The sequence below is a fragment of the Dipodomys spectabilis genome, unplaced genomic scaffold (assembly GCF_019054845.1).
Source record: "Dipodomys spectabilis isolate Male_0828 unplaced genomic scaffold, ASM1905484v1 ptg000669l, whole genome shotgun sequence".
In the NCBI taxonomy this organism is placed as follows: Eukaryota; Metazoa; Chordata; class Mammalia; order Rodentia; family Heteromyidae; genus Dipodomys; species Dipodomys spectabilis.
In genome coordinates, this window is record NW_024871346.1 from 3077390 (window position 1) to 3205810 (window position 128421).

Here is a 128421-nt window from a genome sequence, read left to right on the forward strand (position 1 = left end):
ACCACACACCAGTCTCGGCTCCACAAATAACTCTATGTCTAGCCTTGAAGTCACTTAACCTCCACCGCCTCTACTGCCCTTGTTTATATAAGGAAATCGCTTCCTCAACCGTGTTTTATTTTTCCCTAAAAAATTCTCTTGCTATTCTGTCAGAAGAAAATCTTGGTGCAAAGGATGTGACAAAATATATCTAATGCAATAAAGAAGCTATGGGGGGGAAATGGGTGATGAGGACATTTCCTTTGTTCTGCGTAGCCAAAGTTTTCCAATTCCAGTTCCAGTGGAATGCTTCATGGGAAATGACAGGAAAGGTGACCGTCCCCAGAGGGGGATGAGCGCTGCGTGGAACTCACCTGAACTCTGGGAGATGCCACCCCAGACAAAACCATACCTAAGTCTTCCTGGAAAAACAAAAAGCAAAAAAACAAAACACTTGCTAAGTTCTTAGACGGGAAGAACACGGGAGATCAGGAGATCACAGTTTTCAACAGATTAGCAGCCATGACACTGCAGATGCTATTTCTGCATCCAGTAGCAATCTGAATTAAATAGCCATGGAGGCCACGTTCAAATTCAAAAGTCTGGGGGTTTCCTTTCATCTTTTTTGTTTTAATGACACCATCCCTTCGATCTCGGCCTCAAGCACCGTCCTGAGCTGCGCCCTCTCATGGGTCTCTTCCAGGAAAAGTCGATTCTGCTCAAACAAGAAGGTACTTGGAGGACACAATGGTGTGGCGAGGCTGGGCTGTGTCCCCAGGCCTCTCAGCGGGCAGAGGCTTGGCTGGGAGCACAGGCCTTCTCCGGGCGTGGTGGAGGCTGGACTGTGCGCAGGCCTTCCCCGGGCATGGCGGAGGCTGGGCTGTGCGCAGGCCTTCCCCGGGCATGGCGGAGGCTGGGCTGTGCGCAGGCCTTCCCCGGGCATGGCGGAGGCTGGGCTGTGCGCAGGCCTTCCCCGGGCATGGCGGAGGCTGGGCTGTGCGCAGGCCTTCCCCGGGCATGGCGGAGGCTGGGCTGTGTGCGCAGGCCTTCCCCGGGCATGGCGGAGGCTGGGCTGTGTGCGCAGGCCTCCCCGGCCTCTCAGCGGGCAGAGGACATGGAAGTCAGTCTTCTCCTGCCGCAAAGCGGGGAAATGTTAGCCATCGAGCTTCTCCGGCCGCACAGGCCTGCAGGGCTCCGTCCCATAGGCGAAAAAACAAAAACAATCAAAAGCCCTGGCCCCATGGAAAGTGGTCTGGAAGGTTCTGGAGCTGACTGCCTGCAGAAGCCTCATCCCCTGCGCCCCAAAGCTTCCTTCCTTGAGGGTCAGGGAGATGAACTGTGGGTTTATTTTAGCTTTTAGTGTTTGCTTCTGAAATTCACTGACAGGGGGTAGGAGAGAGGAGGAGGGGGGAGAAGGGAGGAGGGGGGAGGAGAGGGGGAAAGGAGGGGGGAGGAGGGGGAGAAGGGAGGAGAGGGGGAAAGGAAGGAGGAGAAGAGGGGGGAGGGGGAGGAGAGAGGGGAGAGGGGGAGGAGAGAGGGGGGAGGGGGGAGAGGAGAGGGAGGAGGGGGGAGGGGGGAAGAGGGAGGGGGAGAGGAGGGAGGGGAAGGGGGGAAGGAGGAGCTGCTGTGGATGGCCTGACACAGTCAGGAGAAGGGGGGGGGCAGAGAAAAACTAAGAGTGGGCTGGCTCCCGCGTGCAAAACTTTTCCGGTGCAGAGCGGGAAGTGGCGGTGGTGGGCCGGCACCGGGCGCAGGTCTTCCCGGGGCAGGGGCGGCCGGCTGGCTCAGGTCAGCCCCGGCCAGCGGGGAGGGCAGAGGGAGCCCTGGTGCCCGGCGTGGCCGGGGGGCGGCGGGCCGGGCTGCGGGCTGCGATCGTTAGAAATGCAGCATCATCCTCCGTGCTCCCTTCCCGCGCCCCCGAGACACAGCGGCGTGGGGGGCTCGGGAGGGGGCCTGGGACGCCCGCCCCGGCTCGGGTCCCCCCAGCCCGGCCCCAGACCGACCCGCGCCCCGTCCGCCTCGCATGCATCCGCGCGGGCCGCCGCCGCGGGGTGGGGGGAGGAACCCCAAACTCTAAAAATAACTCACAGAGCCCCTCCCCCGCCCCCTCCCCCTGCCTCCCGCCCCCTCCCCCTGCCCGCCCCCTCCCCCGTGGGGGGGACTGCAGCACGCCGAGGGAGGGCGCGACCGGGGGATCGCAGCTCGTGCGGTGAGCGGCGGCCCGGGCCGCGGCGTGGGGAGGGGAGGGGGGAGGAGGGGGGAGGAGGGGGAGGGTCGAGCCCCGCGCCGCTCCCCTCCCCGCGCGCGCGCGTAGCCAGCCCGCTGCAGTGTTTGAAAGAGTGCGAGGGGCGCGGGGAGGCGGGGCCGGGCGGGGGGCGGGGGCGCGCGGAGGCGGGGCCGGGCGGGGGGGGGGGGGGGCGCGCGGAGGCGGGGCCGGGCGGGGGGCGGGGGCGCGCGGAGGCGGGGCCGGGCGGGGGGGGGGGGGGCGCGGAGGCGGGGCCGGGCGGGGGGCGGGGGGCGCGCGGAGGCGGGGCCGGGCGGGGAGGGGGGGGGCGCGGAGGCGGGGCCGGGCGGGCTGGGGGGGGCGCGCGGAGGCGGGGCCGGGCCGGGCTGGGGGGGGCGCGCGGAGGCGGGGCCGGGCGGGGGGGGGGGGGCGCGGAGGCGGGGCCGGGCGGGGGGCGGGGGCGCGCGGAGGCGGGGCCGGGCGGGGGGGGGGGGGGGCGCGGAGGCGGGGCCGGGCGGGGGGGGGCGCGGAGGCGGGGCCGGGCGGGGGGCGGGGGGCGCGCGGAGGCGGGGCCGGGCCGGGCTGGGGGGGCGCGCGGAGGCGGGGCCGGGCCGGGCTAGGGGGGCGCGCGGAGGCGGGGCCGGGCGGGGGGCGGGGCGCGCGGAGGCGGGGCCGGGCCGGGCTGGGGGGGCGCGCGGAGGCGGGGCCGGGCGGGGGGGGGGGGGGGGGCGCGCGGAGGCGGGGCCGGGCCGGGCTGGGGGGGCGCGCGGAGGCGGGGCCGGGCGGGGGGCGGGGCGCGCGGAGGCGGGGCCGGGCGGGGGGCGGGGCGCGCGGAGGCGGGGCCGGGCGGGCGGGGGGGTGCGGGGAGGCCGGGCCGTGTGGGGGGGGGGGGGCGCGGGAAGGCGGGGCCGGGCCGGGCCGGGCCGGGCCGGGGCGGGGCGGGGCGGCGGGCGGGGGGGGGGAGCGGGGAGGCCGGGCGGCCCCGGGGGGCGGGGGTGCGGCGGGGCGGCGCGGGGCAGCCCCGGCGCGCGCGCCCACGGACGGACACGTGTCACCTGTGCCGCCGAGCGCCCGCCGGAGCCGCCGCGCCGCGCCGAGCCCGGGGAGGATGCTGCGGCAGGCGCTGCGCCGGGCGCTCCGGGCGTGCTGCCGCGGGCTGGGCTTGTGCGTGAGCCGGCACCCGGTCCTGTTCCTCACCGTGCCCGCCGTGCTGACCGCGGCCCTCGGCCTCAGCGCGCTCCGCCGCTTCCAGCCCGAGGGCGACCTGGAGCGCCTGGTGGCCCCCAGCCACAGCCTGGCCAAGATCGAGCGCAGCCTGGCCGGCAGCCTCTTCCCGCTGGACCAGTCCCGCAGCCAGCTCTACTCGGACTTGCACACCCCCGGGCGCTATGGCCGCCTCATCCTGCTCGCCCCGCCCGGCGGCGACATCCTGCTCCAGGCGGAGCGCGTGCTGCAGACCCACCGCGCCGTGCTCGGCATGAAGGTGAAGCACAAGGGCTATAACTATACTTTTTCCCATCTGTGTGTGTTGAGGAATCAGGATAAGAGATGCGTGCTGGATGATATTATTTCAGTGCTAGAGGACCTCAGACAGGCTGCCGTCTCCAATAAGACCTCAGCCAGGGTGCCCATGAGGTACCCGAGCACTAAATTGAAGGTAGGCGCCTCCTGCATGCTCCTGCCCCGCGGGAAACTTCCATTTCTTGCCCTAAACGAGCAAAGAAATGCAGAGGTCTCGACCCCTGGACACCTAGCTTCCTGGGGGGAGGGGTCGTGGGGGAGGGGACGGGGGAGAGGGGAAGATGGGTGAGGGAGTGAAGGAAACAGGCCCCCGAAGGGGGTGGCTTAGAGTCCTCATTCAAGGCCAAATCAACGCCAAGAGAGAAAAAATAATGAAAATTTAAAAAATAAAAAGGGAGGGAAAAAAAGAGCAAAGACAGCCCCCCTCCCCAAGAAAAGTTTTCTGAGACCCTGCAATGACCTCTTTGTTCAGGGTTAATAAATGAAAAATGGGAGGGAACGGGGAGTCCTGAACAAATGTGATGGGGGGCATTTCTTTTTATTCTGGGGATCCATGTACTTATTATTACTGATTACATATCCACTTGGTGCCATCTCTCCACCTACCTCCATCTTCAGCCTGGCTTGATTTTTCTTTCTTTCTTTCTTTTACACCTGGGAGTTTGTAGATTGGTACCCTGTGAGTGTGTGTGTGTGTGTGTGTGTGTGTGTGTGTGTGTGTGTGTGTGGTCTGTGGGTTTATGACTGAAGGGAGGATTCCAGGAGTTGTGTGCATGTGAATTTTGTGTGGCAAAAGAAGCAGAAATGTTCTGTGTATAAAAAGAGGAGTGGGGGAAAAAACACCTAATTCCTCACCTAGGAATGAGTTTACTTCATCCTGCTATCCTTTCCCTACAAGAAAATCCAAGTGAAAGCAAGATTGTAACACCCCAGGAAGACAAATAAAGAAGGGAAAAGGTATCATCCCACAATCAACAGAAATGAGAAGGAACGAGGGACCGTGTCAGCATCTAATACACATATATATCTGCCAGGAGTAATACAGCTCACATATAGAGAGATATAGATATAGATATAGGTGTATATTGCTGTAGGGGGTGTTAATTCAAATTTGGTTGCTCAAATGAGATTTTTGCACTCATCCTCCACTGTAAGGACTGAACTAAAGCAGGCAATGAGGTGTGGTCTCCAGGTGACTGAAGTTCTGGGGACAAATGTGACTTCCCAGAGAGTCACTGCACCATTTATTCCCATGCTTCACCCAGTCTGGCTCAGAATCCTGAGCACCCAACAACTCCTAAGATAGGTGTTTCTCATGAAGAAGGACAGGTCCTCCTTCTGTGTGTAAGAATGTGTAAGCCCGTGTGCACATACATGCTTTCACAGAAATAATGACCTAGGAGGGGACTCTAGCTTCAACAACAATCAGCCAGTATCAGTGATAGAGAAAAATCACCAACTACCTGTTTATTTACTTCCTTATCTAATACCATCAATATGGATGTATCATGGAAATAATTTTCTCAGGATTCTAGAGAGAGGGAAAAGCCTCTTTTTCATTTCCGGAATTCAAGGAGGGTTTAGTCCACTTAGAGCTAGAAGTCCCTCGGAAAGGCTGGTGAATGGCCTCCTTCCATTTTCCATGGTGTCCTTGTTGGAGTGGATTGAGAGGCTGACAAGAGTCTCACCCATGCAAAGCTGTGAAGCTCTGTAGAGTTTAGTGAAACTAGACAGATGAGCTGTCAGTTTCAACTCCCAGTAAAGGACTTCTCTGCTCCAAGCTTACTGGTGGGATCATGGCCGATTTGGGCACTGAGGCAGCATGCTTTGCGTCTTCTTAGTCTTTCATCATGGCTGTTGAAGAGAGGTTGTGGGGGAGAGGATGTCCTTCCAGCCTAAAGCCTCAACCGAGTTCTAGCCTATGCTGTGAATCTCCACTGTATTGACTCTGGTCTAGTTTTCCTATTGAGTCACATCTGTAGTGCATTCACGTGCACTACTACTTGAGTCTCAATGGCTTTTGCCCTTCCTGGGTGTAAGAGGTTTTGGATCAGTTGGACGTGTTGTGGGCCTGGCCATAGCATTTGGGAAGTTACAGTTCCAAACCCTCATGTCTTCATCGTATTTATTTAATCATCACTGGTTATCCTCATATGATTTCTTATGTGCATGTGCAGGCACACAAGACAGAGATTAGTTTTACTGTCTTAGGGACATTGAAGTGTTCAATTCCAGCATCCTCACCCAGTGTAATCTCTAGAGATGTGTGTGTGTGTGTGTGTGTGTGTGTGTGTATCTATATATACATCACTGAGTCAATACCATACTAGTGTTCCATCTAAACTTTTGGATCAGTTGGTGGGTAGCTGTACATCTTGGTGGAGTCAACAGTGAATAATCATATAGGAGCAGAGCAATTGATGACAAAGGTTAATATAGTAAAAGTAGTCTACGAACCGTGAAATGAACAGAAATGCTACATGTGGGCCGAAGCACTTGTTTTGCTCTATTCTCTGCATGTTTCCTCCATTGTGCAGGTCTGTCTCTGTCCTCATGGCTTCTGTGGGGGGCTGATGAGGTATGTTGGGATAAAGGCACCCACACTGAGGTCTCCTGGGACCATCAGGCCCCTCACAAGCACAGACCAAATCACCCACAGGCTCTTGTGGCATAAACTGTCATGTCATCACTATGGTGGAAACCCCAGACTCTTATCAATGGGAGCCCTAGGGTCTCAGGATCCAAGGAGATGACGTTAATTCCCACGTGGCGGTGTTTGTCAGCGTGCGCCCCTGACTCATGATTTGGGTGCACACTGGAGTTCAACTAGTGTGTGTGTGGTGTGAGGAAAACATGCATCTGCACTTTTTTCTTCTTTTAGTCCTTCAGTTCATTTTGCTCTCCCCTGCAGTGCACAGGTCACCATGCTTCCCACCTGTCCAATATGGAGACTTTTAGTGCTGGAGAATTCTACTGGTGGGCAGGGACCGTGGTTTGCGGGACCTTGCAGAATAAATAGCAGCGAGGGGTTACCTGATGGGAAGTTGGCCATCGCCGGGCATGAAGGAAGCGTCGGGTCAGTGGTGAGAGGCAGTGTGAAGACGGCGAGCTCTGAGGACAGGGAGAGTGAGCGGCCATGAAACAGAGGTTATCTCCCAGCTCTTGTCAGGACGCCTGCGTAGATCTGTGCACTGGAGGGCTTAGAACTCCTTATCTTGACCAGGTGACACTGACAAGCAAGGCCACCGAAAGTTGCCTTCTATGGGGATTCTACACAGAGGCTTAGCTAAAGCTGGTATGAGGAAAAAAAAAAAAAAGAGCATTATGCAGCTTAGACTACTACAGGAAAAAAAAGAGGAAACATATACAGATTTTCCAAACCTGTACATAAAATATGCCCAAGTCTGAATTCGCTACACGACATCCCATAAAGCCTCCAGCCTGCCCTGGGATGTGACCCTTGCACTGTGCCCTTGACTAAACACAAGGGTTATCTTGTATTCCTCTTGTGCTGTTCACTTGCGCCACCCCACCCTGTCTTGTCCTGAGTAGACACTGTCCATGATGCTGGTTGACTAGTGAACTGTGCTGGCCGTGCCTTGGTCCTGCAGTCTTACCAAATGTTGTGTCACCCTGAACCTCTGTGACATGCCTTTATGTTAAAGCTGCACTCTACAGAACCTAGGCCTCAGGACCTTTGATCCCATTAATTTTGGATCCGTAACCTATAAGCACACATGCACAATCAGACACGTATAAAAGTGTAGTATATCAATGTAGCCATACTGAATTTTGAAGGAAAAACTCGACATCAGGTTGAAGCTGGTCTCTTTATTAACGTGAGACAGATATTTGAGATCCATAAGCAAGAACTAGGCTGGCTTCTGAGAGTGACTGGCAGAGAATGAAGCTTCCTGTCTGGGCAAGCGCGTGCCATCTGCCAAACATGGCACCTGACACTAAGTCAGGTGGAGTGGGTTTGTGACATGAGGCGGCTCTCGTCTCTAAGAAGGGCGCCAGCTTCTTCCACCTGCAAAACCATAGTGCAGGGAAATAAATGATAGGCGTTCTCCACAGCCAGTGGATGGGTTTCTATTATTATGTAACATCCCTCCATAGGGTAGACAGATACGCAGCATTCCAGTGGATTTACAGTGCATTCCATGGATGTGACTGTAAAACATGAATCACGGGGTCCTAACACACAATTGCATATGTATCTTTCAGGCTTTCATGTCTGAATTCCTTTGTTCATTAGACTTTTTGTGAGCACCCAAAAGAGGTGAGAGCAAGCTCGGGCCTGGGGCCTCTCTCCTGCTCTTGGCTTCAGCAAAAACCTACCATCAACCAAATCAAATCATTCTTCTAAAGTACATATATCTGATTCCTTTAGTTTGGCGAATTCAGGAATGAAGGGTGGCTATCAAATTCAAAAGGAGCAGATAGGATGGCATAAATTCTTCTCCTCACTCTCCTGCCCTCAGCTGGCCTGACAGTGGCCTCCTCCAGGTTTCAGGATATCAGAAACTTAGGGTGCAGTTAGGTAGAATAAGCCCCCCATCACACGTGGAAATATATGACAGACTATGCTTCCTTCCCATCCTGGAAGTAGCATTCCTTCCTTCGCCTACCAGCTTCATGGTACTATTTTTTTTTGGTCTTTTCCTCTTTAAAAAAGTTCCAATAACTGAAGCAATCTTTACGCAGTGTTTTGCAAAAAGCACTGCATTTGCAGAATATTTGGTATTTTATCCCACTGATGATCATGGTACTATTTTTTTTGGTCTTTTCCTCTTTAAAAAAGTTCCAATAACTGAAGCAATCTTTACTCAGTGTTTTGCAGAAAGCACTGCATTTGCAGAATATTCGGTATTTTATCCCACTGATGATTATTCCAGCCTGGTGGGACCACGTTTCTTTTCAATTCTATTTGTGAGATCAGCATCTACACAGGCCTATTTTGGCTATGTCTGGACATATCTGCGTATGCTCAATATAAAAAAAAAACTTTTAAAGAAGAAATCTGAAATGCCAAGTTTCTAGATTGGTCCCAGACCACGCTGGGGTTTCATAGCCCTTGGATTTCTTTCCTTGGTGGAACAAATCACCCCACCCCCTTCTCAGGATCGAAACACAAGAGTGACTCAGTCCTGTAGAAGGTTCCTGAGCAAGGTTGGTTCACACAGCCCTGGTACCCAGAAGACATTCAAGCAATGCTTAAGGACATTCAAGAGCATTCCAATTTGTATTGCCATCCAGAAAAGTCAATTTCATTTTTGTCTTTTGAAGACCATCCTCCTTAAAGGATTCTGCGTAGATTAGCACCACTACAGCACACACTGGGAACTCACTGGAAGCTAAAACTCCCCAGCCCTCAGCTCCAATCTGTTGCCCAGAATCTGCATTTTAACCACATCCCCAGGTCATTCTGAGACGCTGACTCAGCCACAAGGAGAGCTTCTGTTTTCCTAGCCCATGCCTTGGGTTTAAAGGAATGTGTAGGTTCAGGTCAAAATTACCATAAGGAGGTTGTAAAAGGAGCCTGTCCCTATTGAGATACATGTTGAAAAAGTGGAAGAAGTGCCTGGCAAAGCCACCGGGGTCTCTTCCTCCTCTCTGACATTTATTTGGACCAGTCACCTCTTTAAATTTAAGGTGATGACTGTCTTTTAATACTTTCTGAAAATGGATGTATTAAGTCTAACCATCTCTGTGATGGGGGGAACAGCATTTTTCTCAGGCTGTTGGTAATGATTTCACAATAGTAGCAGCACAAAGCTCTAGTTAGTGCAATTATGTTATTATTATGTGAGAACCCAAGGAAGAGGAACCATACCTAGAAGACCAGAGTGTGCCTTGAAAATGATACTGTAATCCATGCCTTTTGCAGACAGGACTATTGTGTTGACAATTGAAATCAAGGCTGATTCTTGCCTTTCTGGGGAATGGGGGGGGGGCTCTCAAAGGGGCCTAATGAGCAGCAAGCACTCAGCAATGAATGGGCAGTGTTTAGACACAAGGTGTGTGCTGGCCTCATTATGTTTCCTCTCTGGAGCTGCCGGCCCAGGCTGCACAGGTCCCGCCAGAGAGCCCCTAACATCCCCCTGCCGTTCCAAAAGGTGGGATTTGACTTCCAGTCGGCTTTCATCACCTGTTCTCTCAGTACGCCTGCCCAGCCATATAGCCGCTGCCCCCCCACCATCCTGCCCCTCCCACCCTGTCAGATCATCCGTACAGCGGTGTTTGATCAGTGATCATCTCCTCACCCTGGTACTAAAAGGAGCTCCTTGTAGCAGCAGCAGCAAAGTCACTGGAAACTTACTGGAAATCCAGACTGGCCGTTCTGATTCTGCCTCTGCTGCAACTCTAGAGTGGATGGAGCTTAAACAGCCCAGTAGGGTGACAGAGATGCCTGCTGAAGGACCTCTCATGCTTCCTCTTGGTTGGGGATAGAGGATATCCACAGAGCTTGAAAAAACTCTCAATACATGGGTCCCATCTCCTGAGGTTCTCAGGTAATGAATCTGTGAGTGGCTAGGGCATGATTGAAATCTCCTCTCATAATTAGAATAAATTACTAAGGTTGCAGACCAGCGTCTCCTTTTTGACCTTGCCAGCTTGACTTTGGTGATGCGTGTGTTTCTTTACTTACTTATTCCTATCGGCCTATATTAAATTGCCTATAAGAGGGAGTGTGTTTGGCATTTCCATGTGCATCTGTGCTGTACTTCGATCGCGCTCACCCCCCTGCCCCCCCCCCCAACCCGGTGTCTAGTCAAAGCTGCTTTTCCTTTTCATTCTGTCTCCACCTTTGGCATTCAGTCCTTCCTAGCTATTTTATGCATATCTCTGCTTTCTCATTATAGTTTCTCACACAACCTGGCCTGTGCAATAAGATCATATTTCCTGATCGTGTTTCCCCCTAACCAACATGAGAGAAGAAATGAAAAACTCCTAACCAAGCCTTTGAGCTCTTACCTGGGTTAGGTCTCCTTGGCTAGAACTCTGACTTCTCTTACGCTTTCGACTCACTCTACATCTGACCATGCCAAGAGTGCAAAGCAAGTAAACCTCAAACTCCCCTGACCTTCATTCAGACAGTGCATCTTGCTTGTCATGACTCTGACACTATCAAAATCGCACACACAACACACACACACACAACACATCTGTTCAAAGCTGAGACCCTGGAATAAGCTTTTTCCTAGAGCACTTGTAGGATTTCAAAGAGTAAGCATCTTTTGTACATTGTAGGTAGCTATTCACATCTCCATCAACCTTTACGTTACAGATATACAAAATATAATTCCATGTGCAATGAGTCTGTGCTAAAATATAATTCCATGTCCCTAATGAACTGGTTGGTAGGTGGCCTTCTTAGAATAAGTTAATTTTCCTCAGAGAATCGAGCCAACAAGGTAGAAGTTTGCAGGACAAGCCCTGAGAAATATTGAAAAGGCACAGAACAGAAGGTCAGTTGGGTTTGCCTAACACTGTGCAGCAACATCTCAGCTCTAGCTGTCTCCATGGGCAGCCCTATATATGAGGCTCACCAGCCGTGTCACTCACCAGTGGTGTTGCTCTGGACGCAGGAAACAGAGGACCACCAGGCACACATGGAAATACATCTTTCCCAGCCTGTACTTGGTTTCAGAAAAAAGTTAAAAACTAAAAATTATATATGTGTACATAATATATAAAGCATTGCTTGGGCATTGTGGTATGTGCCAGATTTGGTACAACCAAAACAGGACAACCAATTACATTTGAATTCCAGACAAGAAGTTCAGTGTAAGTATGTAATGAATATTGCATTCTTGGCTTGTCGGCAGTTCCAATTAAGCTAGGTTTTCTGTAGCTGACCTGCTGGTTCTGGTACCAAAGGAACTCACACAATCACATCTGAAAAGGTTGCAGACTCTCCAGGTCACCAGCACCCATTCTAACTTTATGGTAGTGGGTACCAAATGAGGGTCTAGAGATGAGCAAACTCTAGCTAAAGACTAGTAATCGACATACCAGGAACTGTCAGAAATGCCGGGGCCAAAGAGGGTGTGGCCCAGCGTCTTGTTCCGGTGAAGGGATCAAGTGATATTCAAGTGACTTCAGTAACATATGCTGTTTTAGGAAATCCAAGCTACATTTAGGAAGCTTTAGGTCTGCAAGAATACACCAGGTAAGGATTCTACCTAGCCTTAAGTGCCTTTTATTTTACAATGTAGAGGAAGAAAGATGAAAAGTATGAAAAGGGCATTTTTTATGAGTTTGTGTAAGTGATAGTTGTAGGATGGGAATGTTTGCAAGCTCTAATAAGCCTGAACCCTTAAACAAAATGGCATAGCCATTGCCTGCATTATTAAAAACCCTAGACAAGATTGGGTACTCATGCATACTCCTCTGAAAACAGATGTGAAGCCTGCTGTTCACCTTAAACAACAGCACTCACAGATACGTGCATGGTGTAGACCACACCTCGCTTTCCTTCAAGATGAGCATCAGGTTTGCAAGGATAGAAATCAGACCTTGTTCCCATGATAACCTTCCACACATAATTTAGCAACCATTTTGCCCATAAGAAAGTCCTTGGGAAAGTGAAGTTAAGCGTGATGTGTTTGTTTGGGGAGGTTTTTCATTGGTGCTGATTGAAGTTACATGGATCTGTCAGTTCTAAAAGTTTCCAAAACTTCCCACTAAGAGCAGAAAACTGGACGCCATTCCCATGTTCCATAGGCAGCCACTTCTGAGTGTCCGTTCCTCCTGGGAGGGTCATCGTGTCATTTATTCTTAAGCAGGAAACAGATTTTCCTGTACTTAGTAGACCCCGAAAGGAACAAGGAAAATGCCAGGTCTGAACTAGTTCAATGACCTCTTTTCATAGCTGGCACAGAACTCTCTCAGGGACTAGCACAGAAAGCCAATATTAGCACCTTGACACGTCCTTTCATTTCAGTTTTTCCAGCCATTTTTTACCCTGGGGGGCAGAGGATGGCTTTCAGGAACTGTATTCTTTCTAGGCTCTGAAACTTGAGGTATTCCTATTAACTTCTTATCCGACTGTCGCTCCCAAAATGTGTCAAGCTGTACATATCTAGAGTCTAGCATGTCTTTGAAAAATGATGTTACCTGACTTATCTTCCTGGCTGATGGAAATATATTTTGGTAATTGATAAAGTACACTGATAAGAGCGCTTCACCTCTCTTTCTTCCATTCAGTATCCTGACAACTATTGTGAGAGCCTTGAAGTTAGCAGCATCTGATAGCATTCTGACCCACTTAGCTTAAAGCAACTACTTTTTTCATTGAAGTAGAACCTGTATCATTATGAATTAATATAAAGGAGGCAGTTAATGATTAAGTTACTCTTCTAATTTTTTATATACTAGTAAAGAGAGTAAAAAGTGAGAGACAGACAAACCTAAGTATGCATCTAATTTTTCCATGTATGTGTTTGACTTTGAAGGCATTACTAACAACTTTATACCCCTGTTCTTATATATAAAAATAGTTTTGTTAAACTCCATATTGCAGATTTTCCACAATTTTTGACATCGGACTTTTAATTGCAGCCTTTTGATTAATATACACTCCAAATCATGACAAATTGCAGAAAGATTTAAAAAAATGAGACATCACTCACTGTCCCTCTCACCAGTCTTTTAAAATACCCAATTATTTGGCTGTAAATCACACAGTGGTTACCGTAGGATGAATATTGTTTTCACTGTTTCCTTGAGTATTCATAATGATCATTTTATTGGGGGTGCCAACAGTTAAGTGAACAGCTGTGGCATGATTTACACAACTATCCATGTAATATCTTTGGAATAAATCGGGGGCGGTCCCTTCACATGATTTCCACAGTCCTCGGGCATCAGAGAAAAAGCAAAGCTTTGTGGCTTGGCCAGAGATATGGTATGAGTGCTCTTTGCAAGGATGCGTTTTCTTCTGTGATTTAGAAGGGTAACTTCTGTAAGTTTAGCCGTTGTGAAAGTAAGATACAAATAGAGGTCACCTACTCCAGTAGCTGCTCCTTGCTTCCCCCTCACCCCCACAAAAAAACAACACCCTGGGAAGAAATTAGAAGGACCTAAGTTATTTTCAACTCCAAAGTTGATGAAATTTCTGAGCGCACCTTGTGGCTTACCATTATTAAAAGAATAGCTTTTACTACCTTTCACTTGGTTTCAGCTCAATAATTATCCGAAGAAATTCTTTAGAAACTTTCTAACTGCATGGTGCCTGGGGCTTTCCCCAGACCAACTAAACTGTAAGCTCAGAAACAAACCTGAGCTCTGGTATTTTCAAGATGCTTAAATAGTACCAGTGGACAGCCCGGCTAGAAAACCCTGGAGGACCTCACACCACAACAGGACTCCCCTGACACCTGACACGCCAGCTCGTTTGCAGACAAAATGAGAGAGAATATAAAGAAAAGCTTTAGTCAGGACCCATACTGCTTCCCCTGGAACTCGGCTTCCCGTCCACTTTGGGGTCTCCAAGGAAAAGAATAAATACTTGGACAGGAACCACAAGAGCAGCTTCTTCCTGTCTCTCACGGTATGGAAGCAACTTTTTGTCTTATATACCTTCCTAATCTGCAATTGGCTGCTCAGAAATACAGTGTTTTAATCCATTTTGCTCTGTCCCAAAGATATACTGAATTGCTCATCATAGGAAAATACATCCCTTTAAAAGACACTCTCAATACGTTTATGTGAGAAGAGTTTAAAAATGTGAACACATGGTAATTATTTATTATTAGGATGATAAGAGCCAAAGGCAATAAATCTCAATAGTTCAAGAAGTATAATAATAAAACCTGAAATAAACTTTCCGTTTTTATTCATTTGCCTTCCTTTATTTTCATAGAGCCAAACCTAAATTCAGACACACCTTGAAGTGGCCAATGTTTGCTGCTTCAAAACCAAGCTTGTCAGCATTATTGTTTGTGAGTCTACACTTTTCAATGAGCCTGTAACAGGAGTATAAAGGAAAAATCAGTTAAATTAACTCTGACTTTTTAACTATCATAGTTTGAATAGGAAAAGCATGACATTGAAGAATTTTTCAATACTCTTAGTCCTAGCCTAAATACGTCTTGGTTGAAAATCTTCAACCAGATTGCACATCTTTTTGAGTCTTTGCCTGTGAAAAATAATAACAGAATTCTTTTGTAGCTATGTCTACTGGTTTTAGGAAGCTTGAGAAACTGAAGGCATTTATTAACGGGTCATGACTTTCCTGGATCAGTGTGATAAATTCACCTGTAGTAAAACAGTCTTAACACAATGTCTAATTAAAGGAAAAGTATGTTCATTAAGGTGTAATGAGTGTTTAAAGTAGATCCAGCTACATAGGAATCATAACCACCTCTGCGCCCTTCTTGGATCACCAGAAAGCTTTTCCATTAGCTACCCAGTGGGTTCACAAATCATATACACCTTCTCTTATTATTTTTAGATGACAGTTATAAATCACTTGACTCACAGGTGGAAGAATACTTTCTTCCTCCATAGGAGCAGCCAGGTATGTCCTGCTGGCCACTGGTATCTGGGAGTCATCCATTACAAAAGGAAAGGCAAGACCTCCCACTCACAACTTTGTGCTAAGAACTCCATCTTTGGCAAAAAGTTACAAGCACCTACCAAGTCGAGGCCATAGTGTCCCTGTATTTTGCAGAGTGCTATAAAATGGGGAATCAACTCATCTTTCACTACTGTTGTAAATATTCAGTAATTCTGGCTACCTTAATGGAGTTTAATGTAACTACAACATATTTTTGTGTGTACAGCTTCACAATATTTTATTGCCAGAGCTTTTTCAAAGGTTATCTAATCAATATACTTAAAAAATTATATATATAATTATATAAATATATTATATAAATGTATAGTCATATATTATTTTATATTTATCTATTACATTATCTTATATATTATTATAGTTGTATAATGTATATAATATAAATTATAGCTATCTCAAATATATATCAAATTTTCTAAACATATCTATCAGTCAATCTATCGACCTATCTACACACACGCATTTCCTTGGTACTCTACTTGCTACTCAATGTCAGTGTGTCTCTACAAGAATCTTACTCTTTGTATCTGTTTAACATAACATAACAGTTCTATTTATTCTTTTCCCAACAATTCTGATTATGCCATCTTTTTATGAGTATCTACTAGCTGTGCAAGTCAGCGGATTTCATTATGGTGTTTCCATATGTGCGTATGACATACATGGATGTTACTCACCCACATTCTGCCTTCTCTCACCCTTTCTGCCCTGTGCCCTTCCCCATTTTTAAATAAGATGTTTATTGTGACAATACTGTACAGAGGGGTGACAGTTACATGAGCAAGGTCATGAGTCCATTTCTTACCAAGCATTGTTGCCCCCTCCTTTGTTTTTCCCCTACCATCCCTTCCCTTCCTCAAGTACTCTCTCCCCCGCCCCCACCTAAATTGTAAAGTTCATTTTTCAACATAGTGTCCTGTACATCTCATTGTTTTTTTATATTTTATTATGAAAATACTGTACAGAGGGGTTACAATTACATGGGCAAGATAATGAGTACATTTCTTATCAAGCATTGTAGCCTCCTCTTTTGTTTCCCCTTCCCATCCCTTCCCAGGTACATCTCATTGTTGCAGTAGGTCCACCTGTATCCCTTTTAAAACATTTTGTTTTTTCCCTTCCCCTCCCCAAATGATACCAACATCAAATACAGTGAAAACAGAGGTTATACTGTGGGGGAGGGACATACAAAGCAACAACAACAAAAAAATCACATGGTACCTTTTAGATATATTAGAAACAATAGCCAGAAAGAAAAAAACCACTTGAATCCCTATCTTGGGGTTCATTTTGCTTAACTTCATCTTATCTGGTCATCTGTATATAGCTTTTGACCTTTTTCTACTTTCCCAGACAGATACTTCCCTTATTGCAAATAAGGGAAACCATGTGTCTTGGGTGCCCTTCCCCATCTTTAATAGTTCCTTTTCTACACGCCTGCCCCCTCTCTCCTCCTAAATTCCAGATAAGTGATGCTTGACGTCTTTCATTTAATATCGTAATCTGTAGGCCTATTTTCCTGAAAACGATGCTTATCTTTTATGAATTCTCTACTTGTGACTTTGGACATTTTAACTATAATTCCTCAGACTTCTCTTCTCTGGCTGAAGAGATGTCTTCACACAAACTCATTCTTGATATCTTGCCTTGATACACTGAATTTTATATTTCAGGATGCCGCTATATCTGTTAAGTCTTAAACACATAGAATGTGTTCTTTATGAAGATTTTGAAGTATTTCCCTTGCATTTTCTTTATATCGATGAATAGCTTTTCTCAGTTGAGATTTGTTCCAGCTTCCATTGTTTCAAATTCTGTTAAGCCCGATGACAGGTTAAAGATATAAGTCACAAGCTCTTTATTTTTTTAATTGTCAGAAATCTACAGTTTATTAAAGAGGAAAAAAGTCAACAGGGAGTGAGCAGCCAAGGCTGGCAGTGTGAACCTATGAGGTTCATCAAATGACTCAAGAGTTCAGAGACCAGAGTTGATTCCTTATCAGCTTAGCTTCCTCAAGATCTCCAGAACATTTGTTTTAGTAAGAAAGTCATTTTAATAAGAAAGGGCAGGGGTCGGCCTTTCAAGGAGGTTTATTTCAAGTGGTAATAAATGTTTTTCTTTCAAAATGTATTCATTAAAATTGAGGCCAGTCGAAAGTTGTTCTCTGAAAGCAGAGATCTGTTTTGCTATGAGTAACTATTCTGAAGGTTATGAAGTCAGCATAAAAATCCCAATAATGCAATAGACTTAAAAAATGAATACAAAGCAAGAAATTTTTATGAGTCTGTACCAAGAACTAAGAAGAGGAGGAAACAGGAGGGTTATTAATCATTCACAGGACCTGGCTGAGAAATTGTTGGAAATTTCCATCACCCCTGCACCCCAAACCATCAATTCCTGGTCTTTCCTTTGTGGTATGTAATAACAGATAAAATAATGATGTGATTATTTAATCAGAAAAAATCAAAGCAGATATACAAGGAGTGTACACAGTGAAGATGGTGAAACTGTAATCACAGCTAAAATGTTCAATATTTTTTTCAATAAGGACAAAAATAGAGCTGATTTCTACCTTTGTTTTGGGTACTGTTTGATTTCATAAGTCTCTGAGTTTGTTCCCATTTGAATGTTAAATTACCACTTTTATTCCCATTAAACAAATGAGTCATGTTTATACCTTTAACAAAAAGTCATGTTAAACCTTGCTGGACCAGTATGGGTAAAAATACTCAGCAAAAATCATCTCACACCTTGCTAATCAAAATTTTTTTGTGTGATGTACCTTTCTGAGTGTTCTATGCTACAGATTATAATCCCACAACAGATTATAATCCCTCAAGACTCTTGTGTTAAAAATCATGCAGTGGAGAGACACATGCTTTTATATTTTTTTGTAGGGATTCTTTGTGGTAGCAAAGAATTAAATAATCCTATTCAGCATTAAATGGTTTCTACTAAATGAATTTAATCATCCTGGGTCAAAAATAGAAATATTGTTATCTGACTATCCCATAAATGTGTTTTTCTTTTTCTATCATAGTAATTTAATTCTCCGGTTGGCAATTGTTGTTGATTTGTTTCTTTTCATGAAGACATAGTAAGATTGTAGCCTGGGAAATCTCAATCTCTCTCTCCCTCTCTCCCTCTCTCCCCCCATCTCTCTCTCTTTCTCTCTCTCTCTCTCATGTTGCATAGAGATTGATCAGGCTATGCTTATGTGTCTCCAGGTAACATTAAATATGACCCTAACAGCCCAGTGGCAACATGGCTTTTATCATTCTCGTCTTAATAATGAAGAAGTGGCACAAATAGTTAAATACCTGGTCAAAGTCCACTCAGCTGGGCAGTGCCAGTATAACAGCAGACCCTGTATCTTTCATTATGACACCTTCAGCCAGCTCTCTGTAGGTTTTTAGCTTGGTTGCTCAGATTCCTAATGTGGTCATGGGAAATACAAAATTAGGAATAGAAAAGGATTCACTGGATCATCAAATTCATTCTCCTCCAGAGCTAATAAAAGTATGTTTCCTGATGGCATTTTTTCCAGAAGCAATTTAGTCAGTTTTATTAAGCCGAATTTATGTTCCCTTCATTTAATTGATCGAATTTCTGCCACTTTTCTTGGGATCTGCTTCCAAAGCACTAATAAACCTGACTAATAACGTTGACACTTCTCCATTATAAAACTATTTCTCTTGATTATGGTATTCTACTGTCCCTTTATCTATTAACAATATGGAGTGACCTGAAATAATTCTTATTCTAATAAGTCATGTTGATACTTTGTTTTTACGAAGGGTAGAAGGGTTTTTAAGAAGGGCATTGGCTTTAGAGAAGAGGGAGGGGAGGATGCCTGTCTGGGTTTATACTGGAAGCAAATTGGCAGCCATAGTTATTCTAATTTCTATTTAATGACCACTAGTCTGAGGGTCCCCAGAGAATTTCAAGGTATGAAGAATAAGCATTGTGGAGTCTTTACTTGGTGCTGGATCATAACGGATTGTGTTTCTAGACCGCTATAGAGCAGTAGGCTCACCAGCAAGCAAGTTACAAGTGAATTGAAATGAGCCAGTGAGTCTCTCAGGTGATAACTGCCCAGGGAGGGATGGAGACACAGCCATGCCAATGGTCTACCAGCAAACAGAGGACATCGTTTCCTACAGTGAGGGTGGCTGGGCTGATGACAGTCACGGAGAGTCTTGAAATCATTCCTTACAGGTCCCTAAGGTATGCTGTCCTTTGAGTGAGCTAAACAAAAAGTTAAGCTTTCTTTCAACTGTGGTACTATTAATTTTTTTTCTTTTTTGTCGGTCATGGGCTTGAATTCTGGGCCTGGGCACTGTCCCTCAGCTCTTCAGCTCAAGGCAAACGCCACAGTGTCATTTCCAGTTTTCTGGTGGTTTATTGGAGCTAGGAGTCTCATGAACTTTGCTGCTTGGGCTGGCTTTGAACCACGATCCTCAGATCTCAGCCTCCTGAGTAGCTAGGATTATGAGCATGAGCCACTGGCACCCACCTACTATTGACTTTTTCGGGTGAGGGCAGGTAATTCTGTTGTGGGGGCTGTCCTGTGGGCCCTAAGATTGCTACCGTGGCCTCCACCACAAGATGCTACTTGGATTTCTCCCTTTCCCCTAGTAAGGAAAAGGAAAACCCAAATCCTCTCTACATGTTCCCTGGGGTGGAGAAGAGCCAGCTCCACATTAAACCAATGTCCCCAGCCTGTGACTGCCAAGGGGTTGGTTTCCTCAGCTTTGTGTCTTCCTTCTGTAACCCAGGCAATCAGGAAAACTGTACCTTTGCACCTAATCTCACCTCCTCATGGGACATGCAATCTGTCATCTTCATCAGCAGTCTGAGAGCATGGGCCTTTAGTGTGAGGAGTATCTAGTCCACTTGGCCGGAAGCCAGCGCTGAGCTCTCTAGAATGTCTAGGATGCCCAATGAAAGCCACTGAGAAACCCTCATCAGAATCTCTCCTCCACTAAATAGACAAACAAATAAACAAAAATAAACAAATAACTAGGCTCATTCCCTTGTCAAAACTGTGGTCCTGTTTAGCCTGGAAGCCGATTTCCATTGTAAATGCTGTCGGTGTCGAAAGCTCAGCGTTTAGGACTGAGCACAGCTGGTTCTTTCGGCTTGTTCAATAATTCATCTTCCTTATTTTGGAGAGTCAGAAACAGCGAGCAGGGATGCTAAATCCTCAAGGTAATATTGCAAAGCCTAGTCACTGGCAACTAAGGAGGGAAAGGCATGATAAATCACGGAGGCCATCCTCCAGAGATTTAGGAGAAGCCATAAAAGGAATACCACCAGCTGACTTGGTTATCCACCATTTGGTTAACATGGGCAAAGCTGATCAGTCGCTTTAGGAGAATCTCCAAAACTCGGCTCAACAAGCAGCAAGCAGCCTTTATCTCTCACTTGTGTCACCCATGCATTGAGTTCATTTCTCAAGTGTAACATTTTGACCTTTGTAAGCATTGCTTTCCTCCCGCATCTGAAGGTACGCAAGGGAATGGGGAGCCATCTGCTCAGCAGCAGCTTGTAGAAAACAGATGACATTTGATCGACTGCTTGATGATAAATATTTCTCATTACCCTTTCTATTCTCACAGTTGGCTATTTATTGCATAATCCATTTTAGTTCATTTTGCCCTGATCTAAGCTCAGTCTTGGCTTTCCTAATACCCTGGAAACTGCATTCAATCCTCTAGAACAGGAGACTTCTGTAACTGTGTTCCACAGAAGTTCATTGACATGTTTTTTAAGTATCTCAGAATTGTAGGCCTTTTACTTCCACAGCCTCCGCAGGGGCATCCTAATGCCGATGCCAGGACAATGTGTTTCTCTTTATGCATGATAGGGCCCACACATGGGCTATCCCTTATGATGCTCATGTCTAAGTCAGTGTAGACTGCTATAACAAAAATACCATCCATAAAGAAGCAACTTAAACAAGAAGACACTTATTTCTTACAGTTCTGGAGGTGAAGGCGCTGACAAATTTGGTGGACCTCTCTTCTCTCCGCAGACCTCTCTTCTCTGTAGCTCCACCTTGTTGAAGGAATGAGAGGGCCTCCCGGGTCTCTTTTTTATAAGGACTTGCTTCCTATTCATGAAGTACCACTATCATGCGCTAATCCTCTCCCAGTGGCAAGGGGTGTGTGGGGTCCCAGTATAACCACTCTGTGAAGGACCCAAACGTGCGCTCTGTTGCACCTCAGGTACCACAAGTTCCATGCATACTGTGGGATGCTAATGGAAACCTAGTGATTAATCTTAGAAACGTTTATGTTCTGTTTGTACTATTTCAGTGATTGACTCCACATGATAGAAGTCATCAACATGGAGCTTTCCGTTGGTCACCCTGGGCACTTTTGTATTTTAGCTCTCTGGAGAGTAAATGTGGAAAAAGGTCAAGGGTAGTTATAGACACATGTGCACAACCATTATTGTTGTTGAGGTAATGTAAGCCCATAAGTGATTATTTAATTCTTCATCCAGGGTAATTTTTCTCAGGAAATGTATTTATATATATGTACATATATATATATATATATATATATATGTGTGTGTGTGTGTGTGTGTGTGTGTATAGAAATATAAGCATGTATTTATACTACAATTGAGTTTCTTGGTTGGAAATCAACCAGGCATAACTTGTAATATTCTTTCAAAAAACAATTTTTAAAAACCCAGGGTAGTCATTAGAACAAGAAGGAAAAGGAAGGAAAGAGAATTTAAGCAAACAAAATCTCCATCTGAGGTTATAAAACTGACTCCTCAACTTAGAAGAGCAAAGGAAGTAAAACCATCCTGAGGATTGCACTCCTGGGCACACAGTCCAACATTGGGCTCTGGTAGAGGATCCAGGCTGTGCCAGCATCCTCAGCTCCCAGCAGTGGTCCCAAGGGAGATTTTATGAGCAGTCTCACGATTTTTCCCTTCATGAGATTTTCTTCAGAAGCATGTGCTGTAGCCTGAGCACCTGCTTCGTTCCGTGGCTCTCTCTAACAAACCCCAAAGAGGCCTCCATTTGACTACATTCCAAGGATTTCTTCCTGGAGTAACATCTTGCAAAGTGAACCTGATTCCATGGACAAGATGTACCATAAATCATATGATATGTATTATTAAATAAGTTGCAGAGTCTCTTAAAACTCAGAACAATCAAGAAAGCTGTTGAAGTATAGCAATAATATGTTCAGAAGGAAAAGATGAAGTGTGAATAGAAATTGATGGAGAGGTTTAAAATTAGGGTCCCTGAGAATGGATACAGTATTTAATCCTGTAATTCTTTGTACAGGGAGGCTGAAATCAGGGAGAGCACAGTTCAAAATCAGCCTGGGAAAAAGAAGTTAGACCTTATCTCAAACAACAGGAGTACAGTGATACATAGCTGTGGTCTCAGTTATGGGAAGGATTAGGTAAAAGGATCAGAGTCCAAGACTGTCCCTGGGAAAAAAATAATGTGAGACCATCTGAAAAATAAGTAAAGCACAAAAGAATGGGTTGTGGCTTAACAGGTTGACTATCTGCCCAGCAAGCCTAAAGACCTGAGTTCAAACTCTAGAATTGCCTAAAAAAAAGGAAACTGAAACAGTAAAATAAAAATCCGAGTCCCTGCGAATAATAAAATTAATAGAGTTAACTATACAATTATATATAATATCTAAATTATAGCTAGTACTACAAAGAAAAAATCCATCTTAATAAATAAATGTATGATTAATATAAAGTGAAATCACAATGGAAGAACAAAAATCGATACTTTTCAACATACCAGAATCCCACTCATAAAGCTCTCCCAGAATGGAATAATCCAGTAGAGATGCTTGTATCTTGACTTCCCTTATTCTTCAAAGGAGAAGCTTCAGTGCCCACAAATATGATAAAGAAACTTAAATATGCATGAGCGGTGTCTGGGAATCAATAACCCAACAATACGGAATAAAAAGGGCTTTATTCAGAAGAGAAGACATCTGCAAATATCTAAATTAAACTCTCCCAATGAGGACAGGCTTTAGGATGATTTTCTGATTTGTTATTGTATTTTGTTATCGTTAAGTAGCTTTACAAGGGAGTTGTCACAGTTGTAACAAAGCAGCTTATGAACGCCACACATCTTGATCAATGTCACCCCTTTCCACCTTCTCACCTGCCCCCCCCCTTCATGCTTCATTTTGTGGGATACGCATTGAAATCTTGACTGCATTCTTCCCCTCTTCTCTTCATTCATCTACTACTTCCATCTCCTCCTCTGCTTTTAATTTACTCAGGTGAGCAGCTTCAATTTTCCATGTTCACTGATTTTCTGGTTCACACGTTGTGAAGTCACGAGGCTCTTGCTCTGTCAGAAGCTAAACTGAGACATGGTAACTCGCTAGGACACAGCTAACACTGGATGTAGACTTTAAATGCTTTATTGGTTTCAGTGAGAACCTCTTATATTCCAGGATCTGCCTTTTGGACCCTGAGAAAACAAAGATGCATTTAATCTACTCACCCCAGATGCTCATATCCGAAGGCCAAAAGCTGCAGCCTGGAACCAGAGCCCCGCATGCACCCTTGTCTTGTTGCTTTCTAGCTGTGTGGCCTTGGATAAATGACATTATCTCTACACCTTGGCTTCCTCCTTTAGAACGAGTGACAATCACAGAGGATTGCTAGAGATCACTGGGAGGATTGAAAGAAGACACAGTTTAGGGACCACTGTAACAAGTAATGGGTAAATTCTGAAGAGACAAAAATAGCTCAATGCCATACAGGTCTGTGCTAGTCTGATTTTCATAACTATGCCAAAATACCCACGAGCAATCAACTTAAAGGAGGAAAGACTGATTTCAATTCACACTTTCAAAGATTTCAGTTCATGATGAGGGGTCTGCTTTGGGCCTGAGGTGAGACTGAATATCATGGCGCATAGTGTGTGGTGGGAGAAGTTACTCATTTCATGATGGCCAGTAAGGAGAGAGACAGAGACAGACAGAGACAGAATAAGAGAGAACACAAAGGCAAAAAGGACTGGAAACCATATTCCCCACCTTCCAAGAATGTTCTTTCAATAATCCATTTCTTCCAACTAGTTCCATCTCCTGTGGTTGTTAGCACTTGCCAGTAGCCCAGCCAGTTATGAACTCATCATTAGACTAAACCATTGTTGAGATCAGAGCCCTTGTGTTCCAATCATTTCTTCACAGCTCGTGAGCTGCCAGCCAGACATTTCCACGGCCTCTTGGGGGTGCTCTAGATCCAAACCATAACAGGTTCCAAGATGGTCTCTTCTAGGCTCCTATTTTGGAAAATGGAAATGAAATAAATTCTCCTCAGTGGCTAGAGTTTTTTGTTGTTGTTGTTTTTGTTTACCTTCTTCTGGAATTACCAAACCTTAAGACTATTACAGCTCTAACATTCAAAAACTGCATCAAGGGGTTATTTTCTTCCTCATTTCTATCGAGTAGGGGAGGGAATGGAATTATACTAGAGTAAGACTGTAGCCCTAGGGAAAACTCTGTAGCTGTAAAGGTTGTTAGTAAAATTTATCACCTTTAAAAAAGGTATTTTTAGAAATCGGACACACAGCTGTCTCCCCCTGGATGATTTGGCTGCAGAGCTGACGGGAGCCAGAGAGGTGAAATCTTCAAGATCTTCCTCTCCCCCTTGATGGATGCAGGAGTGCTATGCAGAATTGACAACTTGGAATAAAACTTCCTGGCAGACAGGAAAGGGCGTGGCAAAAGGTCAAGAGAAATGCGGGTGGCTGTATGTCTAGGAGGAAGAGGCTCATTCTGGAGTAGGGGGAGTTGCATGGTCTTTTGAAACTTTGATGTGGAATACAATAAGAAAAATTATGTTTGAAACTGCTGCTTAACACTGCTGCCTCCAATCTTAGGATTTGATTGCATTAAAATACCCACTGGCATTTCAGGTTTGTTTTTTGTTTTTTTTTTTTTTGTAAAAAGCCGTTGAACAAGATTTTGCAGGCCTTATTTTATGTGCATGCAACCATTTGAAATTTGGAGATATCAGCCTCAAGATTTCTATTTTCTTCCATTTTCAAAATTCTGATGTTGCTCATTTCAATAAAAGTAGAATCTAGAGCCTGCAGGTGACTCATGACTGTAATCCTAGCTACTCAGGAGACTGAGAGTTGAGAATCAAGGTTTGAAGCCAGCTTGGTAGATCTAGACTCATCTCCACGTACACACACACACACACACACACACACACAAGCTGAAAGTGGAGCTGAAGAAAAAGAAAAAGAAAACCAGGCATTAGCAAACTTTTCTATAAAGTATCAGAGGCCATAAACACATGAATATGACTTTGGACCATTGAATTTTTTATTTTAAAACTGAGCCAGTTTCAATTTAATTGGTGGCTATATATATATATATATATATATATATATATATATATATATATATATATTGTTAACCTCTGCATTAGATTTTCTGTTTTCTTTTTCAAAATGATAGCTCTTTTCCTCCTCTGAGTATCATATTGGCAGCCTCAAATTTGCAAGATAGATCTCTGTTTTCTTTTTCAGCCCTCAGATTGATGCCTGGAAAACTGCAGGAAGATTCTATTCTATATAAAATAAAATGGGCAAGTACAGTATAGTTTTGCAATCACATCCCTGACTCAACCCGGAATTAATTTGTGGACTTTGAAATGATGGGTGAAAGAGAATAAACACCCTTGTTTTTGATGTTTTAAAATGTTCTGAGAGCATACTCTCCCCCCACAGCAAATGTTCCCTTCTTTCAGCTACCTCAGAATACAAGTAGTCCATTTAAAATATTAATGAAAATACACAAACCGTCAGCATTGCACTCCCTCCATGAAGGGCCTCCTAAGATAAATCTTCCACTGTTGGAATGAGACTCCATCAAGAAAATGAAGATGTTACTCCCTTCTCCCACACTTCCCCCACCCCAAACCTCTGTGTGGTTTGTGTTCTGATTTCCAAATATTGGAGCCGCTTTTCCTGTTGGTTTTTGGATCAAGGGTGTAAGCCTGAAAACTGCTTTTACCTCTAGGCTAGATTGCATTGCTCCATGCAATCTACTGCAGTCTCAGAGAGCTGTTCTAGCACATCTGATAAGCTTTATCCCTCTGGGAGATAGACAGCCTCACTTTTTATAAATAGTTGGCATCTGGAAGCAGGTGTTTTTTTTTTCCTTTTTGAATATTGTTATGAGCTTGGCACCTACCTAGGGTGACATTTCGTAAAGTCCCTCTATGTTGTCAGTAGAGAAAGCACCGACATTTGCGTTTCAAGAGTGGCTACTTTAGGGAGAGCTGGAGATTTTACTTGTGTTTTGTGTTTTGCTGTTACTTTTTTAAAAAATGCCTTATGGCAAACCTGCAACATAAGCTACTGCTCTAATAACTTAAACTAAGATGGAATAACTGTACAGAAATGGGAAGTGTGCACAAGGTAATACTTGAGAATAAAATGGGGGAAAGGGTGAAAAAATAGAATCCTAGTCTTCTGATTCTGAAAGTAAAAAAAGCCACATATGCGCATAAAAAGCATAATCTAGTACTTTTATGGAGAATCAATATATCTTAGTAATTCTGTTTGTCATGTCTCAGATTGACATGTAGACATTGTTGTGGGTTAAAACAGAACACTTTGGACCAGGGAGTTATAATTTGGGGGGGGGGGGGACACTGTTAAAATCTTAGGATTAACATGGAAATGTACTGAATTGCTTCTGTGTATTTGTGTATATGAAAGGTATGTTTATCCCTATTTAATATATGGGATTGCTTGTATTCGAAAGCCTTTTAAAAATGTATTGAGTGTCTCTCATTTGTCCCTAGTGTCATACATGTTCCTCTGTATTACCAACATAGATGTTCATGCTTACCTCTTTTCTGTTCACAGAGGAAAATCAACATATATACTAGGGAACTAGACCCAGTATCACAGATGTTCATCAGAATCAGAGTCCAACTCCATCTGGCCATCTTTGTTTCTGGCCACTATTCCTGGGTGAAAATTGAGCCAGTGAAAGAAGTCAGCATCTGTTTGAAGTGTTGGGTTTTCTTGGCAGTTGTTTCTGATTAATCACTTTGTTGATTAGTAAAATATTTATTAGGTTCCCACAGTGTCAGATGTCTTCCTCGTGTTTTGATTAAACAAAAAAATCCAGAAACTGCAGCATAGATCCACGGGGTAGAAAAATGAGGAGGAAAGTGCGCTGTGGTTTTTCATGGAGTTTTTTTTTGTTTGTTTGTTTAAAGAATGATACAGCAAACAGCATCTAGAATATCAAAATGGAGTTGGGGATTTTGCTAGCGAAGAGCAGCTGCCCTCATTCCAGGGCAGTTCTCTGTCCAGAGTGCTGAACTGGTATTTCCTGCAGGCTTCTCTGTGAAGGGCCAGGGAAGACCTTTGTATGTGAGGACATTCTATTAGATTGCACCGTGAGGTGTTGCATTTTTCTTAGTATCCTTGTTTTGCATATTTAAAAAGATTTGTGGAAGGGGAGCGGTAGCTGTGAGGAGTGAGCAAAAGACACAAGTCTGACCCCATGTCGATGACGCTGACTTCTCTGCACACTTCCTGATGGAAGCGATGTGCAGTTATTCTTGCCTCCTGTGTAGAAATCTCCTATTTGGGGGCCTGGATTCGGATTAAAATCTTCAGCATACACGCTAATAAGTGAAAAGATTAAAGAAAGGTAGAGGAGTGACAGGTTGTTGTTGTTTTTTTCTTCCCTTGGAGTGAAGCGATGATAGGAGAGTTAAGTATTTATGCCAAACAATATGCCATTGAGCCTGGTTAATAGCCTCACCTGTCATGTTAGCCAAAACACAATACACTAAAACTTTTTTTTTTAATTTTTGCTTCAAGGTGGGTCCATCTTCACCTTTTCAAAACCAGTTTATTTCATGGGTGGTTACTTCAAAGTCTTACTCTATGCTTTCCAAAACAACAATTAACCGTTCCTCTCCAGAATTAGTGTTCTTAAATAATGATTTCCCTAAAACAATGCTGCCACCTTTTTTGTTGTCTAACACATAGTAATAGTATCTAATATTGAGCGTGGCAGGCGCCAGTAATCAGTGAAGACAGGGTTATGGAAATCAATATTCTGGAAAAGGCAAAAACAAAAGTATGCAAATGTGCTCGATGCTTTAGTCTAGTTGACGTTTTGACATGAAGAGAACAAGACCAATGATCCGCATCCTGACTGTCTGCAGCTCTCATGCGTGGCTCTCTTCCTGTGGCCAGGGCTGCAGGTCTTCCTGGGTCCGAGGGCAGAGCTTTCAATGCGTGTGTGATGTCCTGGCGCTTCACTTCACTATGGAAAAGCCCAGGCCTGCTGTGTGGTCTGGGCTGGGAGCCAGGCAAACCCTACACTGAATCTGCAGAGGTGAAAGCAGGAGGGCTGTGTCACTGCACACCCATGGCAGTGTTCCTGCCCACCACCGCTGGGGAGGCGGACAGAGACAGACACTCACATGGCTGGAAAGCTGGCCCGGAGGAAAGCTATGGGCTCCAACAACAACCAGAAAGCATGGAGACAGCACAAAGCATCACATTCCCCTCCCCCCCCCAGAGCTCTTAGGGCTCTTCCCTTGCTTCTCAGACTGACAAAAATAAATAAGTAAAAAGGAGACAAAAGGTCCTCAATGCAAACATTCCTGGTCCATTAAGATCAGGTAAATGGAGTCTCCATGCTACTGGGCAGAGACTTAGAGATGGTTCACTATAGTGTCTGAAAGCAGAGTTTCTTTACAAGTGAGGAGACCAACTTGTTTATTTATGTAATCACAACTTTGTGTTTTCCAATCAGAAAAGATACACAATACCAAACAAAGAGATTTTTATTTAGCTAATAAGACACCTAGGACACTTTGTTTAATAAATAATTTATGAGAAGGTAGTTTATGATAGACAATCAGAAAACAAAACCAAATCAAACACTTATTCTTCCTTCAAGGAGAGCCTAGTAAAGAAAGAGAAATACAATAGGACAGGCTACACATCAGCATTGTAAATGTCACAGGAGTGATACCAATACACCACATGGCTTCAGATGAAAGACATTTCTTCTAGATTAAGGTGTCTTGACATTTTGAGATCAGTTCTTTTCATTATGCACAGATAGGAAATTCTCTCCCAATTAAACTGACTTACCTCAGAAAATCCTGAAGTTTCCTCAGTAACGACTGTGGGAAGTCTGTCCATTTTATTAGAACCATCAACTGCATTAAATTGTACAAATTATTCAAATGGTTTTTCTCACTGCATGCTGCCTGCTATTCTCTCATAAAGAGGAGCTTTTATTTTGTGGTCATGGGGCTTTAACTTGAAAAGGGGGAACGGGAAAGAGAGAGGAAGAGAGAGAGAGAGATTCCTTTCTTACAATGCATTGTTTACTCATGTGCCCTTATATGAAACTGCGTTTTACAAATAATTCTTAAGTATTTAACAACTTGATCTAACAACCTAATCTAGCAACACCATAGTTTTTTTTCTACAACTAGCTCTGTCTTTTCAGATGCCTAACTATGAGGTCATTATTGACTTTCTATACATTGTACCCAGCAGAGAATATAATATTTTTCTTAGTTATTTTCTTTAAACAATTGTTTAAAAAATATCTGAGGTAAGTTGCCAGGAATCTGTCATTTTATAGTGAGCACATGGACTATTGTGAGCATAGGAGCACTCTGTTCCTGGGGCAAATAGCCAAATCAAGGACAGAGGGTACATCATTATAATGAAATGTGAATTTCTCATTAAAAGGAAAATCCTTTGTAGCAAAAGGCTGAGCAGGATGCAACTTCAAATCGACTAGAAGAAACTCCCTTTTAATAAACTGAAGAAAAAAGGTTCCAACAAGCGACTCCTTAGAATCTAAATTGTTTTCATTTTAACAAATTAGAAATGCATTATAAGCCCAGGGTATCGTCAACAACAACAAAAAAATTTATTCTGGGCTAGCTAACTAAATGTGGATAAGTAAGAAGGCATCATAATTTTTCCTTTGCTTAGTATATTTTTATATATAAGTGCTTAATGCATTTATTGGTAAAAATAGTTGATGAGAATAGACTGTATACATTAACTGTTCATATTTTGAGGCAAAATATTGTCCAAGTATTCAACATCCTTGGATATATATGTTTCTAGCTGCATCTGTAAGCTGATGCATCTTTATTATTATTTTTTCTTAAGATACTATTTCATGGATTGGGGCTGTGACTCAGTGGTAGAATGCTTGCCTAGCATGTGTGAGGGACTGGGTAAAATCCCCAGTACTGCAAAGTTAGAAATGGAAAGTAAGACCTTATTTAATGGGGGAGATGATTTTGATAGGCTTAGGGGCCACTAAAAGGGATTTTGAAGTAAGGGCAGAGGTTAAATGAACCCTAAATGGCTAGAGGAAATGTGAGGATTGGTAACTCATAAAGCAGGGTTCATGTTAGATATGAAAAATACTTTGCACCTTTCATTCAGTAAGGACCAATGAATCAGCAGTTTGGGGCTTGGTAGTAGAGATTTAAGATTTACTCCAGTTTACAGATAAATAACACAACTTTAACAAGAAAAAGAGGCCTGGGGTGTAGCACAAGTGGTAGCATACTTGTCTAGCAAGCACAGGTTCTTGAGTTCCATCTCCAGTACCACCAAACAAACAAATAAATAAGTTAAATAGCAAACGAACCGGAACAGGACTAGAATGTCACATCTACTAGGTGTGTTATAATTTCACATTGCAACAAAGCGCTCTGTGTGTGTGTATGTGTGTGTGTGTGTGTAAAATCACCCTTATTACTTTCTCATATAAGAATGGTTGAAAGGATTTGTTTCCAAAGTAAATCTGGGCTTATTAAAGTTAGCATGATTATTTCTGCAAGTGAAGATGAATTTTTTATTAACAACCTAGGATTTTTTTTTCCTTTTAGTTTGCTTAGAACTTCTCATTAAAGAGCTCAGGTCAGATTTTTAAAAGTTCCTTAAGATTAGGACAGCAAGTCAGGAATTTCTTACCAAACGTCCTAGAGATTTGGGTGAATTCTTAACACATTGAGTGTTCCAAGGTATCCTACGCCCCTCAGCCTGCCAGGAAGTGGCCACCTGCACATACCCACAATGCCTAAAAATCTTCAAGACAAACACCAGGCTGTTTTTCAAGGGTCTTTGTAAGCATTGGTCTTCTAAAGTCAATCTTAGTTGCTTTAAAGTGTCTGGTCATATCTGATTTTCTGCATCAATTTTTCAAATATGACTTTCTAGTAAAGTCTTGGTAATGTAGTCAGTGCTTTCAATTTTATCCTGTTATGGAGAGAACAGATCATAATTGAATTTATTTAAATAACACTATTGCCACGAAAATGAAAGCACTCAAGAATTCCTAATTCCAGAGAGATCTGCTTAAGAAAACAAAGAATTGTCTACCAATTTGCCATTCGTGATGTGTAGTATAAAAGAAAAGAAAAAGTTTCTTTATGTCTGGAAAATAAAACATTAAACAATCAGATGTTTCTATCAGGGAAGCCGTACAAACTATAATCATCCTGGAATTTATTGTCTCAAATGAGCCAAATTAGTTTGAACACCTTTATTACGAAGGATCAACTCCTTTGAGATTTTCCAAGGGTCATCTGAGAAATGTCAAATGTTAGTTTGGAGTCAAAAATACTTCTCTTGGAAAGGGAAGTTTCCCAAAGGGGGCCAGTAGATTTAAACACTTTAGCAAGAAGAATCCCAGATGACTATGAAACAAGTCTTAGGCTCTCTGAAGTAATTGAAACATGGTTTGAAAAGTACAGCACTAAACCCACAAAATTACTTTGAAAAGATGAATAATCTTTGTTTCCTAGGAATACCGCTTAAAGGATAATGAAAACACGTTTCTAATTTCTTAGTTTAAGAACAGACAAATAATATAAGCAAATACTGTTTTCACAGAGAGAAAAAAACTAAATTCCAGCTTTGCTGTGGTGTGTATTTTATATCATCATCTTCTTTCAAAACTCCTAAATGAATCCACCCAAATCTTTGACAGCCTGACTCCACATAGCATCCTTTTTATCTGGATTCCTTTGTATAGAATCCCTTGATAACTTTTCTTATATTCATTCAGGATTGTCCTGTATTTTTTTTTTCTCTTTCTCATTCTAGAACAACCATTTTAACCTTAACAAAGACACATCCTTCATAACTCCTACATGTCTTCACAAAAATACAACCTATGGTTCTAGACTGTTTTCCATTATTCTTACTATTTCTGGCAATTCCAAATGTATATGTTTAGAAAAAATTAGGTAGGTAGACGACTGTGAATTGTCTGATAAATGCAAAGATTCTATAGCAGACAAACCAACGTTACAAATACACCACCTCATGTTTTTACAAACATCCACTTCCTCACAGTAAACTGAGACCTAGTATAGAAAACCTGCTGAAGGTTGGCCAGGCCAAAAGTCTAATCAGTCTCTACTATCACTGAAGTATGCTGTCCGTAGCTGACTCGCACGTCAGTGTCTCCACCAGGTATCTAGAACTCAGTATCTCAAGCTCAGTTCTAGTGCCCTTGGTCTCCTACCAGTATCTTCCCTTGGTGAGTGATACTGTCTTCTACCAGGTTTGTGAACAACATGATGGAACCTGGTTCTAGTCTCTCTTCTTTCCTGCATTTCTCACATTCAATCAACAAGGAAGTTCTCTCCATCACATTTAAGTTTCCCTCTATTAACTCCTTTTTTCTTCCATCTGTTCCCATTTGCTTAGTAGAGGGATTAACTCTGAACCTGGCTATCAGTATCGTCTACTCACTACACTTTCTATGTGTATTATAAAATTCCATCATGCCTTCATATATATTTAATATATAATATATGTGTATACATGATACAAACTTGTATTAAAGATCTTTATTCATGTTGCTACCAGAGGAAATTTCCCATCACTCATATTTCATCAGAAGTTTGAAAGACGGTCAGTGGCGACTATTTTAAATTCATTAAAATCATGCAAAACAACCTCTCTGATCTCTCATACATTCATCCTTCTTTTCCACCCCAGATGAGCCACAGCTGTCAGGATGTGATTCAGATTGCTGCTGGAGCCTGTGGAGGACTTCATTATAGGCCTACCTAAGGAGCTTTTCCAGTTTTCCACACCAAACAGCCCCATTCTGAGTGTTATTCTGTCTACTTGGAGCCTAGCTCAGTACTTCCCTGAGTTCTGATAGGGAGCTGCCAACTCTGTTCTGAGAGTGTGGAATTTGATACTTGTTATTATTGGTATTTTTAACAATGCACCAAAGTGGCAGTATGCATTTGAAAGGCCTCCATCTAAATACCTGCTTATGTAACTAATTGCAGTCACTCCAAATAGCTTTAAGCTCTCAGTCACCTACGTACCAAGTTAAAGTAATTCCAGGTAAATGAGGAGGGTCAGATTGCTTTCTTTATATGATCTCTCCAAAGAGGAGAGCCCCTCGCCTTCCTCCACAGGCCTGACACCTGTCACCTTGAAGTCTCTGATTACTTGAAAATTATAGGGAATTAATTACATTGCAGGGAGGAAGAGTGACAGAATGTTTTTTTTTTCTTCCCAGAACAATGGAAGAGCCTCTTCTGGTTTTGCGTCTGTCAATAGCTGTGTTTGTAGTCGCCGTACTTGGAAAGCAGTTCTTGTTCTATTAATATTAATCTTTTTCAAATGTGTTAAGTTAGGAGTTACCTCTAGGTGTACCTTTCAAATATATATAAATATATATATATGTATGTATGTACGTATGTATATGTATACACACAAATACTATAGATTGTCTTTCAGGGTCATCACTTTCATTGAGCTAATGGTTTGGATACTGTTATCTGCTATCGGTGGGATGACACAACACGCTGACTTTGTGTCAACCCTGCCGTAGACCCCGTGTTCCTGGCATTCTTCTGCAAGGACCAATGAGGCCTGTGACAGGCCACAGGATACTAGGGAAAGCACAGGACAGATACAGCCAGCATGAAGCATTGCCACAGACACGATCAAAGCTTGCTGCGAACTACACTGATAACCTTACCTCTCTGCATACCCCAAGGTGATGCTCAGAGAACAGGGCAGCACACCCACAAGGAAACCACGTGAGCTTCAACGGTCCACAGGGTACAAGCGCACTGCACTTTATACAGAGACAGAACAATGAGTGATGTATAGAAAGGGGGCGGCGGGAGGCTCCCTGTGCCTTGGCTGTTGCTTGTAGCCACAAGAAGATGTTTCCACGGGGCCTCACATGCTCTGAAATCAGGTTTGGATCTTCCGTCTCCCAGCCTTCTTCCCTACTGATCATACCTCAACACCATCCATCTTCTTTCCACTAGAGAATGTGTCACTCCTTGAAGTCTCCTCTGTTTCTTGCCTGGAAGGAAAGCACTGGTAGTGCTGACAGAAAGACAGACTCCCAAACCTGAAGAACCTCACGATGCCCATAATGAAACCGCACACATTCCTGGCACACCCCAGACGCTGTGCCCCGACAAGGACTTTCTACCCAGATTCCAGGAAACCCATCTAGGAAAGGGTCATGTGGAGAATCTTACAAGGAAATGTGAATGAAATCCTCCAAGTTTCCCTTAAAAAATATCTAGTGCATACCTTCTGTCTCTCAAATTTACCTTGGCCTAGCAGCAAGCTCTAGTGACAGGGAGGCTGAACCTCCAGGAGGAGAAGAGATGCACATCCTTTCTCCTCTTTTTAGCTAAACACACCTTCCTTAGAGGGCTGGCAATGTCCTCTGTTTTACCACTCAGTCTGAAGACTGGTGCAATGGTTTTGGTGTTAAGAGATACGGATTCAAAAAGAAAATCTTCCATGAATTTTGGCTGAATTTTTTTTTTGATAAATCAAAGTATCAGGTGAACGAGGTTCACTTTGCATTCAAAGTTCAAGAGATTTTTTGATTATCTGTCAAAGGTCTCTAGGTGTTTCTTTACTGTATACCCCCAAATATAAAACTGAATACCAAGATTAGCCCATGCTCTTGCCTAAAGTACATCAGTCAGCCCAAAACAGTGGTAGCACACAGGCAAAGGTGAGCCCTGCCCTCGTTTCCCAAGCTCAGAAAGGTAATACGTAGCATTTGCACAAAGCTGCGAGACAGGAGGGTACTGGCTTTCTTGGCCTGATCAAAAGCTCGCAATTATTTTAATAATTGAGGATGAACATCTTGGTCATAGCAAAAGAAATGGTATGAACCTCATTAGGATGTGTATCACAGACTGTATTTTCCAAGCGTGTCTGTCCTTTGGGAGATTACAAAGAAAAGGTAATTTAGTGAAGATAAAAATGGGCTTAAGCCAGTGTTGGCTTCTTTATCTAGCATTTTACAGACATAACGTAATTATTATCCCTCACTGTGGATTTGAGGTAGTTGTCTTTCAAATAGAGGAAGGACACAGGTGGAATAGGGAAGAAGAGGAATACAAGAAGGAAGGGAGGGAGGGAGAAAAAGGAAGAGGGAAGGGAGAGCAGGGGAGAAAAGAGGAAGGGATGAAAATGGAGAAGAGGGGAGATTAATGCCATTGCGTGTCACACCAACCACAGCAAGGAGGACATTATAGAGATTGGGAGATAGAGCAAATACTACTATCCAAGAAAAAAACTAATTCACATAGGCTACTGTGGTGGTTTACATCTTGATAAAATATGGCAGATTTCTTGTATAAATTCTTTTTAGTTGAGAATTTTCCCAGAAGTTTACTTAAGGAAGAGAAGTATGAGTGACTTGGTCCAGATTTAGAAAAAGATGGAGCACTCCTTGTTTCCCCAGTAATGAACATGGGTCATCTAGCATTTCCTCTTCCTTCTTATTCCTGCTTTTCCCCCTTAAGGCAGATTTCTCTAGCATGCTTCCCAGAATCAGGTGGCCCAGACCCAGCAGACTGTTAAATGCAAAACAAGTCAGGCTATTAGAGATAAGAGCAGCCAGACCTTTCCCTTGGAGATGAGGAAGCTGGTATGCGATGTGGTCACCCAGCATTTCCTCTGCCATCCTGCTGTGTTGTGGCCAACATGGGACTTGAAACCAGGTCATGGAGTCAGTCCTCTACCTGTGTTCTTTCTACCCCAATGCAGGCATCGCTGAGAAATGGGGGACCGCTTTAAATAGTTAAGTGAGTAAACAGGATGATTTCAGTATTTCAATGGGGATTGTGTTTATGCTGTTGCTAGGGCTTGAACCCAGAGCCAAATGCCCTTACTCTGCCACACCTCCACTCCAGCATTTTGCTGGCTAATTGAAGGCTTCTCTTTCCAGACTGGCTTTGACATGAAATCCTTCCGGTCTCAGCCACCAGAGTAGCTCAGATTACAGCTGTGAGCCACCTGCACCTGGCTCATGTGTGGCTTTTAATAGTAAGAACATCTACCCTTCCTGACAATTATGTAGATCACACACACACACACACACACACACACACACACACACGTTGGTTCTTATCCCATCTTCTGTCCTTTGTCCTTAACTCTAATAACGTTGACATTCACAGGGATTAATGCACCTGCTCAGCACGTCAGTGCTTGTGGTGGAGATGCTGGGAAAAAGAGGTGATTTTCCAGAAGGTCTAGGTAACTACTGTATTGACCTTCCTCCCTTCCAAGTATAGCCAGCCATACATCATCCCAGTGCACTTGAAGTTTTGTTAAAAACGTGAGTGTTAGAGATAGCTAGGAGGACCCAGAGACCGACTGTGCACCTGTCATATAACCCTTCTCCCCACAGCCCCCCTCGGGTCCTACGTCACCCAAAGCTCCTTCATGGTCGCACTTCCTCAGAGAGTGACTAAAAGAGTTGCCTAGAATAATCTAAATAACATTTCTAAACACTGGATCAGTGTCAGCTATGTCTATTAAAAAATAATAATAATTCCAACCTAGACTTGATTCATTTGTATGCTAGAGTGCTCGGTTAAACTTACTTTATATTCAGGTTGGCTAATTTTTTTTTTATTTCATTTCAGCAAGACAGAAACCTTGTTTTTCAACCTTCATCTTAAAAAAGAAAAACAGCTTAAATACATCACTGTACTTTAAAAAAAAGTGATTTAATGTATTTAGGCTGTTTTAAAGCTTTGAAGGTCTTCATTGTTGAAATGGCTTTGTAGGAATCTATTTACTTATTATTTGCTTACTTCTCCTAAGTATGAAACCCCAGAATGTAAAAATCAAAAAGACCAATGGTTTGTTTTAATCCTAGTTTACATGTACACTTGACTTTGGAAAACAAATTATGTAAGGAAAAAAGTATTAAAAATTATTATTCAGATGAAGAAACCATTCAAACCTGATTGTTATTTTGGAAATTTCATCATCTATTGTACACAGGAAGGTTTTCTTTTCAGCAATGGAAGAGAGGTAACCATATAAAGTTTCCAGTATTCTTGAAGAGTCTTCTTCATTGAAGATTAATTCAATCTGAATCACAATTGCCTTTGACAGGAGTTGGGCTGCCAATGAATTAGAAGGCACTTGAGAAAGGGTTTGAATGTCAACCTAGCACATATATTCAGCAAACATTCTATCTGTTCCCATATATCAGAGCATCACCAAGTAATTTTTTCTCTGCACAAATACCTATGGTATCAATGTGTACATATCCTTCAGTGTCTTTAAAGATGTGTCCTTTGGTCTTGTGTTTAATTTTACTTACACTGAAGAGATGGGGGTTAGGTAGGAGTTTTCAAAGGTACAAATAGTAACCTTAGACTAAATGAAAGCTAGAAACCCCAAGAATATTTTTCCAGCGTGACTGCAGTTGGGGAAATAATAGGTGAGGGGTTAAATGACAGAAACAAACATCACCTGTAATTTTACTGATTCACTTTGCAGCTAGTGGCTGCCTCTGCTGACATTGCCTAATGCTGCATCAGAACCTGCAGAAGGGCAGAGACTTCTTGACCAAACTCTTCCTTTCGAGCCATCCCTACTCAATAAATCTTTTTCTACAGTGCATGAAAGTGAAGCCTTCAATAAATCTAGTCATTCTCCAGCTTAAAACCCAATAATGGACAATTCTTTTTTAATACATTTTTAATTGCAAAAATATTGTACAGACGAGTTACAGTTACGTGAGCAATGTAATGAGTACATTTCCTATCAAGCATTGTTGCCTCCTCCTTTGTTTATCCCTTACCATCCCTTCCCTCCCATCTCCACAACTACACTCCCCCCACACCGAAGTTGTAAAGTTCGTTTTCAGCATAGTGTCTTGTGCATCTAATTGTTACAATGGGTCTACCTGTGTCCTTATTTAAGCATTTTGTTTTTTCCTTTTCCCTCCCAGAATTAGAGAAATGTATATACAAGATGCAGGGCACCGACATCAAATACAGTGAAAACAGGAGTTATACCATTGGGGAGGAACATACAAAGAAACAAAAAATCACATGGTACATTATAAATATGTTAGAAACAATAGCAAGAAAGAAAAAAACACTTGTGTCCCTATCTTGAGGCTCATTTAGCCTTCACATCATCTTATCTGGTCATATGTACATAGCTTTTGACCTTCTCTGCTTGTCCCAGACATATACTAGTTATTGCAATTAGGGGAAACCATGGGACCTATGTTTCTTTGGGCCTGGCTTACTTCACTTACTATAATTTTTTCCAAGTCTTTCCATTTCCTAACAAAAGGGGCCATGTCATTCTTTCTGATGGAATTCTTATGTGTGTGTGTGTGTGTGTGTATGTGTGTATACATATATATATATATATATACATATATATACACACACATATATATACATATATATGTATATATATGCCACATTTTCTTGATCCAACAATAATGGACAATTCTATCCAACAAATTAAGGAGGCTTCCTTAGCCCTTCCTGAAAATGCCTGACTTCCTCTCCATCCACAATCTCTTCATTTTCTTCAGTCCCTTGAGCAGGTAGTGCTATCCTTTGCCTTGAGACCACACCCATGCTAAGCCTTCCCTTCTTCCCAAGTCCATCTATTTTGTGCAGAGTGAACATGGAACAGGAACACATTTTGAGAAGATGTTACATGAGAAGAAGTGGCTAAAAAAAAAAAGAAAAGAAAATTTCTCTCATGCTTCCTGATTTGAGGAAATTAGACTGATAAACAACCTGAGGTTAGCAATTTATAACAGAAGGTGAATGCACTCAGTTAACAGATGCTACAGAAAGTACTACATCTCATCAAGTGCACATTCTGGCAGAAAAGAGCAATTAAACGATTATATTAGATCCTTTCAGATCGAGATCATTATCAACAAGGCACAAAGTAGACCTGTGCAGGAAGGGGGTGTCCAGTTTAAGTTGTATGATTCAAATGTTTTCTTTCAAACAAAGATCTCCCAAGGTAGGGAGTATTCTTGGCCTGGAGAAGAATGTAGGAAAAATTGCCAGGCAGATGGGACAATAGACACAAGAGATCATGAGGTAGAAATGATTTGATGTGTTCAAGGAACAAGAAGAAATGCCAGCCGAAGTGATGCTGAGACACTGTCGCAGAACTTCAACTGTGAACCGGGCAGGTCCATCAGGCCTGGGCAACACATCCCCGGTTCAGTCCCACTGCCAGTGAAAGGCTCTGACAGGCTTTAGAGCTGGGAATAATGTGATTTCTGGTAGGTTCTGGCTGCAAGGTCCAGAGTAAAGAAGCAGACCCTTGTGCATGCCATCTCCACTCGTCCTTCTGTTAGTTGCGAGCTCCGTTTCACAAAGCACTCACACGCAAATATTGAAAACAGCATGTCATCTTTTTAATGTTAACATTCCCCTTCATGTGTCACAACAAAGATTTCTGTACTTTAAGGACTCACATGATTGGTGGAAGAAGTGCTTTCGGGAAAGGAAGAGGATCAAACCAAATAAGGGCAGGCAGTCGTGTGGGTAGAGAGGAAGAAAGTGCTGGGGAAGAGGATCTACAAGGGAAATGAGTTTGACTCCTGGAGTCTCAGGGGTAGCAGGAGCTGAGGGGTCTTGCCCTGGGTGGGGGGGGGGGGGGGGAAGGGGAAGGGGAATGCTGTGGAATTCTAGAAGTGATTAGACTTGTAGTCAGAAAATCTGACTTGGAACCTGGGTTCCACTCATTGACTCATGAGTTTTCCTTCTCTAAGTCTTGCTCATCAATTAAATTCAAACAGCTGTAGTATGTGACTGATAACGAGTGTGACCAGATGTGAACATGTTTCTTAGCTCTGTTGGTTATCACCACAATCATCATTTCTGATGACCGCTCTCAAATTGTTCGTGTAGGTCATATTTTCAGAAAAATAGAGCTCAATAAGTCACAGTTGTGAAACGTATTTCTATTCTAAATAGTAGGAGAAAAATTGAGAAAACTGAGACCTCAAAACCAAAGGAATGAGCTCTGGGTATATTCTGTCCACAGCTGGAGTGAGCAGCAGGCTGCAAGTTAAGTCATGTGACCCCTAAAGGACCGTTCTATGCAGTCATCCAACTGGACAGCTCCTATCTCTGAGCATGTTCTGCTAAGAAAATACTTACAATATCAGTACCTCTTTGTGTCTTCTACTTAGAACCTACTGACTACTGACTACAGACTACTTCCGAAGGGAAACTCTTCTGTAACACCTTGCAAAAACAATGGGAGTTTTATTTCCCATAATATTGACAAGTATATTTCTCAGAACTATAAATACTGGGTAAATGATACACACTACCTGCAAGACTTTCAACAGAACTCTGGATTACAGCATATCCTACATTTTGGGTTAAGATACATAAAATGTATCTGAATATGAGTGAGAAATTCATTCCTATGTATTTCAATATATTGGGAGAATAGAGGATGGAAGCATGTCTTTTATAAAGTAATTCTGTAAAAAAAAAAAAAAAAAGACCCTAAGGAAATTAGACAATTTAGGTAGTCACACACAATGAAGATATATATTTTGAAATCTGAAATCTGTATTTGTCTTTAATTTTTTTCACTCTTGTTCAGACATGTGATGAGCCATCTCTTTGATCTACTGGAATCTCCAAATGAGACCTGAGAGACAATCTCTGCACTGAAATTTCCTTACATGTCCTGTTGGTGACCAAAATGAGTAAAGGCAGAATTGCACAAACAAAGCTTTCAAGAATACTTTTTCTTGCAAATAATGAAAACCAAAAGTCTAAATCAAAGATGGAATTTCAAAAAAATAGAAAGCTGTGGACAAAACATATACTAAAATCCAAACAGTTTGAGAAGCCAAACTGAAGAGCCATTTGCATGTAGTGAGCAAACACAAAGTAGTAGACACCATCTCTCAGTTCTGGAGTATGAATCCCACTTCCTGCCTTAACACTTGACTTTCCTCTCCTTCTACTCCAACCCATTGGGCATTACATGAGGTTTACTCAAACGAGAACATTGGGAATCTATTGCCAACTTTAGTTTGACTTTTTTATAAGGAAAAGAGAGAAATGTACAAAGATGCCACAGAAATGGAAAATAGCCAGAGGGAAAAGCTTCCAATCAAAAAAGTTAATTTTGGTGGTACTAGAATTTGAACTTGGGGTCTTGCTTTCTATACCGTTCTACCTACTAAGCAACTTGCTTCCAGCTGTTACTTTTGTTGTTTAATTTAGGCGTTTGTTGGGTTCTGTTAATTAGAATGGCTATAATTATTTGACATATAAGGGAAAGTTGGTATATATCATGACTAAGAAGTTTCTCCACTATAAATAGCTTCTCCACTTGCTGTGAACTTGTTCAGTATTTTGCATTTGTGACACAATCTGAAGAGTTTGCTGTGTGCTAAAAGGAAAATATGCAAAATACCTTAGAGAATAGTACTTCCGATAGGAAGTATTAATTAGGCAGAATGTACCTTTGCTGGAGGCAAGGTAGGGAAGGATGCAAAGAGAAAAGAATTGCCCACATCACATGAAGGAAACATTTCAACATCATTAACAAACATTTTTGTACTGTTCTGTACTATGCAGTGACACAGACAAATATACAAAATAAGTATACCAAAGACTCTACAGAAGTGAGGTATTTATGTTTCTGTGTGCGTGTGTGTGTGTGTGCGTGTGTGTGTGGTGTTGGACTAGGTATAGGTGATGACTTGAGAAAGTTGAGCTTATATTTACAGACAAGACACTTTAAGTTTTGACTGAAATATCCAACCAACCTTGCATTCCGGAGAAGTCAGCAGTGGGAAGGCAGGACTCTGAGGGGAGGGGGGAAGGCAGGCAGGACTCTGGAGGGGAAGTTAGGACTTTGGGAGGGATGGAAGGCAGGACTCTGGGGTGGGGGGAGGCAGGAAGGACTGGGGGGGGGAGGAGAAAGGCATGACTCTAGGGGGGAAGGAAAGCAGGACTGGGGGGAAAGAAGGCATCTGGTGGGGGGAGGCAGGAAGGACTGGAGTGGGGGAGGAAGGCCTCGGGGGTCCGGGGTAGGGGGGTCACAGTCATCTTGACGCACGGTTCCCCTGCATGTGGAAGCCGTGTGTAGCTGCTCCCCCCTCTGCGCCCAGGCCGGGCACTGCCCACGGACCTGTGCATGGGCGTATGGGTGTCTTCCCCGCCCAGGAGGTAACCCAGCTCCCCGTGTCTCTCTGGTGTCCAGGATGGGCGGAGCAGCTTCATCGGCCACCAGCTGGGCGGCGTGGTGGAGGTGCCCAACAGCAAGGAGCCGCGCGTGAAGTCGGCGCGCGCCGTGCAGCTCACCTACTACCTCCAGACGCACGGCTCGGCGGCGCAGGACCGGCTCGGGGCCAAGTGGGAGGCCGAGTTCTGCAGGCTGCTGGGCCGGCGCGCGCGCGAGCCCCGCGCGCTGCGCCTCTACGCGCTGGCCTCCTTCAGCCTGGCCCGCGACTTCCACCAGACCAGCGTGCTGGCCCGCACCAAGGTCCTGGTGAGCCTCGTGCTCGTGCTGACCACCGCCACGCTGTCCTGCTCCATGAAGGACTGCCTGCGCGCCAAGCCCTTCCTGGGCCTCCTGGGCGTCGTCACCGTCTGCATCTCCCTGCTCACCGCCGCGGGCATCTTCTTCATCACCGACGGGAAGTACAACTCCACGCTGCTGGGCGTGCCCTTCTTCGCCATGGGTAACTATCTACCCCCCCCCACATCCCCCCCACACCTGGGGACCAGGGTCGGGGGGGGGGGGGGACGAGGGAGCAACTCCCTGGGATTCTTGGTGCAGATCGGTGTTCATGGTCTTTGGTGGGTGTGTGTTGGTGCCAATGCTGACTCGGGGTTGTGTCTCTCGGACCTTATGCACACTCAGGGAAAGCATCAAGCTTCTTGGGCCCCACACAGTTAGGTTTCGTCTTCTGTTTATCTAATCACACAGTAGTAAAGTCTCTCCTCTGTTCCTTACAATGGTGCAGGCCGAGACGCAGAGGAGCGAGCTAAGGACACTCATTCCAGACCTGTTTTAGACAGGTTTTGATCTCCCCCCTCCCCCAATGCTTTGACTCATCATTATGGAGTATTTTTATGATGTGGTAAAGAGAATTCTGGAAGCTGCTGCTCTCACAGGCTAATGTCAAAGAAGTTAGCTTTGTGTCCACCTCATCCTCCATTCTCCCACATCCTTAGGAACTCAGACCTGCCTGCCGCCGTCATAAACCCTAATTTTATTCTGTTGCTGATGAGGAGAATTGATGAGCATCCTCAAGAACGGTTAGGCCTAGTAGTGAATTTTCTCCCAACCGCCACCCCTATGTGGTCTCTAAACCATCCATGAAAGGTTTCTGGTCTATATTCTTTGTGTGCACATGAGCGTTCTTGAGAAAGAGAAGATAATGCTCCGGAGTAAGACTGTGAAAGGACTCACCAACAAGCCTGATGTGTCTTACCAATAATGTGACAATAATGGTGATCTAGAATCCTCTTCCCAGTGTGCTGTGGTTTGGAAAGCGAGGCTCAAGGTGATGAACTGGTCTGAGCAAGAATGTCTTCAGCTAAACCATAATTGCTCTGGGCTTCATAGATTAAAATAAGGGGTGCATAAATGTTTTATTATCAAACGCTGAAGATGCAGGTGGTGTGGTCAGCAAAGCTCCCATATAACCTAAGCCTTTTATGTCCACTTTAGCATGTCTGTTCTCATGTAGGATGCCACAAAAGGAAGATTTGTTGGGGGTGCTGAGGACTGCTTTATTCAAACTCATTTATGGCCCTGTTAAGTTAGCTCATCTTGTTAAGCATGCATTTCTTTGTGTGTGTGTGTGTGGGGGGGATAGTGGCATATCTTCTAATGTGAAGGGTTTTTTTAATACAATAGAATATAAATAAAGTCACTAACAGATAGTAAACCCTTAATGAGGATAGCAGGTTTTATTAGTGAACCTGGTATGCTAAGTGAATTCAATAAAGAACAGGAAACAGGCACTGGCTTTAAGAAATTGAGTTGTCCTGGACTCTGCATATCCCCCTTAAATGCATATTCATTTTATTAATAAAAATAACTTTATGGAAGATTTTGTGACCAATTAAGGATGAGACAAAATTGTTATTTTTTTTCAGTTCAGTCATGACTTGAAATAATATTAGAAGATTTATAAGAATCATATGGTGTAAAGTACAAATGAAACACAGCTCACTCAACATTGACAAACTATACTACATAGTTCCTACTCTAAAACTGTTAGCAAATTAAATAGGTAATGAAAAGACTTTCCAGGAGAAGGTGGACTTGTAGACTGTGTACAAGTAAGGAGGAAAAAAATCTACCTCTTCGGATGTTACTTTGTAAGGCTGGCTTCTACAAAGTCAGCATGTTGTTTTCATTCCTTAGACACATAACAAGAACAAGGAGGCCACAGTGATGGAAAATGCCAGTCCCACAGCTCACCTTTTGCACCTTTGTGCTGACCTTTCCAACAAGAAATCACCCTGGGATGTGTAAATGCAGACATGGGCACTCTTGGCTAATGGTGTTCCTGCCGCTCTGAAAGGAACATTTCCATTGTGTTCTGAACATCCAGCAACCAGAGGCCTACAAGCAGAGGCTTGCTGTTCCCTCAAGAGCAAATCTGTTTTCTTGTGTTTCCTTTGGTATATAGAAATGATGATAGCAGTAAAACTGTCAAAATTGAGACCCAGTGAGTGGAAAGGACATCTCACAAGATTGGAAAGCCTGCTTGTCATCCTGTGTTGGTAGCATCCTGTGTTTCATGGGGTCGTCATGTAGAGTCCGTAGGGCTTCATTCCTCAGAAACAAAATGAACCATCTGGACTACGCGGTTTGCAAATTTTGAAGTTCCTACGATATGAGGCATTTATTATTGGTTGACATTAGCATTGGATCATTCCTTTATAAAAAAAAAAATCTTTTAAGGTGTGTATTAACCTCAAAGCTCTAATATCAAGTCATTTTTGCTGTCTTGCAATCTGAGAAAAGAGAGAGAGAGAGAGACAGACAGACAGAGACTTGAGACTTTAGAATAAAAAATACATTCCAGAGTTGTATACAGAGCCTCAGATACATGAAGTTAACAAGACATAGGAGGCACGAGGCTCTGAAGGTGGGTATGGGCGAATGTGATGTTGAATGTAAATAAATTGAATTTGGCAAATATGTATCTATTAGTGATATTGATTGAAAGGAATCCTGGAATGAATTTTGGATCAAAACTGAACAATTTAAAGTCAATTTGGTGAAAGGAAAAACTCCCAACTCTTTTTTTTAACCAACTTCTCTTCCTATCCCTAACTTCTTTGTGGGCTTTCTTTTGTGCTCCATTGTATGTCAAAACTGAGACCACTCGCCCTCATGAAATCTTGCATCCATGGTGGGCTGTGTTACCGCTGCTGTCCATTTTCCAAATGGAGCTAAGACAGCTGCCCTATCTTTGACCACTTGTATTCCTTCTGAACCCAGTGGCTCATTATTTCTTTCTCTTAATTGATCTAGTTAATATCCCCATTTCACAAGCATATGTGTGTGTGCGTGCGTGCGTGCGTGCGTGCGTGCGTGTGTGTGTGTGTGTGTGTGTGTGTATGCATATATATTACCAGAAGTACTCTACACACTTGTATATCCATTGACAGTTTTCATACTTTGGGTCAGGTATTTTCAAATTTATATTGGTCAAATTTATATTGGTCAGGTGATTCCTTCCAAGTTTGGATTAGGAAAGAAGATGACTAGAGATATGTACTACTTCTCTCGACAAATGCTCTAAGTCAGAACAAAGTTCTGATTACACCCAAAATTATTGCATTTAGTTTTAATCTAGTACTCTTCCTCTATCTAGGCATACACCAATAATAGGCCACTAATTAAATGTATAAGTCATTGTTGGCCTTACTTTAAATTCGGTTTGTTTTCTGTTGACGTGCTTCCTGTCTCTGGCAGCAGGAGTGCAGGGTGATGTCTCTCTCTCTCTCTGTCTGTCTCTCTCTCTCTCTCTCTCTCTCTCACACACACACACACACACACACACACACAGTTGCAGGGATGCAGTGCTGTCTGGAGCTGCACCTTGCTGAGAGGCTGCCGATGGTAACCATGACAACAGTCACCTTGGCTAACGATTGAATTTTCCTGCCCCTTTTGAGTTATCACGTGGTGAGGGTCTCATGCTAATCATGCCGGCATCACTGGACACATAGAGATGATCTCTTTATCTCAAGGATTCCAGATATGATGTGAGATTTCAGTCTTCTGAAACCATCTCCACCCATGTACTGCTGAGCCCAGCTATGTTGAAGAACTCAAGGCTGTGAAGGAAAAGACATTGAACAGAACTGGTCAACTTGTTACCTTTGTGCATTTTCCACTTCAGGCCTTCAGAGGGGGAAAACTGGTCAATACAATAAATAAATATAGAGTATTTTCCACTGCAGATACACATTTTAAAAAAAAAGTGAAGCCAAAGCAGAATAAAGAATAAAAGAGCATGGACAGCCAGTTGAAAAAAAGGCCTTTTCTCAAAATTAAAATAACTCAGTGCTCAGAGAAGGGAAGGAAAGAGCCACGCCCCAGTCTGAGGAGAGCCTGCTCTGTCCAAGAGAACTGTGTGTGGTAAGGAAGGCTTAGAGCCGAGCCTTTGGTTAGGAAATGGTGGAAGAGCAAAGGAAGGGGTTGGCTGAAGCAGTAGGCAGCTGCCCTGGAGTCAGAAGAAAAGCTTGATGAGGTCACGGGAACAGATGGTGGAAGGCACCGAGAAGTCTTTTAATTTGGCGAGATAGAAAGTTGTTTGAATCTGCTATGGAACGGGAGGGTGTGGCCTGACAGTTTAAGTCTAGCTTTAAGTGTGTTATGCAAAGTAACCTGCAGTCAGCAGGAATGTTCCATAAGGTGACTTTTTAGGATGTGCTGGTAGCCAGGGGCAGTGGCGCAGGTCTGGAATCTTATTCAGGTAAAGATGCAGGTGGATCACGGTTCAAATCCAGCCTGAGACATAAATACATGACACCTTCTTCTTAATGAACAAGGTGATGTAACGCTTCGTTCCTGTAATCACAGCCATAGAAGAGGCATAGATGGGAGTCCCAGGCTGGCCTGCGCCAAAAATCAAGACCCTATCTGAAAAATAATCTAAAAAAAATAGATATGATTAAAGAAGTCCATGTGAAATCTGTCTGCGATATCATGGGGGCAGAGAAGGCCTGGGTGCCATGATGATGGTTCTCAGGGTTTCGACAGAGACAAAAGAATGAACTGACAGGATTGACAGAAGGATAGGCATACCATGTAAGAGAAAGAGGAATGAAGAGAGTTAACTCCAAGCTTTGACCCTGGAGAACAGTCGTCCTGTGATATGATAGGAAGGCCCTGGAAAGATATTTTAGGGATATCGAAAGTTTACTTTTGTATCTCTTAAATGAGATAGCAGTTAGGCATCAAAACTAAGGACTTTTTCCTAGGCATTCATGTACCACAGCTCCAGAGTCATTATCTGGATCTGGAGAAACAAATTTGTGATTTGTCCTAACCTCACTCTCATTTAAAGCCTCATATTCCAAAAAAAAAAAGAGCCCAGCTAAGAAATATAAGTATAGCTAGAGATTAGACACTGAGAGTTGCCGCCCAGATCATTCTAAATGCTCCAAGTCTGGGAAGAACTTGGTTCTGAAAATAAAGGGAAGGGTCAGGCAGAGGATTGCCTACTGAGCAAAGGAAAGGGGGGATTCGAAGACAGAGCGAGATCGCCCTGGTCCCAAGAGCTGCTAATAGTTGTGCACAGTGAGAACTGAGAAGTGGCCATTTGATTTATCAATCTGCAGGTCACTGATGCCTTTGACAAGAGTGGCTTGAAGGGCTGCTGAGGGCAAAGGAATAATTTACAGATGATCAATAGAGCTTGGAGAAGAGGAAGGGGAGACTGGGGGTTAAGGTAATGTTCCAAAGGAGTTTTTGGTTTAAAGGGAAATGAATAATGCTTACCTCATGTAGGAAATGTAGAAAATATAGGCGGAAGCTTGATAGGAGAGCACTAAAAAAAAGTAAGTTGCAGAAGTAAGGTCACTGAGTAGAAGAGAAGGGAGTCCTTTTGGAGTATGAGAGCATCGGCAATGAGTTCCTACACTGTTAAGGAAAGGAAACATAAAATCTATGAACACCTGCAGACAGACTGGAGCATCGGTACAAGCGTGTGGGAATTCCCTTCGGTGTGTTCAATTCTGTCAGTAAAATGTAAAATAATTGAACATCTGATGAGGAAGTTGAGGGTGAAGTGAAGGCGTTGAGTTTTGCAAAAGGAAGCAAGTGTGGAGTAGGAATTAGAAGAGAAAAATTGAGGATAACTGGGAAGCATTAAGGACTTACCTGGATTTCACATTCATGGTTGAAAGAAACAAATCAGCAAGCAAGCAAGAGCAAACCTTGTACTAGCCAGCTCTAAATCGCTAGATGAGAAGTTAAGTAAGCATTGAGTTAAATTTGACCAAGGCGGAAAACAAGTGAACAGTGAGCTTTCAGTATACACAAAGGTAGCTAAACCTCTTGATCCCGCTGGGTGCAGGTAAGAAGAGGTTTTGTTGCATCAGAGACCTAAGACCAAAGTATTCCTTCTCATTCATTTTTATTTTCTTAAATAGGATACCCCAGAGGTTAGCACTAAGAGTTGATGACAAGCTACAGCATTTTTAAAGCAAATTACATGATGTATTAGAAATGTTTCTCTGTGAGTTGGTATGCCATCGGACCTGCTTTACTTGGGGATCATTACATGCATCAAAATCTTTCTGGAAGGGACTGCTGTCAGAAGACAGAGGATCACAATAGGACATCAAAAGAATGTTCAGAGGTCTGACAGGGTGATGTGGCTTAACTTCCAGAGTGTCTGCCTAGCAAGCACAAGCACTGAGTTCAAGCTCCAATACTGCCAACATAAACAAATAAATAAACGTAAATATTCAGTCGCAGCTATTTCCCGGCCATATTGTTTTCCATCACACTGCTTTGGATATCAAAGAGCAATCTACTTAGGGAAGATGCTAGCTAATAATGTGAATTAACTGTACTTACAGGTTGGAGTCAGAAACCTTTGAGTATAGTCCAAGTCTTACTTCTTCCATGCTTTGATGACATCTTTTCTCCTGGCCCTTTTCACACTTCTGTAAGATGAAGAAATTGGGCTGACTGCATCCTAATATCCCTTACACATTGGCTCTTTATGTCACTCTGATTTTCATTTCCTTGTGTGGATTTCTGTGCTTCTTGTGTAGCTTTGACATAGACTCCCCTGAGTCAGAGCATTTTAATGAGTTAAAACACTGTCTCCCTCTTGTTGTATTGGACGTTCTGCAGGAAATGGGAAAGAAAGAGATTTGGGCCTAGGGAGAAGTTGACTTCTATGCCAAGAATTGGGGATATTATTATTGACTATTCTGCATTTCATGTTGTATGGCACTGTGCAGTATTAGGAGAAAATTTACCTTGAATTTCTGAGCTTCTGCATAATCTATGGATTCCATCTCCAGCTCTTGCATGATTTTCTGCTAGTGAGCTCCCGCACCCCTTTGAATAGAGTTTAGGAATGTGAAAGGGTGCTGTTAGCCAACACACTTCCGCTCAGTGAGGACCATTAGGGTCCTAGTAGTTGGTATGTTAGTTTAGAATTTCCAATGAAAATATCTGCGAATGTGTCCCAGGCTGTGCAAAATGTTCTGCCCTTACTTCTTCACTTCTTGAGTGAGATGCAAATGAGGGCTGAATATTAAGCAGGCAGGAAAAGTAGACCAGCAGCAGTTTAGCCAGCACATAGCATGGGAGAACTCTTAATGTGCCAGGTAGCTCCGTTGCTCTAAACTTAAGAGATGTAAGCCATTCCCTGATACGTGCCTTTCAAAAGCAGCCAGTGTTGACTTGGCTGATGTCAGACTGTTCCAGAAAAATATTCCTGATGCAAGACAGCCACAGCTGTCACCAGAGTGTGTTCCTGTAGTGCTACATCAAGGTAAATATGACACTCAGACCTGGAACACTTGAAGGGCGGAAACGCAATGAAGTTTATACCATCATTTTTCTGATGAAAAAATAAAAAACAACTGGAGATTTATTCTCTAGATTCAATTATTTTTCAAGCCAGGATTTTTGTACCCTGTCATCTATCACAAAGAAAATTGACAAAGAAAAATGAAATATATCTTATGTTTAGTCTAAGAAGCGAAGAAGCTTTGTTCATCGATTCTCCCTTGCCTTTCTGGAATATTATGCATCAAATATCAGTGTGTCATTGTGGCTGGTTACTTCTTCAGTGATTGACTAATGTCTTCATCCAGAACCAAAACAACAAAACTGATATTTGAGACGTGGCTTATAAATAATAACCAGTACCCTTAGAGAATATCAGTGTGAGAACAGACAGTCCTGAGTTTGAATTTAATTTAAAGACAATGTTGCTTTCCTTGCTACCGCTGGTCCTCATGGACGTTTGCCAGGTAGGAAGAGAAATAGGTCTGGTTCTCTGAAGTTTCCCGTGATTCTTTCCATTTAAAGTGTAGCATTCCAAGTTGTGCCCTGAATGCCCTAATGTGAATAAAGACCCATGTAATATTTGTTCTGAGTTTTGCTAATAGTATCTGAGAGGACAGTGTTAAGAATAAAAAGGTAGCCATAGGGGCTGAGAAGGTGGCTCAGTGGTAGAGCGCTTGCCTTGCATGCTCAAGGCCCTGGGTTCGATTCCTCAGCACCACATAAGCAAAAAGAAAAAAGCCGGAAGTGGCGCTGTGGCTCAAGTGGTAGAGTGCTAGCCTTGAGCTGAAGAGCTGAGGGACAGTGCCCAGGCCCCGAGTTCAGGCCCCACGACCGGACCCAAAAAAAAAAAAAAAAAGGTAGCCATATTAGTAAAGGACAAAAAAGAAAAGGTAATGGAGGAAAAAGTGATGTTTTTACCAAAAGTAACAATTATCAAATTAACCTATATTTTAGTGTTATTTAGAAGAAAGAGCTGGGTTGGTACAAACAAGTATGATGGCTTACTTTATGAAAGGAGAATTCAACGATACCACAAAACATGTTAACAGAGGTTTGGGATTGAGATCGTGGCGTGATAAACGTTATATAGCATTATATTATATAGCACTTATTGCATGCCGCTTCTTAAACAACCCTAACATTAAAATGATGGACTCTCCCTCTATAATATTGTTACATCCTTCTTTTCCCTTCATGATCAAGGGCAGGGTTAGTTTATATATTGTGTTGTCACATACCATACTTAATAATTGATGTGTTTAATAATCATTTCCTTTAACAATTCTTTTCATAGCAAAGGTGTTTGTTTGTGTGTGTGTGTGAGAAAGTGTGTTTAAATTGATATAAACCCAAGCACGAAACTGCGTGTACTGTACCGTTTCACAAAATTTAGAATGATGGCTTTTTTTTTTTTTCCCTAAGAGGTCTTTTAAAGTGAATACTTGATGTGAAGATTTAGATTTCCAAATCGAAGTGAGAATTTGGCTTAAAGCTGGTATCTTTTCTTTGTTTTGTTTTGGGTTTTTTGGGTGTCGAGGTGATATGGGGGTTTGAACTCAAGGCCTTGCTCTTATTAGAGAAATGCTTTAGGGCTTGAGCAAAACACCTTCACCCCTTTCTGTGCATTAGTTATTTTTAGTGGGAACACAAGCATGACCTGGTTTGTTGATTGAGATAGGGTGCTACTGACTTTTTGCCCGAGCTGACCTCCAGTGACAACCCCCATGTCCTTTGCCACCAACTGACTAGGGTTATGGGTATGAGCGACCCCACCTGGCTCTTTGGTCCTTGTGTGTTGTTGGATGGTCATTCAGTATTCATCAAGAGGTCAGGCAACTAACTGTTCCTCTTAATCAAAGAAATAATGCCACCAGGACCTTCCCCAAGGCTTTTGTGGGATTAGGATCGGCTGTACGCTAGACTCCTCTTCTTCGCTCGTTCCTTAATTCTGCTTGTTGCAGAAGAGAAGAGAAAAGAAAAAAAAAAGGGAAACTATCACTCCTCTATTCTAAACTACCTCCTTCACTTTACAATGGGAGGTGGACACGAATCGAGCAGAACCGAATGCTTGCAGCCTGGATAGTTGTGCGGTAGTCATGGATTGCTTCTACAGACCTCTTGCTGTCATCTATGGAAGTGTTTCTAGAGGTGTGATTTTTTTTTTTTTTGCTTTACATCTTAGCTTTCTCACCTTTAGACAAGTTAACTTAATCCTAAGGCTTGGAGGCAATAGGGGTTTACGGTTTCCAGGGAAAGTTGAGCCCGAGTACCCAGAAAATCAATTACATAGTGAGCTGTAATTTTACTGTAAGATGGAATTAGAATATCTGCCTCATAGGTCAAAAATTTATATGTGAAAAGCACAGTTGGCAAAAACGAATTTCCTAGGGCTGGGAAGGTGGCTCAGTGGTACAGCGCTTGCCTTGCATGCATGAGGCCCTAGATTCGATTCCTCAGCACCACATAAACAAAAAGAAAAAAGCCGGAAGTGGCGCTGTGGCTCAAGTGGTAGAGTGCTAGCCTTGAGCTGAAAAGCTGAGGGACAGCGCCCAGGCCCAGAGTTCAGGCCCCATGACCAGACCCCCCCCCCCAAAAAAAATGAATTTCCTAGTGCAGCAATCTTTCTAAGTTAGCAAGAGAGAAATCTGTTGCAATCAATCCAAGGAGATTCCTTTTCAAGGTTTATATAAAAATATTAGTTCATAATCAGGGAGCTGAGATCTGAGCCTGGGCAAGAAAGTCCATGAGACTTTTATCTCCAATTAACTACCAAAAACAAAACAAAACAAAAAACACACTGGAAGTGGAGCTGTGGTTCAAGTGATAGAACACCAGACTTGAGCAAATAAAGCTCAGGGACAGCCTCCAGGCCCTGGGTTCCAGCCCTAGGATGAGAACAGCAATAACAGGAAATACGAGTTAATACTCAAAAGACTTTATTAGGAGCCAGGTGCTATCTGATAAAAATCCTCCCCTTTAGGAATGTTGATAAAATTCCCATCACGCTCCTTAGATTGAGCCTCATTTACTTTGCTCTACCTATCCATCCATTGTGGCTCCCTCCTTTTCTTTTAATTCTAAGACTTTTTCCCTTTTTTTTCTTTTTTTTAACCGCACAGAGGGGTTACAATTACATGAGCAAGGTAATGAGTACATTTCTTATCAAGCATTGTTGCCTCCTCCTTTGTTTCCCCTTACTATCCCTTCCCATCTCCCCCCACCCACACACACACACACACCGCCCACCCCTGCCAAAGTTGTAAAGTTCGTTTTCCGACATAAGGTCTTATACATCTTATTGTTGCAAGGGATCCACCTGTATCCCTATTTAAACAATTTGTTTTTCCCTTCCCCTCTACAAATTATACCATCAAATTATACCATCAAATACAGTCAAAGCAAGGGTTGTACCGTGGGGGAGGGACATACAAAGCAACAAAGAAATCATCTTATAAATATGTTAGAAACAATAGCAAGAAAGAAAAACCATTTGAGTTCTTATCTTGGGGTTCATTCGCCTAACATCAACTTATCTGACTGTTTCTGCTTGTCTCAGCCATATACTAGTTATTGCAAATAAGGGAAACCATGGAACCTATGTTTCTTTGGGGCTGGCTTACTTCACTTAATATAATTTTTTCCAAGTCTTTCCATTTCCTAACAAATGGGGCAAAGTCATTCTTTCTGATGGAGGCATAGAATTCCATTGTGTATATATACCACATTTTCTTGATCCATTCATCTACTGAGGGCCATCTGGGTTGGTTCCATATCTTAGCTATAGTAAATAATGCTGCAATAAACATAGTTGTGCTGGTAGCTTTAGTATGGAAGATCTTCACTAGACATACAATGGAAAAGGGTCTCATATCTAAAATGTACCTGGAACTCAAAAATTTAAATCCCTCAACAACAAATCCTCAAAGAAACAACTGCTTACAGAGAAACTTCTCTGAAGAGGAAAGGATGGCCAATAGACACATGAAGAAATGCTCAACCTACCTAGCCATAAAAGAAATGCAAATCAAAACACATTGAGATACCACCTCACCCCAGTTAGAATGGCTATAATCAAGAACTCTAATAACAACAGATGCTGGAGGGGATGTAGACAGAAGGGAACCTTACTGCATTGTTGGTGGGAGTGTAAACTTGTTCAAACACTTTGGAAAGCAGTATGGAGGTTCCTCAAAAGTCTCCACATAGAGCTCCCCTATGACTGAGCAATCCCACTTTTGGACATTTACCTGAATAATCACAAACAAGACCCTCCTTTTCTTAATACATTAGCACTTGGATGAATCACTATCAGTCACCATACAAAGTAAGTGAACTAAGCAAATAGATTTTCTATTCATCTTTCTTTCTTTCTTGGTTACACATTAATCCTCAAAAAGCAACATGTTTTCGTGATTTCCAAGCATCTAGGATTTTTCCTTTCTGTTTCTTCCGGTGCACTTTCATTAAAGTTTTTCATTGTGTGATTTCTTTCAGCCTACAGATTCCCCTGGGCATTCCACTTCTTAATCTTCTGCTGCAAAATGAAAACCCTAAAGCAGTAGTGGCTCACTGTCCGCAAGTTGTACTCCTGTCCAGATGCTGTTACGAATGCACAGTAATTACACAATGCTGTGTTCATACTGCAGTCCCACTGGAGAGAGATTTAGCCAAGAGGCCCCTGGGCCTGTTCTCTAGATAGCTTTTAATTCCAATCTCCTCACATTCCTTGCTCTGACCAAAATCATCTCCACGGATCGGCTTTATGTCTCACGATGCTCCATTTACCAAAAATCCCATTGTGTATCTCATTTGTTCTAGTTTTCAAGAGTTCGGTGCCCTTCGTTTGACGATGTGGTTCTAGCTGGCTTTCACACTTATGGAGGGATGATCAATTCTCATTCTTGTTTTCTCACTACCCTTGTTCACACGTGTTTTGTTGCCTCTCAGGCTAAGTCAGAAATCTTCATGCACAGGAACAAAACTTGCTTTTACTAATTCAGTTACTTGTAGAGGGCCTGTCAGTGTATAAAAGGTACTTTTTAAATTGTTTTTTCTTTTCATTTGTTAAGGATCTTTTAAAACAAAACAATTATTGTTACTCTAAAGGTGATGTACAGCGAGGTTAGTTACCTGAGTCAGGGAAGGAGTTAGAAATCATTTTTGAACGGAACATGGGCCTTGGGTTCCTTGTACAGGTCATGGGCTGGTTTCTGTGTGTCCATCCGTCACCTACACAGTTTTCTTGCCATTCCTCTTTCTCCTTGGCCCAGCCCTGGGTGGGTAGCTCCAGTGGCCTGCCTTACCCAGTGTCCCTTGTCCTGTGTTGTGTTTTTCTAGTAGCATCTTGCTTATTGCCACAGAGCAATCTTGGCTGAATCTTGATGCTCCTACTGACAACCTCCATTTCCAAAGAGCTGAGATCAGAGGATGACAGGCCTGTAATGCCATGCTCAATTTATTGGTTGAGATTGGGGTCTCGCTACCACTTTGCCCAGGTGAGCCTCCAACTAGGATCTTTCCAATCTCTACTTTCTAAGGAGCTGGCATCACAAATGTGAGCTACCATTACTGCACTCACCTAATTTTTATAATTTCTGAAATCTTCTTTCTGTAATAAAGCCAAGTACTGAAGAAAAGCTTCCTAGTATAAACTTATGTCTGTGTGTGTGTGTGTGTGTGTGTGTGTGTGTGTGTGTGTGTGTGTATCTATCTGTCTGTCTGTCTGTCTGTCTGTCTCTCACTCTCTCTAGTCATGGGGTATGAACTCTGGGCCTGGGTACTGTCCCTCAGCTCTTCAGCTCAAGGCTAGTGCTCTACCACTTGAGCCACAGTACCACTTCCAGTTTTCTGGTGGTTATAGAAATAAGAGTCTCATGGGGGTTTTTCTGCCCAGGCTGGCTTTGAACCACGATCCTCAGATCTCTGCCTCCTGAGTAGGTATGACGACAGGAGCAAGCCACCAGCGCCCAGCTTCTACCTCTCTTGACTCCTGGGTTAAATGTATTTTTTGAAGAAGAGCCCAGAGGAGAATTCTTCAAGTACCCATATTTTTGCCATTCCCTTTGGGAAAAAATGAGATGAGCATTAATAGCTATCACACTGTCTGGGAGAAAAGCATGAGAAACTGATCTCAATGGAGAATCCCATATCATCATTTCTAAGTCACAGGGCCCGCTTTCTTCCTTCTACCTAGTTAAGCGAAAATGTAGTTGGATGTAAAATTGTTGCCTTTCCAGTCAGACTTTCCAATTAAATGTAAAAGGAGCTGCCTGTCCTTGTTTTCTGCTGTGATTCTGGTTCCTTTGCAGCTAAAAATAGAACTGGCACTTGTTTCTGGCACACTTACTGCAGCCTTCTATCCAACTGGCTGTCCACCTCCTCCCAAGTCCCTCTCAGCATCACCGCTTTCCAAGTATTTCCTCCTCGTTGAGTATCTGTGCCTCACCCCCCATGCTATTCATTTCCATTTTCAAGGTTGACAGATATCCTGCTACCAAACTCTCATTTCTAGAAATTCAGTTCTGTTCTTGGATAGTAGGTATTTTTTTTAATCTTTTTTTTGTTTTTTTGCAAAAAAAAATAGACATTCACTATAGGAAAACACTTAGAGAAAAATATAAATCCATCATCTAAATCAATAAATGATAAACACCATAGATTATAGATAGATAAGGGATAGATGTAGATAGATAGATTAGATAGATGATAGATAGATAGATAGATAGATAGATAGATAGATAGATAGATAGACACATCCATAGAATGTAAAGACCTAGACATAGAGATACAAAATAAAAAGGAGATGACAAAATGAGAAGACAAAATTTATGTTGATTTTCAGCCTGCCTTCCCATTTAAAGATAAATCAAGAATGCACATACATGCAGAAAATGTGCAAATGCTTTGTGCATGCTATTCTTGCTAATAATTATGTATTAACGCTTGTTGGCTGCTCAGATGGGGAAATAGAATGTTAGTAGCATTTCAGAAGCCTCCAGACTTTCTCTCCTTTATTGCATCTGCCTCTCTGTGATCATCAGTGTCCTGGCTTTCATAGTGATAGTATATATACACACATATGTATGTGTCTATATATATATATGCACACGTGTGTGTGTGTGTGTGTGTGTGTGTGTGTGTGTGTGTGTGTGTAAATGCTAGCTTCTTGATGGATATTTTGGCAGTATACTGTGATTCTCTCCAGTAATGACTTTCATTCAAAAAAAGTTGAATATTTGCTCCTAACATAGCTTCATTGAAATCTTTTCTTCCTAAGTTGGGTGTATGTTTTCCATTTCTTTAAGATTAAACTGTTCTCTTGGATTTGGGCATATCTGCCTGTGGAGTTTATTTTCAGGTTAAGGACTGTGTCCGTTAACCAAGGAATGCCATCTCTTTCGTCCCTTTATTAATCTTAGCATATCACTGGTTTTCAATCTACCAATGTGCCATTCTTCCTTTTCCTTTCTAAAATTGTTCTAATTGTTATTGTTGCTAATTTTGGTCCATCTTTTGAAATGCATTCATAAACGTTATAATTCACTTTTCCGTTGTTTTCATTTGTAAAAGTTTAAAAGGTTTGACTTTGACTTAGAAATTGCCTTAGGATTTGTAGTGTGTCCGCTGATCAAATTCTCAAGTGAGGCAAAGCCCTCGTTTTCTCTGTATATGATCAAATCAGTTACCATTTGGCTATCACTCATAGTCCCCACCCCGACTCACATTGTGTTGCTGTGTAATTCTTTATTTCTAATGTTATTTTTTAACCTCATTATAATGTAATGTTTCTTCTCAGTGTAATTCTTGGCCTTTAATTTACACACTACACATACACAACATTGTGAAAAAAGAAAGTCTTATTCTATCTAGATCTTTCAATCAGTCCACGCTCTTCTTTCTGAAAGACATTATTAAACAATTACTTTGGTGTATAGCAAAGTAGAAATCTTTCAGTTCTTTTGTAATGTAATCATGAAACCAATTATAATTACCAGTGTGTGAATATTTATATAAAGTTATTGCTCATGAAAATATATTTCTGAGGCCTATATTAATGGTTATCACTTTATTTAGAGCCTACAATTTTATGTCCTATCACAAAAGAAAGAGATTAAAGTCATTTTTATTAGAATAGTAATACATGATGCTGTTATGGATTTACATAGGAATTGATCCAAATATTATTTCATTTACTGCTAAATATTTGAGAGTTATAATCCACAGATTTTTGTTTAGTGTTATGGTAAAAGAATTAGTCTGTTTTACTAGGTTCTAACATTAGAATGTCAGCCTAGTCACTGTAATATTAGCTTTTTGTAACTAAAACTTCATGTTTAAACTATTGATGTATTTTCCTGAGCTTATTGGTATTATTATTTTATTGTATTATCTTCAGTTTTCTTCCTAAATCTGACTAAATGTATTTAGATATTTACCATTATTTTATTGTGCAAAAGCTGAATTTTATTTCAGAGTTGCAATATGAAAATCTAAATTTGGAAATCTTGTTATTTGCCCTTAAAATCATGAAATACCAATAGTGCTTCCCTAGACAGAAAAAGATCAGAAGATATTTTTAAAAGCATCTTAATGGCTTGCTTTTCAGTTGCTCTCTGGATGTTTGATTGAACAGAAAGGAAAGGAAACTAAATATTAAAACCACCAAGAACTAAGCTTTTCTCTCTTGAAATTCAAAAACAGAGTGTGAATTATGCATAAATCTAATGCTGGCATTGCACAAGCAGCATTAAAACTCTCATCAATCCTAACCTTTCAACATAATTAAAACTCATTTTTTCTGCAGAAAAGTACAAGCAAATAAGCAATCCTCACACATTTTTAATTCTAAAACAACTTGCTTTTCTTCTTTTCCCAACTCTTCTCTTGCATAATTTTCTTGCTTCTATCTTGTTATTTGATATTTATCGTATACTGTTTTACATACTCTACCTTTCAGAAACATATAATCTTAATGAGACATCTTCCAAAAATATTTCTGTATTTATCTCTTCAATTTCAATTATCAAGGCATTAGAGGTTATTTACTTTCTGCTTTCACATGCATAAAACAGATTAGCTTACAGTTTTAAAAAATGTTTTTAAAGTTATTTATTTTCATCTACATCGATGACCTCTAAGGTGGCAGAATCTTATTTGGAGGTGAGCTAATATCATATTCATGCATTAATTTATTGCTTCATTCTGCTGAGCACTGAGATAGGAAGTGGAGATGACGAGGTATATTTTTGTTCATGGGCAACACCTTTTAATTTTTACATATGATAGAAGGAGGATGATTTTGGACATCATATGCTACAGAGATATAATATGGAGCACCCTGAGGGAGACAGAAAGCAGAAGGTCAGGTTGTGATCTATTGATGGGATTTGTCAGTCTGAATAAGTGGGCAGTGCCTGTATTGAGAGACACTGCTACAGACTTTTTAAAGTGTCTCCCTTCTATAGGCGCCGATGGCTCACACCTATAACCCTAGCTACTCAGGAGGCTGAGATCTGAGGATCTCAGTTCAAAGCCAGCTGGGACAGGAACATCCATGAGACTCTTATCTCCAGTTAACCACCAGAAACCCGAAAGTGGAGCTGTGACTCAAGTGGTAGAGCGCTAGCCTTGAGCTGAAGAAGAGCTGAGGGACAGCTCCTAGGCCAAGAGTTCAAGCCCCATGACCAACCGAAAAATAAAATAGTTCCCTTCCTTTGCAAAGCAAGGAAAGCAACTGAAGAAAGATTCATAGCCCCAAGTTTAATGAGGAAGGGTGTTTGTTATTACACTAGACAAAGACGAAAGAGAATGAAAGATACCAATGTATATCCAGCTCCTTAAGCTTATGTCATGCTGGAGATTATCTGTCAGCTAAATGCCACAGTTATAAGAAACACACAAATCATCTTTGTAATAGAGGAAAATGGATGTCAAACCCGCCTTGGGAGAGTCTCCACAGTGTGCCACAAGAACTTGGTCTCATACCGTTGAAGTTCAGGAAAGGTGGATTCAAAGAGAAATAGTCTCTGCCTCTGAGTGCTGGCAAGGAAGTGGTAGGGATTAATTCTGTTCTCCAGAATTATCACTGAAGGACGGTCTGTTACCCCCAGCCAAAATGGCCTCTGGAGCGCTAAGAGCTGGGCAGAGACACAGAACAAAGACGTGGTTAGGGAGGGACATTTCAAGTGAGGTAGCCCGAGTTTCGGCTGGAGGAAGAGCCTGCCTCCCTTCCACTGAACATCCCTCAGGAGCCTGCAGATGCTGCTCCACATGGACCTATATCCATTTTGTAACTGAGAGATTTGTGCTGCACACAAAAATAACATAAGCAAAACAAGCAGATGATGAAATCCTGCCCAAAGAGCAGCTTGTCCCAGAAAACAACCAAACCTCAAAGCGTGCTTTGTAAGACACAAACGCCATGACCCCTCCTAGATAGTGCAAAATCCAAAAAATAGACACAAAGGAAAATTGAAAAAGTGAAGAGAGAGCAAAAAACTTCAAAAATGGAAAAAACAAGCTGACAGAGCTCAGGAAAAAAGTGGGGGAACAAACAAGAGTGAAAATATATTTAGAAACATGGAAGGCAGACTCAAAGCATTACATAAAAAGAACAAAAATAAGAACCAATGGGAGAAGAGTCGATTGAGAGGGAGACAAAGGCATCAACACAATCACAGACACCATTCTAGAGAAGATAAAAATGCAGAATAGAAATGAGATATCCATTATCACCCAAGCCATCATTCAAGCATAAAGAAAGACTAAGATCCTCTCCTAAATAAGAAAGTTTTCCAAATGTTGTTATAAAATGAAGAACCCAGGCCTAGAATGCAGCTCAGTGGTAGAGTGCTTGCCTAGCATGCATGAAGCCCTGTGTTCCATTCCTCCGTACCACATACACAGAAAAAGCTAGAAGTGGCGCTGTGGCTCAAGTGGTAGAGTGCTAGCCTTGAACAAAAGAAGCTCAGGAACAGTGCCCAGACCCTGAGTTCAAGTCCCAGGACTGGCAATAATATCCTAAAATAAAATATTAATTGATATCCTAAAATAAAATAAAATGAAGAGCCCAAACAAAAGTCAATGTAGAGAACAAGAAAAAAGGACAGAATACAATTACTACAAATCTTAAAAATAGACACATATATAATTAGTAAGATTGAGAAAGAGGAAAACACCATTTCTGCCTCTCATTTTTCCAGAGGGAATATCTCTGTAGTGATCTGCACTGGAAGTTATACAATAATGATGTTCTGCAACCTTTTCATAAATATTTCTACTTTGAAGCATTAGTTAGGAACTTGGTAGCTGAGACAGGCTTATATATGAAGTCTGGTAATTTTAATCTGAGAAACTTATTAAAGAAAGAGGTGACAGTATCCTTTTGTTATAAATGGTATTGAGTTATCATTGACATTAGGCAAAGTGTTTAAAACAAGATTTCACAAAGTTATTCATGTGGTCAAAAATTTATTTTGGGGGGAATCCATTAAAGAATAAAAAGAAATTTTAACTAATTAGGAGGGAGCTTTACATGAGTTCCAATGAGGGGTCAACTTTCTTTATTTTTTAATCACTGACTCTCAAGTCTCAAGAATTGTACCTAGTAATAAATAGCCATTGGGTAAAAGTGGGTGAATGATGCTGCTACAGCTTGATTTTAATGATCTGGTTAGATTGTAATGCTTCGCATTCCAGATGGGTTTCTGGCTGATACACACACACACACACACACACACACACACACACACACACACACACACACACATACACACACACACACACATCAAACCAACTTCTCTGCTTGCCAATGGGTTTTAGCCAGCAAATAAAACTCAATGTTAGTATTAGCCTATATTGTGCATGATTCAGAAGGAAAATATGCAAGAAAAATAGGCGATGCCTTCCAAAATATTTTAACGTTCTCAACTGGAGATAATTTTGTTCTGTGGAGGATAGAAGTCAACAATAGCTGGGCATATTTCTGGTTGTCAGATCGGGAGAAAGGTTACTAATGGGTAAAAGATGAGAGTGGTTCACTTGTGCACAGCATAGGCCTACAACAACCACACAAACAAATATATCCAGTCCACAACTGGGGGCCCGGGTGGGCTTGGGAGAGCAGGAGGAGCGCAATGAAAGGATTGACATGGGTCACTAAGACACTCACCGACTGACTGACATGGTAAATTGAAAGCCTTTTGTGCAACTACTTAAAGATCTTAATAATAATAATAATAAATGTCAGCGTGACGGTGGAGAGCCCTGCCTGGTCAGGTTCGAGGTCTCTGCCTGGCAGGCATAGATCATCAAAAGGCTGTGGCAACGTGGAAGCCTGTCTGCTCCGAGCGCCCCCGTGTAATTGTCATGAATGTATTTGGCCCTGTGGCAGCACAAAATGCGGCAGGGAGGATGAAGAGAAGGCGGGAGTCTGGCTGGAAACAGAGGGCACAGGAAGGATTAGCCATTGGCCTGCCACTAAACTAAGATGAAATACTGGAGCCAACTTTTCTCTCCTTTCTGGAATGGAGACTGGGGGAAAAAATTAGCAAACTGCAAGGCTTCCCCGGCATTCCTCCTAAAGCATCTCTTCCGGTCGGCCTGCGCCGGCCTCTGCTTCTCCTCTTTGCATCAGCTTTGCCACCCATCTTCCAGAACTGTGCCACGGTACTGTCCCTGTTGACCCACAAAGCCCATCTCAGGGGCGTCCACCTCGCTGCAGTGCACGTCTTGGTATTCATTCTTCCACCACGAGGTTTCCCTGAGAACAGAACGTAGTCATTCTGCTTTACAACTTCAGCAAGAGGTTTGCACAGAGGGAATAGCGTGCTTCTTGTGGGAGTGACAAGTTGAAGTCATCCTAAGGAGGACACAAAAAGGGCACTGAGTGTCTTTCTCAAATAATCCTAATTCTCCAATTTGTGTGTCAGCTGCCTCTGTGTTCGTTGGAAATTGGAAAGGATAGCATTTAAGGGTTTAAAACGCAGCCTTTCTTTAATACCAAATGAAAGCGTGAACCCAGAACACTTTCAGAGACCAGGGCTCATGCAGAAGAGACTGTGATGTTTAGCTCCTGCAATGAGTTCTGGCAGAGAGCATTCCAAAGCAAAGGAGGCTACAACTCAGACCACACAGTGGCCATCCTTAATGCAACCACTTACACAGCCAGGGCTTCCCTGGGAAAGTATTGCATAGCCTCAGCCATTTTAGTACATCACCCAAACACTAGTTCTTAATGGAAGAATTCTATATGTAAAGCACTTTTGGACAAGAAATGCCTGGCCTTGATCTTCTGCTCCATTAGTTCATTTTATACGCTCTGTGCTTGGCCCTCTAATTCCAATTTCTCAATGACTACCCCGATTTTCATCTAAATCAATATACACTACCATCTTGTGTTCATCTGGAATCTTTCCTAGAGAGCTATTAAGACATTTAATGTAATGGAATTCTGAGATGTATAGGGCAGAGGTGGCATTAGTTATATCTTAACTGGGGTACTGAAGTATACAAAGACCAACAGCTCATTCAAACGCAGCACTAAATCCAGCATTTGCAAGTAGGTAGATTTTTCTTAAAATGGTTTTACCACAAGGCCAGGATTATTACCTTTTTTAATATGTATTTTTTATTGTAACGATACTGTGCAGTAGGGTTACAGTTACATGAGTAAGGTAATGAGTATATTACCAAGCATTGTTACCCTCTCCTTACTACTTTTTAAAATGTGTGTGTGTGTGTGTGTGTGTGTGTGTGTGTGTGTGTGTGTGTGTGTGTGTGTATCTCCAGGTCATTAAAATGCTAATGAAGGACCTCACCTTGAAATTTAAAAAAAAAAAAAATGAAAAAACATGACATTGTCTCAGTCACACATTTGTTTTTCATATATTTTATTGTTGATAGGTTCATAATTAATCATTACCAAGTAATTGGAGCCCCAAACCCTGAGCACTGCAGCAGAGAGAGATAAGATCCTGTGGTCACAGCCCAGCCCAGGAGACAACTCATTCTTCTTTGCCTCTCAGACAGGCATGGACTATCACTGGTTGTCAACAAAATTAAACACCCAGTTACCTTGCCACCCCAAGCACGCATTTCCATGGTCTGGCTTGCCTAGAAGATTTCATTTCTATCCATTTCACTCCATTACCTTTTCTAATATACACAGGCCTTTGGCCTACTTTACCACTCTTCTTCCTTAAATGTGCCAATAATATTTATAGTTTTTTGCAATAGCATCACTAAGGATATTACTTTCCTCAATCATTCCTCTTTCTCTGGTGTGCAGAAGTTTGTAGGAACTTTAATCATGGGTCAATCATTATGATATAGATATATAGAGATACATAGATACACACATATGTATGTGTATATATATTTATACATAAATTGCATAAATTTTAATTTATATAAATATATATTTCAATCCTAGCTTTCCATCTTGATCTTGGACAGGTTTTCAAAAATTACTATTATATTCATATACCAATTAACTCATTTTTTTCTTCTTTATTTTCTTTGACCATTGTCTTCCTAATACTCTTCTACTCTCTAGTTTACTGAAAGATTGATGGATACCTGCTCAAATTCTATGCTAGGTTCTAAAGAAGGGTCTTCGGAAAGAGAAGGACAAGTCATGTTAGGCTCAAAAGAGAGATCTCCTCTTCCTCACATGGGACTAGACCGGATTGATCCTCAGTTATTAAACAGATATCATTCTGAATACAGGTCTGGCTCCATGGTTACAAAATGAAAACTTGTCTGGTGATATGGCTCATGCTACTCAGGAGGCTGAGATCTGAGATCACAGTTTGAAGCCAGCCTGGACAGACAAATCTGAGGTGCTCTTATTTCCGATTAGCCAACAACAACAACAAAAAGCCAGAAGTCAAAACCAACTGTGAGCCGCTCCCTAGCATGGGGCCCTGAGTAATTGCAGGCAAATAATTGGCTTTCTTGACATATACCATGTGTCAGTCACTGGTAAATGTCCATAATACTGGGAGTATTAAGAAGAGATCACCACCTTGTAGAGCGGACAGACAAGGAAGCAGAGAAGTAAACAGAGAATTGCATTAAATATAATTTAGGATGAGTAAACCCAGACTTCTCAGCAGCACAGTCAATAGAACTATTATGTTGTCATCTAAAAAGCACTGAAAGCAATTTTACATGTCTGCTGAAATCTCCCACTAAAGAGGCAAAAGAAATAACATAGAAAGAAAAAAAAGTTAGGAATTGTATTGTTTCCAGTGTTTCAAACTGGATGAAATCTCCCCTCACCTTCCCTTTTCATGCCCCCAGAATCTCAGAATGGAAAAATGTCAGCGCGCTTCAAAACAGTGGCTCAACACTCACCCATAATTGCTTCTTCCCTTCTCTTACTCTTCACACCTATTTTATGGGTCTTTTCTCTCTCTGTCTCTCGTAGCTCCTTCATTATCCATTTGTTTTACAGGACTCTCTCTTCTTTCTCCTTTCCTACTGGTATCCCTCTTCCTCCAACAACTCCCCTCTTACATCCATAGCATATTGTGGATTTCTTTTACAATCTCCATTCTGCATATAAAAGAAATGATGGTATTTGTCTCTCTGAGTTGATTGACATCTTATTCAACATATGATTTTTATCTTGGTGTACGCTACATTTAGATAATCAACAAGTATTAAGAAAAACCTCAAATCAGAATTCTTTTGTTCCTGCTTGAAAACCTGACTTTTTTTCTTTTTATGTAAGTGCTGTACCTTAATCTTCTTAGCCTTAGCCAAAAATTTAAGAGTCCTTCCTGAAATACTTAATCCTCATCCCTCTCAATTTCTGTCTAAATCCTTGCTGGTTGTACCTGCAGTATGTATATGAATCTTGCTTCACCCAACTTTTGTTTTCTCTGTGATTTAAATCTTCAACCTCCTTCAGAGGCTTGTCAACATACTACTACTACTAATAATAATAATAATACAAGTTCCTTACTGCATCCATTACAAACCCTGCTGATAGAAGGCTTGGAACATTCAACCCAAGGAAGAAACAGAATGTGGTGGAAATCCAAGCGCATAGACTATTGCCTCAGGACTTGTAAGGAGGCAAAATTAGCGCATTGCTGATTTTCTAGGATCGAAGGAAGGAGCTAAAAAAGAATCTGAAACAGGTTGCATGGAGAGAACCGCCTTCAGGAACTGTGACCTTGAGTCAAGGACACAGACCAGCCCTGCAAATGTCCTCAAGCAGAGACAGCGAAATAAGTTCCCAGACCCCTGCCGATTTCCCGCTTCCAGGGAAGCAGTGGCTGCAGTCTACACAGCTCAGCCTTCTGGGCAGCTGGCAGGTGGAGAAGGTTGGAGGGAAACAGAGAGAATCGTGAGGACACCAAGCAAAACCACGTAGCCCTTTCTCTCCCCACCAGCCCCGGCCCTGTCTAGCAATGCTGTCACCTCACCTCTGCAGCCAGAGGGGCTAGGAGTGCTCAGCGAACCTCCAGGAAGCTGCGGAGAGACTTCAGACTTGTTTTACCCACACCTTGCAACCCAGATCTCCACACCTTCACACAGACATTGTTCCTACATCTTCTACTGAGAGACTTTCACTGACAACTTATCTCAATGAGACACAGGCCAGGCCACCATGAGCACTCAGATGTCCTTAGCTTCTGCTTTGTCTTGAAGAGCGAAGTTTATCATATACTTTCATGACCAGAGAAACATACAGTTATTTGTTTATTCACTTGTATCCATTTCCCAACTTCTTTGATTATTGCCTATCTTCCTAATCAGCCAAGGAAGCAAGTCAAAAGAATGCAAACCCCACTACTGCCCAAAATAAACAGAAAGATTAAGAAAAGGAAGGGGAAGAGGAGGAGGAAGAAGAAAAGAAAGGAGAGGAGAAAAGAGAGGAAAGGAAAAGAAAGGAAACAGGAAAGAAAAGGAAGGGCAAAGGAAAGGGAGGGAAGGGAACAGAAATACAACTACCTTTGCAAAACAGGGCACTGATTCTTAGGTAATGAGGTCACCGCTTTCTATAAGCAGATCTTTTCAGACTTGATCTTTTAGAAATGCCCAGCACTGAAGCCAACTTTGTGACCTTTACTAGATGTGATGAGAGCAACAAAAATCACCTCAATCTGAAGCTCACTTTCTGTCCTTGAAGCTGGTGTGTGTGTGTGTGTGTGTGTGTGTGTGTGTGTACACGTGCACACACTTTGTCTTACTAACCTCTGTTCTTACTGAAAACCCTGAGGATTTATGAAAGACAACTCCATGTATTTCTGGGCTATGATGAGCTAGAACAAGTTCCTTCTCTTTAAAGGTATCAAAGAGTTCTGCCCTTTTCAAGGTAGTTATGATTGGTGGGAGGAGGTGGGGGCAGCCGTGTCCTTATCCAAGGTGTGTTTGTAGCTCCTCAGCTGGGCTCCCTTTAGATTTTCTGTGACAGTATTTTGGACCTCTTTGAGTGTCGGTATTTTGGACGTCTTTGAGTATAGCAGTGCCTCCTCCCTTGGGCGCGTGTCTGATTTGAGTAAACAGCCCTCAGTCATTCAGAGCCACAAGCACGGGAACAAAGTAAATGGCTGAGTTACATAACGCAGTCTCTGAAGTAGAGTGGTTAGGCTGAGTTCCCGGGGCGTAGGAGCTTCCTGACCCAAAAAAAAGAGTAACCGAAGGCCTTTGATGGTTGATTTGTAAATGGGGATGTACCTTACAGGGTATAAGCACAATTTCAAACAGGTCTACATTCCAGAGCCTCAAAAAAGTGCCCGGCTTCCCAAAGACACCATTCATTTTATTCTGTGATTTCTTTGTGGCCGCACTGGGATTGGAACTCAGGGCCTTGAACTCACTAGATAAGCACTCTAACTCATCAGCTATACCCCCAGCCCTTAGTTTTGGGGCTACTTAAAAAAAAAGAATTTCAAGTTCTTTTTTGCCATTTTTTTTTGTCTGTGTCAAGCTTGGAACTTGATCTGTCTGACTTCTACCTCTGAGAAGCTGGAATTACAGGGATCAGCCATCCACCCAGCCAGAATACCACTCTCACATAAATAGCAGTATATATTTTATCCTGGTTCTCTTTCTATTTACTTTGTAAGACTTACATTCCTTTTAACACACATACAGAAGTACATACAGAAGTACATATTCTACCTATTTATTCCATGCCCTGTGGTCACTGCATAATACTTAAATCAGGGTAAGTATAGCAATCTACTCAAATATTTAACTTTTCTTTTGGTGAATGCATTCAATTATCTTCTATTTTTTCCCAAATGCTAGATAGGTAGATACATAAATACATAGATAGATGGATAGATAGAAATGCTAAATATATATTCCCAATGCTAGAGAGAGAGAGAGAGAGAGAGAGAGAGAGAGAGAGAGAGTCCCTGCTATTGAACAATAGCAATTCTTCCAGCAATCTATCAGTAAGTAACCATTTGCCAATTGTTCCCCATCCACCCCTTTTTTCCTTCTCTTCTCTCCATCCTCTGATAACCAAAGCTCTGTTGTGAGCATCAGACACCAACATTTTCAGCTTCCCGGTGTGAGTGGGGTCATGTGGTGCTTGTCTCTCTGCTTCAGGCTTAGTTCGCCCAGCACACAAATCCTCAAATGAGAGGATTTATCCTTTTTAAAAATCATCAAATAGTATTCCATTAAGCCACTCACCAAGTGATGGATGGTGAGGTTAGTTCCATTCCTTGGCTACAGTGTTGAGTACTGTAATAGATATAGAAACGTGGCTGTCTTGTCCTTATGCTGATTTCTTGTATCTAGCTGGATTAACACTGTAAGCAAAACCACAAGGCCCTCACCTTCTATCAGCCTCCACAGATGTTACAAAGATCAGCTCATGAAAGGCGTGTGCTTTGGTAATTTCACATTAGAGGTGAGCAGAGTGCCTAGTGTATTTCTAAAAAGCATCGATTTCTAGAAAACTCTCTTAAAGCTAACCTACACAAAGGATTCTGGTGGTAGACTTCTGTCTCCTGCTACTTGATCTAGGTATACATGACAGTTTCTATCAGGGATGTGTGTGTGTGTGTGTGTGTGTGTGTGTGTGTTTAATTTAAAGCTAGAATTCATTCAACATAGAGAATGAGGAGCTCAAAACCATTAGAAAGAGCCCAAGGTCAAGGGTAAGGACGGCCTCCACACATTCCCAGTAAGAAAACCAGGACCAAGCTGTAGGTTTTGGCTCAGTCCATCCTCCAATCTCTTTTCTGCCAGAGCACACATCTGCTTCTTCCTCGGGAAGTACGTATGTATGACTTTGTCTTTTCTTTTCTTTCCCAGAATCTCAACACGCATCCTTTACTGGTGGGTTTAACATGCTAGCAAAGGATTCTGGGAAATGTAGTTCCATGTGCATAGCCTCCACCTTACAAGGAATAGTGTATAAAAGCAGGATCGTGGTGCCAAGTGGCCAGCACTGGGAGCACAGGGTCAGGGAGGGTTGATTCAGCAACCGTCGTTTCTGTGTCTGGGTTAGCACATAAGAATATAGAAACCTCACAAGCCAGACCCCCCTGCCAAGGAGTCTCTATTTATTAATGATCGGATGCAGGAGATGGGAGCTTCCCATCCACTTTCACGGGGCAATCTTAACTTGGCTGCTCATGTGGGGCTGCCAGTTTTTAATCTCCTTAAATTGCACACAGAATGCTATGAATCCTGCTACAAGCAGGAGTGAATAAATGCAAAAGGAGGAAAAATAGACATATGTAAATTGTTTTTCTTTTTTTAATCTTGGCATAGTCTCTGGGTGACTTTGCTTTTTAGGCATGTCTTTCATAAGGCTCTTTCTCGTGTAAAACAAGCACAGCAAAGTAGCAAAGGGAGATGCCTATTCCACTCGCTTTTAAAGCGTTGGTGGAAGCTAAGACTTTAAGTATTTATGGTTTTAATTTTAGACTCAAGATGCTATACAGTGACCTAGAAAGGCTAATGCTTCGTGGTATAAAGTTTGGAAAATATTCAGCTGAATGACTCTGGGGAACTCCCTCTGGAAATGAAAAAAAAGTCTGTTAAATTGCTTCTCTCTTTCCCTCTTTTGAAAAGACTTTTTTAGAAAGTCATCTAGTAGGGGAAATACATGGGAGACACAGAGCTCTGTTAAGGATAATACTTCTTCCTAATTATACTACCAGGGACACAATGCCAGAAACGTGGCCTGGCGATTTAAACACAGCATGCAGGCTCATTATAGTTGCTACAATGCTTCATTAGAATGGCATGAAGGACTCAGCAGAAATGTCTCTGTGCGGTTCTGTGGTAGCCATCATTTATAATTTTCTTCTCAGGCATATCAAAAGATAACAGCAAAGCTTGGTCAAACTCATGTCTACCACTGGACGGGGTCTGTCATCCAGAACCATGATGAATAATACAAGGATAGCTCCGCCCATCTGTGCACCTGAGAGTGGTTTCTTGTTATGTCACTGTCCTTGACAAGATTCCTGATTCAGAGGAATGCATGCCTTTTCTAAAGCTTTTGATTAGCATATATTCATTGCACAGAGAGAGAGAGCAGTTTCACTCACTGTGACGCTGTAATCCACACACACCATGCACTGCAGTAAACCTCATCATCCTGACTCACTATGGTCGAAGCACTTCATGAGGAATACATTTCTAGGTTGCCAAAAGTTTCATTTGTTACAAGGAGTCACACTATCCTATAAAAGGACCAGTTCACCAATATGCCCCAAAACTTTGCAAAGCCTGGTATATAACAGTTTGTTGTTGTTATTGTTTTCCCTGAATGGTGGATGGCTGGATGAAGTGCTTTTGTCCTATAGATGAAATTTGACTGGGACTTGAGGTAGGGGTGGGGGTATCACCTGAGTGGGACTGAAAATATCTGCAATGGAATTCTGCTTTTACCGGGTTTTTGTTGTTGTTGTTGTTGTTTTGTTTGTTTGTTTTCCTGTGCCTTCAGACCAATCACCAGAACTTTCCCAGCTTCAGATCCTGGGTCTTGCCCAGGAGAGTCATGGTAGTGATTGTATCAGGGGTGTTAGTGTGTGTGAGGAAATCTTGTTGAATGTATAAAGGATCTGTTAGCAGGGGAGTGTGTAATTTATCAACCCAACTGCACACTTTTGAGAGGAAAAGATGTCATTATAATTATATGACATAATAATTATAACTAGAGGTATCCAACATAAATGAGGTCCAAAAGTCATAATATATATGCATACACACACACACACACACACACACACACACACACACACACACACACACACACACACACAACCCCTTTGGATATACCTTCACTGTGTAGGTCTAGAATCTAAAACATGTCTGTCTCCGCCCCCACCCTGCCCTTCTCCCAACCCCTGTCTTCTTTCAACTTCCATAGCGTCCTTTTTCCTTTTTCCTTTCTCTTGTTCTCTCCTGTGTGTTCCCTCCTCCTTACCCAGAATGATGTCACTCATTGTGAATCAGATCAGTCACTTTCTTCATCTGGATGATTCAGAGACTTTGCTTCTCAAAACTCAACCACACAGCCAAGCCAACAAACCTGATTCTCTCTTCGCCTTGCTCCCCCCATGCCCTCCCTCCAACATTCCAAGCTGTTCCTCCAACATCCCAAGCACTTGCCTGCCTACCTCAGGGCCTTTGGACATGCTCTTTTCTCCACAAAAATTCCTTTCCCTTGTTCTTGTTCATTGTCTGACTCACAATATCAACAAAAATGAGACTTTCTCCTTGCTGTATGCCAACATCTCAAACAAAGGCCGCTACCTAATAGCTAAATATTTGCTCAGTGAATGAGTGAATGAATGAACGAAAATGAAGGTTTAATTACAGGTAGAGCAGATAGAAATGAGTCAAACTGGTCTAAAGCAATAACTGCCAAGCTAGGATATGCAAGTGTACTAGCAACAATGCATTCCTCCTCTAATGTGTTCAAGTCTTGGCTTGTTTTGGAATTGTAGGGTAAGTAGAGAAGATGTTAAGTAAGGTCTCAACAGGGCATGAAGGACAGTTGGCACGAAGCGCACGGTGAGCCGAACAGATCCTGGCCTCTGCCATTTACGTAGACATTCGAACAATGCCAAGTAATCCATAAAGAGTCCTGATTTACACTCCCCATGAAAAGAAACCTTCAGCTACAACTTGAAGCCATGAATGGAGAAATCATACACGGAGAATATTTTCCCAGTTCACCTGGCCCCATTCACTCATTTAAAGGAGAACAGAATGGAAGAGGAGGTATAAAGCTGTGTGCAGTGTGATACACTAGAATAGGTTTATCTCTGTGACAAGACTCCTTAAAGATACTTGATCTTTAAGTCTGTGACCATCATCTGAAAACAACTTCCTGGAAATAAAATATTCACTCTAAGCAATACCAAATGAGAATTTCGATGAGATTGTTTCCAATCGGATTTGCCTTGTTGGATGAGCATAACCTTATTTAATTTTAGTTATGAGTGGGATGAAATGTTTTAAACCTTAATGGAATAACACAGCACACATCCACTCATTCTGCTGGTCTTATCAAGTCCCAGAAGATTGAAATTTTATTTAAACCCTTTATTCTCAGAAGTGACATCGGTTTTGCTTCCACACATGAATCTCGTTGGAAGATGACAGCGATGAGTTGGAGTAGGTGTGGAAATAAGCGAGGGACATAATTTAGAATCCTTCAGGGAGACTTACTGAGGATTTGCCACTTTCAACCCCAAACGCTGCATGAAAAAGTCGCGGTGTTAGGAATTTACGATACTTAAGAGTGAAGTATTGTAAAAGCGAGCCAAAAGTCATATGCCTTTGCAACTTAGCCACACACAGGCATAAAGGTAATTTTTTTTTCCAAGATAAAAGCAAAGAGAGGTCTTGAGTAAGTAGAGTGCTGAAGTCATCCCTGGAAGCCTAAGAGACACAAAGACCAAGAAAACTTGACTTGCATTCATGAGGGCAGAGGTAGGCACCATGAAGGTCAAGGCCTAGAATCTTGTCTGCCCCTAGAGAAGAGCAGGACACCGTCTGATGAATCCAGTCTAGCTTCTCCCCACCAATGGATAACCGGGAGTCACGGATTGCTAAGGATGAGAGAGCTCAGGCTACTCATTTGTCCCTCACTCTGTCAGAACCAATCCCTGCCCACACGGGGCCGTGTGGGAGGGGCTTCTCCCAACGCCTCCTCTCCATCCAGTTTCATCCTGAGCTCATCTCTGTCCTCTCCTCCATCGGGTTTGATGTCCCGGATGTGGTTGTTTTAAATCGTATGCATTAGATGTGTGAAGGTTAGTGCTCTTACAGCCTAACTTTGTCTCGCAGTAGACACACAACTTCGTGATAATCACAGTCAGGAAGTTCCTGAGAACTATTTCTGACAAAGATTATATTCTTGCCGAATAAGAGTAGTATTAATAATCTCCAGGTACCTGTGGCTCTTGCTTATAATCCTAGCTACTCAAGATCCAAGTTCAAAGCCATCCCCAGACAAAAAAGTCCATGAGGCTCTTTTCTCCAGTCAACCACCAAAGAGCCAGAAGTAGAGCTGTGACTTAACATGTAGAGTGCCAACTTTGAGAGAAAAAGATAAAGGACCGCACCTAGGCCCTGAGTTCAAGCTTCAGTAATCTCTCTCTCTCTGTCTCTGTATCTCTCTGTCTGTCTCTTACACATACACAAATACTGATAAAATACCTCATATACTACATTCATTCAGCAATTGTGGCTAGCTCAACAGGGGGAGAGGAGTCAAAAATTGATAAAAGACAGAATTATTTTTCTTCGGGAACTTATAATTTTAAGACAGCTGCTCAACCCACCACCATGACCCAATTAATAATTAATAATGGCTACTTACCCTTTTAGAGACACTCCATTAAAGAGGAAAATGAAATGGTAAATTGCATTTATTTATTTTTTTGCCTGAGTTATTTAAATGGTGCAATCCAGAACAGAATGTGTCCTGAGATGCCCAAATAATGGCTCTCTAAGGTCCCTGGATGGTTTACCCATTATTAAACAACTAGGACAAAAAGAAAACCACGGAAATTCACATCCACACATAGTGCTGTGTGTTTCCTTCTGGCAAAACATAAAAATAGCTAACAACAGCTAGCTCAAAGGAATATGGGTATGTTCTTGTCTTTGTAATACTGACATTTACAATGTGAAAATGGAAATATTGCCAAGCCCATGCTGAGGAAAGTTGCTAACACTGTAATTTCAAGTTGATGCCGAACTTCCGCTTGGAATACATGTCTTGTTGAGACTCTGTGAGTCATATAAGCATAAACACCTACAAAAAAGGTGGAAGAAACAGCCCCTAAAATGTTTTCCATGATGTGTATTATGAATTCCTGAGAATGTGTACTGTTCCTAGGTCTCATACAGCCAGCTATGAGACCCGCTTTCAACCAATCTAAAGTGCTTACTTCATTATTTAAAGTAAGCATATTCACAGTTACCTTGCCTTTGAGGCAGTTTGCTTTCTGGGAGACACATTTCCCCAAAATTAAGGGCAGGGTATCAATAGTTCAGATAGTGATTTAGATGCAACGGATGATATCACCAGGCCGGGAGTATCCCTGCATCCATTGAGTTGAATAATACATGACCAGGAATTTTTTAGATTTCATTTCATTTTTTTAAATGCCTTACTTTTAAAAAACCTTTTTATTTTATTTCATCGTGTATGTATCGACCGTGCTTGTTAAAAATTGCAGACAACGAATCTGCAAAGTAAGGTTTATCTTCCACATTATCTTTAGGCTCATCTAGACTAATTCTGTAGCTGGGCCACTGCTGTGAGCATCAGTGTGTCACTGTCTCTAGTGTGAAGAACGTCTTAAGGATTATTTCTAGGTTAAGCATATGTAACTAATAGCACTGAATTCGAGTAACTTCCTATAAACCTCCGCACCTCTGCCCAGACCAGTCCCTAGGCCTCTGGAGATCAAAGGAGAAAGAGAACTAAGTGCACAGATGCCAACAATAACAAAATAGAATCTAGCTGGGCCAGCACCGGTCGTAGAAGCTACCCGAGCCATGAGCAGGTTCTGGTCAGAGGCACATGCATCGACCCAGAGTATCTACGGGGGTTCCCGGATGCAGCGGGGAGTTAGGGAATCCCCAGGCCTGGTCTCTGAGCCGCGGGGCCTGCACCGCCTTCCTGCAGTGCCAGCCTCTGTTGTCCAGGAATGAGCCTCGCAGGCAGAGGCCTGGACGGCTCCAAACGTGCGCCTTGCTGCTGCGATTGTCGCGAGGGGGCACCCAGCCAAGAGAATGAATGGGATGGAAGCTCACCCTGGGCCCTGTCTGCCAAGACATCTGCTGTGCCCGGGGCTGGCCCAGCCGGGCAGGGGGCCGGCCCTCTTCGCATCGTCACAGGCAGCTCTCTGGCCAGGCCATGACCCAGTGGAATTGAGGTGGGCCTGGCAGAAGTCCTGGGAAGGAGGGGAAGCATCCCCGTGTGGCAGGAAAAGAGGAACGGAGACGGGACAGCGCCAGGGGAGGAAGAAGCCCTGGGAAGCCTTCGGCTCCTCCAGACAGGAAGGCTGAGATTTTGAAGTTCTCTGCACCCAAGAACAACTCACAGCTAATACTGGTTTGGAAATCAAACTTGAAATCAAGGGTTATTATCTTCGTCAGTGTTTCCCTTCCTGGAACAAAATACCTGAAATGAAATCAACTTAAGGAGGGAGAGAGGCCCTTAGAGACCGCAGCGTGGGACGCTTCAGACCCTACTGGCCACTCACTTGGGGCCCAAGGGGCAGCAGAACACCAAAGAGGCTGGGAGGCCGCTTATGCCCATCGCAGCCAGAAACCTGGGAGAGAGACAGCAGCAGGGACAACGTAAATACGCTTCTCAAAGCCTTCCACCTCCCAGCCCGCCTCCTCCTGCCACAGACCCAGGAAGCTGTGACCCTCGCTGTGGATTCACCCATCCGAGAGCCAGGCCCTCTCCTTCCAACCCCTTCTCCAGGCCTTGCCTCTGGGCAAGAGCCTTTGCAGGGCAGCTCGTGTTCACGGTGGCAAGGGACGTAAGTTAAGAGGAGACGCAGCTGGGTATCGCACAAATCTGCAGTTCAACCAGAACAAAAACCTGTACTCATCTTGTGTCAGACATGAAAGCCGGGCACCAGAGGCTCACGCCTGTCATCCTAGCTATTCAGGATGCTGACATCTGAGGATCGCGGTTCAAAGCCAACCCGGACAGGAGTGTCCGTGAGACTCTTATCTCCAATGAACCACCAGAAAACGAAGTGGCGCTGTGGCTCAAGTGGTAGAGTGCTTGCTTTGAGCTGAAGAGCTGAGGGACAGCGCCCAGGCCCAGAATTCAAGCCCCATGATCGACAAAAAAAAGAAGAATTAGACACGAGCAGCCCAGGTCTCTGCCGGCTGGAACACAGGCTGGGCAGCTCACAGAGCCTGTCCTGCCAGACAGGTGGAAAGCCGGCCCTGCCACCGCCTCTTCATTATCTCAAGTCGGTTAAACTTTCTGTAAAATCATCTAATATAGCATCGGAAAGAATTTAATCACAAGGCCTCACCTTGCTATCTAGAAGGCTGTAGGCTAAAACGGCTGGAAACTAGAGTCTTTGGAGACAAAAAAATGGATTTGGAGTCAGAGCAAGAATGGTCTCCGATAGAAGGAAACTGATTTTAAGACTCAAAGCCCAGAGACATGGAACAGTGATTCATGCCTACAACCCTACCTACTTGGCCGGCAGAGATCAGGAGGAGGATGGAACAAGAGCAGCCCAGGCCAAGGAGTTAGTGAGACACCATCTCAACAAATAAACCAAGCGTGGCAGTTCACAGCTGTAATCCCAGCTACACTGATAGTATAGGTGTGAGAATCACAGTTGGAGGCTAGCTCATGAGACATTCTCAGAAAAGTAACCAACCACAAAAGGGAATTGGAAGATTGTTCAAGTAGTAAGAATGTTTGCCCAGCAAACAAGGTCCTAAGTTCAAAGCCCAGTACAGACAGGAAAAAAAAACAAAGAAAAAAAATACCAGACCCACAGGTATGGCCATATAACTGATAAGAGATAAGTATAACTAAGTAGTAAATAAGACAACAAATGTACAATGTACTACTAATTTTAACATGTTAACTAGAAACAAACGGGTACTTTTTTTAAATCAATTTCCCTTTCCCACCCCTCCCCACCAAAAAAACCAAGAATATCCTTACAGAAATTATACTAATAGTTACCTTGGAACTACCGTTTTATTTGTCAAAGAACGGATCTTAAATTCGGTGTGGTTAGCAGGTGTTTGTTGGGTTGGTTCTTTTTAAAACTCTGATTGTTTAGCTTTCACAGCCAGCAATTTCAGTGCCCAAACCAACAGCGTGGTGACTAGAATTACACTCAGGATCATGGTTTTTTTTAATTTTTTTTCTTTCCTCTTCCTGTAATCTTAAAGACAATCAGCAGAATCTATTTAGCACTACGTAGGCTTGTCCACCCTTCCTGTCTGCCCTTTGCTCTGACTAGCGGTGGTCGCCATCTTTCCATAAGGGATGGGATGTTACCTAAGATCCTGCCTCTGTCCGACAGCTAATTCTCACACTGGCGCACTGACACGTCCCCCTGGTGCTGTCCTTTCTGTTGACCGCCCAAAGAGGAGCGTTGATGCACGGTAGGCATATGGCTGCAGAGTGATCTGCGCACAGAGGAGCGTTCAGAGGTGAACGCTGGCTGAATCCACAACGCCTGTTCCTAACGCTTTGACCCCTACTCCCTCCTTCTGCAGACTAACAGATTCGGGCCTGGAACCCTTGGGCTTGCGTGTACGACGGAGGATCTGCAAACGCTCTGCAGGCAGAGCAGAGTGCCTGGCCTCCCTCATCCTGTGCATGCTCTTCCTTCCCGCTTCCCACCTCCGTCCCCCGTCCATGGTGCAGACGTCTACTCCCCTTTTAGCTCTTCTTCTACTCGCTTTGTCTTTTCCACCCGCCGTAATTCCTGTTTGTCCACTTTTAACTCAGATCCCCTTCTCCCCGTGTTGCCTTTGGTGTAAGCCCTGTCGTTTCTTCCTCAGCCTCCATAGTAGAGCTGTATGGATCTGTCCCAAACTCCCGCATCTTCTCCCCAAGAAAGGAGCAGAGACGCTCCCCGGCATTCCGACACTCGGGGACCTGTGTGTTCCCTCCGATCGTGTTTCCACCGCCATCCCAAAGCCTCCATGTACAGCATCAGATCCCTCACGGACATGCACATGGAACCCTTTCAGGCCAAGGCCCTGGCACAGCCCATCTCAACTGTTACAGCCCCGCTCACCTGCTCGGGAGACTGGGCACGGGCCTCTACCTGTCTGGATAGGAAGAAAATAAAAAGAATGCCCTCTGAGTATATAGCAATCTTTCTGTCCCATTTACTTTCTCATTATACAACGGTTACAGTGTTACTTCCAAAAGATTAAAAATCAAAGCATATCACTGCCCCATTGAAAGCCATCCAGGAGTAGCCCAGGAAAACTACACCAAAAATATGGCTCCGAACCTTTGTTAAAAATACTGTATGAGAGCCGGTGCTGATGCTCATTCCTGTCATCCTAGCTGTTCAGGAGGCTGAGATCTGAGGATCATGGGTCAAAGCCAGCCCAGACAGGAAAGTCTGTGAGACTCTTATCTCCAATGAACCACCAGAAAACCAGAAGTGGCACTGTGGCTCAAATGGTAGAGTGCTCACCTTGAGCTGAAGAGCTCAAGGACAGCACCTAGGCCCAGAGTTCAAGCCCCATGGCCGACAAAATAAAATCCTTTATGAGCCAAATACATGTGTGCCTTCAGCCCGGACACTTCCACGATTCCTTTTGTTTACTATTTTCTGACACACACCCCAACACAATCTTACATTGGAGTTCTTGAACTGAGCTTCAATATAAGCCATTCTCTCCCTTGCACAGTTTTAATCTAATCCATACCTGTAGAAAGTTAGCTCCTTATCATTCTGATCTTGTTTGAGTTCCTACCTCCACATTTATAATCACACAGCATATTTATAACTGACACATTACAAGGCCTCTCCCCACACATCCAGAGGCCCTGCCTCTCTTGGGTTATAATGCTTTGTTTTTGTTGATAACACTCCTACTTCTAAAATGTTACTTTATATGTTACTTCTCGTTCTCTGTGAATCCCTCAGTTGGGTGTTTAAATTTTTATTTGGCTTTTTGCTCCTGGCTTTCCTGAGACGAGCCCTTACTATAGAGCCCGAGCTGGTCTGGGCTTCTGCCTGGCTTTCCCAAACACTGGGATTAATAATAGCCTGTGCTACCACTGCAAATCTACACCTTATTAAGAGCAGAGACCTGGGGCATTTTATTTGCTGTCAGATCTGTCCTGGGGAGGGACTCACAGAGACATAAAATACCAGTTGGTTCAGTGAATGAATACCTATTTTAGATGGATATGAATTGAAGTCACTTGCGATAAAAGTAGCCCAAAGTTATAGTGCTGGCCCATGAACCAAGTTTGTTTCTCTCTCAGGTACATACAGGTGGTACAAGCTGTCCAGGTGTAATCGGTGCAGAGATAGCAGCTGTCTTCACAGGGCCAAAGTCCCAGATCCTTTCTACCTTGGTATGCTGCTACCGAGGGCTTTGTTCCTAACAACGGTTCCCTCCATGGCTTGCTCACACCTCACCCCCTTCTAGCCAGCAGGTGGGAGGAAATCAAACCTCACCTTCTCATGACTTAAAAGCCAAACACTTTATTTCCTCTCACATCCTGCCGCCCGGTCTCTGGTCAGACCATCACACCAAGTTGTGAGACAGAATGGAAAATGCAGACTTCAATCTGTGTGGGCACTGTGCCCAAATCAACACCGGAGTTCTCCTATTACAGAAAGGGAGAAAAACTGGGGGAAAGCTAGACCATCTCGGCCGTCATATGTGAAATGATCTTTTTGTTTCTCTTTTCCAGTTAGAATGCTATCAAAGGAAAAAATATCTCTACCAAAAAGGACAGAAAGAAACTAGAATGAGCCCTATTGTGTTTGGAACAGCTAAATATATCTGTAGTTAGCCAATTACACTCTCCAGCTCTGCTAGCATTACTGTATCATCAAGCCCTGTATATTTAATTAGCCACAATATCTTAGAAGAAGAAGAAGAAAAGGTAGAGGATGATTGCTGTCCTAGTTCTGGCTGCCCTGGTTCTGCTCTTCTTCCCTCCTGTCTCCCACGCTGGGCCATTTCCCCAGGGCGGATCTGGGATCCCTCTCCTTCTGAGCTGACAGGCTAACTGCAAAGAATGCTATATTCCAGGTTGACACTTTACAATGCAAAGGCATTCCATCTTTACTACAAGGACTTTATCAATGACCTTTCTGTTGCTTTCGCTAGTTTTGGTCTCCTGAAAAATGCACTAAGATGAAAAATTGAAAATTTGAAGAGAGTGTCTTGTGACCTTTCTTTGTTTGAAAGGTCTAAGAATGCCCTCCAGAGCTTCTAGTGAATGTAGGCTAGACAGCATATGCTGAGAAGCTCTCTGCTCATTTTCTTCTGAACTTACGAGCTGTTCAAGAGATGGTGTGTGTGTGTGTGTGTGTGTGTGTGTGTGTGTGTGTGTGTGTCAAGGAGGAACTCCCACTGTAAATTCAAGAGCACCGACACATTTTCACTCTGTCCATCTCCCAGAACTAAGATGAGATCTCTGGAAAGAAATCCTTCATACTTCCAGTCTTCTACATCCAAACCGTACATATGGCACACTCATTTGGAACATGTGGACTGTCTCCAGCAAGTGTATTGACTTGTTTGGTTTTGATAAAACCAAAAAAAAAAGAATATGGATAGTAGAACCAAGTTGATAGATGACCTAAAAATATGCTATGGCATTCATTAAAAACAAAAAAGATCCAGAGAGATTTTGAGAGCACTGTGTTGGGGTTCATCGGGCTGTAGTGTTTGTAATCAGCTGTCTATGGACTGGGACACATGGCCTATGCTTGTGAGAGCCACCACCCAATCACTGCAGTGTTTGATCTGTCTGACTTTGTTCCTGGGACTGTGTAGGGCAGTTGATGCATTACTGAATTCTAAACAGGACATTGAGCCATTTAACTCAATCCTTTGTGGCCTAGGAATTTGGGAAAGAAGCAACTACTTTTTTTACTCTGAATCTTTGAAAACGTAGGTGTTTTTCTTCAAAAGTGCCCTCATTAAAAAAAAAAGTGGTTATAAATTGTGTCCATTTCCACCATGTCTTAAATACACAGTTCGATTAAAAATTATTTTACATTTTGGTTTTTGTACAGTAAAAGATTAGTAAAAGATACAGTAAAAGTAAGACCAATGACTCTGTTTAACTTAAGTCAGTGATTGTCTCCAAAATATTTGTGGCGTGTCACCCCAGGGAGATGTTAGTACAGAATGGTTTAATCACTGCTCTTGGCAGGAGTCTTCCCCTTGTGAGCAGATTCGAGGATTCAGGTTACTTCAGGCATGAGGTCATGAGCCTTTTCCACTCGAAATCTTCACTTCCCCGTTCCCTTAGTCACCGTGATGAACTAGGGTTGCAGGTGCAGGCAGCATGATGCCTTTCTGTTTGTAACAGTTTGTGTGTGTGTGTGTGTGTGTGTGTGTGTGCATGTGAGCTGAAAGGAATGGGAGAAGGTTTGGTGCTGGGTGCTCATTTCTGCGTCTTTACAACTGGTAACTGGAAAGAGCCATGAAGCGGATGTGAGGTAGTGAGGCGGAAGCCTTCTTGCTGTGGTTCAGAATGGCCTGGCTGCTGCTGGAGGCATTTGCAACCGTGGTGTCCACGTGGAGGAGGCGGATCACGCCACAGAGGTCAGACCGTGTCCCCTTGCGGCCTCCCCAGAGCATCTTCGCAGAGGCGGGGGTCAGTGGAATAGAACCTCGGTTGCCGATTTACGGCTGGGTGCATCGTGCCCTTCTGCCATTAACCTCCTTGCTCTTTCTGCGGAACAGAAGAATGACCCAGGGCCTCTTACCTCTCTTCGCTCAGAGAGCCACGGGGACCCTCAGAGCTGGCCGCCTCCCTGCACCCCAGCTCACGGCGCTTGGATGGCTTCACCCCAAGCCACACAAACCACACTTGAATGCCTTGCCATTCTGTTGATGCCAGCTCTTCCAGGGGCCACCCCTCTGTGTTGATAGTCACCCCCAAAGCAAGCTTAAGGACTCACCCTTCCCCTCCACATTAACAATTGTCATAAAGCCGTAGTGATCTCCGTGAAGACATTTTAGTTTCTGTAAAGTATTTCTCCACAGGGTGGGGATAGCAATGTGTGAATTCTGACTACACATCGGTAATGGTAAGTACTACAATATACATCTAATATTTAACATACCTAACAACGTAAAGGAACGCTGACACGCTAACTAGATCATTTTCTTTAGTAAATGAATACTTGATGATTTAACACCAGCTATAATAATCCATATTGACAAGCATTTGGGGGAGCCTGGAACAGCTCTCTATGGCTTCTTACTCTTTAAGCAGAGAAGTGGTTTTAAAAGGAAAAAAAAAACTCTATGACATTTAATTAGATTTCTGCAGAATCGTTATTATAGACCTTTCCATATGCTTAATCATTACCGTAGACAGACATATTTTTCTGTCCCAAATTTGAAAGGAATTCTAATAAGGGTTCAGAAAGTAGCTCTGGTGAATTTTGACAAAGTTAATGAGAGAAGAGAGAAAAAAGAACCTCATGATAAGAAAAAAATGTATGATTTTCAAATTCTGTTTACACTGTTGTCTTCTATTTTTCTTTTTCACTTTATTATCTTTCTGGGTGGGGTTTTCCATAGAAATAGAACTTATATATATGAAATATATAATTGTATATACATAATATATAACACACATACATCATATATAAATTAATATATTATTTACCTTAATAGCCATCATGTCTGTGAATACATGAGAGATGAAAAGAGGAATTTTTTCACATGATAATGGACGCTGAGAAACACCCATGATAATGCCTTTTTCACGTTAAAGGCTCGGGAAAGCCAATAGAATAAGTTCCAATCTGAACATAGAAATACGGAGGAGAAAAACGGCAATTTTTGCTGTAGCTTCAGATCACTTAGGCAGTTATCCTACATTTCTTTTGCTATTCAGAGTTCCACAAAACTGATGGAGGCCCAACCATATTGAGAAGGGCAATCTCACGCACACATCCAAAAAAAAAAAAAAAGATGTTGACTAATCTGGGCACAACATAGCCCAATCAAGTTAGCATGTAAAATTATCCATCACACAAGACACACAAAAAAATTGAATGGCCACTGAAAGATTCAAATTTTTTAAGAAAAGAATCAGATAGTCTGGGTTTATGGTACTTGACATCCAGACATTTGTACCTTATTCAGTAAATAGACTAAATTTCTCCACTATGGCCCAAGGGGAAAATTAGAATGTAGGGGAACAACCTCAACAGCTTCAACATCTTCAGCATGCTCAAATCTGAAAGTCTCTAAAATGATCCTCGAGAACTAAAGCCGTAAGGGGAAGATGTGAAGAGAGAATCTACGCTCTCTTCGTTTGGGTTCAATGGACGAGTAACGCTTTACAGCGCCTTCCAGAGAGGTTTCTTCTTCCCTTCCCAGGGAGTCAGTGACTTTATTTTATCAGGGACCAGTTGGCCATCAAATTTCAAGGTCTCCTCACAGTTGAATTTCTTTCTTTCTTTCTCTGATTTTTTTTTTCCAACCTGGAGATGTGAGGGATGTGCAGAACACGGTTTCCATTTTGGAAATGAAGATTTGGGACCTTGGCTCACTCAGACTGAAATCAACTCTGAGACCATTATCCTAATAAAAAGGAAGCGACAAGGCAGTGCCCTGTGTGACAGCATCACAGGGGACGTTCAGGGGACCGGAGCTGCAACACCCGTGTCCTCGCTCAGCAATGAAGCCCGCTCTCCACATGCAGTGACGTGGAGGGGCACTGAGTTAGTAACAGCGTGGCGGAGAACCTGACGTTTGGTCAGATTGTGCTTGCTGAGTGTGAGATTTAGCTGACCGCTGAGCAGAAGCTCTTGACTTTTCGTTTCCAGAAACTTTCCGGACAGAAGCATCCTGAAGTGTGGTAGCAGATAATAAAATACCATAGCTTGAATACAACCAGAAGCCGTGTCCTAAATTCTTGGTAAATCCCTCCATCTACCATATGTGGAACAATTTGTGAACAGAAATTGTTCTGCATCGGAGACGTTTTGCACTTCTCTCCCCTCAGTGCAACCTATATAAATATCGCCCTGGGAATTTAAGGAGCTTAAGGCATGGAATTGGGCATCGAAATGCAGGAAGAACTAGTGGATCAAGGTAGAATAAGAAGGATGGAGGAACACACAGGACGGTGGCCATGCAGAGGAGAGGCTGTAGTTGGTACTGGGAGAGAACCCCATATGTAAACCTGCCGCTACCCTCCTGCAGATGCCGTCAGCGCTGGCTCATTTTCTCGGTCTTTTACCCACTGATTTTCACTCAAATGGCATCTGCCCTGATACCAATTAGGTATTTTATTGTTCTTCTCTTCTTCGTTTCATAACACTTGGAATTATATGTCTATCCGTGGCTCCTTTATCTGTGACATGCAGAACATTAACTGACTTATTTTTTTTCAAAATTAGTTTTAGTGACAAATGCAGTTTGCGGTCTCCCGGAAGTCTCTGCCTTTTATAAAGTGTGCGCAGCATTGCAGTCTAGATGGCATGGCTTTTCCCTCATCAGAATGTGAGTTCCTCATCAGCCAGGGCCTCCTCCGAGCTGGTGACTGATATAGCTCACCAGTGTCCAGTGCACAGTACATACCCTGTAACTGAAGCAAAGTGTGTAGAACCAGGTCCTCTTCACTCAACAGCACCAGCTAGCATGCACAAGGCCCTAGATTTCATCCCCAGATCTGCAAGTGAAATATTTCAAGTTGCATTCCACTTTCCTTTTGAACTATTCCTCTCCACTGACAGATGGACCTAGAGAGAAGACAATGATATCCAAAGCTGAAACGTCAACAAAGTAAGATGTAACCTTTTTCTTGATTAAACACATTGATAGAAATTAAACACATTGATAGAAATAATGCAACACATACACACATCACTTTCGAAAGAAATTCTAAGCACAATTTATTTCATGACCTCAAAGGGAAAGCCGTGTGAATCTGTCCTTTGATTTGGGAACAAAAAGCTTTTTAGTATTCAAAAGTATGACTAGATTACCTATGAGCATATGAAACTGGCTGAAGACAAGACATATTTTACAATGACCCTCATCAGAGAGAAAGAGAAACAGAAAGATTAGAGTTTGAGTTTATTTGGATGCAATGAAAAGGAGATCAGAGTAGGAAAAATTAGTTGTCACTTGTGAAATTGTTGGCTTTGTTTAGCATGGAAGAGGAAACCATTGCTAATTAACCCTCAGGCTAGACTCATCACTAATCTTTATTATCCCATATTCTCATCCTTCTAGAGTTCTAGAATCATTTCTTTCATAGCTCCTTTCCCATTTATGCATTTCCCTGTGTCCATAGAATTTCAGTTCATCTCTACGGTACCTGCAGTACTTGAACACAGCAGGAAAAAAAAAGAATTAAAGTGCCTTTGAAATGTCTTGATTTTTTTTGATACATATAGGGTACTTGTATCAAAAATATAGGTACTTTGTGATCTTTTAACCCAGACTGGCCTTCAGCTACGATCCTACCTCAGCAACCCAAGTACTGGATTTACAGATAAGGGCCTCAAACTGGGCCTTAAACTTTAAGTCCTTATCTCTTACTTCTTGACTAGAGACCTCCACTTAATGAGACTTGAAACTTCTCAAAACAGGAAGTATCTTCACTGTCCTCTCTTTATAGCTCCTCATTCGTCAAAATACAAACCACACTGGATAAATGCCTGACTTTTAGAAAAGCTATATGCATCAGACATGGCAATGAAAGACCATCAGAAATAGAATGATTCACTAAATCTGAATAGTATCGTGGGAATGGGAAGATGTTGAATCACCCTAAATCAGACTGAGATCTTGTTGCAGTTGCAAAACAAGTTCGACAAGAAATATCCTCATGTCTTATGTATGTAACTGTAACCCCCCTGTACCTCACCTTGACAATAGAATCAAATTAAGAAGAAAAAAAAAACTTCTGGATTAATTGTAAGAAATCAGAAAGCTAAGTCTGGCTTGGAAAACAACACCCACTCTCACTGTAGTTACTAACTTGTTCGTATTTATTTATTTCATTTATTTACTTGTTTATTGTTGGTTGCATGTGGGGCTTGAACTTTGGGGCCTGGGCTCCTTTGCTCAAGGTGAGCGCTCTACCACTGGGAGCCACAGCACCACCTCCACTCAGATTTATTTAGTATATCAGAGGGTTGGCTCTACTGACTTATAGCCAGCAGCAAATTCAGTTTTAAAGAGAAGGCGCGACAGAGGGAGGAATATGCTAGTGGGAAGGAGAAAGAAAAGGGAGGTGGAATTTGGAACGCTGGCTGTGAAGATCTCTTTCCTCGAACACGCACAGAAGGGGCCCGCATCCTATTCCCGCGCTGCTGGGAGAGGCACGGAGAGCTAGGAGGCAAAGCACCTTCAGCCCTTCCACCCTCCGGTGCGTCACTGCTGTGCACCTGCAGCGCCCACCGCTCTCTTCCTCCCGTGGGAAGACTAAATTAGTGTAAATCATGTGGGATTATTATAAATACTGTGTAGTGAGGAGAATAAATTGGTTCCAATCATGTGGGTACTTTCTTAAGTACTGACTGATGAGGAAGTGTAAGTAGGCTGTAATCTATCAACAAAGTGGAGGAGGTCGTCTGGGAGAGGACACAAGAGGCAGGAACACATTTGCATGTCAGAGGTTTTAAAGGAAGAGGAGGGAACATTTCCCAAATCGTTCTGTGAGGGTTAGCATTAACCAGAGGAGACATGGCAAAGAAAATAAAAGGGGGGGCCAATATCTTCCACAAATATCGATGCAAAAATTCTCAGTGAAGTACCTGCCAACCAAATCAAACGACGAATGAAAATCAGTACACACCATGACCAAGTGAGATGCAGCCCATCAATGCTAGCATCTGAAAATAAACTGATCTGCCAATAGAATGAAGGTCAAAACTCACCTCATGGTGTCAATACACACAGAAAAGGCATTAGACAAACTCCTACAACCTTTTATGATAAAAACACTCAATAAACTAGCAACAGATCAGAACATCCTTATCTAATGAAAGTCACCTATCAAAAACATACAGTTAATATCATATCAAATGCCAAAAAGATTAAATACTTTTCCCTCAAATTCAGGAACAAAATGGGGGTATCTGTATCCATAACCTCTATTGGACTTGGAAGTTGAATAGTGTTTAAAATGATTAGGCAAGAAATCAAAATATATGGCATCCATATCAAAAGGATGAAACAAAGCTACCTGTGTTTGGGTTTGATGTGACTTCCTATACAGAAGATTTTTAAGGAATACATTTAAAAAGTCATGAGAACTAATAAAATGTCATTGAAACTAATACTTGTATCCTGCAAGGCTGCAGCAGGATACAAGATCAATACACACACACGCACACACACACACACAAATCAATTGCACTTTATATGCTACCAATACACAATTGCAAAAAATTAAATTAACAAAGCAATTGCCAAACCCCCTGACAAATTAGCACAAATGTTCCCCTTATCAGATTAGCTATTGAGGAAGAATGGTCAAGAAGGAAAAGAAGGAAGAACAGACAGTTTCTACAGCCATATGAACGAGAGTAGAGGGAAAACATGAGGCAGAAGGAAGAAGTAAGTACCCCATCTCAACGTAGGAGACTACCACGGAGCCTGGGAGCTCAGAGGAAGAACACATTCCTTCCTCAAGTTTACAATAAGTAATGACTGGGCGCTGAGCACTGCTGTAGGATTGAGTGATGTAAGAATCATCACAAATGCAGTCACTAACCTTAAGGAGACCCGCGTCTCATCATACCCAGGTAAAAGAATTGGGCTGAAGAACAGAGCTGCTCTCTTGACTTCCAAAATCCCTCTCTATACTCTACATATCCCTGTTTATTTACATCTAAACTGTTAAAAGAGGAGAAGTCATATGTCTGGTCTGCCTCCTAATTTGCCCATGAGACTCAGAAACAATTATGAATGTTTCCCAAAATTCACCTGTGCCTATGCCTCACTTTAGTTTGTCTCTCCTTTGTACCCTGCATATGTTGTCAAAAGACATCTTAAGGAAAGAAGAGGAAAAATTCATTCACTCCAAGGAATAAAGGACCACTCTGCTTTTGAATTGGGTTTTCCGTGGAGTATTCATATTTTTATATTTTTAATGCACTTCAACTCCTTAAGTTGAATACTGAAATAATTCCTTCATGTGGCTCTCCCTACAGTAACGTTGCTCTTTAGTGTTATTTAAATTGAGAAGGTTCTGAAAATGTAAATGTGAACCTGTCCTGCTAGGCATAGGTGGTTCACACCTGTAATCTCAGCTACTCAGGAGGTTGAGATAGGATGATCACAGTGCAAAGCCAGCCTGCGCAGGAAAGTCTGTGATATTCTTATCTCCAATCAAATACCCCCCCAAAAAATGTCTGAAGTAGAGCTGGGATCAAGTGATAGAGCGCTAGCCTTGAGCATAAGAGCTCAGGATCAGCTGCCAGGCCCTGAGTTCAAACCCCAGGACGAGCAAAAATATTTTTTAAAAACATGAACCTGCTTTGGTTTTATAAGTACTGGAGTTTTCATATCTCTCGAAGCCTCGGAAATTTCAGATCATGTGCCTAAACTTTCAGATGTTCATAGAGCTAAATTCCTCCTGCCCTAGGGTCCAGTTAGCTGTTTTACTGCAGCATTCTAAGAGGATTATTATTATCATTGCTTGATAAATCTCTGCCTAATGGAAATGAGCTGGATGAACTCCAAGAGGATTATCAAGTTGGAAAGCTGGGATCAGATTGACCATAAAGGAGCAATGAGGGTCTTGACATGCTACCATAATGAACGGCCATTTCTGTTGCTAACTTTAAGACTGAATCTCAAAATTATGTTGGTATACTATAAACATGGAGCCAAGACCTCAAAGGAATAGTCTCCCATAAATTAAAAAATGGGAGCTACTACTTACTGAGGGTCTAATATGTGCCAGGGTCTGTGGTCGCTGCTGCTTTATGTGGCCATCTCGCGTAGTCCCGGCAGCAACCCTGTGAGCTAGGTGTTTATGTCTGTCCAGCACATGAGACAACCCAGGGGGAGGTTCGTTGGGAAGTCGTGTGGCTGCTACTTCTTCCTGGGCGTCCGTCTTCCAGGCTGAGCAGGGTGAGCTCCGTGCTCTACGGCTCTCCGTGCCCCGTTCCTGTGCTCTGCCCCTGGGAATCAACACCAAACATTTTCTGACAGACATAACTTCTGTTTATAAGCTTTGGTCTCCGTCAGGCTGAGCCAAAGCCACAGGCTGCAGGAAGAGGCCAGAGAGAGGGAGTTACAGTGAGAAGGAGGACGTTTTAACTGACAAGGAGGGCTGACCCCTGCAGAGGTGCAGTCTGCAGGCCTCAGAGAGGGTGCACCAGTGACATCTCCACCCAGCTGGGGCTGAAGAAGAACGGCCACGGAAAGATGTTCATATGGCAGAATCCTTTATGAAGCAACGCTTTCCCACAATGAACTTCTAAGGACAAAAGAAAATGAAAGGTGGTTTTTTGTCAAAGCAATCACAAAACAGCAACAACAACATGATACTCAACTTGAATCCTGGTACTCACCCACCTCCCAGGCTTCCACAGCTGTCTTCAGGAATTAGTTAACGTTTCCTTTCCCTAACCACAGAGGCTGCTTCTTCACGGGTTAACAAACAGAAACCCAGAACGGTGCTCAGCCCAGGCCACATACCTGACGAATACATAGGAAGCTGAGGGAATTTAAACCTGCAGAGCCCAAGACCTTCCTTAACCAATACACACATTCTTCCTCCTGGTTATTAATGTCCAATTAAGCGATCATTCCCCAGTCTGTTATTCAACAGAATATAACAGCTCACATTCACTGCAGGTGTCCTACGTGGTAGAGACTGTTCTAAATAATTATTATTTCATAGTCACATCAGCACTTTAAATGTACCCAGATTAGGAAACCAAGGCCCTTCATGGATACGCTAATTGTCCACAATCATTAGACAGTAATGAAACCAGAATTGGAACTCAGATGTCTCATTCCAGAATCCACCTTTTTAATTACACCCACAGCTTTTGATTTTTCTTTTTTCTTCTTCTTCTACTTCTCTTTCTTTTTTCTTTAGGATTAGATACGGAGGAGGGATGTATATAGCACTTTTTTTTTTTAAAAAATGGTCTCTGATAAAGCTAACCAACATATAAAGCAGAACCCAAAGGGAAGTTCTGGTTGATTAATTTAATGACTATCCAAATGATCAGAGTCATTCCATTCCTGAGCTTTCTGGTTAATTGAGTTTCCATTGGCTTCAAGCTATTTTGTTCCAGCCATGGACTGTTTTTACTTTGTTGTCATTGATAAGAGACGCAAGGAGAGACTCAGGACCTAACCCTTTCATGAGTTATTATTTTACTTGGCATCTATCTGTGCTGCTATACAGAGGATTTTTCTCTTGAAGAATATTTAATAGAAACTGAAACTGTGTATGGATTAAATTTGCTAAGCAAGATTCCTCTCATTTCAAATGCTTCCCCTAATGACTGGAATCAGACATTTAAAAAACTATTCCAGCCCTGGGTGTTAAAGAAATCCTAAGTTTTCACGCATTTTATGCTTTATAAAGATGAAACATTCCCAATGCCGGCAATTAATGGACTGTTAAATTCAGGCATGTGGATGTGATATTGGTTTCAAATGGGACAAATAGAATGTTACTAAACTTCAAAGTGATGGTATTTTATTATATCTTCTGAGTGGGAGACATTCCAGAAATACCTTCAAATGAAGGAATTAAAATTTCCAGCTCTTTGTCATTCACTCACTAAAGGCTAAGATTATCTTAATTTTCATTTCTGCAAGTTCTTATACTTATTCGCTTTAATATGACCCTTAATTCTAGGTCTTGATTTTAAATACCTACTTTGTGTTTATTCCACAAACTATGGATCTATTTCTCTTGGTGATGGTATGACTGCCTATCTACTCCCAATTTCCCACCCATTTTTCATTGCTCCACTTTACATTAAGCAATAAATAAATCCTTAGTTCCATTCAGTTACTACTACTCCCTTCTCCAACAAGAATGGCAAAGTGCTGTTCCCCTCAGGTCTTCCTCCCCTCAAAATCTGCCCAACTGGCATTCTATTTTGAATGAGAACTAACTAAAAGCCACCGTTTTTATTTTTGCCATGGTTTGGATAGTCACATCTCTCGGGGCTTCCATCTTAACAAATATGTCTTTGCTCTTCTGTCCTTCTCCCTATCTCTTTCTTCTGTAGACCCCTGTTCCCAGTTTGTGGTTCGGCAGATTTATTAGTATATCCACCCATCTGCCAAGTTTTATAGGCCAGCATTTCCTAATTGGCTTCTTTTCTACTAAATCTTATCAGAACTACTTTGCTCTCAGTCTAGGCAAGTCTTAGCGTGGCCTGGCCAGATGCTGTTTTTTATTTCTCTGTCTGTTGGCTGGTTGGTTGGTCCAGTCTTGGGGCTTGAACTCAGGCCACTGTCCTTGAGCTTTTGGGCTCAATTATAGTACTCCTACCACTTGAGCAATGGTTTCACTTCGGTGCTAAACTGGAGATAAGAGTCTTAAACATCCCTGCCTGGTCTGGCTTTGAACTGCGATCCTCAGCTCTCAGTCACCTGAGCAACAAGGATTACAGGCTGGGTGAGTCCTGGGAGCCCACCTCAGGGCTGTTTTGTGAGGTTATCTGTATGCAAAAACAGCAACAAACCCAGCTGGGATTGTGTGTGAGGCCAAATCACACCTAATCAGCACCTAGTCACCCACTGCCAGCCCTATTTCAAGAACAGTGTGAAGCACGGAGAAGAAAACGGAAAAGCTCCAGGCTATGGGTTTTTTTTTTTAGTAGAAAGAAGAGAGGACAAGGGGGCAAACCTTCATGCCTGCCTGCCCTGCCCTGCAGTGGGACTTCAGCCTTCTATACTGCCCGAGCCCACAGCAAGGAAAGCTACAGAGTTCCAGGCATCCCGCACAAAGCCAGCTCTCGGCTGGCTGTCATGGTAAAGAGAAGCAGTAACCAAACTGCATTCTGCGAGTAGCATTCCAAGTCCAGTGATCTGGAATATTCTCCATGATGCACATCCTGCAGGCGGTGGCCCTGTGCTGTCTTATGCCAATGCTTAGGTGTGATTCCTATGAGCATCACTGTGAAGAGTGGCCAACCAGGAGAGAAGACTTTCTCTGGAGCAGGAATGACTAAGGGAAGAGAGATGACTTTCTTTGGAGCAGGTCACGAGCCATAGCTTTTTTTTACTCTGATTCTTAGGTGTAGGTCTATGTCCAGAATGTGTGTCCTGCTGAGAGTTTCACATGTTCACAGAAAACAGAGATCTGCCAGTGTATCTTCCCAAGACAAACATAGAGATTTCCAATTCTGTGGATTAAAAAGAACTAGAAACCACCCACCAGTGCTTATTAAAATAATGTATCAAAGAAAACCCCATTAGGGAGTACTAATGCAGGTAGTTATAATTAGTTCCAATAGAAGTTGATCCTTATTAAAGTTGGACTTATTTTTAAATCGAAAAACAGAGTGATTTCTAGAATTTTAATAAAGGCCTTTTTATGCATTGCGAAGGCTTCCAAATCAATAATTATGTTGTTTTTCCGCATATTATATTTTCTCATTAAATGGCACAGGAAGAGGTGCTTTAAAACTGTTCTCTTTTTTTTGGGGGGGGGGTGGTCCAGTTGTGGGGCCTGAACTCTGGGCCTGGGCGCTGTCCCTCAGCTCTTCAGCTCAAGGCTAGTGCTCTACCACTTGAGCCACAGTGCCACTTCTGGCTTTTTTCTGCTTATGTGGTGCTGAGGAATCGAACCCAGGGCCTCATGCATGCAAGGCAAGCGCTCTACCACTGAGCCACTTCCCAGCCCCAACTGTTCTCTTTTTTTGACTGAGAAACTTGGCCCATGAGACCTGGGAGCAGGAGGATAAAGACGAGAAATTCCAGACGCCGCCATATCTTGTCTGTATCCTTCACTCCAAATCATTCTCTGCTGTACTCACTGCGCAGCTACTGTGGGATGTGAGTTGAGATCCCCTGAGCAATCCAGAAACAATGGACAGCCAGCCAACCTGACCCTTCCACTGACTGCCTGTGGACCTGAAGGATGCCTTAACCATGCACACCTTCACACCCACGTACCCAGTTCTCCCTAACCTAAGCCAGTGTCTGCCAGAAGATGTCTAAAGATGCACTGAAGAGTTCTCAACTCTTGCTCAAGCTGTCATAAAGAATTGTCTTTGTTACCTGGCTGCCACATAATAAATCTCCTTTCTCTGTCCTTCATCGTGTCCCTTTATTTGGTATAGAGAGGTGAATGCCTTGTGGTGTGGTATTCCCAGAGTCTGCATATGAGGTGTAAATTTGAATTGCAGCACAAGAAGGTGATACCCCTGCCCCCCAAAATCATTATGTTGTATTTGTTTCTTAATTCATGCCCCTGCTTCTTTACTTTTACAGAAATCTTGGTCGTTTTATCATGGGTGAGTATACGTTTTCCCATGCATATAGTCTTATTCTTTAAATACTTGTATTAGAAGCTATGATTTGTGTCCATGGATGCATAGCCTGGACTGATAAATGTGGGGAAAGACTGTGTTTCTTGTTTGCCTTGGTGTTGGCCTGGAAAAGTCCTTATCTAAAAAGTCCTAGTTAAAAATATATCTGGTTACATTTAATTAGATAATATGCAGTTGTTTAAAGATGTATAATAAACTTTAGAATTTGTAAAAAGAGATTAAAGCTTCATTTGGGGCATATCCAGAATCAAGTATTCAGATGATTTAATTAAAACAGAGGTCAGTGAGCATCTTCTAGATGTTGGTAACTTTGCCAGATATTCCGCATAAAAGTAACATAAAAAGAACCCAGGCACTAGCAGCTCATACCTGGAATCCCAGCTCCTCAGGAGGCTGAGATCTGAGGATCCATGGTTGAAGATATCCAGGGCAGGAAAGTCCACGAGACTCTTATCTCTAATTAACCACTCAGAAAAAGTTGGAAGTTGGCACTGTGGCTCAAGTGGTAGAGCGTTAGCCTTAAGTGTGGAGAAGTTTAGGGACACAGCCCCACACCCTTAGTTCAAGCCTCAGTTTCTGGGGGGAAAAAACATAAAAATAACACATTTTCAGTATCAGAGTTGCATAAAATGCATTGCCTTTGGAGAACTAGCAATCTAACCAAAATACTGAACCAAATCTGCTCATGGTTGGGAACTAAGATTAGTGAATAACCATCAGATAAGAGTTGAAGGAATAGGAAACAATCATTACACCATCAGCCACAGCTTCGTGGCAGTGATGACCCAGTACCAGTGGGTGAATACATCCATCAATGGATTATTGTAAGGCAAAGAACAATTACATAAGCGAGCCTACGGAACTAAACTCCTCCTGGTTATGTTCACAGGGCAGAGAAAAGACACCCTAACTGTGGCAAGCAATCAATTTGAACTGCTCGGAAGTGATCAGACATGATAGAGACTTAAATGAGTGGAGAGCAACAGGAAACACTGTAAAAATACTACAACCTGTGAATACATTACAACATATCATGTTTAGGGATCATGTTTTTTTATCTCTATCACACTGAAAGAGTGATTACGTAACCTAATATGGTTTGGTATGGTTTTCCACACACACAGTCCTTTGCATAACATAAAACGACAATACAGTCTATATAATATCTCTAATGTTCTATTAAAATGACCGTTAGCAAGGCCAAGCCATATTTAGCCATAGAACCTTGGAGCCTCTCTTCTCCCTCCTGACTTCAAATGTGCCATGTGTCCTCATTTCTGCAGAGAAATGCTCTAATTAAAGGATTCTTTCAATTACCTTACCCATTATCTTAATGTTTTACTTTTGACAAGATAATGAGAGAGACAATCTGTTTGGTCAAAGCATCTTGAGAAAGACATGAATGAATATCTAGTGTTTTTTTTTTTATTAAACTTCATTCAATATACATATGCCAAGCCTGTAACAGAATACAGGAAAGAATAGATCATTGCCTTAAAAAATGCCTTTTAGCCAAATGTAATTATCTTAACCTTTTCTAGTTTTTAGGTTATTTTTATATTTCCTGACTAGAAAGCCAGAAAAGACAAATTTGGACTATCAATAGGTTTTACATTCATGGTAAGAACTTAAATACCTACTTTCCTGCTGTAGCAACTAAAAATTTACTATTCCCTAAGGCCAATGTGTCTTTAAAATCAAAAATTGGCATCACATATGCTTGAGTCTAAACTAACATTAAATTAATTATAAAACAAGAATCTTAGATATTCATAAATGACATTTCTTTAAATGTCAACTAACCTACAAAACCCTGTTCATCAGGAATAGATTCAATCACAGATGAAAGTTTTACTTAGATTGGCTTGCCAAATGGAGATTCCATTTTCTTAGAAAAGAAAAGAAAAAAAAAAGAATTCCATGGAAGCCAGATGAGGGTTATTATTAGTGACTCAACAATACCATTTAGGACAATGTGTCATGTGGTTTTCAAATAAACATCCCTAGATGCCTGACAATTAATTACATTCATTGTCCAGTGTTACGTCACACACAAGACCCCTTGTTAAAAAGCAGGCTGGAAAATAAAGTTTTTAATTATGTACATCCAAATCTCAAGTAAAATTCAAAAAAGAACCGGCATTGAGTGGATCAATTCAAGAACTCTCCTAGAAGTGCACATTTCAAGTGACTGCAGCTATTCAATGTCTTTGTTAAAGAGTGTGAGGGTAGATTCTTGGCATCTAAAGTATATCCAAAGAGATAGTCTTTGAGGAAAGTGTACAAATGCTCAGGGTGCAGAGAGTTCAGAACTTGTACTGCAGCTGTTTCACTCTTTTTCCCCTAGGACCCAATTTCCCCTAATTTAATTTATCACTTTAATTAAACGTTATTGCTTTATCACTTAAATATGTTGACTTTCACTTTGCTGTTAGGCACATTTTGCTTTCAGGTAGGCAGCCTTTCCCAAAATTAAGGGCAGGGGGAAAACTCAGCAGATCACACAGTGAAGAAAACACCAGTGATGCTAATGGGATACTGACTGAGATCATACGTAATAAATCCCTGAAAAAGGTGGTTTTACTGTATTCTGTGAATTGGAAATGCAATCCAGAACTCCAATATCTATATACCACACAAGGTATATTTTCCTGGATTTTATGAACTGAGTTACTCTGTGCCTTTAAGCTGCACCATTGTCTAATAGATTTCTTGGAGAATATCCCAAGCACAGCTTGTATCCATTCACAAAGAAAAGAAGAAGATTCCTGGTTAGAATGGTTATGCCTGAAAGGCTGTTAAGTAATGTGTGAAGGTTTCCATTCACTCAGAAAATAACCATGCATGCTGGGTGTGTGATTCACGTGGTAAAACACATGCTTCATAAGGGTGAGGCGCTTGAGGTCAGAGTCCAGTGTCACCCAAAAATTAACACTGGGTGAGAATTGACTACATACAAGTCAGGGATGTGAAGAAAGAAAAAGAAATTACACATAGGGTGTAATACCTTTACTTTCCCAGCTGCTATGTTAGACCATGAGAGCTGTTGGATCCCTGAACAGAAGAGCTCAGTAGCTAACAGGAGCCTAGCACACAGTGAGTGTTTAAGAAACATTGGCGGAATAAACCTTCCACCTAATTACCCTTGATCCAAAGGTGTCCAGAAGTGGGAAGACAAGTATAATTCATCCACTCAAGTGGGGTAAAGCAGTCATTCGCTCACCCACTTCACGTCAGTGCACGTTGAAGAGCCCAACGCTAGTTACTGCTTTGATTCTTGTCCTGAAAATCTTGCCCTGTCTTTTGTGTGACCTGAAAGATTGGTTTGTTTGTTTGGTGTTTTGTTTTTTTTTTTTGACTTGCATCCAATGTCATTTAATTAAATCTGTATGGATTGGGTTTTTCAGCTATTTGGCCAACAAGCAGATTGTCAACATTATGACATCAACTTGAGGCCATTTTTCGGGCATTTAACGTCATCTGGATCCGCATTGGAATCAGTCTGAAACAGGGGTTAAGAACTAGGAGGCGATGGATCATGGGACCACGTGCTGGAGCCGTTGCAGGTGGTGTGCAGGGCAGCCACAGCGCCTGCTCTCCGCAGAAGAGTGATTCATTTGGGAACTCGATACGTGTGCAGGGGAGAAACACCATGTGAGAATGTAACCCATGCCTACAACTCGTCAGGGGTAGAACAGACCATAGACCCTTCAGGCTCTGCCCAGAATGCCAATAGAGGGAGTCTTTGCTGAAAGTGGAAACAGGGGGGACCCGAAATATCTTGTGTGTAAGTCAGATTTCCAGCCGGTGGTGGGGAGACCACGCCACGAGGAAGCCGAGAGTACAGTGCTACTCTACCACAGCGTCTCTAAAGCCAGTCACTCGAGCCCCAGAGAGGAATAAAAACCAACTTTCTCTTTCTTGTTTCTTGTTTGTTTGTTTGTTTCAACCACAGGTCACGGAACTAAAGGCGTGTTTGAGCTTCTGTCTGGCTGGCGGAGGACCAAAGAGAGTCTACCCTTCAAAGACAGGGTGGCCGACACCTACTCCAATGTGATGGTCACCTACACCATGACCAGCTGCCTGTACCTCATCACCTTCGGCCTGGGGACCAGCCCTTTCACCAACATCGAGGCGGTGAAGGTGTTCTGCCAGAACATGTGTGTGTCCATCCTGTTGAACTACTTCTACATCTTCTCCTTCTTCGGCTCCTGCCTGGTCTTCGCCGGGCAGCTGGAGCAGAATCGCTACCACAGCATCTTCTGCTGCAAGATCCCTTCTGCAGAGTACCTGGAGCGCAAGCCTGTGTGGTTCCAGGCGGTGATGAGCGACGGCCACCAGCAGGCCCCTCACCACGAGACCAACCCCTACCAGCACCACTTCCTGCAGCACTTCCTCCGGGAGCACTACAACGAGTGGATCACCAACATCTACGTGAAGCCCTTCGTGGTCATCCTCTATCTCATCTACGCCTCCTTCTCCTTCATGGGGTGCCTGCAGATCAGGGACGGGGCCAACATTATCAACCTCCTGGCCAGTGACTCCCCCAGCGTCTCCTACGCCTCGGTCCAGCAGAAGTACTTCAGCAACTACAGCCCGGTGATCGGCTTCTACGTGTACGAGCCTCTGGCCTACTGGAACAGCGGCGTGCAGGAGGACCTGCGCCGGCTCTGCAGCGGCTTCACGGCCGTGTCCTGGGTGGAGCAGTACTACCAGTTCCTGAAGGCCAGCAACATCAGTGCCCACAACAAGAGCGACTTCATCCGAGTCCTGCAGGGCTCCTTTTTGAAGAAGCCCGAGTTCCAGCACTTCCGCAACGACATCATCTTCTCCAAGGCTGGGGATGAGCACGACATCATCGCTTCCCGCCTGTACCTGGTGGCCAAGACGAGCAGGGACAAGCAGAAGGAGGTCATCGAAGTGCTCGAGAAGCTGAGGCCCCTGTCCCTGTCCAAGAGCATCCGCTTCATCGTGTTTAACCCCTCCTTCGTGTTCATGGACCACTACAGCTTGTCGGTCGTTGTGCCTGTCCTGATCGCGGGCTTCGGCGTCCTCCTGGTGTTGGTCCTGACTTTCTTCCTGGTCATCCACCCTCTGGGGAACTTGTGGCTAATCCTTAGCGTCACCTCAATTGAGCTGGGGGTCCTGGGCCTGATGACACTGTGGAACGTCGATCTGGATTGCATCTCTATTCTGTGCCTTATCTACACTTTAAATTTCGCCATCGACCACTGTGCACCCTTGCTTTATACCTTTGTACTCGCCACCGAGCACACCCGAACACAATGTATAAAGAGCTCCCTGCAAGAGCACGGGACAGCCATTTTGCAGAATATCACTTCTTTTCTTATTGGGTTGGTCCCTCTCCTCTTCGTGCCTTCGAACCTGACCTTCACACTGTTCAAATGCTTGCTGCTCACCGGGGCTTGCACATTCCTGCACTGTTTTGTTATTTTACCTGTGTTCCTAACCTTTTTCCCTCCTTCCAAGAAGCACCACAAGAAAAAGAAACGTGCCAAACGAAAGGAGAGAGAGGAAATCGAGTGCATAGAAGTTCAAGAGAACCCTGATCACGTCACCACGGTATGAAAGGTGTAGGCGGATGGATTGATTTATTTATTTATTTTTCTTTCCCAATGTTGCACAACGATGCAGGACGAACAAAGTCCAGACGTCAACTGCTTGGGCTGGCCGGAGATACCCAGGCAAGTCAGATCAAGAGTGCATTCCTCGACACACATCCCAGGGTCTGCGTCTTGTGTGGGAGGAAGAAGTAGGAAGAGGAAAGGGGGGAGGGAAGTCCCATTCTTGTTCTCCCATGCAAGTTAAATTTCTCAAGGCGATCTTAGAGCTCTTCCAAGGAATGAATGAATGAATCAATGAAGTGGTCATGTAGAAGGCCTAAAGATCCAACTCCTTTTAAAGAGGAAATGCTTGGGGAGAAATGGAAATGTGGGAAAATGAGGTGTCTGAGTGGGGAAGATGACATGGGAAATTTTTAAATCGCCATATCACTTTTCATGTTTGTTTATTTGTTGTTGTTGTTGTTTAAACAGCTTGGTTCAAAGGAAACCTATGCATTTGGGAAGTGCATATTTAATCCCATCTAAACCAAAGGACTTCCTGATCCATTTTATGTGTGCATGTGTGTGTCTATGGTTATACACACATACATGTCAATGTGTCTTCACGCTACATGAAGGCCTGTGTTACAGAAAGCATTCACTTGCAGATCGTCTGAACTTTTCTCTAGAAAGTCACATCCGCTTTAGCCAAGTGTATAAGCTCACCAGTGGCCATTCAAAACCTGTGTAGCCATCAGTGGCCATCCAGAATCAACTCAACTGTCCAGGCAGCAGGATGGTTCCTTAGCTGTGGGACAAGCAAAATAAACAGAATTTTGAATCCAAATCCATTAGGTTCTACATATTACATTGTTCATTATTGAGACTCTAACTTTGGATGACCTAGCAAAAAACGACAAAAGGCATTTGAGTTAATTCCCTCTGAACAATGTTTAAAACCTCATGTTAGAGCTAAATAGTTGGGATGGCTTTTCCTTGGCCTTTAATAGTTCTCTAGATGTAAACGGACTGATATGCTACTTTCAGAGAGCTTAGCCATCTGCAGATCAGCACTTTCTGCTCGCCACCCATGGGTGGAACGGTACACAGGTGTGTATGTGAGAGAGAGGGAAAGGGGTGGAGGAGAGAACTGAAGTATTCCACAATTACATCATCCTTCTTTCCAGATGGTGAAAATATACTGCTACCACATAGAGATAATTAGCAAAAATGAAGGTAAAGTCACTGGGTGACCTGTGAAGGGACATAGAGGTAAATGCACCATGGTCACATCATCATCAGATGGTTCTTAATGCAAAGAAAGGGGTCTCACGCTGCCAACCCTAGTTAGTGTGTACCTTACACTCACGACGTAGAGCATTTACCCAGGCTTGACCCTACTCCGGTGGTCCCACTAACCTAGGCAATATAATTTCGTAGCTTCTTGTGACATCATTGTTCTTGTTACCCAGAAAGTAATTTCCTAGCTCTCGGCAGGTGGCCTCCTAACTGAGCCTGCTGCTGCATTCTTCTTGGGTTAGAGCGGTTTCCATTGTTTGAGGTTCAAAGCTGTTTCCTAGCAAACAGACTGTGGTGGGCTGCTTGTGTGGATGAGTGCTGTGTTTCTTGTTGGAGAAAATTCCTAGAAAATGTCATTGCCTGTGTCACATAGTAACACAATTTATTTCCAGGTAGGAAAGAACAAATATCCAGTGACTATAAAGTTGGCTAGAAGCCCCTTCCGCTGAAGGAAACTGCAGTTGCCCATCCACTTGGGTTCTATTGCTTTAATTGAGTGAATAATATGAGTATCTCTCAAAGCAAAAAACAAAAATAACTCCTGAGCTTGGACGGGTTCAAAAAGGACACACAAACCACTCCATTCTTGCTATCATTCTTTGAAATAAAGTTGATAGATTAGTGAAACAGTGAAATAATTGGACTTTTACGGATAGTTTGCCAGAATACTAAGAAAGGAAGAACAGACTTTACAATGAAAAATGTTCAGATAACAATTCATTTTTTTGAGTACAGTTTGTTTTCTCCTACCTGAAGGTCTTTCTAGTGGAAATGAACCATATCTTCTCTGTGGTACTGATTGAGAACCATATCTATCCAAAAGGGTAAAAAAGAGCTGGCCATCATGGTACTTACTCTTTTCACTGTATTTGTACAGACATGTCACAGGAAATCCTAGCCTTTTACCTCATGAACTGCTAATGCCAGGATGAATTGATAGTTAGACTAATAAACCTGGAGAGCATGATCTCATATTTTGAAGTGAATGTTCCGCGTTTCAGTTTGAGTTTTGGACTTGGGAGCGGGAATTCCTCTTTCACAGATCACCAGTCATTTGTGAAGATGGGATTCTGTTGCACCTTGTCAAAAGATGGGAGGCAAGCAACTGAGAGTCTGCTCTCTTTGTATTCTTTCCATTCTGCGTTACACCCCATCCATGTGCCTATTTTTTTTTGTAAAGCTGATCTATTGGGGTTGGTTTCAGTCTTGAATACCATAAACCTTTCCAGATTCAAAGAAGATTGGCAGCCGGTTTACAAAAGAAAGAACAAGCCATGACAGTTGCCAAAAATGAATATGAGGACCGTGGCACATGGGGCCAAATTGCCAGAGAGGTTCGAATAGATTTTCTCCAACCTCATGGTCTCTATTCAAATGAGGAAAGAGCTTTTTTGGTTATGTCCTCAAAGTTTCTGGAACAAACACCAATTTGTTATTGTTCAACTGTCTGGGGAGAAGGCATTTTGGAAGGAACATTAGCTTTTCCAAAAAAACCATGGTACTCTCTAATAAACCATAGCAATAATTCACGGAAAGAGATAGAACTCCATGTCCTGGAAGAGTTAATGCAGTCACTCCTCCCCTCAACATAAAAATGCCTTCACTCAGACTCTGGAAACAATTTAAGCCCAGAAAAATCGAACAGAGTGGCATCTTACTGTGAAACAGATATTTCTAAGATTCCTTTCCTGAGTAGCAAGATGCTCCTGAAAATATGAGGTCATGACCTGCAGGTAGCTCCCACCTCGCCCTCCCTCACTGGCTTGTGTGGATCTCTCCCGCTGATTCTAACTGTATTGTCAATTCATGAAACATAAATGGCTTCAAATTAGAAATTTGTCTGCTGTGATGCTGGTACAAAAGAATATTGTGGGAAATATTTCATATTTATGGAATATTTTATTTACCGGCTTTCTTTCCCCTCTGAAGGTGATAGCTTTTAAAGTTTGGAAAGCCCTACCTGATCTGTGTCGAAACTTGAAGAATGGGAATTTGTCCCCGCCTCCGCTCCCGTCCAGCCCCAATCAGACTTTGAAATAGAAAGAATATCACAAACCCCACTTTCTAGAACACTAAGCTTCAAAGAGGTACTCACCTAAATTACAGAATGAAATAATAGCGCGAGTCTTAACTGCCGTGGTTGAAGGACACGTCAGACTACCTTGCACCCTGCGTAAGTCCTTTTAATGGAGATGTGTGCAGATGTCAGCCATGAATTTTTGCAGTAACCTTGAACCTCTTTGAAGGTTATGCATGAATATCTTATGACAGAATTGTTGTCCTCTGTGGTTGTATCATGTGAATGTCTCATTTGATTCCCATTTATTCCCACAGGACTAAATTCACAGGTTGTATGTGGTACTGTGGAAGGAAGAATTGTAATGAATTCTCCACAAAACCATTTCTGTGTATTGAGCTCCAGTGCGTGAGCCATGTCCATTGTGTAATTATCCATTGCACTTTACCATATCGAGCTAACCCTTCTAGACTTGTGGTTAGAACTAGAGATTGACTATTGCCATTCAGAATTACATGTATTTTTATAAGTTGACTGTAAATATCAAAAACTACAGTCACATATTTTTATGACCAAATAGTTATAAATGCACGGCACTATGCATGCCTTCTTACAAATAGTACATAGATTATTAAAGACACTATTTTCAGGGTTGATGCTCTTTTTCTTAAAATTCTCATATCCCCATCGTAAATGCCTTGTGGGTTTTGGTCTCAAGGCCTGAAGTCCACAGAAAGTCCCATCCTTATGAGAAGACAATTTCAAAATTGTCTTCCCAGTGTAGCAGCCGCTTCTTCTAGACTGTCCACTGCAAAATCTCATTTCCAGGAAAAGGGCCTGGGGAATTTTATATTGGTCAGTAATAAGCCTACATCCATATTCTCTGTTTGTTAAAAACATAGTGAGCCCGAAGATTGAGCACCATGAAAATGGAAGTTAGGGCTTGACCCCGGGGAATAGAGAATTCAATGGTTTGCTCAACCTCTTAACCCAGGGTTCAGTCTATTTTGTTGGTGTTGACAACATAGCATTGAGAATTCCCTCAAATGTGAACTGGAAAGAACTTTCAAGTGTGACCTTTGATTTCTTTCAAAGGAAAATCCCTCATTCTCTTAAAAATAAAAAAAAAAGTCTTGCTCTTTCTGTGACTGCAAGCAAAATCAAGACAAATTTTATGACATTGTCTCAAAACATTGTCTGTGGCTGAATTGATAAGATGTTGAAATCTTGTCCACTGACATCTAAACACAGAACTTGGCATGAGCACCGTGGTGCAGGTCTTTATGCCAACTGCTTGTAAGCAGTAATCGGCAGATTTACGTAGGGAAAATATATACTCGTTTGCTCTTTTTCCCTCATGTAATGACATTGACCAAAATGAAAACAAACGTCTCAAAACTGAACACAACAAAGCTTCTCTCTATAAAGGGATTCCTGTGGGTCTGATAGTAGTAAATTTCTTTGATTTCTAGATTAAAGTTCCCAGGTTTACCTACCATCATGTTTGATGGAAAGATGTGATCTTCTGTCTTTTAGTTGGGTAGCATCAGATTAGACAACACTTGGAATTAGATTAGAAGAATGTTGACAGATAGACAAGCCCAACTGTCAGAAATCAAGGTATCTGCACAAGACAAGGAAAGTAATTCCCTATATGTTACGGTTTCGAACACAGCACAGAGAATCAGATAGTGCCTCAAAACTATAGATTTATAACTGCTACTAAACTTGGTTATATGCAAATATATCGCACTGGAAGGGTGCATCTGGATTTCTAAGCATGAATTGGAGCCATAGCCCCTTTGTGAGTGAAAGTGAGACACTAAGGAGCTGCTTTGAGAAGAGGTTCCAAGTAAGCGTCCATGAACGCATGGCTCATTCTTTCCAGGTCGATGTTAATACTGCTTGGGCAAGGGAGAGATACAGCAAGTGAATTGATTATCTTGGTCAGTTTTTCTGTACTTCTCTTGTGAAATGCCAAACAACTCCAAGAGAACAATACATAGGCTCACAAGGGTGATTAACAATATAGATGGGAAAGGGAGAGACACAAAGAATAAATCATTGTTTGGGTCGGGTTTTTTTTTTAATTTTTCTGTTTTTCTTGTGAAATGCAAAACGATTCCAAGAGAGCAATACCTAGGACCACATGAATAGCAGTGGCATAAATGTGTGGTTTATTAATCAGATCTTAACCCTTCTGCATCTCTAAAAAATACACTTAGAAAAAAATAGGCTTAGCCTCTATGCTGGAAAGATCTCTCTGATATATATTTTTAATACAATGACGTATTTCTAAATAAAAATCACGGCTAATTTTTGCACTTTTATAAAGTATAGAAAGCCAATCTCTGCTATTTTTCCCAGTTGAATTTTCCCTAAGACAATTAATTACTAAGTTTTGCCATCCGAAAGAAACATGAGGAGCATAGGAAGAGGAACTTGTTTGTCCTCACCTGAACTTGGATTTTTCTAAGTTGTTTGTAATTGGGTTCTGGCTTCCCAGACAGCTCACGGTTGGGTATAACATCCTCTCGTCTTATTAGAGCGATTGTCCACAGGACAAAATTGTCCCACCAGTTAAAGAAGTGTTCTAATGTTTTGGCAAGATTCCAGTGAAGAATTCCCTTTACATAGCTAGAATAGGCTGACAGGATTAAGATCAGTGGGGTTTAAGACGAATGTGTTACTTTCCACAATGGGTAGATTTAAAGAGCACTTAAGTTATCTTAAGTGTAAGATGACTGATAATATCTTTCCCTGTAATCTGAAATCATTTGCATTACTATATCTGGTGTCTTTGCTAGTTACAAGTAGCCATTTTGATAGAGCTGGAAGGAAAAATACAGAAGAGTGTGGCTGGGTGCTGGTAGCTCTTGCCTGTAATCCTCACTACTCAGGAGGCTGAGATCTGAGGATTACGGTTCTAAGCCAGCTCTGGCAGAAAAGCCCGTGAGACTCTTATCTCCAATTAATCACCAGAAGACTGGAAGTGGTACTAAGGCTCAAAGTGATAGAGTGCTAGTCTTGAACAAAAAGAGTTCAGGGAAAGTGTCCAGGCCGAGTTCAATCACCACAACTGACAAAACAGATAGAAGCTTGTCATATTCTTGCATTTTCTGGTATACTTACTTTGATGTAGAATGAAGAAAACCTAGCATCTTTTCTCTCAGACATACAGAGCATGGGGTAGTGATAAATGACAATGTAGACTTGCCAGTACAAACATTGAAAGTTGAGGCAGAGTTTAAGCAACAACTTCATTATACTTTCCTCATAATTATGCGTGTTTTTCAGCAATAGACTCTCTTGCTTTTAAGTAGGAAATCTGTCATACTTGAAAAGGGCAAGGATCTCTCCTAGCTACCTCATAAAGACATTTGAAGATGAGACCGCAATCAGCTTTCGACTAAATGGCAATACCATAAAGCCTCAAAGCAGTATTTATCAACTCTCCTTGTTCAATTATTGTAGTTTTTATTATCTTGAAGTAGATGTACAAAAGGGTTACCATTCAGCCTATCAGTTGATGAGTACAATTCTTTCAATCAAGCCTCCCCAATGCTCTTTTGCTTTGGAGATTTTGACAGGCTTAGTGTAGAATGAACGTCCTGATGTGCAGACCCACTTGGACATTCTCATTAATAGGTAATATCCATGAATATGACGTCACTCAGGACCATTAGTTGGCTGTCTCTGTACAGACATCCCAGAGCACAAAAACTCAGAAAGAGATGCTGACTTTGGCCTGTGGTCACGTTTCTCTGTAAGTAGAGATAGGAGTATCTTGTTTTGAAGGCTTCCCAGGTTAAAAACACTTGGGCTGATGCTATGTCAGAGTTTCTCCTGAGTGGTGACACATGCCTGTAATCCCTCCGGAGGTGATTATAAGAGGTTTACTGAATGAAACTAGTTGGGGCAAAAGCATGAGATAAACTAAAGCAAACAGGACCAGGGCCATGATTAAAGTGCTGGTGTACTTTCCAAGTAAGTATGAGGCCTTGAGTTTGAACCCTAGAACCACAAAAAGAAACTAATCTACCACAAACTTCAATGAAACACCTCCTTTCTTACCCGTTGAGGAAAAAAATTGGTCTGCTCGCTTAGTTAGCCTAGCAAAAATGAAGAGACAAACTTCCTAGCATTTGGAATGCCACATCTCCGATAGAAACCATCGCCTCTATTTGCAGCTCGAGTTCTCCGATGGGCCACTTGGGAAGTGATTTTATCAGTGAGAAGAAAACTATTCGCTCATGCCTTAACAATCGTCGGCATGAATGCAGAAACTGAGCGATTTTTGTATCCTGTTCAGTGCTAAAACAGGAACTCACAGTTCCTTTTCCTGGCTGCCAACAAACACTAACTTCTACCACGAAATTAAGAAATGACACCAAGTATGAAATCATGAGATGCCAGGGCAACTAGAGCTGTCTCACTGAAGAAAGCCGGAAGAAGAACTTTCAACAAAAGTTATAATATCCAAAAGGTATTTCCTAGGAAAATACCTTCTTGAAAATAGACAACTACTCAAGGAGACATTTTAGATCTTACTAAGAAGAAAACAAAAATACCATCCCAAAGTTTACAAATTGCCTGAATTTGGTCCATTTTCAAAATTCCCTTTATTCTTGATAATTAAAAAATAGCTTGTAAATCAGGTTTTCTAATTACGGTAAGATTCGTTATTAGATACACACTTACTAAGTGAATAACATACCACAAGGGAAATAATGTTCCAAATATTTTGTTATGTCATTATCATTTTCATACTTGAACGCAGTGATGAATAATGATGTTAATGGAATTTCTCAGGATTGCTTTACTTAAGAGTTCTTTGCTGCAATGCCTAAAAGTAAAAGTCTTAAAAGAAATTATAATAAAATCTTAGCTACTTGAAAAGTGTTATCATATTTATCTTTATTACATAAGCTGCTAGGTGAAGTTATGCACCTTGGGTCTTAACCTTGGATTTCAATAACAGAAACCATAAAAATCCAGTTTCACTAGACTTAATAAGGCACAGTTTGTATACATGATGGAAGAAGACATTGTGTTTTGACTCTGTAGTCCCCAGAGTCAGTTGACTTTAACAGTTCTTTCTTGATCACAGCCTCAAATGCTATAAAACCTAGGTTTTTCCTAGATTTACCCAGTCTTCTTCATTTCTTACTGCTAATATTAATGCCCCAGAGAAGATAATCAGATTCAACTTATTTGTCCCTCCTCAATGAAATATTTGGGTTTCTGAATTTTCAGAGATAGATTCAGCTAGGCTAGAATTAAAAATTATCTCATGTCATCACAATGTGGCATAACATAATCTACACAGTTTTAATCCTTAAATCACAAATTCTAATTTAGGGTGAGGCCAGGTACCGAGGTTTGGACTGAGGGCCTCCGGCTTGCTATGCAGGAGTTCTGCACTTGAACTACACATCCCCAGCTTCTCACACTACTTTTATGCTTTAAAATTTTAATAATAGTGACATCAAAATATCATAATAGCATTATTTCAGTTATCCTGACATCGTTAAGAGAGGGGATTACTTTTAAGGAGATTTTTTTAATGCCTGGATAGTTTTTAGAGATATTATGATGAGTCTCTGAGTCCACAAGCATCTCTACAACATGCTCATTTTTTAAAGTAATTGCAGTAACTTCTTCAGGTGGAAAGCAAATCTTAACCGGCGCCAATGCATTCTCCCTAAGACATCCTGATTTCTGTGTCTTCCTGTGATCGCGTCAGCCATCATTTTTCCCAGCATGTGAGATCCACAGAAGATGGAGAGCACAAGCAGTGTTCCACAGGGGCTCCTGAGTAGCAAGTGGCATTTGGGAAGTGCAGCTCCTGTGTTTGCCGCTGCCAGCTGCATGTCAGCACAACCTCACCCATGAGCGTTCAGCAACCGCTGCTACGTCATTCACACCACAACATCAGACTTGCGAGTATTCAGATCTACTCTAGTTAATGAGCAAGGAATACAGAGTAGGTTAAGTAGTTGTGCAAAGGAGAAGCCCTTCTCCAGAGCCGTTTGTGAATCGCGTGCGCCTTGATCCACATCACCCTTCCCACCTTCTCACCGCCCAACCCCACCTCCCTTCACCTATCCTAGTTTTAAGATTTGTATTGAATGCTTTGACATCTTTTTTGTTGAAAATGATTATTCTCTCATTTACAATCTTGTAATCTCAACCTACAAAAGACCATATATCCAGAGGGTTTTATTTTTGCCTCATTTTCTGAAATTTTTTATAGCCCGTTATATAAGAGTAGGGCATTGGATAAAAGCAAACTCTCGGATTTGTCAGAATTTACAGTCTTTCTGCTGGTTGATGTACTAGAGCTTAGAGTTACGCTCACCTTGATAGATAAATAAAATGGAATATGATGTAATATAAAGAACAGTATCAAAGGGTACGAGTGATATCATAAAAAGATATTACCAGACAAAAAATGCAACGCAAGTGCAAACTTTTGACACGGGTCCAACATAATAGAACAATTTTTTGGTCCTATTTGGTTTCTGATTATTGGTTTACTCTGTTGTTTTTTGTTGTTGTTGTTATTGTTAAACATACTGGAAAGGATCAGAAAAGTAGTCACATAAAAAAATCTCTAAAAAGATGTCTGGCTATTATCCCCTTAAATAACAGGATCAGGAATTCAGCGGCGCTCAGGACTGAAGTTTGCTGTGGGTGGGTTTCTGAAGCACTCCTGGGTTGCTTGGGATTATGTTCCCTTGCTCTGCAAGTATATTAATATCACCTGTATTGGCTGAGAGAGGAATAGCAATGTCAGATCTCCTGACTTGAGCCTTGCGAATCTGTTGAAGAGAGCTTTGGCTGGAGGGCTCCAGGGTGGAATTATGAACTCATCTATATGGAGCTTGAGTATGATTCACATAGATGATGCTGCAGGCTGAGCACCGTGGTCTGAGAGAAAACGGCATCTGCAAGATTGCACAGAGGATGTGGAAAGCTGAAGGACTGACCAGGATGAAGGCTTTGGCTGGAGGGCTCCAGGGTGGAATTATGAACTCATCTATATGGAGCTTGAGTATGATTCACATAGATGATGCTGCAGGCTGAGCACCGTGGTCTGAGAGAAAACGGCATCTGCAAGATTGCACAGAGGATGTGGAAAGCTGAAGGACTGACCAGGATGAAGGCTATAATATAGTCCACAGAGCGGCTACAGGAAGCAAAGGAAAGCAGCTCCGTCGCTCAGTGCCAGAATGGGGGCACTGTTAGAGTCAGCTCGTGAGGGAAGGGCTTTTTCCAAGACGTATTCTTGGGCTTGAACACAGTGAAGAGTTTATGTTATACGAACACCACCCTCTCCATTTCTGTATTCCAGCTGTCCAGAAACAGATTCAAAACTCAGCAATGTCACGTACATTTAAAACTCGTAGTGATTGACAGAGCAGGTTCGTGGCATGTGTTAGATTCCCTTGGTTCTGCAACTCTACCTCTGCTCTGTCTCAAGTGCCCACAACACACACACATACACACACACACACACACACACACACACACACACACACATGACCCTCAAAATGTAAGAGGGAAAGACCTACGTGTATCCGCTGCCTCCCAAGTCCTCCAGGAAACAAAACCTAAGTCTTCCTTGGAAATGAATCATCTCTTAATAGTACTTTGTTAACAAGTCAAATATTATTATCACTACTTTCTAGATTATTTTGAAAAGGAATATGTCATCATAAGCAAGTCTGATACTCCTATGGAACAGTGAATCATTTTTTTCAATCTTAAACCACTATGAAAGTTCCTTGTGAGAGAAATATAAATGCAAATTATGTGTGATGAGATATAACTGCATGGTTTCCTCCTCTTCCCACCCCATGTCCTTTTGTAAATGCAAACTTTAAGACAATGCATTAGTTAAAATGCCTAAAAGTGTTTCTCTTAAAATCACTTATGGCTCATTTTTTACTTTCTCTGGAAATCACAGTGAGGTATAATATATGTGCATAATGAAGAATTTAAATTAACTTGCTTCTGTACTAACCTCCTCCCCATTTTGCAGTAAAGGTGTTAGTTCTAACTAGTGCTCACAAAAACCAGAAATGAGGGTTCTTAGAAACTTGAAGAGATGGATTTTCATCTTTAAACCTGAAGTAACCATTTCCTTGAATGGCAGGAAAGGGTGGCCTTAGATTGGGGAGCCTTATTTTGGAAATGGTTCAAGAGGACATCTGTTCACAGAGCTAGGAAGTCAAGAGCGGCCAACCAAGCGACCACAGGGGACTAGAACCAACAAACAGACTCCCAGAGGCATTGTAGATAATCTCAGGATTAGCACAGCCGGTGGCCTGGAAAAATCTGCTGTGATCACAGTGACCTAGGGAGATTTTCAAAGCTACCCTGCCCTCAAGTACATAGAAGACCAATTAACTCAATAGCTCTACACAGTCTCCAGAGTTCTGTCAGCTCTAAATTTATGTGTGTAGCTGAATTTCGAAACTACTGACCTAGACCAAGTGAACAAATTTCAGTCCTAATAAAATACCTACCCTTAGTGAAGTTTAAGGATTTTTTTATTGCTTATTTGTTTTATTTTTTAAGTCAAAAGCCAGGCATGGTGATGTCTCTCAGCAGTCAGGAGGCTACATCAGAAGGATTGCAAGTTTGAGGCCAACCTTGGCTATGTAGAAAAACATGCATCCACCCCCTCCCAAAAAAAAATGTTACAAGATAAAATTATGGATGGCATGATTTTGTAGAGTCCCTAAATGGGTGCCCAAAGGCAAAGGGATTCTTCCTAGTAGAGCCAGTCCCAATGGGAGTAAATCACACTGAAGAATGCACTTCGAATGCGCTAGGGCTCCCAGCACCACACGTGATGTGCTTGGTCTGAGCAGTCACCAGGAGCAAAGGCCAAGAATGCGTTCCGCAGCCTTTAATGCAATGTAGCCTGCATGCATGCTACCCGCAGAAGAACTGCATTTGCACAGCAAGAAAGCAGCTTCAGAACTAAAGAGCATCTTGTTGAAGAGTTTGTGTTCCATCTTGCATTGCTTTTCAAGTCTTTTATTGCTCGAGTCAATGGTCAGAAGTATTACTATCAAGAGGAATGTAAAATGAGAATATGGGATGATGAACCAAAACCAAACGTAAGAATCAGGAGAACATTGTCATCGCCAATAAGAGACATTAACAATGATCCAAAATACAATTGTGGCACTGAAGTTAAAAACAAAAGGAAGAAATAAATTAAAACTGTTGCATATAGTAATAGGTTTGATCGTGACATGTCCTTCCGTGCATACAATGTACCTTGATCCTATTCACCCCCTCTAATAAGAACTTTTAAGTGTTCAAGGCTCCAGAATATGTATGGTATCATACAGATTAATATTTTAAAGTAGTGAGTTCAAATTCTTATACAGACCTTACACATAGATGTTCAAGTATATATTATAGATCCTTCACTAATGATCTTTTTACTATGGCATTTGTGTCCTCGGTCACATTCGTGTGGATTGATGTGCACAGTGTCTCGTATTTATTTGTACTACTATTCCTCCAAAGCCATCAGAAAAATCTCTCTACTGAACAATCACTTTGGTTATCCCAATATTTAAGTTAGGAAGAATTTAGTTCACATTAGCAATCAGATCTTCAGCCATAAAAGCTCTATCCTATCTTTAATCCCACTATAAAGACAGGATATTGTTGTTTCTACTCATCAGATATGGCTAAGGTTGGATGTGTATGGGAAAAGAGTAAATTTTCATAACGTATCTGACCCAAAACAGTTTCATAACTTGCTTGATGACCTGTTTCTCTTTAATATAAAACTTTCCCTCTAGGATAACTGTTGTCAAACATTTTACATTTACGAATGTATGTGCTTCAACATTACTGCTTAAATGTCCAGAGATAATAGTTTATATGGACCCTTTATATTCTCCTCTAGAATAACTAAAACATGTGAGGAAAGAATACACTTGAGAAAAGGGAACCGGTTGACTCGGTGTTACAAGACTACGCAACATGGTGACCAAGCAACGTGAAGGCCATTTGAGCCAGGGCTTTGCCAGGTCACTTGCTGGGAAAATTAAACACACGTAATTATCCACTACTTCATTTGTTCTCCAGCCTGTATTTGCCAGTCACGGACCAGGCATGTAGAGAGAAAGCCTCGGACGCCATGGCCCGACACTGAAGAATTGGGAGAAGGAAGCTAGTAGTATTCATAGGCAGTGAGCACTGAAGGATGTCACTTGAGTCTCAGACATGATGTGCATCTGAATTACCTGTGAACTCAGACCCCAGGTTGTTTGGTCTCACCTCCAGAGCACCCAGTGTCTTGAGTTGTGGACTAAAAATGGGTACTGCTAACAAGTTCCCTGATGACCCAAACACAGCTGGTCTGGAGAGCTACACTTTAAAACGTGCTGAAAGAGAAACGTGCAGGCGGTGGTAGGTATTCTGAGAGCGACTGGTCCAAATGTGCCAGGAAGGGAGAGGGTCAAGACCCCACAGCTGAACAATACATAGGCTTGAGAAGCTACAGGGTCAAAGTGTGAAGGGCAATCTGGCCTCGCAGGACAAACAGACCTACTTGGACCAAGTTGCTCCATGTCTTCCCACAGCGGAAACATGTGGACAGCTAGCAACATCCCAGCCCGGGGTCTGAAGAATCTGTGCATAACAAATCCATTCTGAAAACATAGAAAGTAGGAGAGAATATATCATTTTTAGAGAAGTCCTGGAACACAGCAGTTTGATTGAAAGTTTCTAGAGAAAACACGGAACATTAGTTGGTTGCTACTTAGCTAAGATGTGAATTTAACTGGTCAGTTCGTAATTTTTTTTATTTGCTGAACTTGACAACTCCTAAAATGCTGTGTGTGAGTCAACTAGGGAGATGATCCAGAAGGGCTGAATCTGGATAATATTCTATTACTATGCTAAATAATAATGGAATATTATTTTACACGTGGCATGGTGGCAAGTTATCATATATCATTAAGGAAGTTAAGTGTCTGGGCTTTGTGCTCACGGTTTTTCCAAGGCCTGAGATAATCCTTAGCAATACTCCTGTCACTGCCTGTGTGGACAAAATTTGCACAATGGTTTTAAAAGGGGGCCATCTTTCAATTCAGTCAAGTTGACAACTGCTATTGACCTCTACAATCTTCAAACATGTATACATTTTAGATTCCACAGCGTTTGGATCGCTCTCTGCATGTGGAATCATTCAGTACCAAATAGAACACAAAAGGAGCATTGATAAATACTGTCTGTAAGAGAGAAATGCTAAGTTAAATCAGAGCCCAGAGCATCTGCAGATGTCTTTGGTCCTGTTTGAACAAGAACTAGTTCAAAGTCCGAATGGCTTCAACACTGGCTGAGATGGACTGAGTTAGAACTCCCGTGCCACTAAAATTTTAAAAAGGAAATGGCCTTGTTGAAACTCATAGCAGAGCCGCACACAAAATACTTCTAAAAGCCAAAATTCTCTTACCAAATGCTCCAATAGAGTTTCCTTTTTAAGGCTTCATGAGTAAATACTAAGATTTTTTTTATCGTTCTCAATATTTGGAAGTCATACCTCAAGGTTGATTAAGAGAATAATTATTGACTAGAAGAAATTTTTCACCAATTGGGAAGGTGAGCACTCAGTTACCTGGGAACTAGGAAAATAAAATGACATTATAAATTAGCCACACCACTGAGTTACTAATCCACCCAAGAAATTTTCAGGAAGAACTGATAATGTGCCAAGTAATGTAGCCCATGCTCTACACTAGAAAAAACTGTTCAGATTGCTCAGAATAATAGTATGTCTAGTAGAGAGGAGAAAGTGAAGCTACCTATTTTGCCTTAACTGAAAGATTAGTGCTATGAGACAATGCTAATTCCAACTGTATCCTCTGCCTGAAATTAACCTCATCAAAACATGGTTCAAAGTTCTTAGCTAATACGGTTTGCAATAATAGAAGTTACTCTATTACATTTTTGATGGAAAGAAATTTTGATGAGTGCCGGGTTATTTGGGAGTAAAATGCTAATCAATCAAACCCAATCAATCCATCTCTGTATTAATTAAAAAGAAGTTACAAACCTTTCTTTGATTAAAGTTAATACACTAAAATAAACTAGTAAATATGAGTACAAACAGATTCCAACACTCATCATTGATCCTCTAGGAGGGGATAATGGTAAATGAAGACAACAGTCAAGCAAGAATTCAAATGGAAGGAAGGAAGGAAGGGAGGGAGGAAGGAAGGAAGGAAGGAAGGGCAATATTACAAAAGTCCATCCGTATAGAATGCTGACCCAAAGTCACTTCCCTTCATGTTATCACTTCTGCCCCCTTTTATTTAGCTTAGACATGATGCTAAATAAAATAATAAAATAAGGATAGCTTAGCCTTTCATGGGTGGTTCATGCTTGTAATCTTAGCTACTCTGGATGCAGAGATCCGCAGTTCCTGAGCCAGCTAAGACAGACAAGTCTTATCTCCAATTAATTCCTCTGATTAATTATCTCCAATTAATTCCTAAAAAGCCAGAACTAGTCATGTGGCTCAAGTGGTAGAGCACCAGCCATGCATGAAAGAAGCTGAGAACATGAAGCCCTGAGTTCAAGTCCCAGTATTGGCATTTTAAAAAATGATTTTTAAAAATGGCCCAAAGTCTAATTACTCAAAAGTCCTGGAATTTCTCATTTTCAGTTACATATTTTTTACTTCCTTAATGGATAGATAGTTTTGTGTGTTCATATCATTTACTTACCTTGAGCCCTGTCTAGGATGGAGACAAGGTATGGCGTGGTTTCTTTTCTTAAATGTTCTTGATCTATTGGAAGATGCTAGCGAGGAAATAACCAGGAAGAGTGGAATGCTAACATGGTGAGGGTAGACACAAGTGATAGCCGGGATTTGGGGCACTGAAGCGAAACACTGTGTGAGGGAAATACAGAAGACCTCGGGGATTTCACTTGTAAAGCTGAAGCCATTAGCCACATCTATTATCTAGTACGTAATTTTAAGGTATCCTCACTAATCAATGTGAAAGTCTCCTTGCTGAGGAATATTAACACTAGCCTTGCACCCCCTTAAATATTTATCAGCAGCTTACCTTTTAACAAAAGCCATAATTTCCTTTAACAGAGCAGGGACCGTGTTCATAACCAACTGGTCAGTGGAAAGGAACAGAAACACAGTGGAAACGTGGCGATGTTCTCCCAGTAGCCACAAATTCAAGTGGGAGCCATTGCTATGCTTCTTCATCTTAAGCTAAGGAAGAAAAATAATCTTCCTCAAGCCATTTGTGGCTGGAATATAAGGAGTTGGCCCACAAGCACAAAAAGCCAGCCTGTCATAAGCAGGAGGAAAAAAAATGTATCTTTCTCGCTTCCCTCTAAATGAATAATTTATTGCTATTCCGCCTGCTGTTCCCAAATGCATGTTAATGAATCATTGATTAATCCCAAAAACATATGTTTGTAATTAAATCACAGGTTCTATAAGATCATTAACCAGTCCTTTAATACCTGAAAAAATTAAGGAGAAACTGGGTGGCTTAAATTCTTGGATGCCACAAGGAATACAAGCAGTATTTTCTGTACGAAGGTACTATTTCTGTGTTGCTTTTCTTTCTCCTAGAACTTCCTGAGCATCTAACTTGTTCCTGTATGGAATGTGTTTTAGTTCCTTTAATACCAGTAGAAGTATTATTCAGTTCCATCCATTGAAGTTCTGACTCAGTTCAGCAAGCAGATAATAACGTTGTCGCTCGCCCCAATTTTTTGTGTGTGTGTGTGTGTGTGTGTGTGTGTGTGTGTGTCTTAGTTTAACCTTATTATAATCTTTTCAAAGTGACGTGTAATTTATGTTGATGGAGCACCATGTTATTTGTGCTGGGAAAGGCATTATGAATGATTGCACATAGGTTTCAGCATATGCAAAGCTCTCCAAAATTGTTACAGCTTCTGGGAAGCCATATAGCAGTGATTTCCACTAATGTTTTTAGTTCTGTTTGACTTTCAGCTGAAATGGCTGCTTATACTTTTATCCACTTGAATCTTGAAGCTGCAGTCAAACGAATATGTCCGGCTCTCTTTTGTGCACATTGTTTTATCTGACAGGATAAATTTGTTAATGGAGGGAGGTAAATATTAGAAGCTAAAATCCTATTTTTCTTCCTACTATTGTTTCTGAACTCAGAATTGCAGTATGCCTGTCATAAAATCTGTTTGTATCTACAGTCTCTTCTCCTAGAACCACTGCAATATTGGTTCAATGCTCTCACCTGTTTCGTTCAATTAGTCCAGCACTTTCTAGAGCATGTCCAAGAGTCCACAGGGGCAGCACTCAAGGTTGGGTGTTCATCGATGGTCCATTCCTGTCTCTCTAGCTGACAAGCTCAAATCAACTAAGTGCTTCAGAAATGTATGTGTTGGTGTCTGGGTTAGAGAATGGAAAACAATGACATCCATAATTGTGTTATCCTCGGTCCTCAAGGTACCATATAGTGTCTTTATAATTTCAAGTTGTTAAAATGTGATCACAATGAAATAAAGCTTAGGATGTGGGTGTGGAAATGCCAACTGGTTCAAAGTACACTCAGTGATGACCGTTACTGTGTTTACTACCTGTATACACGGGTGCAGTGTCCCCTTCCTTAAATGACGAACTTCGCAGCTTTCTTATGGCCACTTTCCACATGGAAATAATTCATCCATCCACTCCCTTGAAGCTCTAAGGAAGGTATTGCCGAGACAAAGGAGCCATTTAAACCAAAACACTATGGGTTCAATAGCTTAGCTATAGGATGGGAGTGAACCATCACTGCAATACAATATTGAAACATCTCAGGATGCAATAAAGACATGTAGAAATTCCATGCAACTATGTCAGGCCATTTGACTCTTCAATTATTGTTCAAATACAAAGCCATTTGGTTTATCTTGCCATAGGCCATGGTTGAAAGGTCAGTGTGATGCTAACCTGTTCCCAGGATAGAAATGTTTAAAAAAAACAAGATGATGGGTTGTTTGTTTGTTTGTTTTTAATGATGTTGTATTACAGGACAGATGTTAACCACCAGATGAAAATGAAGATTTCTTGCAACCTTGTATCGTCTGTGTGTATATATTCTTACTAGCCTAGGGAAGAGAATAAAATTTCCAGTTTTCTGCTGATCTCATGTCATTTTCCACAGGCAACGCAACACACCAGCACACAGCTCCATTCGGGTACAAAACTGTTGAAAGAGAAGAAAACGAGGTTATTCAGAAAACTTGCAATATTTTTCAGGTGTGAAATATGAATTCTTCTGTCTAGGTTTTCTCCAAAAGATCATTTTGGCCAAAGCCAACAGTCTCTAAATCTCCCTTAAGCCATTTGGATCACAAATGTTGTCATGCTCTAGCTGTGACAGTTTAGATTCATTAACAAACTGTTAATATCATTATCTAAACACAACACTTGTATCTTCCCATTATGAAAAGCTATTACAGACGTATATGGATTTCTATAAAAGTTGATATCTATATGCTTTTTATATTAGAAAACCATGTGGAAACAAAATTAATCTGATGAATGCTGTTAATTATTTTAACTTTTTCTATTAGGTACAAAAAATGTTCATAAAATTATTCTCTCTATAACTTACCAAGATTTATCAGCTTGAGTAATTTTTATAATCAGAAGACTGGTTTTGTAATTAAAGTTTTGTCAAAGAAATATGAATTGTGTGGCTCCTTCCTTCCTTGAAGTCATGTGACTGAAATACTAGAAATGCTGTTGGGTTTCCTCTCCTATTCTCTGTGGTTGGGAATGGGGAATCTAGAAAGTCCTGCTACTGAGAGAAAAATGAAAATGAAGGTCTGAAAACCATGAGGGACATGCTAGAACTAGGAATTCCAGGTAATTAGAAGCTGGGGACCCCGCCACATTTGGTTAAATGTTACTCTTCTATGCCAGGCTCAGCCACTCAAGAAGCCAGGGTAAGATGATAGCAAGGTCTTACCTCCATCAATAAACAGAGCATGGCAGTGGGCTCCTATCATCTTAATTACACGGGAGGCTATGGGGGAGGATCGCAGTCCAGGGTCACTTTTGGGGGGAAAAAAGACTGAAAAGTAAAGCAAGAAAGGACTGGGGATGTGGCTTCCATGTAGCTGGCCAGTCTAAAGAAAAGATGTGGTGCCAAGTTCAAATAACTATCACCAGAAAAAAAATAATTAAGTTACTTTTCCAATATATTCTCTGATCATAGCAAACTGTGGATGTGACATCTTTAACCTGATCAGTCTAACATCAAATGTGACAAATCTCTTCAGAGCCTTGATTCTTCTATTCTAACCTCCCCTCCCCAAATGCTTCAGGAAGATAATGGTTGCATCTCAAAACAAAGATATCCTGGGAAATTAGAATGACAGGAATGCCATGAAAGGAGGGCAAGCACTCAGCTTTATATTTTCCCAATGCCATTGCCAACTTGCGGAAGATTCTACCAAATACAGACTTTCCTTCTCCAAACGGTCTGCCCTGCCTACTTACATGGAGAAAACTGTCTGAAAAAGTTAGGAGAGTGGGCTACATGTGCCTTACCCTACCCCATATTTTAGGCTGGTTGTAATATTTCCCTTAGAAAGGAAGCAACAGAGAAAGGGGGAATCAGAATGGCCTATTGGGAGAGAGAAAGCAAAGATGTCCGTGTTATTTGATAAAGTTGCACTTATAGCTTGCTGAAATACAGATCTAACAGTAAAGAAAAATCTTTACCTATCAAAGTCATCTCACAAAGAATGACATGTTAATTTAAAAAAACAAACACATCTGACACGGGCACTAAATAAGTATGCAGATGATGTGTTGGAGTCATCAGATTTCAGGAAGCGTTTTAGGTACTATTCTCGAAGTCTTCTTTATAGATTCCTTGGGCTGTGCACCTTCCTGTGGTGGAATAACAGAGGAGACCAGCCAGTGCACAGAAATGAATGTTAACGAAGGGAGGGGTCTCTGCAGTCCCTAAAGTCAAGTGTGGTTTCACATCTTCATTATCCACTCAGAACTGCTGAACCTGCTTCTACAAATAAAGCAGACAGGGGTCCTAAACCCCACCAGAGAAGACAATCAAAAATGTTAAAGATCCAAGCATTAAGGAATAAAACACACACACACATACACACACACACACTTGCCAGAAACATAAGTTTTGATGTGCACTTAGGAGAAACACATACCAAAAATACAGTTAGGCTAACAGAGCTGAATAAAGATGCAAGAAAGCAAGCTGAGAGTCCCTTTTGTAATATTTATAAGAAATAAATAGGCCAGTGCTACTTGAGGTGACTTGCAAGATGGTTCTGAGAGATGAAAATAGCTTTTTACTCATCACTGGAATAGAGGTTGGCCACTTCCAGTTCCGAAAGAGTTCAGGACACACTGGAAGGCTCAATAGTGGAAGAAAATGATTGGAAGCAGTCAGATTAATACACACACAAAAATAGACCATGGCTCAGGAAAAATAGAGCAGTGACACACAGAAGCCATGCAAGTTGGGAGGAAAATAATAGATCTGAGCCAGTGCGCCCAGAATATGCTGTACTTGTTCAGTCTATGTTGAGTGCTTGTTGCTGATAGATGCTTGAAAAGGCAATCGGTGGTATTTCTAGAAGCCGGGACTCATTATCACATTGCTCTGAGAGCAAAGGCAGATAGGTAGGGGATGCTTTTTCATACTGCATACTTTTCTGTAGGATTTTTTTCTTCAAAGGTCAATGTAGCAATCAAATGTGAGCCCAGGAACCTGCAGCGGGAACCTATTCGTCCCAACACGTCTTTCTCCGTTGCTCAGGAGATTTTGGACAAGCATTGTTAAATGGAGGAGCAGAGGTGATCCTTCAGTTCCCGCTCTTAAGTGGTTGAACGATAACATTTTAGCCTTGTGTATAAAAATAATGAATGTGTTCCATCAACGGTATCTAGCGCCCCTCCTTTCTTCTCCTAACACTGCACATCTAGCTGCTGTAAAGTTCACAAAAGAAAGTCACCATACCCTAAGCCTTGCTGATTGAACTGTGAGTGAGCTTCCTCACCCTACATTATTCACAGTCTAATCCTGTATCCCAAACTGCAGGCCTTTCTACAAATACGACTTTCTGTTGCCAAGGGCCTTTCAAAGGACGATCACTTTCTCATGATGGAAATACAGCATCTCTTCAGACAATCACTAGGAATGGCCTCCTTCTATCTGATACTGGCGTTCATTCTTTAGTCAAATTGGAGTGGATCACTGTCCCTCTTTCACAGATGTTCCACTATGTGGAGTGTACACTCTTGTTCTCCTAAGGAGCATTATATCACAGGAAAATTTCCAGCCTTCCAACTGTTTCTCCGGGGGTATAATTTCCCAACAACACCTCATTCATTACAGGAGATACTCGGCATATCCCTTCCCACCAGTGGTGAGCACCTGGGCTGTTCTTTCTCAGAAGTTACTCAAGGGGAGGAGGGGGGGCATCTCAAATTCTAGTCTCTATGAGAGCTCTTCCCGAGAGAGTAAGGTTTGGCCCCACACCTCGTTCTTCAGATTCGCCTCTTTTCACCCAAGATCATACCCACAAAAAGGAACTTTCCAGTTACCGAGGCCCACAGGCTGTAAATAGCATTCACAAAAACAATGTGTTCTTATTTCCTTGTATACTCCTGGATAATATAAGATGTTTGCTTGACAACATAGTACCTTTTCAGTATTTCCCATTTCCAATTATTTCCACTTTTCATTATTTTTACATCACTAGAGTATGCCAATCTGAGAGGTAGCTTGGGAATTAAGCACAAGGTGTTTGGAATTTGAAATATTTGGATTCGCTTCAGATTCTGTATCTGAAATTGGCCAACCCAAGTCTGTGGTTGGGAGAGTTATCTCACTTTCCCATGTCTGGCTTCCCTGGGATCTTAAAGTGTGAGCAGGTAATGCATGGAAGTATCACGAAGAAACCCCTCACTTTGTACATTTAATGTGTGTTAATAAGCTATTTCCATGTGAATTATGAGTCAGCAAGTATGCATTGACATATTACTATCATTTGTTCACTGATTTATCACACTTATTTCATGTATTCTTACTTTCACGCATAGATTTGTACAAAGCAATTACTGTAAAGCTCTCAATGTAGAATTTCATCACACAAGGACTGGATATTACTACTATTATTATTACTACTATTATTTCTCCCTTCTGGAGAAGAGACATTCCCTTATAAAAGGCATACTGATCTTTGATCAGTTTGTTCTCTATTTTTGCTCTGCTGTTCATCTCAGCCTCAACCTTTGGGAAATTAGTAATATATTGTACATGTTAACTATGTGTATCCTATTGTCAAAGAATTGAGATGTAATGACAGTTATGAAACATTAACAATCTATTAATTATAGAGCAATCTTTCTTCAGTGTCTTGGAGTCATCTGATGAATTCCCGTTATTACTGCCCTGTGGCTATATAGCATTGTAGGGAATGCTTACAATTAATTAATTATGATGAAGAAGGTCTATACTGTTTTTAGTTGCTATACCAAAGAGTTACTTTTTACCTAACTTCAAAAATTAAATTTGTATTCACATTTCTTCCAAATGGATCTACTTTTACTTATTTATGTATGAGTTAGCACACATGTAGAATATGGAGGAGATTCTGTGATACTTCCATATATTTACCCGGTGGATTTGAAACAAACACAGACTCCACCAACTTTCACACCTTATTCCACCAATTCCTATCCTTTCTCCGTTTCAAATAGCATTTTCTGGGCAGTTTGTGAATGCTGTGTATAAGATGTTTAGGCCATGAAGAAGGCATATAACCACAAGGGCAGATCGGACCAGATAAGAACCAGCAGCAAATAAAAAAAAAAAAAAAAAGGAAATGTCAACAGAATTTCAGGAGTTTGAATGTCGATGAAAATTCATTCATTTAGGAGACAAAATTAAGCTGAAAGCCAAAAAGGCCAAGGAAACTCCAAATGAAAACCGGCCTAATTGTTTTTTTAACCATGAAACCCCTCGGCAATCGCACGGATTGGGTGAGCAGGCAAGGTGCGGGTCCTTGCGGAGAGACCCCAAGTCAAGCTGTGGTGAGCTACGGGGCACCACATCTCCCCTCAGTGCCAGGGTAGAGGATGCCTGAGGGCCCAGGACTCCACAGAGGTTCTAGAAACTTCTGTCAGATGAGAAAGAAGACCAAGGGAGGGTGGAGCAGAAGAGAAGGTGGGAGCAGAGGGAAAGGTAAGCAGGAGAGGACAAGAGGGAACGCAGGAGCACCACAGAGAACGCAGAACGAGGCGAGGATGAAGTAGCCACGCGAGAGGCCCTGGCAAGACCACCTTGACGGCCTCGTTCTCTTAAGAGAAGAAGAGGGATGGGCACACGCTGGGCCGCCACACACTGTCCCCAGGCTTCTGATCTTTGCAGTGTGTCAGAGTTGCTTGACCACTTGGTCAAAACAATTCGTTCACTTCCCAGGGCGTCCAGGGCTGCTGCAGAGAGCAGAACGTCATCACCCCGCACTGCCTGGCTTTCCCAGGCCAGCCCAGCCCTCTGACGGAGGAGGAAAAGAGGGCTGAGGGCTGAAGTCGGTGACCGCAGGCCCCTGGCTGCCCTGGGGACACTTCCATCCATGAAACATCATGACCTTGAACAAACACATCCGCTCCACTGTGTCCCATCCCTCTCTTCTTCCTCCTTCCTCTTTTTGCAAGTCTGTGGCAGGTTTCATTCTGTCCTATTCATAGATATTGACAGATGATTATAGACATGGCTAAGAGATGGAGAGCAGTAATATTGGATTCTCTCTGTCTTTCTATTAACACAGAAATACATTTTGATGCTGTATTGGTTATAAAAGGTAGTCCATTCCAGTTTATCAACAAACAAGGGCTATAAAGGGAGAAGAAATGTCTCAAATCTTCCTTTCAAAACAGTAGTCTCTTTGATTTTTCTCTCTCTATAGAATGTAATGAAATGTAAGATAGAATTACAGAGCTGGCTAGGAGAGTGCTGTGGACAGTGTATCTCATTTAGTCTCCACAAATACCCTACGAAGCATGTACCCAGGGCCCTCTCCCTTTACACCTGTTTTCCTGGTTAAGAAATTGCATCTCCAAGATGTTAATACTTTCTCAGGATCACAAGCCTAGGAGAGAAGAGAGCTGAGACTTGAACCACGCTCTCAGAGCTGGTCTCTGTTGTGAATATGTAAGCCTCCTCTCTGACTCCTAAGAGTTGATACCCATACTAAGAATCTAGACCCATACTCTTTAATCTACATATAGTCAAATCATGGAGGTCACAGCAAGTGGCCAGAAAACCGAAGGCTGAGGGGGAGAAAACTAATGGAGTATCTACTTGGTGTTTTGAATACAAGCTTTAAAAAAATAGTATTATTTAAACAATTGCCATTGGCTTCTCTCCTAAACTTTCCAGTAGATTCTGAAGCCAGTTGGAAGACAACATCTAAAGTTAAATTTTAAAAAAAAAATAAAATCTTCGAAAGAGCATTTTTTTGGGGGGGGAGTCCAGTCGTGGGGCCTGAACTCTGGGCCTGGGCGCTGTCCCTCAGCTCTTCAGCTCAAGGCTAGCACTCTACCACTTGAGCCACAGCGCCACTTCCGGCTTTTTTCTTTTTGCTTATGTGGTGCTGAGGAATCGAACCCAGGGCCTCAGGCATGCAAGGCAAGCACTCTACCACTGAGCCAACTTCCCAACTCGGGAAGAGCATTTTTGCTGTGCAACTGAAATAGTGTTTTCAAAGATTTTGCTCTTGCAGCGTGAGGGTTACTGTTAAAGTGGGCAAGAGAGAGATTGGTGAGGACGCACCTTGACACTCTGCAGCCCCTGCCTGGCGGGCAGTTTTGCTTTCTTCAGCATTTCCATAAGTTTAGTTGGGGCTTCTGCCAAATGGCCTACTTAGTTCTTAGTACAAATCTCAGGCCCCCTCTCAGTCTGTCCTGTTTTCCATTGGACTTGACCTTGAAGAAATATTACCTTTGGCTTGTTGGGAGGGACGGAGGTGAGATGACTTCCTGCTCCGGTCTCGGTCAGCTCTGCTGAATCAGGGGAAATTCACACCAGAAGGAACCTGGGACATCATGAATCACCAATGCGTGAGATCCACCCAAGGAGCTGTGCTCTGCACCGGCGGTTGCGGCTGCGGCCGAATGTCCCATTGTACACAGAGTTCCCCCGACGCCCCTCACTTGGCCTAGTGAGATGAAGTCGCTTCCCCCTCAATGCATCTGTCACTGCAACCTGAGAGGCAGCTAATACTTGCCTCTATTTTTAAGAAAAAGTTGTGATTGTTTTTCACCTCCCACTTGATCTTCAAATGACCTATAATTCAGATAGCTACATTTACTTACATAACTTGTCTATATGTATATAATTTTGAGTTTAAAATTACAAAAACCAAGAAGGCAGTCTTTTTATACATTTAATAGAAGACACTTTTAATCACTTGTTATCTGGTATCTATTAGAAAGAGAGCTCAGTAAAATATGCATAGAGGTTTGCAGGTTGTGGGGCTTGAACCAGGGCCTGAGCGCTGTCCCTGAGCTCTTTCGCTCAAGGCTAGTGCTCTACCACTTGAGCCACAGTGCCACTTCCAGTTTTGAGTGGTTAATTGGAGATAAGAGTCTAATGGAGACTTTTCTGCCAGGCTGGCTTCAAACCACAATCTTTAGATCTCAGCTTCCTGAGTAGCTAGGATTATAGGTGTGAGCCAGCGGCGCCCAGCTTGAAACAAAATCTTCAAATGATGATTTTGTTAATGTTCTTAGCATGTAATGGGAAGAAGGTTGTCTTTGACTGGTTACAGGCAGCTTTCAGCTATAAAAGAAAATGAACACTATGTTCCTTTAGGACTTTTCAAAGGCTGTCAGAGCTTCCTTTAAGGAGAGCTACATGTGTCTATCTGACAGTCTTTACATATTTCTGTCCATCTGATTGTCTTTAGGACCCTGGGCAGCTCAGGATGCCACGGGCAGCCCTCTACCCCTGAGACTGTACCTCTAGCCCTTTTTGACTTGCCTACCTTTTTGGCTAGGGTGTCATGCTTTGTGCTGTGGAATTTAGGCTATGGACCATCTATCGCTCCCTGCGTGGTGCGCTACTGAAGAATGAAGCCTGAGATCATGGTGAGAAAGCAGGCTGCCTCTTGGGTTTGGGGGCAGCATTGGGGGGGTGGGGGGGGGGAGGGAGGAGGTAGTGACGAGCCAAAGTGTGCTTCAATGGCACGCACTTTGGGGAAACGGTACGCACGTGAGAGACGATGTGCACCTTCTTTATAGTTTAATGATCCACGATCTGCTACCCATGTGTTGAAAAGATAGAGACGCTTACAGGAATTCACACTTTCCTGGAAATGAGAACCGCTCGCTCACTTGAAACAAGCAAGCCATGCGTGCTGAGCTGGCCTGAGGTGCCACAGGCCCCAAATCCCTGGTGTTGTAGGGGAAGAAATCCAAGTTGAGGGAGGCAAGTTGTCCTAGCTTCTATCTACTCATGCGTGAGGCTGTGGCGACTTCCAACTTCATGTCTGAGGTAAGTGTTTTGGGGTGAGGCAGTGTGACCCACAGAGTCCAAACTCAGGCATTCTCAGCGAATGGCTAGATTCAACAACGGCTCTACCACTTACCAAACAGGTGCATAATTAACTCACTTTTCTCAGCCGTGAAGTAAGTTATAACAACAGTATATATGTCAGAACCTTATAATACACACACATACATTCATATATATATTAATCAATACTAAGGTATTAATCAATATTCATTGAGGTTATTGATCCTCAATTATAGTTTGATACAGACTTGAGCTAGCATTAAGAGTTGGTGTCTTCCCTGGTATGGAGAAGTTAGAACACAAACTACACGTGTCACGTGCACAACAAAACCTTTTTATTGTTTTCACGGGCTCACAGGAGACTCGTTTGCGTGTGCTGTGCTGCTGTTAGACTGGACAGAGTGACTGTGGAGGGAAGGCCAAAGGTAAAATACCCAGGCATGACATCAAATCTCAATCCAGGAAATTGAAAGCGGAGCACAGGAGAATCCTGATTCTAAAAGGTTGCAGAGGATGAAATTTTTCTGTCCACGGACATTGGGTCGTGACACATGACAAGTAAAACTCTCAGTGGAATCAGCGTCTAAGATCAGGAGCTAGTTGCCTTGGGAGCTGTTGTTCATTTGCATGGTTGGTGTGGTTACCACAGTAGAACGGTGCTTTTGTTTCTAGTCTTTGGATAAGAGGCCCACTAGTGTGTGGCAATAGTCTCAATGGTTTTCAAATACTACTGACACATTGTGAGAAGAGGTTTTCTGTGAGTCTGTATTTAGCCCCTCGTCTCCCCTCTCTGCTCTCCCTGTCTGACTCTCTTGATGGTCAGAAACACAAACACACCCCCTCACGTGCCCTCTGTTCTGTCTTGGTTTGTTTTTTATCATTTCTCTACTACTTTCTCTCCTGCTGTTTTTGTGTCGTCCTTCAACACACATGATTTAGAACTGAATTGCTTGTGACAGTGCTGCTGGGTAGTAGGCCCCTGTAACCACCAGAGACCCTTGTTGACACACACAATTCTCGATGTAAACACACACAATCGATGGGAGAACCAGTTAGTTAAGGCTGTTGCTAAGGACATGGGATAAGGAGTACTGTAGAATGTTTATTGGTTGTTCTACTTTTTTGGAGTATGACCTTGGGACATTTCTTCTTGTTTAGACAAGGAAATCAGTGACATAACTCATAGAGTTATTCTTGAGCTGTTTGGAAGACTGGCAGCACTGCCAAATGTTCCGAAATATTCCCATCCAGTGAGCATTTTTACCTCAGCTTTGTGGTATCAGGAAAGTCCACACAAATCACTATTATGGTCAAATGGAGAATTACTGAATAGGGCGAGTTGGCTGGCTCTTTTAACGTAAGGAACCCTGTTTTAAATCCGTCCAAGTCTCATATTTATTACCCACCACGTTCCTGAATCTTTAGATTTAAAATAAACAATACCAACAAAACCAAAATGATTCAGAATGTCAGTGCAATATATTTTCTTTATTGAAAAGAATGTACTCGAATAACACAGCTGTGGCTTGAAAAGAAAAAGGGAG

At 42.3% G+C, this 128421-nt stretch overlaps 1 protein-coding gene across 1 annotated transcript; it reads left to right on the top strand.

Moving 5' to 3' along the window:
* The first annotated feature begins 3311 nt into the window (after positions 1 to 3311).
* Ptchd4 (patched domain containing 4) lies at positions 3312 to 99983 on the top strand. Its single transcript, XM_042671790.1, has 3 exons — positions 3312 to 3860; positions 42904 to 43384; positions 98350 to 99983. Exons 1-3 carry the CDS (start codon positions 3312 to 3314, stop codon positions 99981 to 99983), a joined length of 2664 nt encoding a protein of 887 aa, XP_042527724.1.
* Positions 99984 to 128421: the final 28438 nt, after the last annotated feature.

Bases quoted from the DNA above. Each gene is read 5' to 3' on its own strand.
- Ptchd4 (XM_042671790.1), top strand. From the start codon at position 3,312: ATGCTGCGGCAGGCGCTGCGCCGGGCGCTCCGGGCGTGCTGCCGCGGG. The intron at 3,861-42,903 runs GTAGGCGCCTCC...TCTGGTGTCCAG, and splicing joins ACCCGAGCACTAAATTGAAG to GATGGGCGGAGCAGCTTCAT. The intron at 43,385-98,349 runs GTAACTATCTAC...TTTCAACCACAG, and splicing joins CGTGCCCTTCTTCGCCATGG to GTCACGGAACTAAAGGCGTG.